This window comes from Elgaria multicarinata, chromosome 10 (genome assembly GCF_023053635.1).
Source record: "Elgaria multicarinata webbii isolate HBS135686 ecotype San Diego chromosome 10, rElgMul1.1.pri, whole genome shotgun sequence".
Classification (NCBI taxonomy): Eukaryota; Metazoa; Chordata; class Lepidosauria; order Squamata; family Anguidae; genus Elgaria; species Elgaria multicarinata.
The window spans coordinates 55,461,755-55,605,933 of NC_086180.1; the positions used below are offsets into that span (position 1 = coordinate 55,461,755).

The 144,179-nt window shown below is 42.4% G+C and overlaps 2 protein-coding genes and 1 pseudogene across 2 annotated transcripts in view; all 3 read left to right on the forward strand.

Moving 5' to 3' along the window:
- Positions 1-2,882: 2,882 nt before the first annotated feature.
- On the forward strand, positions 2,883-103,061 carry GABRB1 (gamma-aminobutyric acid type A receptor subunit beta1). The gene is made up of 9 exons (XM_063136333.1): positions 2,883-2,977; positions 3,211-3,302; positions 3,785-3,852; positions 73,120-73,340; positions 81,177-81,259; positions 95,004-95,141; positions 95,232-95,384; positions 96,878-97,119; positions 102,560-103,061. The coding sequence occupies exons 1-9, from the start codon at positions 2,898-2,900 to the stop codon at positions 102,905-102,907; spliced, it is 1,425 nt and encodes a 474-aa protein (XP_062992403.1). The 5' UTR covers positions 2,883-2,897; the 3' UTR covers positions 102,908-103,061.
- On the forward strand, positions 11,359-13,527 carry LOC134404981 (serine-rich coiled-coil domain-containing protein 2-like; annotated as a pseudogene).
- A 33,806-nt stretch (positions 103,062-136,867) lies between the features above and the next one.
- Positions 136,868-144,179, forward strand: part of COMMD8 (COMM domain containing 8) — an 8,469-nt gene continuing 1,157 nt past the window's right edge. The window contains exons 1-4 of the mRNA XM_063135260.1: positions 136,868-136,928; positions 138,735-138,890; positions 140,815-140,967; positions 142,584-142,739. Coding sequence (XP_062991330.1) covers positions 136,887-136,928; positions 138,735-138,890; positions 140,815-140,967; positions 142,584-142,739 — 507 coding nt within the window. The 5' untranslated portion in view covers positions 136,868-136,886. The remainder of the gene's footprint in view (positions 136,929-138,734; positions 138,891-140,814; positions 140,968-142,583; positions 142,740-144,179) is intronic.

A 144,179-nucleotide genomic window follows, 5' to 3' on the forward strand; every position in this document is an offset into this window, starting at 1 on the left:
GTTCAAGATTGTTGAAGGTGTCATTAAAAATGGAATGTGTGCTTTTTAAAATAATTCCATGTTGAACAAAAATTTCAAATTCAGATGTAGATGGACATGAAAAACCCTTCCCAGTAGTTGAAATATAGGATGCTTCCAGATGGATGACTTCTAGTGCTGCCTATCAAAAGACATTGTGAAGCTATTTTGTTTCCACTTCATCAGATTATTTTTTTTCCTGGTAACAAACAAGCAAGAAGAAACAGTAGGAAAACATGATTTTCAAACGAACATTAGTTATTCGGAATAATAATAATGATAATAATAATAATAATTGCCCTGAACATTTAGTATTCATCAGTGTACTTCCCCTCTAGACGTATTCTCTATCCATTTTCATAGAGCTATATAAACTCTGTCACCTTGTCTTGCAATTATTTTTCTGCCCTTTCAACTTCTGCTTTGGGAGGGATGGGGAGGTAGGCAAACACACCACTGCAAGCAAACTGTGGTCATGGATCACTGAAGCATCTGGCTTTCTGGCAAGAGGCAGCCCACTTGTTATCAATTACCGCTTCGTTAGCATTCTAGCCATGTTTGGAAGTGGAAGAATACATTAACCTTTCCGAGGGGCGCATGCCTCCTCCATGCTCTCAAGCACCATAAGGGAAAGGTAAGAAGAAGCAGAGAATGCTTCCTTGTGGCTTCCTCACATTCCACCTACAGACTAGAGGCTGCAGGTATATAGCAGATGCCATTCTTCTTAGTCGTGTAGCCCTACCTTTCCTTCCCAAAGCACCCCATCCCATCTATGGCCATACGTCTTGTTAAAAGAAACAGGCGTGAAGAAAGATCTATGCAGGAGCAAAAGACCAGTATTCCATCACACCCTAGCATAGCCTTCCCCAACCTGGTGCCCTCCAGATGTGTTGGACCACAACTCCCATTATTCCCAGCTGGGATGGACATTGACCATGCTGGCTGGGAATGATGGGTGTTGCAGTCCAACACATCGGGAGCACACCAAGTTGAGAAAGACTAACATGAACAAGAGAGAGAGCCTAGGCTGAGACTTGGGAGAGGGAAGACGTAGGATCAAAGAGAAAAGTGGATTCTCAGTGACCAGGGATCCCCAGAGTCAGGGAACAAGCATAGCCCACCCTTGTCCAATTGTACATCCGAATGCATCCCGACCAATCACAGTGCCCACCTGTTCCATAGCACAAATGAACTTACCAGTATACCATGCCAAGATCAACCCTCCATGCAAAGCCGCAGCAAAGGCTGGTGACTCTGATGTCAGTAGGGCAGTGAATCTGCTCCAGGTTTCAGACAGACGGTTAAAGGAGCTATCCAAGGTGCTGAACCACAGCCCCAAAGTAGGCTCAGCACCTTGGATTGTTCCTTTCGAGTTCTGACTGAATGCAGGTCGGATTCACCACCTCAGTGATATTGGAGCCACCAGCCTCGACTGCAAAGCAGGGGTACTACTGAAGTACTACTATCTGTCCAAAGGGTCCCCCATAAGAAATAAGTCCACGTCTAAAATTTCCTAGCTGCACTTCTCCTTGGGCCCAAACTCCACCACCAAACTACCTGGAGGGATGGCACACAGATGAGGGAGGGAGGGAGAGGACAAGGGCATTGCTCCTTCAATGACCAACCCTCTACCTTGTACTGCCCAGAGAGAGAGAGAGAGAGAGAGAGAGAGAGAGAGAGAGTGCAAGCGAGTGGGGGCCGAATTCTTCCTGCCCTGATACCCAGATAGGTTAGGCAAGAGTGAAGAGGTAGGAACAGCAGCTGCCTTCTCTTGCTGGTCAAGCTCGGGGTGGGTGGGGTGCGGGATCTGGGGGCTCCTTGGCTGGAGACTTCCTCCCCCTCCCCTTTCTCTTCCAGCCTCTGCTGAAGGGCCGAGAGAAAGGAAAGAAGAGGGGAGACGGCTCTTCACTGTTGACACTTGGGGCGCCTCTCCTCCCGCATCGGCTGCTTCTCCTTCCAAATAAAAGCAGGGGAAGCTGGTGTACGCTGTCCTGGTCACGGTAGCCATGGGGGAAGGTGCCCGGTTCAAAGCGCCAGCCGGCTCGGGGGGCGGGGGGGCCTTGACGACTGAAGGGGAGTGGCAGGGAAGGGAGGCGACGAGGAGAGCCTGGCTCTGGTCCAGTGGAGGCTGGTGGCTCTGATATCAGTGGGACAGCGAATCCTTTTGGGGTTTCAGTCAGAACCAGTCAGGACGCTAAAGGAGCTATCAAGGTGCTGAGCCTATCTGGGGGATTGGGTTCAGCACCTTGGATCGATCCTTTACAGTTCTGACTGGTTCTGACTGAATCCCAAAGCAGATTCACCGCCCCACTAACCTCGGAGCCCCCAGCCCCCACTGCTCTGGTCTCCAAGCGCTGGGCCCGGGGCGGAATGAGGAGAGAGGCGGCAGAGGGTCCGGGCCGGGGCGGAGGGGGGGGGAGGCGGCTGTCATTGGCCGCCTGAAATCCGCCCTTGCCCCCCGTTGCTCCTGAGCGAGCGGCAGCCTCCAGCAGCGATGTGCGACGTGTGCTCCATTGATATTCTGCCCCGACCCGATCTAGCCCAGGCTGGCCAAGGAGGAGGAGGAGGAGGAGGAGGAGGAGCGCCTCCCGAGGCCGCAGCCCCGGACCCCGTGCCGCGAGATCGGGAACTTTCAAGGTCCCGCCGCCGCCGCCGCCGCCGCGGCTGGCTTGACCTGACATTGTTGCCGGGGCTTAAAGGTGTCTTCGGCTAGTTGGGCCGGCGCCCGCGCATGCGTCGCGCTCTCGTCGGCATCAGAGCCTCTCGCCTGTGGATCGAAAGTTGCATTCCTTGAACCTTCGCGGGAGGGGGGTGGGGAGCGACGAGGGGGAAGGGGAAGGGGGAAGAGGCAGCAACTCCCCCCACCCCCCGAGGAAGGAATGCGGGCAGTTCAGCTCCGGGAGTGCGTGGGGCTCGTGTTCTTCCCCGCGATGATCGCCATGGTCTGCTATGCCAAGAGGTGAGGATGGCGCTTGGACACGAGAGGACGTGTGTGCGCGCGAGCGATTGGATCCCATCTATCGGGAGTCCAGGGCAATGGATTTGCTCCTCTCCTGGGAAGCTGGGTCGCGCGGCGGCTGGGGGGGCGGCGGTCGTGTGTGTGTGTGTGTGTGTGTGTGTGTGTGAGTGTGTGTGCGCGCGCGTGTGTGTGTTCGTCCTAAATCCTCTCCCGTCTGCCTTGTTCCACCTCAGCGTGAATGAGCTCAGCAACATGTCCTACGTGAAAGAGACCGTGGACAGATTGCTCAAAGGATACGACATTCGCCTGAGGCCGGATTTTGGAGGTAAGTCTCCTTGGATTTGTTTACAACGGGAAAAAGAACAGGGCTGCCTTACGGTTTCCTGGAGGCAAAGGTCAGTTAGAATGCGAATTAAATTGCTCCTAGTAGCTAGGTTCCCCCTCCACACGCCCCCACCACACGGGTATAGTACTATGGTAGATATCCACACTCTGACATATCCCTCTGACACACACACACACACACACGAATGCACACCTATATAGTTACTCCAAACATATCGGCTCTCAATTGGTTCTGTTATTAGTTTTCACTATATCAAGGGGCTTCCGGATTTCACAGAACACTTCTTCATACAGGAAAAAAGAATGCACCTCCCATTTCATGCGAACAGGTATACCACCACTGCACACACATACACGCCGGTAATGCAATATTGTGAGGCACAGGAGTGTGGTCTTCTCACTCGTGTGCTTGCTGAACATTTAAAAACAAACAAACCAAAACACATTTTTTCCGGTTTCCAGGCTCTCCTGTTGATGTTGGGATGAGAATAGAGATCGCCAGTATAGATATGGTCTCAGAAGTCAACATGGTGAGTACTGCCTTGGAATAAGATGCACAAAGTGTTGGGGTGCAGGATGGGGGACGTAAATGGCTTTTCCTATAGCAGAACAGTTTGGAGAAATCAGTTCGGGAAGAGTTTGGCTGCTAACTTGTTCACTTTACACACGACACAGAGGGAGGGAGAGAGAGAGAGAGAGAGAGAGAGAGAGAGAGAGAGAGAGAGAGAGAGAGAGAGAAAGAGAGAAGGAGGAGGAGGAGGAGGAGGAGGAGGAGGAGGAGGAGGAGGAGGAGGAGAGAAGTCCCCCCATTACAAATGTGGAACAGCGCCATCTGCCGACCGCTAGGCTCATCAAAGAGTTTCAGCACCGTGGACAGCGACTTGCTTCTAGGCTTTTCTCGTCTTATTATGCTTTTCTCTCTGTGTGCGTCTGGTTGGGTACCTATTATAACAGGGCATCAAATTGCAAGTGGATATTGGAGTAAAAAAGGGGGAACTGAATAGTTATGAGCGAATGGGGGTTCTTTGGGCTTCAAATTCCAAAAGTATACAGGAAAAAAACTAGGGTTGTTGGGGACTATGGATCTCTTCTGAATTGGTATGCAACTGGTAGTTTTCTGTGTTCTTGCTAGTGCAGCTCTCATTGCAGCCATCTAACTCTTGGAATCCATGTGTTGGAGCACAACAGACAGGGCAAGATGTTTCTTTTAAGAATTCGTATTTATTTTATTCCATCTTAAGGTTGTGCTAGAACGAATGCCTGTTATTTATTCGGTGCTCAGCTAAACCACAGCGACTGCCCTATCGTATAAATGATGTTGCTGCTAGGCAGGTCTGACAGCTGCATTGCTTCCTGAGATATCAAAGCCTGCTGATAGCCCCCTAAGGTTCTGGCTGTCTCTTGTGAAGATGAACTGTAATTGCTGAGTGATGATTGCCGAATATCAGTGCCGACCTGAGGAACTCCTGCTGAGTAATAAAAAAAGGGATGACAAGAATTAAGTAGGAAGGTCTCAAGCCAGATCATGAGTTTTCTAACTGCTAGCTTAACAGAGCATACCCACTGGGGTCTCTTCCTTGCTACTGGAAAATGAGGGCCATGTTATATTTATTTCTTTAGTTACTCAAGCTTAGCAGATGTATAGCTCCCTTTTCAGCTACACTCTTCAATATTTCACAATATTTATAAACATACAATGGATACACCAAGGATGAAACAAAACCAACTACCTCGGCTCAAACAGGAGCCAGCATCTGGTAGTAGGTGATGTTAGATGACCCTGTGATGGGAGAGAGAGAGAAGTCCAGCTGGAATGCAAGCAGGCATCTGGTGTTGTCTTTGCTTGCCTCCCTCTCTCCTTATGTTTCAGTTTCCTACATTGAGTAAATAGTAATGCATGTAAAAGTCTTGATGGCCAATTCGTACTACTATTTTTGGCACTGTTGATTTCCATCCAAGTTGATTTTTAGTGAAGGTGTTTAGAGATACAGTTATGCACATTCTCTTCCACGCTCACACATACACACCCATTCTCCTCTTTGTGACTTCTGGGGTATAGGCAAGTGTTTGATCTGTTTTAGTGATGGTTTTATTGCATTTTATTACATTTGTAATTTTAGAGTTGTGACTTTAATGGTGTTTATATATGCTGTACTGTTTTATAGGAATTGTTGGCCAACTTGGGTTCCTTGTGAGGAAAGGCAGGATATAAATCAAATAAATAAACAATAATGATGATTAAATTCATCAGGCCCCGCATCCATCCTTCACTCTGGCTATTCCAAATTCTAAACAGCAGGAAAATGTGCAGAAAAGGAAAGGAAATCTCTTCCAGATGCTATCTTGTCAAAAAAAAAAAAAAAAGTGATACCTACATACAGAGCTGCCTTAGGCAAATGCCTCTTTCTTTCTTTCTTTCTTTCTTTCTTTCTTTCTTTCTTTCTTTCTTTCTTTCCACATATGCACATATATACAATTTACCTGTGGCATTCTCAGCAAGAGCAATTGAAATTATTTACAGCTCAAACTACCTAAATCACACTAAAAACCACATAAGTTTACTTAGAAATACTCATATCCTTCAGTCTAGTTCTGGGTACCTCAACCCAAGTAAAACTTGTATGTTTTACTACATATGGTGCAATGAACCACATCAAGGAATAATTAGAAGAAAACTGGCTGCAGCTGGAACGTTTTCCTTTCTAGATAGGGAGGAAAATTATGATGGGTTGGCAAAGGTCAGGATCTCCAAACAGGACAATCAGTACTTTCTGACAAAAAGTTGTAAATGATGCTTCATCTAAACTGACACAATTTTGCATTAACATTCTTGCCTGAGCGTGTGATTGCAGAGTAAAATTAATATTGCCCCTATGAGGAGCCTATGCATTTCCTGACATTGGGAATGGCTATTAATCTAAAAGAGTTGAGGTGCTCCAAAATGTCATTGTGGCTACTCTGAAGAGCTGTGTGTGTTCCTTATCCCAGCAATATTTTGCCTGGATCTGGAGGACAGCAGGATTCATAATACGTCCACCCAATTCCAAGCCATTACATGGCTGCAGACCTTGTGGAGGTGACAGAAACATGGTTTTAGACTCTGAAGAGGAGTTCACTCTGGGGCAGTTAAATTGGTCTAAATGGCTTATAACAATTGGGCTGCCCAAGCTAGCCAATTGGGTTTACTAACAGGAATGCAAAGTATATCATTTCCTCCACATCTGAGTGCAACATGTCACAAATGAGGCAAAACATCAGGTCACACATCCCTACGTCCCCTGGCAGAGTCCTTTCCTTGGACATACAGCCCCGAAGAATCCAGCTATGGTTACATCTACTTTTTCTACTGGATACACCATACCAGTCTTTGATATTAGATACACGAGAGAACTGGGACCCATCTGCAGAGGCACAGAGGTTCACTAGAGAATTGCCATGGGACCAATGAGTCAGCCAACTCCATCCATTTAATAGGTCTGACATTTTGAACAGGTTTGAGGGGGTCCTGGGCAAAGTCTTTTCCAGCCCACCCTCCATGCTGCTCCCTGTTTTCCATGCTGCTGCTGCTGCTTTTTAACCTAGTAGCAGGGGCAAATTCTAACAGCAGCTCTGGTTCCTCCTTCTCCTGCTGCTGCCATTGCTCAGCCAAAGGAAAGCACCATTTGATGGTGGCCAACCAGTCAAGGCTGCAAGCCCAGCAGCACATCATTTTAAATCCATGTGTTCTGATTTTCCCATTTTGAATAACAGTGATCTCAATCCATTAGACACGGCCTTTGGAGGAGCGCAGGCAATGATGGCAAGGGAGTGGCAAAGGGGTGGACAACTCACCATTCCGGTGCCCTCATTGGCTATGCCCCCTTTACACAGTTTCTGACTGGTTCAGTTCGCTGCTACTCAAGCCAATAAAAATGCTTCAATTTCAACTGCTGTGCCACAGGAACTGGGCTGTGGCTTCACAGTGGCAGGAGGAGGTGCCTCCACTCCCAGCGCTGCTTGTCTGCTATTGTTCGGGGCCTCCCTGACCATGAGGCCCTAGACCTTTGCCCTACGGTCCATCCCCACATAATTGTAGATTATTACAAAAATGGATTGCAATATGTGTAAAGGATCCACATAGGGCCAGCTACATTCATGTAAGCCTTTGAATTGCTGGAATGATGAAGCCCATCCGAAAGGAACTTCTGGATTGGACTAGGGCTGTGCAGGGAACTCTCTGCTCTGCTATATTTAGGTTTGTCATTTTTAGCCAAGTTTAAGAGCTGTTCAGAAGAAGTTTTCAGCTTGTAACCAGCCGCATTAAAGTGGAGTCAGACAGGGGAGGCTGGTGGGTCCGATTTTGGTGGGGCTGTGAATCCATTCTGGGTTTCAGTCAGAATCAGCCAGAAGTCTAAAGCAGCCATCCAAGGTGCTGGATCCATTTTGGGGATAGGGCTCAGCACTGTGGACAGCTTTTTTTAGAGTTCTGGCTAATTCTGACTGAAACCCAGAGCAGATTTACAGCCCCACTAACATTGGAGCCATCAGCCTCCACTGCTCCATACTCCACAAGATTCAGTCACGCTCCTCCCATGTCTAGAAGTTGTGATCCAGTTCACAAATGGCCTATTCAGCTGGAAGGGAAATAAATGCTTCAGAATACAGTTGCTTGGGAGCAGTTAATTCACACGCTCCATAAAGGCAAAGTGTTGTTGCGTCTAATAGGAGGCCTGTGGTCCCTCTCTTTGCTCTTGTGTGGCTCTAGCTGGCCATGGTTGCATTTATTTTTCTGGCTGGTGGGGTAGACACTGATCTCCCTAACTTGACATTTTTAAAAAAATGTTGTAATGACATTCTATTTTTATTTTACTATTGGAGCAATTCAGTAAGTTGAGCAACATCAATTTCAAGACTTTGGGCTATTTTAGATTTGGATCTTTCACCTTGATTCATATTCCCAGTGTGCTCCTGGCCTTCAGTAGCACCACCCCAAAATGACTGGCTATGGCCCTGCAGCACGTCTTTCTCCCAGATCCACAGAGAAGGAATGCCAGCAATTCTCACCCAGAGACTGAGGATGCTCCTTAGATAAGACACCCTTGTTTAAAGCCAAGGATCCCTTATTGTTCTGAAACATGGGTCTTTTGGATAGATGGCTGAATTCTTGGGGACTGGGCCGAAGGCAAAATGGGCTGGGCCCTTCCTCCGAAAGGAACACAGAGTGGCTTCCAGTATTAATAACACAACTACCAGAAAAACAGCAATAAAGTCCTTCTGTCATCATAAAACATTTTCATATAATGATCTAACCTAAAAATGCCAAACAACGCAACACATCAGGAGCCAAATGTTTTTGTATATAAGAAGGTCTTTGACTTGTGTTTAAAAGTATCCACAGTGGGAGCTAATCACACCTCTCCTAGGATGGAGTTCCACAATTGCTAGAGATATTATTATGTATTAGAAAGTAATCACAACAAGTGCTGTTACTGCTACTTAAGAAAATACATTACTGCTTTTAAAGAAAATGTGCAATTCAAACCTGAATTGACCCCAAGAATGATCTTTTAAAATGTGCTGAATCTCTTGCTCCAGCCCCAAAACACCCATTGCCTCTCCCTAATGAAATGGTTCCCCCTGAAATGTGGGGGTAGCAAACATTACATTTCCCTGGTATATCTACATTATGTGCAATAACCTGATCTGGACATGAATAACACGGCAAGAATATAGTCTAATGGAACAACGAAAGAAAGCAGTGTCTAACTCCCATGGACAAGTCAATCAGACCTGGCAGCAAAGGGCAGCCAAACGGCATCAAAACTGACAGAAACGGAAGCCGCCCGGGGATGGTGGCATGCTAAAATTATTGATGGAAATATTTAGTAGCTGTCATGAGGTCCTTGCTAGTGACTCAGTTAGTGGAGGCATTAAGGAATCCCCTCAGGAACATCCTTACCAGACTTTTGGACAGAGGAATGAAACATGTATGAATCCCAAAATGCAAAGACGAGAGCATTCATAGAACCACAGGCCAATTGCTTCTCTCTTTGCAACATATACGATTATGGCATCTCTCATCTCAAATCAACTTGATGAGCATTGAACTGCACATGGTGCGCTTAACAGCAGAGGAGAATAGAGGTTTAAACGTTCCAGGGACTGCAGTGAGCAGCTAATCAACGTTGCTGTTGTGATTCCTGATGTTCCTTCCTGGCTTTTGTGAATATTTCAGTTCATTCTGACCCAGGAGACAGGCAATCACAAACCTCTTTTCTCCTCTTTTGAAGATGCAATCTCTCTAGATGGCCAGCCACTTAGCACAGACGTCATATGTATGAGAAGGATGGCTCTCAGCTCCACAGCCAGCGCATGCCGCCACTACTACCACCACCACCACTCAGTGGAGGCTGGTGTCTCCGATGTCAGTGGGGTATTGAATCCGCTCCAGTTTTCAGACAGAACCAGTCAAAACTCTAAAGAAGCTCTGCATTCTGACTGGTTCTGACTAGGGGATTCACTGCCCCACTGTCATAGGAGACACCAGCTTTCACTGGTGCCACCACCACTTCCTCAAACCCCAGCTCTTCTGTCTGTGTTGCTTCTGCCGTCCATCATCCTGAGGAAAGTCACTATGACCCTCTGATAGCTTCACTAACTAGGCGGCACTCCTGTATCTCCCCTCCTTTTTCTTGCCAACAGCATTCATCCATTCCCAGTGGTGCACTTAGATAATTTTAGACCATGGATGTAATGGCCTTGGTGGTGGCAGGAGGCTCTAGATGGTCCTTTGTATTTCTTCATTTGCGAAGCACACAGCCAACATTTCTCTCCCATCCCCACTGCCATTCCTTGGTTTACATCTGTTTCTACATGGCTGGTCTTTTCGAGCAAAACAAACAAACAACAAGCCCAAGAGTCTCTTCCTTCTGCTTTGGTCCCATCATTTCTTTGCAATAATGGCCGGCAAGGAGGCCACATGCTGTGACCTCAGCACCACCTGTTCCGTCTTTGCCTGCCCTCTTCCTCTTGGTTTTGCTCTTTCTTTGCAGCGCTTCTTGAAAGCTCATAGCATCTCCTGATCTGTGTTCATGTCAGTCATACACATTTTATATGGTTGCTATACAGTATGGGTGTCAAACCTCAGGCCTGTGGGCCAGATTCAGCCAGATAGGGACTCCAATTGGGCTGCTCCCCCTTCCTCTGACACCACCACCATTCCCCCAACTGCTGATCATTTGGTGGTTTCCCAGGATTTATGCAGTTTTTCCCCATTCTAAAAGGCTTAAATGCTTCTCCTAAGGCTTAGTTTGTCATAGTAAGAACTTTAAGCTAAACTATGCTGGTAACTTTGGTATTTTGTCCCCACCTCCTTTGCCTTTGGCCCTCCCACTGCTGAGGTATCATCCCCAAGAGCTTCTCTGAAACTGAATTTGGCTCTTGGGCTGAAACCCTAGGGCATGGCCATGGCCAACATGATGACTGCATAAAGGGCTTAGCTCTTCTTACAGACTGGTTAACTGATGGTGTGTCTGGCTAGAAAATTCCCAAGTACCTGGTTTAATGCCATGGCAGAAAACCAGAAGGGAATCGTAGAAAGGAATCCCATTGGAGGGGTCTTTCACATCTTCCATGCTGTGGTTTGATCAACAATGCTGATCAAACTTCCCTGAGATCAGGGCAATGTCTGCACAGTTATTAACCTGACTTATGGTGTCTTTACATTAAGGGGAAATTGTGTTCCTTTGTGCTTCCTGCTTTTTGACACAATTGTTATGAGCTTAATTACATGGACCTAGAAGAACTATGTGGCTTGAATTGAATACTTGCCCTCTGTTCAGTTCCATTGAGGCAGCTCCATCTTGTGGTGGAAAATCACACTTTTTTTTTTCAAATGTTACCACATCAAAAGTGATTCTTTTCATGACAGAATTTCCAACAGGTGCCGTGGGAGATGTCCTGGTCATTTATTTTGTAAACATGATGTCTAGCAGCTTCACGAATGTTAGTCAAGGACTGTTATAGGGCTATTACATCTCATGGAAAGACAATAGCTTATGGAAGAGAAAAATTGTATCAGGACATCCTTGGTTTCCAGGTTGACAAAGTATGGAACAAAACCTGCTGGGACTATCTTACAGACAGTTCCAAATGGGACAGCTCTTAATTTATCAAATGGGACATCTCAAAAATTATTATTAATTTTGTCAGAGCATTGACAAAAAATTCAGCAAGCACAATGGCACTATTCGTATATCTTCCTTGTTTTTTAACTGGCGAAAATCAAATAAGTACCAACGGGTTGATCAGATTAGTAGTGAATCTAGCTCCAATCATAATTCCAACGAAAGATTGACTGTTTCTGAAAAGTGATCTCAGTCTGAAGGAGTGGTTGGTAAAGACATGCTCAGGGTGGGTTCAAATAGCTCCTTCTCAAAATTTGCAAAACAAAGCTACATGTTTGTGTCACCTACAGAAGAATTAAACCAAACATCTTTGCCTGGACTCCCTAGTTCAGCTAAGTTCCTCAAAAGTTCATTGTTAGGCAGGACTTCATATTCTGGACTTAATGCCCCAAAATCACGCTTGAATGGAATTTGTGGGAATCGGTCAACAGTAGGCTTGCAGAGGAGTAGAGGAAATTCTACTGCTACAAGGAGCAGCTCAGGGAAGAGTCTTGCAAAGTCAACAGACAATGATAAATCCTGTGAAACAATGGTTAGGTCACAAAGCTTTTCACATTCCATTCAAAGCTCTCTCTTGCCTCCTGCATCTCTAACCAGGTCACACTCTTTTAATAGAGCTGTAGAACTTACAAGGCCTTATCAAAATCAACACTTTGCTATTAGAACATCTCAGAGGTCAAATCTGTTGTCAAGAAGTGCACGGCAGTTGGATGTGCCCAATGGTAACGAACCTTTAAGGTATGGGTTTGCTAGATCATATGCTGCTTTGGCACCCTCTGGTTTGAAGAAACAACCACTGTCAAATGGCTCAGGAGATGCACCTTCTCTGAGATTTAGAACAGGTTGTCCTTCATTATTAAAGCCTAGCAACCAGCATTTGGGTAGAAAGATCCCTGTGGATGGCAACATAAGTAAAAATATTGAACACTGCATAGCGGAGCACTCAATTTCAACAAATATCAATGGAAGTATCGATGCAAAAGAAACACAAAACAGTAAAAGAACAGAAGATGGTGAAGCTGTACATAATAATTTTGTAGAAAGCGACTGTAAAATTTTAATGGATGGTGATGTGGATGAAATATCAATATCTTCCTTGTCCTCTTCTGAGAAAAATGATCTGAGTGAAGACTTCAGCGATGATTTTATAGGTTTAGAAGATCCCAACAGAACTTTAAAAATTGAAGAAGGTGTTTCTGTTCTAGAGTTGAAGCATGGAAATGGAATTTCTCTAGATCAACTTCTGTCTCTTAAAGAAAGTGAAACACCCAACTGTAATTCTGATGAATGGCTGGATATACATGAGTCTGTAGTTAATGACAAGAGTGAACGTGCAAAGCATTCTGCTGGGAACAATGCGATTTCCTCTGACATGGACTACAGAGCTGGTTTTTCCTTTGAACTTCCTCCATCTGATAGCTCCATTGGTACATATATGTGGGATGAAGAAGGGTTGGAGCTCATTGGGAGTGTCCAGCCATGTGGAAGTTATGATTCTTCTGAAATGAACAGTAAAGATATCTTGAACAACCTTGATTCATGTGATCTTGAAGATGATGATCTTATGCTGGATGTCAAGATGCACCCTGTGATAATGTGGATTGTGAAAATATGAACCGTTATGAGCATCCAGACAGAAATATCAGACAGCAGAAAGAAGGGTTGTAGAAGAGGGCACCACAACGATGGAATACCCAAGACCATTATCATCTTGGGCACACTGACCACTATCCCCATAGTAGAAATGATCTGAATAGGAGCTGCAACTATTTAGACCCCCCTCCTATTGGTCATCTTGAAGGCTATGGAGCACCAGGCTTGTACCCGCCTCTGAGGAGTTTGCCAGCAAACACTGTGATGCTGGATGAAATGACACTACGGCATATGGTTCAAGACTGTACAGCTGTGAAAACACAGTTATTAAAAATGAAAAGGATACTTCATCAGACTGATGATTTGCTAAGTGAGATCACACAACTTAAAGAAGATTTAAAGAAAAAAGATGAAACAATCAACCGTCTAGAACATGATGTTGTTTAAAAGACCCACAAACTTTTGTGAGGGGTCAATTACGAGCATGCAATACACCACTCATTTTGTGGAGCCCTTACTGGCATTGGGTGCCCTCAATTTGTGCATTTCAGACTTGGAGGGTGGGGTGGGAAGTCTGTATGGACATGCCCCCATGTTGTCAAGCAATTCAAGGAGTTTCCAAAATGAAAAACAATCACTGGGAGTGAACTGCAGAAGTCATGACCCGTTCCTTTAGCCAATATTCACACTCTGGGCACTATCCAATGGTAATCCTGCCCAGGAGTACCATGGGATACTGCCCTCTGTCCAAAACTACCAAAATACATACATTAATGGAATTCCATTTCCCCTCTGGTTTGGTTTGGGTTTTTTGCACGTACACACTGAAATGTACAAAGCATCTTTCAGATCTACAAGGTGACCCTTTTGCACAGTATCAATTAATAGCAATTTAACAGAATTCCACTATAACAAAACCCTTGTGGAACATTTACAAGAATATGAAATGAGTTCATTAGCAGCAGGGTTATGACTACGACAAAGTCGATTAGACTCCATCAACAGGAGCTGTCTGTTTTCCTAAAGCAACATGTTCTGAGTTAAACAGGCTGTTTATTGTAAGAGCTGTTTAAGAAAGCATGTATGTTTTCTGTCCACTAGAAAAAGGAATTGTGTACAAACAGTCCCTGAAAGGGAACATCTGCACCTAATATACCAATTTTGATTCATTGAGGTTTTCCCTCACAGCTCTCACCAACCTTTGATCAGGGGAGAAAGAAACCTCTGGCATGAATGTGTGGGGTACGTTGGTTACTGGGAACAGGAGAGTATCTTATCAGAGGGGAAGTGATCTCTTGGTGTGAATGTAAAGGTGGCTGCTGGATACTGGTGCTGTAGAAGAAGTTCCTTCTTCAGCGGTGGGGAACCTGCAGTCCTGGAGGACAAGTCTGGCCCTCTGGAATTTCCCAGATGGCCATGGCCCCTTCCCCTAGCCCAAACCCCTTTCCCCCCAACCACCAATAATTGGTGGTTTCCCATTTTTTGTGCAGTTTGTTCCTCATTCTAAAAAGTTGAAGTGCTTCTCCTAAGGCTTAGTATAGTGGAGGCTGGTGGCTCCAGCGACACTGGGGATTATGAGAGTTGTAGTCCAACACATCTGGAGGATTCCAGTTTGGGGAAGGCTGGCTTACACCTATTGAGTCTGCGAGTTGTGCATCTTGGCTGATTATGGCTGCTGTTCAAAAACCATGCTGAACATCAACATCTCAGGAACTGAAAAGGAAATAAGGAAAAACAATTGTAAATAGGGCATCCATTTAAGCAACTGATATCAGGACAACATTAGAACCTGAACCACTTACTGGGGCTTCTCTCCATAATCATCATGACTCACCAAGTGTTGCCATGGGAACGGCTACATTACATGGCAGAGTCTGTCTCAGAAATACAAAAATATCTGCATGGAAAATATTCATTTATGCCCATTGCATCTGCAGCACCCAACCTGCTTTCAGATACTAGCTTGGCAGAGAGCCAGTATGGCCTAGAGTGTTGGACTGGGACTTGGGAGACCCGTGTTCAAGTCTGAACCCATGAATCTCACTGGGTGACTTTGAGCCAGTCACTGAATCTTAGCCTAACCTACCTCTCAGGTTTGTTGTGAGGACAAAACAGAGAGGAGGAGGATTATGTAAGCTACTTTGGGTTCCTTGCAGGGAAAAAGGCAGGTTATAAATGAGATAGATAGATAGATAGATAGATAGATAGATAGATAGATAGATAGATAGACAGACAGACAGACAGATAGATAGATAGAGGTAGATAAACTTAATGAACTCCACCATACCTGTGGATGCAATTCCATAGGCTGACACGATTTGCAAATAGGCTTTCTGTAAAGATAGATGGCATCCTATAAAGATGAATGCTGCATTTGTTTTCAATCGGGGGGCGGGTAAGAGCTATAGATTCAACAGAAGACATAAATGATATTCCAGTACGGCACAAATCTTCAGTGCAGTTCAGTGGACAGGGCTAGGTTGGAGGGTGGTATAAATCAAGTTGAAACCTTTGCTCAGTAATTGAAATGCACTAGTTCATAGATTTGTTTTGTTTTTAAATAGCAGGTGTAGTGGGGTGGGGAACAATCTAGATAGGGACAGGGGGCTTTAACCTTCCGACCTGCTGAAGTCGGACTCTGGATTAAAGGTGAGGCAGCAACCACTATTTGCATCAGGAAGAAAGCTGCCATTGGGTCCAATGAATTTAACAGGAGTCATTCCCTCCTTCCTTATGTTTCTATACTGCTCTATAGCCGAAGCTCTATAGCTGAAGCTCTTTCAATTTACATTAAAAAAAAAACACCATTAAAATACATTACACAAAGTACAAAAGGCATTTGAATAAAACAGATAAATAGATAACCCACATGGACAACATATATCTAAAAACTTTTTTTTTAACTATCAGCCAAAGACAGTCCAAGTCTTAATTAATCTCATTATATGCTGTCAAATGCCTGGGAGTAGAGAGCAGTTTTTACCTGGCGCCAAAAAGATGGCAGTGGCGGGTCTCATCAGGAACACTATTCATAAATGGGGGGGGGCATGATCAAGCAGGCCCTCTTGTTGCTGCCTTCCATGTCTCCCTTGGAGGAGGCACCCAGAGGAGAGTCTTGGATTCTGAGCGTAAGTGTACGGTTGGGTTCATGCTGGGAGAGGCTCTCATTGACACCCAAACTTAAACCTTTAACCTCTGCTGCTGTGTCCAGGAATGAGGCAGGCAGTGGGCGGAGCAAACCCAGCAGCTCAGAGCAACCCAGAACAATGGAAAGGATTTAACCATGTGCCCTGCAGTAACGTTACAGCTAAATGTAAGTCACGCTAGTATGCCCCGTGATTCAGAGAACCGATACAGAGAACCACGTTAGAAAGGGACACTAGCAACGATATAAGACCAGTGTAGATCCGGCCCTGGTTTCTGTTTCTTGGACACACTGAAGTGTTACAGAATGTTGAAATAGTGGGATGGAATGTTGGGAACTGGCTTTTGTAGACAGGTAAATTGGCACGTGTGATGGCTGAGGATGATCACTAAGAATCCATTTCTAAACATTTTCATGGCTCTAACTAGGGGTGTGCACAGACCCCCCGCTCCGCTTCACTTGCAGATCTGCCATTTTCCGGATCGGGCCGCTCCGCCCCGCCCCCGCTCCGCCCACTTCCGCTCCGCTCCGCCCGGAGCTCCGGATCCGGATCCGGAGCTCCGTTTCCCCCCCCATAGGCTTGCATTGAAAGCTAAAAAATTATACAACTTTTTTTCTGTTCAAGTTAGAAACCTCATGTTTGGCACCATGACACCTCATGGGGATATACACACGCATGCCAAGTTTCAAAGCAATCCCATCATCCCCTGATTTTTGGTGAATTTTTGAAAATCGGGCACCCCACACACAACATCCCTGCGAGGTGGGCAGGGGAGGAGGGAGGGAAGGCAGGCAGGCATGCAGCTGGCATTTCTGGGGGCATAAGGAAGTGAGCCAAGGATAAGCCAGTAATGCATATAAAATGGAATAAATCAATCAATAAACAAAGGAGGGGTGGAATTAAAAGCAGCAGTGTTGCTCAATAAACAACAAGAAGAACTTTTTTTAAAAGGCTATATCTGTCTTTTACCAGCAATAGGGGGACGTGCCCGGGGGAGGGGGAAGTAGCTGCCAGTTCAAGACACTGACAGCCACAGCTCTGAGAAGAAGTAAAACGCTCACTTCGACTCAGAACAGGCATTGCTCCACCACTGAAAAGTGACCATTCACTTCAACTCATGATAGGCATTGCTCCACCGTTTTACTCTCTTTGGAAGGCTCTAATGGCCTTCCAGTGCAGGAGAGAGTGGGGGCACGTCCACGATGAGATGCCCTAGGGGAGCTCATCCCCTTGCACCACATCGATTCAGTTGTTCCCCAAGGTTAGGGTGGGGAGCAGTGCTGTGTTTCTATCTCTTATTCTTGGCTTAGTATATGATTTCAGGTTGTGTTTGTGCATTTGGTGGGGCTACTGTGTTAAAAAACACGGGGAAAAGCCCGTTCAGATGAAGAAAGAGAAGTTTCCCAGAATCCCAAGTTACCTGTTTTGCCTATGCCCTCCTCCAACTTTGGGATCATCATGACCGGGAGCTGACTCTGCCCCTCAGCCCTTTGAAAAAGGTATTTTTCCCGCTGATTTTTTAAAAACGTCTAGCCCGCGACCCGTACGATGCAGAAAGTTGAGAGTGGTCTCAAAATGACCCTCATCCACGACTCTCTGTGCACAAGAATTTTCAGAACGATAGCTTAACCCCCCCCCAGTTATCCCCGATTCTTTCCCTCAATGCAATCCTATGGGCGAAAAGCCGAAAACGCAGTTTGAGCCGCGCGGTTGACCCGATTTTCACAAAAATATAGCCCGCGACCCGTACGATGCAGAAAGTTGAGAGTGGTCTCAAAATGACCCCCATCCACGACTCTCTGTGCACAAGAATTTCCAGAACGATAGCTTAAACCCCCCCCCAGTTATCCCCGATTCTTTCCCTCAATGCAATCCTATGGGCGAAAAGCCGAAAACGCAGTTTGAGCCGCGCGGTTGACCCGATTTTCAAAAAAATATAGCCCGCGACCCAGACAACGCAGAGAAGTGAGAGTGGTCTCAAAATGACCCCCATCCACGACTCTCTGTGCACAAGAATTTCCAGAACGATAGCTTCAAAAACAACGTAGTTATGCGCGATTATTTGCCGCAATGCAATCCTATGGCGAAATGTTTTCAAGATGGCGACCGGAGCGCTCCGCCTGAACTCGGAGCTCCGAAAAATGGGCCCTTCTCTTCGCCTTGCTTCTAGGGGGTCCGCGGTCCGCTCCTACTCCGCCTCTGGGTAAGGCGGAGCAGGCCAATCCGCTACTGCTTCTACGCTCCTAATCGGAGCGGAGCACATCCCTAGCTCTAACCCTATACTCATTCATCTTGGAGTAACACCCATTGAATTCGGTAAGGCGTCTGGGTTAGACATGCATGGGGTTGTACTGTAAGCCTTTATTTTTCCTTTTCTTTTTAGTGTTCAAAATACTTTCCATAGATTATCTCAATAATCCTTTAAACAACCTTTTCAAGTAGATGAGCAATATTATATCCACAAATAGGGCCTCATAAAAAAGTATAAGAGTATGTGCAGGAAACACTTTGTTTTAAGCATAGTTTACTTAACATTTTTATATTATCAAATGAAAACAATTTCCTTCTTATTTTATTTTACTTTACTTTTGGTTTTGAACTTGTATTTACACACTCAGGGTTCATTTCTTAACAATCTAATATATTTAGAACTCCCTGCAACAATGTTATTTTCATTCCTCATGCTTTTATATATTTACTACACTGGACTATCCATCTTTATAAAAGAAAAACTCTGCCAGTCAGGCTTGGAACTGGGCTCAATTATTTCTAAAATTAATTTTGAGCCTGACTCTGAACCTGATATTATCAGGAAAAAAAGGTTCTGATTTACTCCACCTCCTTTTAGGGAAGCATCAAACTCCTCCGGCCACCTGCACAATTGCCTCCCACCCATCTTCATTGCTGCTCCAGTCGTGGCAGGAGAACTGAAGAAGGGAGGTCAATCATTTCCCCTTCTGTCCCCTCTGAAGCCTGGCATGCTACTATGGCAGCATGACAGATGTTGGGAGCACTGGGAAATGTAAAAATGTAACTTTCCCAGTGTTTTTTGACATGGATCAGTAGCACTAGGAAAACTACATTTCCCAGCACTCCTGATACCTGCTTCAAAGCAATAGAAGTGTGTGAGGCATCAGACAGGAGACTTTTCCCCCCAGCATTCCCCTGCTGCTGGAACAGCACTAAAACAGGGGAATGCTGGGAAAGGGGAAAGGGGTTTGGAGGTGGAGATATGGAAGGATGGGAGGGAATGAAGGACTTCTCCAATTTATAAGCTCCATCCAACGAGTATTTTATTGCACGCTCGTTACTGGGCTCAGGTCCCTCACATGATGTCGTCTGCCTCCCGCGCACCTTCCGTCCCTTCTGGCCTTCCTTTCACAACAACAACAAAAACCCTCCTTAAGTCCGATGTATTTTTAAACACAGAATTGCTGCTCTCTCCTGCTGTGTGCAGGAGAAGCAGCGCTATTAGAACAGCGGACTCAATGGGCCTCGTGCTGGTTGTGTACTTCCTCTTTTGAAAAGAGGAAGTAACTGAGGAATGAAAACACAGGTGGAGAAGCGAAGGTAGGGAGCGTGTTAACCCCCAGTGTGATGGAGCTTTATATTAAAATTCAATCCAGAAAAGTCCTTTCTGGGGCTATATAGCCTCATTATTGAGGCAAACTTCACAGACTGGACAAATTCATCTTTCCAATTCTGGAAATATGTATGCTCTTGTAATCACTAGTATTTCCATCTTTTATTTTGCTTTCCTTCCCCCTCCCCCATTTTAGTGTATTAGTATGTAACCTTATTTTAATATTAAGCAAAATAAAACACTCTTTGAGGGGAAATTCTGAGCATCATCACACAGGGGGAAATCACATTTGCTTACCGTCGCTTCTCCACCCACGTTTGTCCCGCATTACTTCCTCTTTTGAAAGAGGAAGTAAACAACTTGCGCATGGCCGTTTTGATCATGCTGCTTTTCCTGCACACAGCAGAAGATAGCGGTAATTTACAACTTTAAAAATAAGTCAGATTTACTGGGGTGTTTTTTTGTGGCACAACAAAGGCTAGAAGGGGCGGGAAGCATGCAGGAGGCAGACAACCTTGTAAGAGGAACCCATGAAAATCCATGAGTGCTCAGTAATGAGCGTGCAATAAGACACTCATCTGATGGAACTCTCCAGGTGGTTAAATTGGCCTGCTTATGCTTCTCCTTTAGGCATTTCAAAGAAAATTGAGACGCACGAACACCAAGATGTTAGAAATTCTTTAAAAGCAGGGGGGAATGCATGATGGCAGAAATGGTAAGATATGGTGGAATGCTGCCAGAGCACTGCTGTTTGTTCTGCTTCCATTCCATCAACAGCCCTGTATCAAGAATTACACCGACATGAGGTGAAAGATAGGTTACATTTTATGCCTATCAATTTTGAGACAGCCCTCTTCAGTGTGAAAGGTTGGGAGTTTTGTAATAGAATCTTAGCCATTTAGATATTTCCCCCCAAGTCTATATTTAGCTCAATCTGTACCAAGATTTAGAAATGAATAGGAATTCAAAGAGAAATATGTAATTGATGGCAGTGCTCAGTCCACTAATGCGACCACCCACTGTTTTAGAAGTTTCATTCTGCAACTGAATATCAAACTGTGGCAAATAGTAATAATAATAATAATAATAATAATAATAATAATAATAATAATAATAATAATAAAATCTCCAAAATCTAAAGATCTGCTGACCTGCAAAGGAAAGGTTTCAGCATTTTCTTCTGTAATTCTCTTTGTTCGTGGAGAAGATATTCCTGGTAACAAAGCCATGATCAATGGTATAGATATATCTCTGAGTAGGATTTATAACCCACTTCTAGTCAGATACTCAAACCCAGGGGTGGGCAACTTTCAGCCCAGAGGCCACATGCAGCCCCCTAAACCCCAAAATAATGCTTTAGAAACAAAATGGCACTCCATAGTGGCTATGGAGCACTAAAAGAGTCAAATTTAGGTTGATAGTGAGCTAAATTTAACCCTTTTGCCACTACACAACACTATGCAGCAGTTTGCCACTACCATATTTATTCCCACACACCTGCCTCTCAATATTGCCCATGGTTTCTTGGGGGCAGCAATGGCCTCTGGACTTCACATAGTTGCCTTTCCCTGCTCCAACCTCTGCAACACTGTGGCCAAAAGTTCAGGATTCATTAGTTTCAGTTCTTTTTTTCATAAGAACAGCCAATGGAGTGGAGGGAAAACAGACAAGCCAGAGACCTATACTTAGTGTTTCCACACCCTCCGACTTTTCCATTGTACGGTTGAGCACCTGCCGAGGCCCACGCTCCACCAGGAGGCACGCTGCCATCCTCTGGAGCTCCCTGGCTCCCTCCTCCTCGCTGTTGCTGTCTGTTCAGTGGTCCTCTCTGAGCACTCAAACAAGGATAAGGAGGTGGAGCATCCTCTGACAGTGGAGGTTGGTGGCTCCAATGTCAGTGGGGTGGTGAATCCACTCTGGGTTTGTCAGAACTACTCTAGAAGAGCTATCCAAGGTTCTGAATCCTCCACTGCCCTCAGCTTCCCTTGTGATTCTCACTCTCTTTGGGTGACTGTGCAAGTTGAGCCCAGAGGGATAAGGAAGTGAGTACGCAGCAGTGCCTTGGAAAGAAGGGGGGCATAAAGAGACACTTTGTCCAATGAGGGAACTTCTCCCAAGCACCCACACTACACTCACACTCCCCACAAAAAATGTGGTGCCAGCACCAGATGGCCCAGCCTATCCAAAGCAATTGAGAAATGTGGAAGCTGGATCCAAACGGATAACTCTAATCCTACTAAACATTGCAATGCTCAGTGCGCAGGATGATTTCAACTCCAGCACACAGGGTTCATTTTTCACTTTGTTTTTCCCAATGGCTGTCACCTGGGAACCTTTGTAACACAATTTTGACCTCTGGGAGAGCAGGACCACAACATGAGAAGCAGCCCTTCATCTAGACCAACTGCATGCAAGGCTTTGCATGGCAAGAGAGATGATGCATCTGACACCGTCTTCAAAGGAGGACTATGCTGACAGCTAAACATGGGGAAGATTAAATGAAGTGACTTTTGGTGCTCAGTTCTCAGGTGCTGCTCTCTCCTAGGGCTCTTTCACAAAGTATGGCTTCATTTCTAGAGATATGGGGAGAGAGTGTAATTAATTCAACAAAAGGGGAAAATGCTCCTTTTATGTGGTCCTCAGCATCATGACAATATTTCATATTATTGACAGATCAAGAACTTGCTGTAGCCAGTGCTAGGGTGACCACGTGTGCTACTTTTCAAGGACAGTACCCTTTTTGAAAGGCTAAATCCATTTTAAATATGAAAACTTCAAATAGAATGCCTTGAAGTTGAACTAGTCTCCCTCCCTTCTGTTCTCCTTATAGCTGTCTGGCTTACCTTTGGGTAGGTAATCTCAGCTTGATTCTCTAACCTAGTGTTTTGATCAGATCATTTCGTATTGCTGCCTCTTGTTAAAAAGGCAGTTAGCAGAGAAAAACAAAAGGCAAAATTGAATGAGTGTTTACCAGTCCCACATGCACACGAAACTAAAAAAAAAAAAAAAGAAGAAGAAGAGGGGGGGAGAGGAGACCACACCGTTCTTTAGTGAAGAAAAAGGTAAAATGGTTTACTCACAGTTTCTTGCATAAAAATGTAGGTTCAGCATATAGTTTCAGACCAAGTGTGTTAAGTATATTTCTTTGTGTTCTATAACACTGCAGGAGGAACAGAGATATCAAGCACATTTGCTCCCAGCAATGGTGAAAGTCAGAGAGGGAGGGAAGGAAGGAAAGGTGCAAAATCACAAGAACCACATTGTAGGCTACAGAGATCCTAAGGCTAGCTGTGGCAACACTGCTCCCTTCCTGTAGCTTGCAGACAAGATTGCAATATACCCAAAAGGTTTCTCTTTGTCCTGATGAGCTTGCTACAAAAGGTCCACTGTTTCAGAGATCCAGATTCTTCCTTCCTCCCCCAGTGGTCACCAAAAGGAAATGTATCACCAGAAAAAGAGGACAAAAGGTATAGATAGCCTTTTTCTATCAACTCACATCAACTCAAATACAGTGCTCTTCAGATGAGTCTATTCAGATATAGAGACATCTTCTACCTGAAAGGCTGCCAAATCCAAGTCTAGTCCAAAGATGAAGAACCCTCAGAAGGAGCAGCTGGGCCCTGAGATTGCCCATCAACACTTAGCACCTGGACAGCAGACTGAGCAAACGCACCCAGGCCACCCAGTCACAGTCTTACCCACTAGGTTGAGATGGACTGTATTTCTATTGAAATTAGAATAATAACTGTGCATATAAATTAGCACATGAAAATTCTATGCAGATCAGGGTCCTCTCTTTTGGTGATGAGTGTCCTCTTGTTTTGACAATTCATAAGTGGCTACCCAAGTGGCTTCAGAAATTACATATTTCTTACCTTGCATACATGGCGGCTATAAAGGCCTCAGTTCTGCAAGAATAAAGGTGTGAATGCTCCATTCTTGCTATTAATCTCACATAAATGGGGATTTTATGGCCACCATTTACACAAGTAGGAGATACGCAATTACTGGAGCCTCCTTGTGCACAACAATGGAGGCTCTGGATCAGGGTGGATGGCTACCGGGTACTCTGCAGGCTGAAGGACACTCGAATAAAAAAGTTGTTTTTATACTGTTGTTTTATGTTTTTGACAGTTATAAATTTTATATACTTTTTAATGCTCACTGTTTTTAACTTTTGTAAACTGCCCAGAGAGCTTCGGCTATGTGGTGGTATATAAATGTAATAAATAAATAAATAAATAAGAGTGGGCCCATGAATGTGCCATGGACCAGTGAGCAGGGTCTGGGGGCAGGGATAGACGTTGGGGAGTCTCTCGGACTCCCTGGCCCAGATGGGTGCCCTCGACATCCCTAGCTCCACCAGGTGAGCAAAAGCATTCACCTCTATCACTGCCTTTGTTTGAAGTGGCATAACAGTCAGGAAAATATCCCCTGGCCCAGAGTGGCTTTCATCCAACAAGCCCAAGGAACATTCATTCAGCAGGGTCTGTGAGGCCCAGCGAGGCTGTTCCCATAAGCTGTAACACATCATATTCCTTCACACTGACAGCTATTTACTCCTGGCTTTACCTTGCCAGTGAGTCCAACGCAGCACAAACCTGCAGCATGATAATTACACTCGGCTCTGTGGTGCTCCTGAGTGACATGCTGGGATATAACAAAAGGCAACTGGGAAGCCAGCTTCAGTCACTACAGCGCTTCGCTGCGGTACTTTTACAAGCAACCGCATCAGCAACATGGAGATGAAGAGGAGCCAGCCCTAGGTGCGTAGCAGACACTCCAAAGCTTGCCAGGGCAGCAGGGGCAACAAAGACGTGTTCCTTAGCATCATGCAGTAAGATCAATCTAGTTTGTCTAAAGGCAGATGCACCAGAAGAAAATCCAAATGTGCATAAGTAGAAAACCTAAAGACGTTATCTAACGTCCTTGGAAGATCAAACTAGGCTTTTTGCCATTCTCTTGGTCAAAAGCCAGACTTGTTGGGAAATGCACAGCTGGCTGAGACGATGCTGTCAAATGCCTCCCTATGATTGTGCACATTGGTACCAGTGACTATATGGGAAAAGTCTTTTTGTCATCCAGACTGTCCAGACAGGCAACTACTCGTAATTGCTAACATGCCTTTCGGAGCAGCAGTCGTATCCTGCATGTACAAATCAAATTGGAGAGTGTGGACGTGTGAACTGGCCATTGATTAACCCAAGATTATTTATAATCATAGCCCAATTGTGGTAGAAAGAGAGGAGATCAAACGCTTCTGGGAGAGTCAGGCTGTTGGATGACCTGGACTAGCTCCCAACACAATTTTCTTTTGCAACGGCTGAGCAAATGGCTTTTGGCTTCCATTTGACAAATGGTCAGGACTTTGTTTTTGCTTTTTTCTTCCCTGGTAATGTGTGTCTTGGCTGCTTGAACTGTAGGAAGCTATTGCTCCACCAGAGAACAATGTAATTGTTCTCTATGGTTCAGCTTGCATAGGTTAATTTGCCAGGGCCTGTCTGATGAATGGCTCAGGTTTAGTGCAGGGGATTAGAGGAAAATGTTGTTCAAGCTCTCCAAATCCCAGGATCCAATGTTTGCATTTAATTTTTTTAAAAAATCCCCGTCTCTCTGATGAAGAGATGAACAAATCAGGCTATTTTCAGACCATGTCACTTTCACATTTGACATTGCATCTCATTCCACGGTAACCTGCAATTGTTATTGTTTTAATCTGCATGGAATTTCATATTTATGTGTGTATTTTACATGTATTTTCTCTCAAAATGCACATTTGATACAGATTTTTATGTTGATGCCTTTTCTGAGCCAAAATATTTGGGAAGTCCAAAAATGGGTGAATAACACAGTTCCGACTGGCATATTGGTACAGGAAGTGCAGATCAGGTCGATTCATATCAGAATTCACAAAGACCAAATTCCTCAAGCATCCCTACTCTAACATTGTTGTATATGAAGCAGTTCACACATACATGTTCATCACTAGATGTCTGTAGTATCAAGTGGTGATTCACAGGTCTCAATGAGCCATCACCATGGATAGAATTGTTCTGTTGCCTCACATTGGTTCAAACACAGAGCTCTTCAGTGAAGTCCCTTCACACATTCACCTGCAGGCCATTAAGTACTTCTCTACACTAGGCTTTAATCCTGCTTCTGGATTCTTTGCAGGATTAAGATCAGCTCCATCCCACATGCTTGGGGGCGGCGGCTTGGGGGGGGGGGTCCCTTTACAGGATTCCAGAAATTCAGCAGCCATTGGAGCACTTCAAAGTACCATTAAAATTTATTACTACATTTTCCCTGATCTTAAAAAAGCTGGGATAAAGCATAGGAGAGGCCCTGGAGGTTAACACTGTCATGTAAAGGACCAATAACAGGTGCATGATAAAAGCATCATGTAGAGAAGCCCCAAGTGTAGGGAATCAAGTAATGCATTTACTCAAGGGAAACTATCTATATCTTTAGGTCAATAATCATTTCCACCTTGCTTTCCATGATTAAATGAGAGAATAAAGTAATGGCATTGCATCCAATTTGTATGACAAACTATGGAAGTCAAATCTTTATTACAATATTTAGCTTGAGGCTGTAATCCTCTATCTCAGGGGTGCTGGACTTCTTTCAGCTGTATTCAAGTGGTGGTCAAGGCCGAAGGAGCAGGGACAAAATACCCCAAATTACATTGTATTTTATTTTAAAGCTCTTCCTGCCAGTAACTAAGCCTTTTAGAAAGGGGGGCATACAAAAACTGGAAAATCACTAAATTACAAGTGGTTGGAAGAAAGGATGTGGCTATCTGGGAAATCCCAAGGGAATGGGAAGAGATCCTGGTGGGTTAAATTTGGTCCACAGGCCTGTGCTATACATGTTCCTGGGTGTAAATCCCATTGGGACTGTCTTCTGAGTAGACGCATATAGGATTCTGGTGTTCACACTGATTATTCAACGAAATCCAAGAACCTTGAATGATCGGCTGGCCGGGCCTGTATTACCATCCCAACACTGCAGAGAACAAAATAGTGGCACCCCAAAGATCATCGATTATTACTTATTAATTACATTTCTATTCCACCCTTCCCTCAAAGAGCTCAAGGCATTATTCATGGTTCTCTCATCACCACCATTTTATTCTTACAGCAACCCTGTGAGGCAGAGTAGGCTGAGAAATTAGACTGTGACTGGCCCATGGTCATCCAATGAGCTTTACAGCGGAGTCTCCCTAGTCCTAGTACAGCACTCTACCCATTATACCACGCTGCCTCTAGGAACCCAGGAAGTCCATACTATTATTATTATTATTATTATTATTATTATTATTATTATTATTTATTTATTTATTTATTTATATAGCACCATCAATGTACATGGTGCTGTACAGATAACACAGTAAATAGCAAGACCCTGCCGCATAGGCTTACAATCTAATAAGTTGTAGTAAACAATAAAGAAGGAAGGAGAATGCAAACAGGCACAGGGAAGTGTAAACAGGCACCGGGTAGGGTGAAGCTAACAGTATAGAGTCAGAACAAACTCAATATTTGAAGGCTATAGGAAAAAGAAAAGTTTTTAGCTGAGTTTTAAAAGCAGTGATTGAGTTTGTAGTTCTCAAGTGTTCTGGAAGAGCGTTCCAGGCGTAAGGGGCAGCAGAAGAAAAAGGACGAAGCCGAGGAATTTCCAGGCAAACTGTTTGCACTCTTACCCCATATAACATAATAGCTCTCTATCTTTGACGTGTTTTTTTTTTTAAAAAAAAATGGATAACCTGCTTTGGTTGCAAGCATGGGCAATCATGAATTGCCTCTTGTTTTGCAGATATAACTCCCTGTCAACATCCTAGACATCATGGTGAGAAGGAAATGGTTAGGTGAAGATGGTGAGAAAGATGGGAAGATGATTTCTAGGTGCCTGGCCTTATGTGAGCTTGAACACCTGCCCAGCAAATGAAGAAGGAGGGGGGGGGGATTTGGCAGGGCATAAGAAAAAGCACAGCATGAATTTTCATTCTGGCTTTCACAATATTGGTTTGCATCCCATGAGACATTTTGAATGACATTCAGTGGTTTCATTTGGCCAGGGGGGAGGGGGAAAGAGGGATGGTGACATTTTAAAATGGCAGGAGATGTGAAGAAGACAAATGGTAAATAAGCTTTAAGCTCAGTGAGCAACACATGGTGCACCACCAGACTAATAACAGCACTTCATAATAATCCATTAAAAAGAAAAGCATCTCAGTTTTACATGCTCCAGCATAATAAGGGAAAAAGGCCTCCAATGAAACCTAATTGTTAACACCTCTTATGCCACCTGGATGTGGAACTTTGGCAACTTTTATGGTGTTTATGTTCATAACTCGAGCCAAACATCAATAAAAAGAAGAATAAATGGATTTATGTCACAAGAGAGAAGGTATAGACATCACATTTTCAGAATTTTTGAGTTTTGATGGCAACTTTTGTTGTTGTTGTTGTTGTTGTTACATGGCAAGTGCTTTTGCAGGTTTTCGACATGCTTCAAACTTCCCTGTGTGAAAAATCCAGTTTTGCCCCAAATCAAGTTAGGCAATGTGGTGCTCATGGACACCAATGTGCCCCCTCTGGCCCCCACTGCGACACCCTACTCCTCCCAATTTTTATTTTAGAAATATTTTTATATTCTTTTATTGGAAGCTGGATTGCTTCAAAGTGAAGTGGGAGCCTCTGGCTGCTGCCATTTTAATGTCCCATGAGTGCCTCTGGGCATGTTACTTGTCCTTTGTGGCCAGCCATGCCCACCAACGGCAGCCATTTTATGGTTGTGCCCAGGAAAGTTTCTCAAATTGCCTGTCATGCTCTCACTAGAAGAATCCTCCTCAGAGGAGGAAGTAGACCCCAAAAAAACCAGGGAGACACCACATCAAGCACTGGCACCAGACCAGGAGGAGCCTAGGCCTTCGGGGGAGATGGCTCCTGGTTCTTTCCTGACAGGGGAGGGGACTCTGACTCTGAGGCAGAGGCTGAGCAACCCCCTGACCCCCAGGAGCACCATTGTCTCAAGGGACAAGCCAGTAGGCCTCCTGTAAGAAGGAGTGCTAGTTTGCAAAAAAAAACACAAAAAAACCCAGTCTTCTCAAGAGAAAGCACCGCCTCCTGAGTCACACAGGCAAAAATCATGTTTGCTTGCCATCGCTTCTCTGCCCATGCGTTTGTCCTGCATTACTTCCTCTTTCGAAAGAGAAAGTAAACAACATACAGGTGGCCCATTCAGTAGGCTGTTTTGATTCTGTTGCTTCTCCTGCACACAGCAGGAGATAGCAGCAACTTCCATCTTTAAAAATGAGTTGGACTTACTAGGGTGTTTTTTGTGGCGCGAAGAAGGCTATAGGGGGCGGGAGGCATGTGACATCATGAGAGGGACTCACGAAAATATGTGAGTGCCCAGTAACAAGCGTGCAATAAAACACTCGCATGACAGAGCTCTAGGTCTCTGGTCAGAGAGCTCTAATGGACAGCAGCTGAGCCTGGATGGGGCTCAGCAGCCATTGTGAATAAAAGCCAGCAGTGAGAACTTGCTGGTTGCTGAAAATGATGTCTCATCACTTTCTCCTGCCTTGTCTCCTGGTTTCCTGACCCTGCCTTGTTTTTGAACCCCTGTACTATGACCTTGGATTCCTGCTTGACTCTGCTACTGGATTATTTATGTATTGGACTGCCTAACTGTGTTTGCCCCATTGCTTGTTTGACCACTCCTGCTTTACCTGACTCTACATCTTGGACTAATTGCCTGTGCCTTGACCCTGTGCCTGTTATCTGGACTACTTCTGCATTTGCCTGAACTTCCTTGCACTAAAAACTTGTCTCCTGGAACATCAGTCTGGGTTATTACTTGACCTTGTAGTCAGCCATATAATGAAGACTGCTATAACTGCCCAGAGAGCTCCAGCTATGGGGCAGTATATAAATTTAATAAATAATAAATAAATAAACAAACCAATGCAGGACATTGCCAAATGGGCCACCAAGCACAAAGGGTTGCCTACTCCTATCCCAGACAAAGGCTGAATCTACAGATGTGCCTGTGGCTACTGCAGGGACCTAGAGGTAGCACCCATTGACACCACAGAAGCCAACTAGAGAACTTCCCCATGGCCTTCAACTTTAGAACTGGTTTTAAAAACAGACATATTAAAATATTTGTGTTCATACATATAATGTTTGTGTTTGTGTATACATAAATGGGTGTATATTTCAGTGTATACACATAAGTGTTCTTTAGCAAAGTAAAGAATGAATGCCCTTCTCTAAACTCTTTGCCCCTCTTTAAACTTGTAGTGTGCTTTTCGGGTGGAATCTAAAACTGAAATACCTAATCCAGCATCAAAGCCAAGCTCAAGGAGCTCACTGTCATTGCCAAAGTAGCTCAGTTCATGGAGAATCAGAGCACAGGTGAAAGAGAGCTGCAGCCATTATCAAATCAAGCTTTTGACTCTAGTATTCCTGGGGAATCTTCAAAAAGGGTGAGACAATTCTACAGATTAAACTTCATTTGTACCCCCAAAAAACCACTCGGTGGAGGGATTCACCCTCTCCCCCACCCCAAATATGCCCCACCTAGAAATGTGGTTGTCCCACCTAACAAGGAAGGCTGGCTACAGGGTTGCCTCCCAAGCCAACAACAAACCATGGGCTCTATTGCTGGTTAAGAAGCCATGGTTTGTGTGTAGGGATGGATTCAGACATAATGACAACCCATATTTCAACAAATGACACCATGGCTTAGCATTATGTGCAAATCAAGCCTTTGATTTTTAGAGATTTTTCATGTAAAGAAGGCAGTGCTGCTGTGTGAGTCTCTTTTCCCCATGGTGCTGTTGCAGAGATCTTTGCCTATGTGAATATAAACAATGCAGCTTTAACTAAAAGAAAATACAAAAGGAGACAGAAAACAAAGAACATATAGGCCAAGAATCTACAGCCTAAATTATAGTAGATTTTCAGGTATTACTCAGAAGTACTGCAAAGAGGTGCTATCCCATAGGAGACAGGGATTGCTGTACTCTACGACCAAAGCTTTTCAGCAGTAATTTGACTCATTGAAACTTCTAACAATGTCTACTAGTGCAGCTGTGCTCTACACCACTTTTTTGAAAATCAACAAGAATTCGCCATGGCACGTCAATCTTGTTCCTGAGCGGAATAAATTTGGAGGATGAGCCTGAAGTCACATTGACCAGTGGCTGTTTTCAGTGCAGATATGTTTTAATCATGCTTCTCTTTCCTTTGGGCATGCACTTGTATTACAGACCTGACCCGCAACTTACTTGGCAGATATCACAGAAGGCTGCTAGTGTACATGGATCCAGCCGTTATAACACACATTTTGACATCATTTCAGCAGCGGCTGAATTGATGGTGGGCCTTCATCCATGGGGTGAGTGGGAGGGCTGCTTGTGGCTTGGTGGATCACTAGCTCTGCAGGCCTTACTTACTTATTATGGGATTTTGAACCCCCTCTACATCAAGAGATATCAGAGCAGTACAACAACAAATTAATGTACAAAATACCCCACAATTACAATAAATGTAGATTCATCTAATAGTTGATTCATCCATCCTTGAATAAAACTCATTAAATACTGCAGATCTAACAAATAGAAGGTACTGCAAGTTTGGTCCCTTCCCGTGTCTTGGGAAAAGGCCTCTTTGAGAGTTGGGATCTCATGGGTTTACTAGTCTCTAGGCAAGCACTGCAAGGTTCCCTAATTTTTCTTATCAAACCTTTATGCCCAGATGTCATCATCATCATCATTGACATTGTCATCATCATCTAGTTATCTTCTGCCCAAAGTATCCAGAGCAATGCACAGCATAATCATAAAACTATATCCTATCTTTGGAATGAGCCTCCGACCTAAACTATACATAACCTTTAATATATAGTGTGCAGTAACAACAGTGTTTTTTCTTATTCAAAAGTAAGTGCAAGGTAGATGATCCAGATCTAGCAAGGGGGCAATTAGGGTGGTCCTGTGTCCTCTTTTACAGAGGATTGCCCTCTATTTGGAGGGCTGCCCTGTCCAATTCCAGCTTAAAGACAATGAACCATAAGAACAGATCACCACCACCAGTTGGCACCTGCATCTCACAGGTTCCATTGCAATTATGAAAAAAAGAGAATCAGAATCCTGTCTTCTCTAAAACAACCTTATATGACATATCATTCAATTTTCTGGTTTACATTCTGTCTGTATTTACATAGCAGAAGTGGCATGGGACTACTGACAGCGTTGAGGGGGTCCTGGGCAAGTTTCCCTCTAGCCCCTTCTCCTGGGTACAACCCCTGGGTTTCACTTACCACACACTCTTTCTCTTTGGCTGGATTCAGATCAGCGAGGGAAACAATGGGGCATCCGTTGTTTCCCCTGCCCACCTGCCTGTTCATCGTGCAATCAGGATTACCCTAATTAACTGCACCATGTTGTGGGTTGCTGTGTCATCTGAACCTGGTGCATGGGGCGGGCCTTGGTCTATCTAGCATTCATAACTATTGCTCCATTGAAGAGGTATCCAGTCCAAGTCTGTGCTCTGCCAGGAGGGAGCACAGGGCCCCTGAAGCTTCCCATCAGCACCTGGACACTAGACTGAGCACTCACATGGATCACCTAGTTAGTCTTCTCCCCTATAGTGAGACGGCTTGTGTTTCCATGTGAAGTATATTTCTTAATCCTAAATTTACACCCATACATATACATTTGCAGATGCAGATGCAAATACTATGCAAATTGGTTATGCAAATATTATGATAATTGGTTATGCAAGTCCTTTGCCCTCTTTTTCTGGGATGCCTTTTCTCTTGTTTAGCTATATATAAGTAGCCACACTAGGGCCACCCTGTGCACTTCCTGGCTTTCACCAATGTGTAATCCGTAGGAGGGATGTTCTAGAGTTCCCTGCAATACAGAACCCTTCCTGCCATACACAGTCCAAGCATCATAATGTGAGCATTTTGCTAGAAAGCATAGATCTGTGAGTAAAACCCCATTTGGTGCATTTCCTTGTTATACATAACACAAAGCGAGCCATGTCACTTCTTCCCAAGGGCCTTTGCTTATTGTGCATTTCACACTTCCTTATGCACATCAATAAAGCATCAATAAGTCTGTCTCTTTGTTTAAGGGCATCTGCTGGAATACAATTTAATCAGACACTGTGAACTTTGCAAAGACCATTTTCAATACATAATGGAGCATGGGAAGCGAAATCTGGTGGTGACCTCTGGGAACAGTTCTCAGCCACAAATTATTCTGCTTCTTAGGGTAGGGTTCGTTGTGTCATTGTAAATTCTTACAATAATCACACGAGAAGGATTACCAACATGAGCATTGAAATTGGGAGCACTTTTTTGCTGACCTGATGTCAGCAGTGCTTATAAGAATGCTAGGACTCGAGTTATCAATGGTTGATGTATTGTTTTTAGGATGCAGTTCTATCCGGATGCCCATCAGCCTCCAAACTCAGAGGCTGATGAACATCCTATGGAAAGTGTAAATAATACCAGGGCTGGTCATTAAGGGAAGACTTCCTGGAACAATGATGATTTCAGGAGGCACCGAAAGGAATACAAAGTTGGCGCCTGCCTGACCTCCAGAGGCAGGGAATTCCATAGGATGGGGGCCACCACACTGAAGGCTGTTCTCTGGTGGACTCCAATCGGACGATAGGTCTATGCAGAAACACCAGGAGCATGACCTCGGATGACCTCAGTGACTAGCAGACTGATAGTGGAGAAGGCTCTCTCTCGGGTATCTTGGTCCCAAGTTGTTTAGGGCTTTGTGCATCAGTATAAGAACCTTAAACCTGGCCCGGTAGTGAATTGGCAGCCAGTCCAGTTACCTCAGCAAAAGAGTTACATGCTGGAAAGGGGCAGCTCCAGACAACAGCCGAACTGCAGTATTCTGCACTAGCTCCATCTTCCGGAGCAGCTTTAAGGGCAGCCCCACATAGAGTGTGTTGCAGTCATTTTTGTGAACCGCCCAGGGAGCTCCAGCTATTGGGCGGTATAGAAATGTAATAAATAAATAAATAAATAAATAATCCAATCTTGATGTTACTAATGCCTGTACCACAGTGGCCAAGCTATCCCTGACCAGGAGACATTGCAGCTGGCGAACTAGGCAAAGCTGGTAAAAGGCACTCGGAGCCACGGCAGCCACTTGAGCCTCCAGTGACAGAGAGGGATATAAGAGTATGACCAAACTATGAACTTGATCTTTCAGAGGGAGTGCAAACCCATCCAGAGCAGGCAATGGGTCTTATTTCTTGGATTCACCCACAGGGCTTCCATCTTGCCAGAATCCAGCATCAGTTTATTGGCCCTCATCCAGCATCCCCTTCTTCTTGCATCCTACCTGGACCTTCCCATTGGATTCAGGATACACCAAACACTGCTGCTTATTCCTTTTGCACTCTTCCTTCCCCCACCCCTGACCATTAACATTAAAGTAAACAAACTAAAAAGAAAGAAAACTTTCCTTAGGTTAGGCCGTGACCCCTTGTCAGTCACCACACACTAATTCAAGTCCAGTTATATGATGGAGGGCAGCATGGTCCCCTCCAGATGTCTTGGACTTCAACCCTCATCAGCCCCAGCCAGTATGGCCAATGGGCAGGAATGCTAAGGGTTGCAGTCCAAAATATCTCTAGGGCTCCAGGGGGTATCTTCATGGGACCGAGTTGGCACCACATTCCCTCCAAACCCCACGCTTTCGCTCCTGCAGTATTGCACCCCATTATCCCCACACAAAGAAGTGAGTGTGGGGATTACATGGATCTAGGAGGGAGAAGCCACCACTGCCGCTGCCATCCCTCCATGGCTTCCCCACCTTACATTGCAGGGATTGAAGCCAGGGGAAGGGAGAACCTGACCCCCAGCCAAAGGGAGACTCTTCTCCCCGTGGAAGCAGCGGAGAGGCATTCTGGCAGCCACTCCCCCCCCTGCAGGCAGCAACCAATCAGGCGTCACCATCTCCCCAGCCACACCTCCATCGCAACCCCAGAGTAGCGGGGACAGATGGTGATGCACTGTCCTGGCCACGCACCAGAAAAAAAAGTTGGGGTACATCCCCATGGAAAGGCTCAGGTTTCCTGGGCAGTGGCTTCTGCATCATATAATTGACCCTGCGCCACTGCATACCCACCCTGGGGCTTTCATCAGGTACAGACAGCCCCCAGGTTGGGGAAGGCACATGTAGTGCATTAAAATGGGGCAGCCCATCTTTAAAAACTACAAACTCATTCCTATATTGCTTAAAGTTTCCCCAAGGCCTCTGAGAGGTTGGGGTGGGGGTGTTCAAAAAGACGTAAGGTTATTAATGATGATTTTTTTAAAAAACCAGAAAATCTCATTTGAAGAGTATGAAATCCTATGCTTTTGCTGTGCTTATTTGTTTCAGTCTTTCATATTTATTGGATATACAAGCCTTAATGGCTGTAGATTCTTTTAAAATATTGAAAAGGAGACATTGGGGATTTCTTGTTCTTAGGAAGGGCTTTAAAATAAAGCTCATTGAAAAATATGCCCCATGATACTCAACTCTGTAGCAAGATTAGAAATATTCTAAGCATATACTTTATGAGCCTGCTAATCACTGTTTGGATTTTGTATGAAATATTTAATAAATGCTGAGCGGTAAGTGAAAATCACTTACTAATGAAGGATGCATTCCACTGCAAACTTTTCTTGAGCAAGCCTTATTGAAATGAATAGCTGATTCATGGAAGCGTGATGAATTCCCATTCATTTCAACTAGGGCTCATTCCAAAGATGTTCCAGTGAATACCGCCCCCAATAACAAGCTTCCCCAAATGACAAGGTATATGGCAGCCTTTCCCAACCTGATGCCCTCCAGATGTGTTGGACTGCAATTCCCATCATCCCCAGCCAGATGCAGCGTCAAATGTAGAATATTTGTTGTGCGTGAAAAAGCTTACACAGAATCACATGCAGGTGGAAAAAAGCAGATCCACCAACCTGCCTTCCACACGAACAACCTGATGCATGCAGAAAACCTGAACATTCCTTATTTTGTAGGAGAAAAGATCCACTTCTCTGACTCCAAAGGCTCAACACCTTCAATATGTGAAAGCAGACATAACTCAATGGCCCTGTGCTTAAATGGAACAAGCTGCAGCATTTTGAACCTGAAGATCTCTAGATTGGGACCATAGGGTGTAACGGTTAACAGCTCTAGATTATTTCCAGAGAGATAGCCGTGTTAGAATGTTGCAGCAAAAACAACAGTGTCTTGTGGCACCTTAAGGACTAGCACATTTATTATGGCATAAATTTTCGTGGACCCAGTCCACTTCATCAGATGCATGAAGTGTTAACTTCCTGTTGGCACATTTGGAAGGGGGATTGTAAACAGTGAGGTCAGAGGGAATTAAAATGCATAAAGCACAGACAGTGATAATTACTTTTAACAGTCACCATTCATAAGCCATTGTTGGGTAATAACACAGGCATCATTCTATTGGTGTACAGAATAACTCATGCAGTGTGATTTGTTTGTTTGTTCTTCTCCTCCTTGCTTAAACCACAGGAAATAAGAGCTCAATCTCTGGGTGATTTTGTACTTCACCAATTTCACGTTGAATGTCTTTGAAGTTCATTTGTTCAACCTTTAGATAAGCACTTTTGTCATGAAGTATTTTAGCAGTCCTTTGATGGATCGGAAAGGTAACCTGCTGCAAATTGAAATTTTATTATTCTCTACAACACAGTGTTTGTTTTGTCTTTATGCTAGATGGATATCATATTTATACTCTTTCACTGAACTTCTGTAGATTGAAACCACTAAGTGAAAAACAAATCGAAAAGCATCTCTTTTCCATTAAACCAAATTTAGGATGTCCTATATTCTTCATATGTGATATAAAACTTTCTCTATTTGAAATTTGCTACTCAGGGGCCATTGGGCAGAATCTAAGGGATCCCACCGATTCCATGGAGTGAGCGGAAATGTTCATTTCTGAATTGGGACAGGTCGGCAGAGCTCCCTTGTGTGAGCTCCACCAACCTGCCCCATTCCAGAAATGAGCGTCTTTGCTCATTTCCAGGGAGCTCTTTATATGCACCAAAAGCCCTGCGGTGGCTGCGCGGTGGTGCTGCATGAATTATACGATGCAGCAGCCACCCCAGAGCCATCATGGGGCTTTCTTGCGAAGCTGCAAAGCAAAAAATTCAGGGACTTACCCTGACTTTTTTTCCTCTGGAGTGAGGTGAGTATGACACATCCACCATGTATCCTTGCTCTGGAGTCATGCCAGAGGTGTGGCTGGGCAGATGGTGACCTAGATTGGTCACTGCCTGCCCAGGCAGAGGGCAACCCCACACTTTGTAGTTTCATAAAAGCTGTTACAGCACTTTCCTTAACTGTGGTGTGGATTTTGCTTCTCAGCTTGCATTACAGAAATACACACCACCTTCCTGTTTATTCAAATATCTGAGGAGTGGGGAACCTGTGGCCTTCCAGATGCTGGTGGATGACAATTCCCATCAGCCCCAGCCAACATGGGGGTGATGAAACTTATAGTCCAGCAAGACCTGGGAGGCCACTGGCTCCCCACCCTGATATATATTAGCATCTTTTGCCTTATGACAAACCAGTTCATAATACTTTTGAATTAAAAGTTGCAAATCTGCTATGAGGGTCAGGGGAAGTGTTTTATTCAAGAGTGCTAGCCAGTGGATGCCTTCTGCAACCATCTTTTCCTCATTCTGGTTGAAATCTTCGGGGGAAACCTGAATGTGTTTTCCAGAGCTTGCCCTGTGTGTGCAGAACCAGAGCCGCTTCTAGAAAAAATGGGTGGTGCAGGATGGTTGGTTTACAATGTCCTGGGGGTGAGTGGGGGGGAGACAGTCTGTGATATAACAGAAAAACTACTTATTTCAGATCAACGTGACCCAAGTGCCGATATTGACCAAGTATTCATTCATCCGGAGGGTGTCTTCATGGAGTTGCTTTGCTGCTTGTTCCTTCAAAACACTGCAGCATCGCCGCTACAGGGTGGGAGTGGCAAATCCCCACGGCAGGAGGAAATGCAGGCTTTCCAGTGGCCATTCAGATCATTGAGCCTACCCTCTGCCCGACCTTCCTGTGCATTCCCCTCAACCTACCCTGGGCCTCGATCCACCCCCGGAACACCCCCAGCCTCAATGCGAAGTAAGGTCACCACTGACAGACAAGCAAAGAAGGTGGCGGTATAAACAATGCAGCGCCACTGTGCAGCCACTAGGGGTATCCAGGGTGTCTAGGCAGCCCCCAGCCCTTTGTCAAACTTGTTAATAAACCACAAGGTAGGTGCAAATGGCAAATATGATAAATCTGGTTAAGTTCAGCTCAATCAGATTTACTGGTCCTATTTTCTGCTTCTCGGACAGCTCAACCCCTCCGTTTACTGGAGAATAGCATGGCTGGGTTTCTGTTTTATTCTTAGCAGCCAGAAAAATCCTCCATGCGGAATTAGCTCACTGCAAATAAATGTGAGTCGGGAGGTGGGGGTGGGAGGAGGATAATGGAGAAATGCTTCTTGGTGACCGGCTCATTCTGTCGAAAAAATCAGAGCAAAAGAACCCAGCGTGTTGCTGCCATTTCATTAACTAACAGAAAATAATCTACCTGCTGAATAATACATATTATAGCAGGAGGTGCCTGCCACCTTCCATCTGCCAGTGGTAGACAGAATGAAAAGTAATTTCGATTTACCATATACCTGGGTGAGAGTTTACCTATTTGCATGCAATATTTATAATAATCCGTATTTCTCATTGTCTAGTAGGGAATGCTAGAGTACCCACTTCAGCCAAAGGCATTAAGAAAAGCAGAAAGACATCCTCAGAGGCTTCTCGTTTCAGCACAGCTAGATGAAAGAGATTAACATAAACTATATGCAAGGGTGGGCAAGTTGTAGACCCTCCACATGTTATGGCCTACTGCTTCCATTGGCCCGAGCCAGCATAGTCAATGGTGAGGGAATGGATGTGTAGGGTGTGGTGGGATTATTTCGTAATGATGCCTCCTATTAGAAAGACAATTAGTAGAAGGGGGGAAGCAAAACAGAATGAGTGTTTACCAGTCCAACATGCACACAAGGGCAGGCTATCTTAGAAATAAAAGAGAACACACCCTTCTTTAGTGAGGAAAAGGCAAAACAGGTTCACTCTCAAACGTTCTTGCATAAAAATACAGATACAGCATAGTGTTTTCAAGAGAAGTTTGTTCAGTCTATTTTGTATTCCATTACAAAGGCAGGCGTGAGAGTGCAAACACACGTGCCCCAGCAATGGTGGGAGACAGAGAGTGGGGGGAAAGGAAGGGGAGGAGCAAAAGGAAGAATCACAGGAAACCACACTGTAGGCTATACAGATTGTAAGGCTACCTGTGGTCAAAATTCCCATGAGCTAGCTAACTAACTAACTGCAACACTGCCCCCTTCCTTCTAGTAACTTGCAGATGAAGTTGGTGATGAGGGTGGTGATGAGGAAAGTTGGGGGAAAGGAATACCTTCGTGTTTGTCAAGCTTGACAGGCCTTTAGCTTCTGGTTTAATTAAACTGCAGGTGCTTTAACCTAGTACTGATTGCTGTGTTTGCTAATTTGAAAATTCCTCAAGCAGTATCTTCCACCTAGCAGTTCTGACAGGCCTCTTTGAAGGATTCAGCCTTAAGGTTGCCATAGCAATTCCTTTAATTGCTCAAAAGGACACAGCTTTTCAGTCACACCACTTGAACTATGCAATCCAAGAAGGACCTCCAAGGTTGATTTGCATTTAAATCTTCTGAAAGCAAAATGTGAACTTCCACACTTTCAAGGAAGACTCACATCTTTCCTTTTTCAGCACATCTCCTTTTATTTTATTTTCCAAATTTGCTTTTATCAAAATGAGAGACCTTTTGATGGTGAGCTTCCCTCTTTCAGAAAAATGTTTGCACTATAGAAGGCACAATCCAGTCAACAGATTACATCCAATGTTGTGTGAGCAGACATCAATTTGCACAACGGATTCCCCCCTTCCTCTCCCCTGCAGCCACCTTGCCACCTACCCAGTCCTTTGGAGCAGATGGAGGAGGTGAATTGGGGAGGGAAATCTGTTTCACTGATAGATGCTGTTCTATCAAGAGGAGCCATCAGTTGGAAACATTCTAATTACATGGCTTGGGACCACAATACCTGACAGAACGCCTCTCCCAACCTGAACATACTAGGATAGTACGATCAACATCTGGGTGGGCCTTCAAGTGCCACCTCCAAGGGAGGCTCAGAAGGTGGCAACAAGGGGCAGGGCCTTCTCAATGGTGGCCTATGGAGCTCCTCACTGAGACCTGCCTGGTGCCGACACAACTATCTTTTTATTGCCAGGTAAAGACCATCCTCTATTCCCAGGCATTTAATGATATATTATGAAGCATCTATATCTGCTGTTTTAGAACAGGCCTATTGGAGGGAAACAACATTGTTTACTTGTTTTTAGCTATTTATATTGTTTTAATTTTCCTATGTTAAAATTTTTAGACTATTTTTATTATATTGTATTTTTTATTTTTATCGTTGTAAACTGCCCAGAGAGCTTTGGCTTTGGGGTGATATAGAAATCATCATCATCATCATCATCATTTTAAAGTCCAATTGACGTCAGTGAGGAGAGTTTTTAACACTCCCAGTGGGACCCAAAAGTGCTTAACGTTGACTGGATTGTGCCCATTTTGATTTAATTATTAGGTTTGGATGAACAGCAGGGGAAACAATGCCCCCTACACATGCCAGTCACACAACAGGTGTCTGAACCAGGCGCATGGCATGATGTCTGAACCAGGCGCATGGCACAGCCATGGTGACTTTTCACCCACCCTACAACCCATGGGTTGCAGTGGGGGTTGTAGGGTGGGTGAAAAGTCACTACGCCTGTGCCACACTCCGAGTTCGGACAACACAGCAACCTGCGATGTGGTGCATGTAATTAGGGTAATCCCAGTCATGAGACTGGCACATGTGGGGGCAGGGAAAACCACGCTGTGTTGTTTCCCCCGCTGATTGTCTGAATACCCCAATATTAGGTACACATGTGATGAATAGTTCGGAATTTGCCTTCAGCTTCTGCAAACAAACCTGCCTTCAGATGCAATAGCGTGGGTGCCCTACACATCATTGAAAGTGAACACTCAGAGCAAAAGGCTGAGTATTTTTAGATCATTAATAAGAAGGGAATTGTCTTGTTTTTACCTTGAAATTAGCACATTTAATTGGATAATTAATTGCAAATGTTCCGGTTCGTTAATATAACCAGGAAATCCAGTGTGATTGCTGATTTATGAAAAGCCCATGATTAAAAGCAGGTCCAGGCCACTCAAGAGAAGGAAATGTAAAATAACCCCAAACATCACCAATGCATTTGAAGATACGTGAGAGAATATTACACACATCATAAGTGTTAGTGTTGGTGTATCTGTGTCAGACCCCATGAGGCTCAAGTCAGGCACTGATCTCCTTCTCCCCATTGGCACCAGTGCTCTTGGTTGGAGGAGAGAATTGCAGATAGTTCAAGCCAGGACACACTACAAGAAGTCTTCCGGTCTTGGGGAATCAGGTGATCTCAAAGAGCCAATCTCATGCCACGGCTTGCTGCACAGGTCTTGGGCCATCTTCATTCCCTTGCTCCAAGCAATCTGCTTCTGAGGGGGGGGGGGGGTGCCTGCTTGCCTATGTACTCCAGGTATTTCACAGCACCTGGGCACCACAGAGGAAGGATAATGGCTCTGCAGTGTTATGGCATCACACCTGGCGAAGCTTTGCTAACCCAGCAAGAGCTATTTTATGTATTTGTTGTTTTAGAGCATTTATCTACCACTTCCCATCTTTTAAATCCCAAAGCGGTACACAGCATATTACAAAACATCATTAAAGATGTAACAGCATTTGGATAAGTTAAGGAAAACAGCATTTAGATACAGATGGGAAAAGCTAGGGTAAACAAGCCAGTTTTTAATAAATGTTGAAAGCATCTGACATATCGGAGAAGGGAGGAGGCAACCACAGAGAAGGCCAGATGGGACTCTGAAGGCAGTGGCACAGACAGCAAGAAGATTGTAGTGGTCTAATGGGTCTATATATAGGGGAGACTATCTTTCATATATATATATATATATATATATATATATATATATAATTTTTACTGCCCAATAGCTGAAGCTCTCTGCTCCTAAGTTGGTCCTAGGTAACCTGGTCCTAAGTTGTTTAGGGATCTATATGTATCGGGCTTTACAGGGCTAATAATACGTTGAATCCGGCTCAGTAGTAAACTGGCAGGTACACTTCAGGTATTACGTGCTCTTGGCAAAGTATTCCATTCACCAGTCCTACTGCAGCATTCTGCACTAACTGCCTCTTCCGAACCAGCCTCAAGGGCAGCCCCATATAGAGAGCATTAAGTAGTCCAGCCTTGAGATTACCAATGCATAGATTACAGTAGTTAAACTCTCCCTTTCAAGGAAAGGGTGCAGTTGATGTACCAGCCAAAGTTGATAACAGATGCTCCATCCTACAAACGTCACTTGGGCTTGTAATTACATAGATACGAAGATGCAATCTTACTTGTGTTTAATCAGCTTCACAGTGGCCATGTTCAGAAGACACCTTAAACCACGGCCTTAACCACGGTGAATAAAGCAAAAAGCCTTATTCACTGAACACAGCCAGTGAGTTTTACGCTCCTATTGCTCTAGCTGTCATCCAGCCTGTTTCATTGCTCAGAGCTCTCCTGAAATCACCGTGCCCACAAGTTCCACAGTGTCAGGGAGGGTATTCAGGAACAATTGTATCAATGGCTCACCACATCCCCCTGCAGGAAGGGACAAACACCATGAGACTTTACTAGCACATAGTAAGCCTTCTTTTCCCAATACAGCAAACTTAGTGTTTAGTCTATAAATCTGTCCTTGAAGTAAACATGTATGAAAGGGCACTTTCAATGGTTTGATACACAAAGTTGCACTCAAACTAATATCAGCCACCAAGCAAGAGTGGCATTAATATTGAGTGGCATGTAATGAAAGGCCTAGATTCAGCGAGTCTGTAAATTTTTGCTATAGTACCCAGAGCCACTACACAAATAATATTGTGTTATTACTAACAACTTATATGTCAGGATACCATAGTAATCCTGCATATATGAAGGACTCACATCCACGCATCACAGAGTGGTTAATCTTTACCTCAGGACTCTTTAACCTAGGGGTCAGTGCATAATACGCCTCACTGCTCCTTTCATTTAAATGCCCATATAAAAAACTGTGTATGAGAAATAACATTTGTAGGTTTGCTAAATGGGAGTGGGGGTCTGATATGAAAACTCAGTACACCAGTGCACTATCACAGGATAACATATTAAAATTATCCCTATTAGCACTATTCCCTCAGACGAAATGGCTTTCTGATTCCCCCCCACCCCCAACAAATCCAAGAGCTGGTTCATTCAGTGGGATATTGAAAAGAGCTTTCTGATTGTGCGCTCCCCTTCGCAGAGAGAGAGAGAAAGAATAAGAATAGTCAATGTGATCCCCTAAAATGGGGGGGGGGATTTGCAGTCCAACAACATCTGGAGGAGCACATGCTCCCCATACCTGCCCTAGAATTACCACCCATTCATATTTTTATGGACTTTAATATTTTAGCTTTTCCCATCATTAGTACAAAATATGTTATGGATGGTGTTTGCCCATCTTTTCTGTAAACGCAAAATAGTGTGCTTGAACAAACTTCAATTAGAAAAATACGTTTGAAGGGCAAAAGGGCTTCTGTACACAGAAAAGAAAAATCGCCCGAGCCCCCCTCTTTATGGCAGCACTTTGGTGCTGCGAGGCGCCTTGCACCTGCACTTGCATTCCTTCCCAACATCTGCACAGGAAGGAATGCAAGTGGGAACTTTCCCAGTGTTTAAAAGTTAAAAAAAGGAGGGGAAGAGGAGGAACTGGGCCATTTCTTCCCCCCTTTTTAAAATTTTATTATCTGTATCTCCTCAGCTGCACAGATTCAGATGATAAAAAGAAAAAGAAAAAGAAATGGGGGGGGGAGAACAGGCAGACAGAGGAGAGGGGGCAGGGACTCGGGGCGAACCACTTCTCTCCTCCCTCTGGCTGTCCGTTTCTCCCCCCCCCCATTTCTTTTTATTTTCATTATCTGTATCTGCGCAGCTGCGGAGATAGATAATATTTTTAAAAAGGGGGGGAGGAATGGCCCTGTTCCTCTCCTCCCGCCCCCTTTACTTTTATTTTACTTTTGCAGCTGCGGGCTGCCCATGGTGACCAATCAGGGGGCACCTCGGGCTCCACTGCCAAAAATGTCAGGGTAAGTGCCCGTTTTTTTGGAGCGGAGTTTCCAGGGTTTGCAATTGCAGCTGTGTCATGTAGATGACGTGCCGCTACTGCGAAGCCACCCCGGGGCAAACCCTTTGTGTAGACATGCCCCAGGTGTTTAAAAAAGAAAAAAGGAAGAGCGAATTATTTTGTTTGTCAATGGAATTGCAGTGTAAGACAATAAGGGGCTACATTAGACACTAATGACCATTAGACATTAGTGGCCCATTCTCCATCTTTTTGTTTAGTACCTGAAATAATACGTTTTCACTAAGTAGATACCCACCATTACATTCATTCGCAGCATACCCATTTCTATTCCCTTCCTTTTGCTTCAGTGATGTGGTGAATGGTTTTTCCACAACATGCTGGATTGAAAAGATAGCAGCTGTAGGGAGCCCCTGCTTATGCACCCATTCTCATTTGGATGTAGGCTCTGCCGGGTTACTAACCTGCACAGAAAGAGAAGCAGACTGTTAGAGAGGCTCCAGCATCCAACAGTGTCTTTCTGCAAACTCAAATAGTGCTAGTGAAGCTCCACCAAATCTTTCTGATGCACAAGTGGTTGCAAATTATGCTTGCACAAGCACCATGTTGTGCTACGGGTTGCACAAACACACTTGCACAAATGTAACTTTAGTTGGATTCCCCTTTTGTGTATAGTTCAGAACCTAATTTCCGCTAGTGCAATGTCATTTGCACAACAAGAATGACACAGCTGGACACTACGCTGCGAGCATGATGTGCAAGTTTTAGGAGATACTCAAATATATATATATATATATATATATATATATATATATATATATATATATATCATAATATTTAATATACAAAAATAAAATAAAGATTAACAATGATATTGCATTAAAAGTGCAATAACATATTGCACAGACCAATGTATAGCTAAAACATAGAAAAAGGCCAAACACGTTTCGAGAGGAGGTCTTCATCAGTGGCCAATGTGGGCTGCTGTGTACTCCCTGAAGATTTATTAGGGCTAACTTTACAATTCCCACAATTATGTTGTATAGGGTGTCACTCCCCTTTGAAAATATGCCGGGATTCAGCCTTTTCAAACCGCCTAGGTCATAGTGTTTAGAAGAATGGCCGGCTGAGTCCCAGCATATTTTCAAAGAGGGTGACACCCTATACCACATAATTGTGGGAATTGTAAAGTTAGCCCCAATAAATCTTCAGGGAGTACACAGCAGCCCACATTGGCCACTGACAAAGACCTCTTGTCGAAATGTGTTTGGCCTTTTTCTATGTTGTTTTAGCTATGCATTGGTCTGTGCAATATGTTATTGCACTTTTAATGCAATATCATTGTTAATCTTTATTTTATTTTTGTATATTAAATATGGTTTCACTGTATATATATCCTTAAGTTTTTGTTGAGTATTATATGATTGTTCGTTAAGGATTTCACCTTTCCTTGCTCTTGGTACAAGTTTTAGGAGAACCAGGATATTAGTCAGAGTGGGAAGTGCAAAACATATATTGTCAGCACGAGATTTTCAACATAGACTTTACTCCAAAAGTCTGTAGCTTTCATTTCACACAACTTGCTCCATGTAATTTACACATCTTTTCTGCCAGGAAGAGACTAGAACTTAAAGCAAAATCACACATGCATTTTGAAGGGCTTTAATGAGACCTGAGAATCTTCCCCACTTCAGTTCATAATGCACATTACCGCCATTCATAAGTTAGGCTCCTTCCACTTTAATGGTCAGCACTTACTCTACAGTTAGGGCAGGAAGAGACATTACTCCACCCTTACCCCCACCCCCACCCCTGCAAATGGTGACCCATACTGCCCTGTGGCTGTGCATTACCTACCCATCCATCTCATTACAATCACACACACACACCCTCCAGTATCAAGTGAAACTGACAAGGTCAAGGGGAGGCCTTATCATTTTCAAAGGATGTCTGGACAGGCATTGTTTAATCAGTTCCCATTTTTTGTTTTAAATGGTAAGTGAAACTAAAAATGCTCTTCAGATAGAACATAATTCTTCACACACACAATACAGGAAGACTGAAGTGCACTTGTAAATCAACGTTCCCATGTAGACCTCAATGATTTAAATACCTGACAAACATGCATTAAAAAGCTATCTTTCACATATTCACGCCAACAGTGGCTGAGAGGCTGGAAACTGTACCTGGAATGTGTGATAAACAGCTTGTCATTTGCAGATTAAATTATCTTTGTTAAATAGAGATCTTATCCCTTTCAAATGGCTAAACAGGTTCCCAGACCATCTGAACCTTGGAAACAACTCAGGGTGGCATTTCCAGTACAGATTTAAAAAAATAAAAATGAATAAAAAATAAATAAACAAATAAATAAACAAGTATTTTTCCCTGAATAACCTCAGGTCTTGATAATCTATTTCTGAGTCATATGAAACTTATTGCAAATAATGTAGAATATTGAAGAAATTCATAGACTACCTACTGTACTGTGACAAGATAGGCCTGCTCCACACACATATTTGGAACTCATGGCTCTTGGGAGACAGTTTAAATCCACAATTCGAATGCACACATTCTTTGCAACCTAGAAAGGAAGCCATTTCAGGTTAAGCTTCCAAGAGATGCCACCACAGATCTTTCTACCTTTCATTTCAAGCGTAAAGTTCTCAACTTCGACCTTTTCTTCCACAAACAACAGACCTTAACAGCATGTATAAGAAGTGGAAATAAGGCAGAAATGTGGAGGAAATAATTCACTAGGCAGGAATGTATGTAAATGGATTTCTCTTAAAATGCTCTGTGTTCAGAATTACTGGCTAGTTGTTTTTTTAAGGTAAACCTATTTTTTACAGCGTGTTAGTTTAAAAACAAGGAATGCAACCTGCTATGGAAACAAATGTATTAGTGAGATGTATTAGTTCAATGAAGCATTAACAAATATTTCTGAGCTTTGGCTGTGATCTTGGATCCCTCCCTTGCCTCAGTGGATTCTTCTGCCTTCCCTCTTATATCAGAGCTTCAACATCAAGAGAGGGAAGAAAATGGACAGATGGGGGGGGGGGGGCAACTGCAGATATTCAGTATCCAAAGTCTTCCCAAAGATCTACCATGCCCCTAACACAGGGGAAGAATTAGATCCACCCAAAAGCTGGTCTAACAGTTTTCCTCCCATTGCTCGCAGTGGGAAAGAAATTAAAAATTCGGAGGAGCCCAGCAAGTTTTAGGAAACATCAGAGCCCTCCAACCTCAGAGCTCTCTAAAGAAACAATAAATGTAATATTTTACTTTTGATACCACCAAATAATCCAGGAACACATAAGTGTGGTTTGCAACGCTGATCCAACAAATGGGTTCTGGATGAATTTCATATAATAGGGGGTCAGTAATTAAATGCTCTCATGTCAAATTCAACCCCTGAGGGTTATCAACCATTAATGTACTTGCTCCCATTTGCCAACATAAAGACAAAAAGAAGTGTGGAGAAAGAGGCATCCCCGGCAACAAAACTTGTGGTCAGGCTCCTACAAGAGATAGAGAGTGAAGTCCTGACTCATCGTTACTCCTCTTTGTGGTCCTCCAGGTCAATTAGGTCCTGACCAAGATATTGTACTATATGTTTATTGTTCTTCACTGCAGTCCCAAGATGTTATTTCTCTTCTGAGCTGATCAGCATCTCCAGAGTGAATAAAATAACAATGGTTTGTTTTGGGGCTGGAGGGACAACCTCGCTTGTTCTGGCATACAGTATTTCAGAACAGCAAAAAACTGACAAACCCATGCATTTCTAAAATTAGTTCACTGGGGTTTTTCTCATATAGAAACCATCTGGAATGCTCAAGCTAAACAGATGAGTTCTGGAGGTTTTATACTCCTTTGGATCCACAGATTAGATTTCCCATTTTGTTTTATTTTGCTTTCCAATTTCTTCACATTCCCTTTGCAGCTGATGACTCAGACAAACTCCCAGATGCTTATTACTTGCAGGCGCCTGAACATGCTCATTTATCCTAGTGATCAGTACCTTGTAAATGTTCGAAATGTTCACAGAGTTTCAGTTCAGACAACACGTTTCTCAACAGTGGCTTTAGAACTCCACGGTGGAGTTTTTATACCACCGTTGAGAAATGTGGTGTCTGGCGGGAAAACTCCACCCCACAGTGGATTTTTTTTTTTTAAGACACTCCACACTGAATATCCACGCTGTTCAGAAGAGAGTTCCTGCACAAACGATGTGCTGTGTGGCAGGCTCGGTGGAGTTTTCTGTTGACTTTTCCCATTGGCTACATAGTTCCCTGGCAAGAGTGGCAAAAGGAGTGAGTGCCACTCTAGGAGAGCTGCCGGGATTGTTTATTTATAGCAATGGCTGATAGGATACCATCATGAGGAGAGCGGGAGGAGAGAGGGTGGAAGAACTGTCAATCAAACATCATGATGGATTTTACTCAACTTCACAGTAGCCCACAGTCACACAACGGTGGAGTTAGAACATGTTGTGTGGGGAGTAACTTCTAAAAACTCAACTGTTGAGTGGAGTTTTCTTCACACTGCATTGAATAACGTGTTGTCTGAACTGAGCCAGAATGTATGTCAATTGCTCTGACAAATACTCAGAAGGAAGAAGAGTTGTGTGTCTTGAACCCAGGTTCCAACGTAGCACCCAGATTGCAATCAGGGTGCTCTGTTGGAACTTGTTTATTTATTTATTACATTTCTATACCGTCCAATAGCCGAAGCTCTCTGGGCAGTTCATAACAATTAAAACTACAAAATGCATCATAAAATACAATATAAAATGTAAATGCTTAAAATTCCAATACAAAAGTACAAACCAAAATAAATCTAGCAGCAATTGCAGAAATTTAAAATACAATAACAGAAATTTAAAACAACAGAGCTAAAAGAGTAAAATGCCTGGGAAAATAAAAAAGGCCTTGTTGCTGGAAGGAGCACAGTTTAGGCACCAGGTGAGCCTCTCTGGGAAGCTCATTCCACAACCCGGGTGCCACAGCAGAAAAGGCCCTCTTCTTGGTAGCCACCCACCTCACTTCATTTGGCAGGGGCTCCTAGAGAAGGACCTGGAGTTTTTAATTAAGTGATAGAGCAAACATTCAATCTTCACCTGTAGCCTGAAGTGATAGAATGCTGACTGTTGACTGTGTAACTTGAAGAACAGTAAAAAGCATAGCTACATGCCATATCTCAGTGCAAGACATTTACAAAAGCATTATGTAATCTTCTCTGTAGTCATGTTGTCCCTTGGTAGATGTTTGAGGGACCATTTTATCATTGAACTTTGCTCTTTGCTAATAGCTGTCTTAAAGATTTTAATCAAAGATTTGGAACAAACATCTTTGGAATGGCTTCACTACCACAGTCAAAACGGTAGGAAAATATACAGGAAAATTAATTATGTCTTTATGCAGTGACATGAACATGCCATTTATCTAGCCTGCCGAAAAAACAATTATTAACAACTCTGATTAGTGTAAGAACAGATCAGACACCTTCAGCTAAATAAAATGATCTCTTTCTCTAAACACTCATTTCAGTCTTTTGAAAATGCTAAACTAAAATGTACAGACAGTAACTCTGATATCTGGAAAGTGGTAGGCAAACACAGAATGATCAATTAACACAAAGCAAGGAAACAAGCTCACGTTATCTTTTCCATGTATGGGTGTACAGAACAATAGATCTTAAGCAGGGCCTGAGGGAACTAGGGATATTTACAAAGTCTCCAGCATGTCTTGACTATGATATCTTATGGTTCAAACCAGTAAAATGATAGGGGAGGGGACGTTAGCTCACTTTGAAAGTGGTCAGTAACCACTAGGAACTGCCATTACCCCATTACTACGAAGGCAGCTGAGGCAGGCATCGAATAGTACATCTTTTTTAAAAAATAATTTTTATTTTATTGATTAACAATACACGAATACAATACTACAATATTCACAACACAAGACAAAAAATACATAATACATAACTTAATTATCCTTATAACATTTCTAATTTGATATTTTTACAACATTACATAACATAAAGTGCACCCCCCCACCCCGGGATCTATTCCTGTTTCCAAAATCTCATTGATTCTTCTGGAGGTGGTCTTCCACTCCCCCTAGATAATACATATTCTAGGAACTGATTCCAAATTCCCTCAAAATCATTTGTTTTTGTTATCCCTTTTCTTATTTTTATATTACATGTCAATTTATCATTTATAGCAATATCCCAAATCTCTTTATACCAGTCCTCAACCTGATAATCTCCTTGCACCTTCCAGTTCCTAGATATGATCAACCTTGCTGCTGTCAGCAAATTCATTATCAGTTCTTTTGTTTCTTTATTACATTTTAAATCTCCATATAATGATAGCAATGCCACTGTAGGTGTCTCTTCAATCTCCATTCCCACTATATCATTTATCTCTTTAAACACCATTTCCCACATTTTTTGAACAAATACACATTCCCACCACATATGTAAATACGTTCCTTTTTCTTTACATCCTCTCCAACAATTTGCTGAATTCAGCTTGTTTATTTTATTTAATCTCACCAGGGTTACCACCTCCATACAACCTTGTAATAGTTCTCTTTTATCCTCACTGACATACTTCTCAACACTCTTTGTCTCCATATTCCCTCCCAACTCTGTTGCTCTATTTGGATCTTGAAATCCGTTTCCCACACCATCTTACCCATATTTTCTGACTCCCCCTTCCCGATCAATATTCTATATATTTCATTCGTTAAACCGTTTATCATTTTATTTTCTCCTTTCTCAGTATCGAATACTACATCTAAGACACCCACCATGCCAGGAACCCAGGTCCATTTTCTGTGACGCCATTTTCATTTGTCCGAATTTTAATCAAAATGCAGAGGTGGAGGGAAATGGAACAAAAGATTAAATATCTGGCAGGCAGGCAGCAGGGCTGCTTCCAGGAAAACTTTTTATTCTAATTTGCTCAGTCTGAGAAGATGTTTCCTCACTGTGGGAGCTGGAAGGAACACTGCGTGGAGAAGCTCCCCCCAAATCAAACTAATAGGAAGAGAAGCTCGTTTCCTTCTGTGGTTTTATAACCATGAAACAGCAATTCGGTGCAAAAAGGGGAATCTGTCCGTGTGCCAAGTTGAACTTTCTGTCAAGAGGTGTCAGGGAGCGAGGCCAATGCTGCGGACAGCCATGCCGGAATCCAGAAGTGGTGTGTGCTCTCCCTTATGGGTCACCAGGATGTATTACTGGAGGCCAGGATCAGCCCTACCATTAGGCAGAATGAGGCAATTGCCTCAGGCAGCAGAGGCTGGCAGCTGTTCCTCCTGAGCCCGCCAACCAGTCCCATCTGCTGGAGGGCAGAGCTCCATTTGCCACATGGTCTGTTCTGGTGCCCCTAAACTAGCCTGCTGCCATAGGTATAGTGGAGGATATTAACTTGTTAACTTCCAGTCCAACTGGCGTCTTTATAAACTATGGGGAGGGAGCACCAACTTGTCCTCAGGCTGCAAACTCTCTTGATCCAGCCCTGTTGGAGCAGAGTCGGAAGTAAAATTTAAAAACAACAACAGAAGGTTCAATGAGCCTAGAGAAACTTGAAACCATTCACCTGCCATCACGGTAATGGCGTAATGGCAGTTCTTAGTGGTTACTGACCTCTTTCCAAGTGTGATAATTTCCCCTCCCCTACTATAGATCCCCAAAGAGAGAATCATTCATAAGATGCTGGAAAAGATTGCTTTGTTTATAATAAAGCCCTTGGCAGGATCTACACTGCTGCTTTAAAACGGTTTATAACAGTAGTGACAACTGTTGGGGCCCAACGTGCCCAGGACACACTCCCTATAAAGTCTTCAAAATGTTTTCAAAGTGTTATATCCTGCTTAGTGTAGATCTGGCCATTGATTCTTCACATCAGAGAAGGTGGCATTTAAAGGTAATGGCCTGCAGGAATTACATATACAGTTGAATTCTAACGTGCTTGTGGACCTCCAAATTCACTCTGAGCATTGGCTTACCTGGCTGAATGCTGTCCAGCCCTTCTGTAATATCAGAGCAGGTAAGCAAATTGCAGTCAGAGGAGCTGTGACTGCCCTTGTCTTCATAGGCCTGCTGTAACAACAGAACAGATCAGGTACTTGTTGCCTGACATTTCCAGCCTATGAGCTGTTATTATTATCATACTAATAAAGTAATGAGGCAAATGGATGAAATACTAATTATTTATTTTATTTATTTATTTATTTATTACATTTTTATACCGCCCAATAGCCGAAGCTCTCTGGGCGGTTCACAAAAATTAAAACCATCATAAAACAATCAACAAGTTAAAAATACAAATACAAAATACAATATAAAAAGCACAACCAGGATAAAACCACGCAGCAAAATTGATATAAGGTTAAAATACAGAGTTAAAACAGTATAATTTAAATTTAAGTTAAAATTAAGTGTTAAAATACTGAGTGAATAAAAAGGTCTTCAGCTGGCGACGAAAGGAGTACAGTGTAGGCGCCAGGTGGACCTCTCTGGGGAGCTCATTCCACAACCGGGGTGCCACAGCGGAGAAAGCCCTCCTCCTAGTAGCCACCTGCCTCACTTCCTTTGGCAGGGGCTCACGGAGAAGGGCCCCTGTAGATGATCTTAAGGTCCGGGTAGGTACATATGGGAGGAGGCGTTCCTTCAAATAACCTGGCCCCAAACCGTTTAGGGCTTTAAATGTCAATACCAGCACTTTGAATCGGGCCCGGACCTGGACTGGCAGCCAATGAAGCTGGAAAAGGACTGGCGTAATGTGATCTCGCCAGCCAGAGATCACATTAGTTTTATTAACTAATAAAACAAATGGATTGAATAGTTATATTAGATATTTTTTTAAAAAATTAATAGTTATATTTGATAATGGTTTTGGAGACTTCTCCTAAAACAGGAAAACACAAACACACAAGGCTGCATTTAACAATTTTATTATTCATTTTACGGATATTCCCACCCCCTGCACCAAGGTGGCTTGTAAACAAGAGGGGAAATAAAACAATAAAAATGACACAAGATGAAACAGTATCCCCAATATCAAACATATGAAAAACTTCGTATTTATTTATGTATTCATTTATTATTTATTTAAAAGAGGTGTGCAACTGTTACACCATAAAGACAGGAACACTTTGGTCTTTAACAACAAAGTATGCTTCATTCAGCTTGGTCACTTTAGGGCATAACCCTATGCGTGTTTATCCAGAAATTAGTCCTACAACTCCTAGCATTCCCCAGTCAACAAACTTATTTCTATCTAAAGATGAATATGACTGGGCTCTTGGTGATCTACTGTTCACAGTTCTAGAAGGACTTTGTGCTCCTGCCCAGGAGAGACAAGCTAAAACTTGAAACACACACATTTATCCTAGTGCTTACATAACAACACCCCACTCATTAAGTTTTAATTAAATCCACAGTAACAACAACAACAATTATTATTATTAGATGCCATCATTTTATACTAATTACCCTTTCAGATGCAAATACATCTCTCATACCTAGAAGGCTTTATTGAGGTGACAGCAAATAGCAACTTCTTCAGTAGACTAGCATTGTCAGAACCACACGTAGATTGTAAAAAAGTATGTCAGCAGACAACCATTTTATCACATGCTCATTACTGGCCACTCACGTTTTTTCATGGGTCCTTTTGGCAATGATGTACTCCTCCTGCTCCTTCTGGTCTTTTTTCCATGACAAAATAAAACCAGGTAAATCTGATTTTTTTTTTATTGAAGCAAAACTTGCTGCCATTTTCTGCTGTGTGCAGGAAAAGCAGCCTGAATCATAGAATAGTAGAGTTGGAAGGGGCCTACAAGGCCATCAAGTCCAACTCCCTGATAGGAACGCCCACTGAATGGGTCACATCGTTGTTGCTGCTTTCTCTTTCTTCCCCATGTGAAGAACAAGGAAGCGATGGTAGGGAAACACGATCCCCCCTCCTCCCATCCATCTAAAGAATCTTGTAGCACCTTTTAGACTGACAAATGTATAACAGCATACACTTTCACAGGCCAATCCACTGAATCAAATGCAACAGGTAGGCTATAGCCCATCTTGTCAGGCCTATTAGGAATAGATGTTTCCTCTACATTTTCTTTATTGTCAGTCACAGACTCTGACAGGCATTTAACTGGACTTTTCCAAATTGATGGGTTCTTACCATAAGCAATTATCTCAAGGTGTCTCTAGGAATTTTTGAAAGAGAGGAATGAGGGACATTTTGCTTAGAAATGGACCTGCAGTGCCCTTGTGGGTTTTCTGCAAGGCTTTCTGGCTGCTATCAAGAATGAAGGGAGGGCCATGGTAAAAGGGTAATTTTTTTTAAAAAAAAAATTCTTTACACATAGTGCAGGTCTGCGCCATAATCAAGAATTTTTAAGATGTGTTGATTCTTGTACTACCGTATTTCTTCGATTCTAAGGTGCCATCGATTCTAAGGCGTACCCCATTTTTAGAGCTGTTACTTTAGGGAAAAAAGTGCGACTTAGAATCGAAGAAATACGGTAATGTTGTTCCCCACCTCAATCCACAGGGAGAGGCGGGTAAGAAATAAATAAATATATTATTATTATTATTATTATTATTATTATTATTATTATTATTATTATTTCAGTATTTAGGTCCATTCCAACCCACCATGCATAGCATCAGTCCACGGCTTTATCTGTAAATCTACCACTGGTGGAGTATTGGTGCAACTGTTCCAACATCGGATATAATCCATGAATATCTACATTCTGACCCAAGTAGAAAAAGCACATTTTTCAATTTGTTGAAACCCCATGATATATATATTACAAGTTGTCCCATTTTGTAGCCTCTTTGATTAAGATATCATCAAGGTATACTACAGGAGGAGTTCCTTGAACTAATTCCTCCATGGTCTTTGGAAAGATAGCAGATGCAGAAGATGCTCCAAAAGGGCAACAATGAATTTCAAATAACCCTTTGTGTGTATTGATGGTAACATTTTGCTAGAAATTCTGAGCCAATATAAGCTAAGGCATGACTCATCTAAATAGATGCACTTCTGGTAATATTGCAAAAAAGTTTTTTTTTAAAAAAAAAAAACCCAAGAACTTCAATTTGGGGAATATGAGAGTGTTCAAAGGAAAATATGATGCAGACTTACACCAAGAGGGTGACCATATGGAAAGGAGGACATGGCTCCTGTATCTTTAACAGTTGCATAGAAAAGGGAATGTCACCAGGTGTCAGTTGTATGCATGCAGCACCTGGTGAAATTCCCTTTCCTATTCCACTGGTAAAGATACAGGAGCCCTGTCCTCCTTTTCATATGGTCACCCAGAATGGTCCACCAAATCCAGAATTGTCAACACTGGCTGGCAGCAGCATTCTGGAATTTCAAGCAGGAGGCTGATCTAGTAGTCCTTCCAGGAGATGGCAGGGATTGAATTTGGGATCTTCTACATGCAATGCAGGTGCCTTGCCACTGAGCCACGGCCCCTTCTCTTTTGTCAAGCTACAAAACCCTATTTATGGTGAAATTTATAATCACCACAACAAGTGTACCATTTCTACATGTACACACATACAATTCCCAGAAGTGCCGCCTTTAAATTTTATACATTTTTATTTGTTAATTCCATTGCTAGGGATAGCTATAAAGAGGTTATTTGTGGTTCAGAATCTCGATTTCTCTGCATTTCCCCCCGAATTAATTCCACGTCTTAACCTATCCCTTAACATCTGTGTCAGAGTTGCACTTTGATTACAATTCTGAGAAGGCATGTTCAGTTCTCCCACAAACTGTCCAACTGTCTCTCAGACCTTCTTGATTGTGAGTTAAATTTAAATTACTCTGCTATTTCCTTGCAAGTTGGGTTAAATTCAACACATTTACCAACTCATCAAGGTTCAACCTTTTCAGGATATAATAGATTTCTCATTAAACTGTAGGTGCAAACCTCCAGATAACTGAGTACAGTTGCTTTTTTTTTAATCTTCATCTGTGATATCATTAGCAGTGAAAATGTGACTTGGTGTTTCACAATACTCTTCCCAAGTCTACTGCTGTTGTTTAAGCCGTGAAAAAGCCCCCAAAGCGGTCAACATTGACTACAATCCTACATGCACTTACTTGGGAATAAACCCCATTGAACATGATGGACCATACTTCTGAGTAAACATGCAGAGGATTGTGCTGATTATCTTTCAACAGCAAGAAGCTCTGCCAAAATAAAACAGCAGCCCTTCTGCATTGCTTCCACTGTACTTTCAGCTTCACTTCATCACGATATGTTACAACCCATGGGCATAGGAACACTTTTGTTTTTAACAACAAAAACTTTGCTGTTTTAATCGCATATTTTAACCTATATCAATTTTTGCTGTGTGGTTTTATCCTGGTTGTGCTTTTTATATTGTATTTTGTATTTGTGTTTTTAAATTGTTGCTTGTTTTTATGCTCTTCATGGTTTTAATTTTTCTGAACCGCCCAGAGAGCTTTGGCTATTATATAAAAATGTAATAAATAAATAAAATAAATATAAATAAAATAAGTTAGTATTACAGTGCAATCTTATGCATGTCTATTCAGAAGCAAGATCCACTGAGTTAAATTGATGTTACTCCCAGGAAAGGATTGCAGGCTTAGCAAACTCTAATTATGATGTTCTGTTCTAGAAGGATGGAAGGACAAACTAGAATCTGCAAAACAGAAACCTACCTTAGCAGCTGCTTGTACACAATGACCCAGTTCGCACAATCAAAACAAGGCCATTGATCATTTGAGGGTTGTTTCCCCCTCAAACAAGCCATGATACCCGCGTCTGCACAAGCTAAGCCACACCCAGGTGGATAATTTGCCTGGCATGCTTTGGGACATGCTGAAGGTTTTGAGCCTTTCTACACAAGGCATTTATTGTGCACTCATGATTCATAGAATCATAGAATAGCAGAGTTGGAAGGGGCCTACAAGGCCATTGAGTCCAACCCCCTGCTCAATGCAGGAATCCACCCTAAAGCATCCCCGACAGATGCTTGTCCAGCTGCCTCTTGAAGGCCTCTAGTGTGGGAGAGCCCACAACCTCCCTAGGTAACTGATTCCATTGTCGCACTGCTCTAACAGTCAGGAAGTTTTTCCTGATGTCCAGCTGGAATCCAGGTAAGGCCCCCCTCCCCCTTGGTCCCTTACCGAGCTTTGCCACCGTCGCCGCACGGGCGGCGGCGGCAGGGCCCAGTAACACACACACACCCGCCCTCCTCTCCCGGCCTTACCTGGCACCACTCCCCTCCACTGCGGAGCTCCAATTCGGAGCTGGAGCTCCATGGCGAAGAGGAGCAGAGTATGGGTGGAGTGGCGCGGAGCGGGCCGATCCGAAATTTTCGGATCGGCCCGCGGGGCGGAGTGGGGGGTCCGTGCACACCCCTAATTAAAACATTACCTTGACTTGAAATAAAGCTCCCTGAGTGGAAACCTGAGATTCTGAAAGCGTGCTGTATTGTTAATTAGCACCTAGGCCTTGCAAATGAGGTAGTAAAACTCTGTCTCGATTGTATCACTTTAGGCTATAGGTGTTGGCTTATGTGATGGAATGCTCCTTCTTGGGGAAAATAATTCTAAGCATAGAAAACTAGCACATCAAGGGAAAGCCTAGACTATACCTGCTTTCACTTAAGCCTAGTTTTGTGTGTGTAGGGAATTGTTTTATATGGAGGAACAATTTTAAGAACAGAAGAGCCCTGCTGGGTCAGGTCAATGGCCTATCTTGTCCAGCATCCGGCATCTGGTCCAGCATTTCCCACAGTGGCCAACCAGATGCCTATAGGATGCCCACAAACATGACATAAGGGCAACAGCACCCTCTTGATCATGTTCTGCAACAACTGGGATATAGAGTCATACTGCCTCTGATGCTGAAGGCAATATAGCCATTATGTCTAGAAGCCATTGATAGTCTTATCTTCCATGCATCTGTCTAATCCCCTTTTCAAGTCATCTAAATTGGTGGCCATCGTCATTACATCAGTCATACATACGTGCCCCAGTAACACCTCATCTTCTGTTTAAGAGCATTTGTCCTAGTTAGTGGAGCGAAAGAACTAACTTTATATACACTTTGTCTTTCATTTTCTATCCTCAGTCATTCAGATGTTCAGCAAAGAGTCTGCTTAATACCCAGCATGTCATTTTATCATTGTGAACTGATATGAACACCAGTTTCATCTTCACAACTCTCCAGTGAGGTTAGAAAGTTGTCTTCAAAACACCAGTTGCTATAGCAACTCGATAATAATGAGAGTTCTAAAACCCAACACAGTTTTGCTGAACGACACTGTCAGATTTTATGTCTTGGGTTTATTCTTAGAAATATGACACGTGATCCTACACCAAATGCTTGTTGTGTAACTTGCCAGCAATGGAAATAAACCAATACTTGCAACATAACCATGTTACAATTCTCTCTCTCTCTCTCTCTCTCTCTCTTACTCTCTCTGTTGCTCATACATTGGTTGCAGCATTTAAAAGTATAATGTTTAAGAACCAAACAAGATGTGACATGGGAAATCTGTGATCAGAGATCCAGACATATTTTTCTTTAGTTAAAAAAATAGCCTGTTTGGATCAAGGCCACAGCACAGGGAACTGGGGATTAGACTGATACCTGTATTGTACCTGTGTTTTTTACCTGTATGTAGCCAAGCAGCTTCAAGTGGGGTGCTGTAGGTAACAGAAAGAGCACTAAGGCGGGGGGTTAAACCCTGTGCCATGGCCCCAATTCAGATTGTTTCCTTCCTCCCTTAACTGCTTTTAATCAAAGAAAAATATACAGATCAAAGCTTTCGCATGTCATATCTAGTCAGCCCCTAAGATGAGCATATCTGCAAGGTTATGTTTTCCTTTTCGTTACAGAAATCAGTTATCTAGCCGGGCCGGTATGGCTTGGGGCCAGAAAAATGGTTCTTGCGAGTGAGGAGGAGGGGAACGAAGGATGCACATGTCTACTCACGTGTGACATGTGCGGCAAGGGCAGGGCCGAGCCTACAAAGGCCGGCCCTTCCTTGCATCAGCCTCTCCAGTTCTTTCAGCTCCCACCCGCCCTCACTTCTTTTAGTATGGGACTTAGCCAGTCACTCCCTTTGGAGGGAGGGCTGAGTAGGAATTTTTCTTCCCCATAAATGGTGGAGAGGTTTTTGCCTACTCCATACTGGAGGCTTTATTAAGGAGGGCAGATAAATAGGTTGATTTGCTGTAGGGACGTACGGGAATTTGCTATGTTGTTGTTGTTGTTGTTGTTATTATTTACATTTATATACCGCCCCATAGCTGAAGCTCTCTGGGTGGTTTACAAAAGTTAAAAACAGTGAACATTAAAAAGAAATATACAAAATTTAAAAGCATAAAAAGCATAAAATGCAAACAAAAACAGACAATATCCATATAGCAGAATAGGGACAATGACCACTCTGGCACCTTCTGTGATAGGCATATCCGGAAGTCCTGCTCCTCGCAAATTTAATGGCGGCTCCCATGTCAGGATACTACATTTTCTTAAACAACTTTAAAAAGTTGTTTAAAGTTGTTTAAAGAAAATGTAGTATTCTTATGTTGAAAAGCCCCTTAAAACTTTGTTAAAAAGAATGAAGGTGTTGTCTACAAGATACTACTCTTATGATTAATTTGTTTGTTTTACAGCTCCTGAAGAAGGAGGTATTCCCTCTGAAACCCGTAGAGTGTAATAATTTTTCTTTCTGTCCTGAGCACCGGAGTTTGCCTCCTCCTTCACCATTGGTTTACAGTGCCTTTCCTTCCACATTTCTGTCCATATTTCCACCTTCCCCAACAGGTGCCCTCCAGATGATGCTGGACTACAACTCCCATAATTCCCAGACAGTGTGGCCATTGCCAGGAGGGCACCAGGTTGGGGGAGGATGTTATATGTTCCCAATAAGTATGTTTAAATGCCATACCAAGATGTTTCCTGTATATAGAAAGCAGATACATCACAAGAAGGTTAGGCCAAATTCTTCACCATGAAGCGCTTGGAGCATTCTAATGTGAGGAAGCATTCGAGACTCCCCACCCCCACCCCACCCCTACATTTTGAAGTGGTTTAATCCTAGGAAGGATGTATTATATATAGTACAGCTCTCAATCACAAATCATAGTATTAATTTTTCTTTCTCTTCCCCTTTTGGGGACCACTTCACTGTCTAAATATTTGTTACCAATTTTGCTTTTAGGAGAAGGTAATCATACTGCATAGATAACATTTATCATAATTTACAAAAGGAAATTTGCTGACTTTTGGTGGGTTTGGGATCCTGCTCCATTAGGATTAATTTATATTGTTTTGCCTTTCACTTCACTGTGAAAATGCATTGGCTGTCAAGTAAGCATTTTTGATTGCTTTGAATCTTTGACTCTTTTATGTTTTGCTGCTGGCAATGAGAGGTGTTGAGAATACCCAGTTTTGCAATAGCAACTAAATTCTTGCATTGCCTTTGATTTGTTCTGTTATTTGTCACTGCAGTTCTTTCTGCAGAATCTTACAAGATTTCATGCAGTCTAATGCGTCTTTGTTACTTTTCTGTCTTTACTTGAGCTCAGTTATTATGGGGAAAGGAGACATGCTCAGACATAAGGCTAGAGGCATTGGTACAGGTGAATACTGATATCCCAGCTAAGCCTGTTATGCATTGAAAAATTCAATAAACGCATCAAGCGTTATAGAATTAGCTTTCAAGTGTTTGTGGAAATTCATCTGGTGGGACTTTGATATGAGGCGGCATTGGCGTGAAAGCATAAAAGATGGATGGCAATGCACTGAATATCAAATTAGGGATGAGAGGCAAGCTCAGAGTGGCATCTTCATTTAAACTCAAGGAAGGATACTGATTTTGGATCACATCAAATGAAATCACCACTTTCCAGGTCATGGAAAACAAGTCAAAGGATTTGTTCATCATTAAGATATTGGGTTTAAAGAAAATCCCATTCACTCCTTTGTCATTTTTTTTTAGGATGCCAAAAGATAATTAAAATGCATTTCCTTCTCAGGAAAAAAAAAACCTTTGAAGTTTTTTAGTTTCATCTTCAAGCACTGGCAGAATTCAAAGAACTATGAAGTGCTGGGAGCACCATCAATTAGACCTGGAGAACTTTAGCTCCAACTACAGTGTCAGATAGATTTTTCATCCAGCCCCCTTATCTGCTTTATGACCGTTATTCCTTCCACCCTTTCAAAAATACACTCATGAATATTTAATCTGGTCAGATGTGATATGGGATGTAGAGAAACTGATTGGTAAATATAATATATTTAATAATCTATTATAAATTGAGGCACGTTTTACCAACATATTTTAAACAAGGACAAGGGTTTTGTTACCAGCCATGGCTAATATGTATGCAATGACAAAATGCTAGAAACAGTGGCTTGGATCTTAAGTAGGCTCCTTGCATTTACATATGGGGCCAAGATCCAGGAGAGGATAGCACCTGTGGAAGGTAGGAGGCGATTTTCACTGATATCCCTCCCTGCAGGACTCCCATACTGATCCAAGGTCCCCAAACACAACTTTCCAGAACAGATTTTTGGGTAGCTCATGGGCCCCCGATGGTATTGTCAGAAAAAGGGATGTAATTTAATACATTTCAGCATACTGCAGAAGGCTGTGACCAGGTGCCAGGTGTGCCTGCTCAGTCTGCTGTTCAGGTGGCAAGTGCTTGCTTTTCCTTCTTACAAGGGCCTGGCTTTCCCTTCTTACAGTTATTTATCTTTATACCAGACATGGACTGCTCAGTGTTTCAAACAGATGATGCCCCCAGACAGAAGACAGCACTCTGTAAAATAGGGCAGATTGGCAAGAAAAGCGAAACCTGAAGGACTTGAGCATTTGGGAGCTCTAAGACAGGCCTGGCGTCACTATACGGCATGTTTGGGCAGCTGCTGAGCTTCAGCACAGCGGCATGGCCTTCTGGCAGGAACTGCCCTGCCCCCCACCCTTTTTAAACCATCCCCGTATCAGGCAGATGAGCAGCTGCCCTTTTCATTTCTCCACAGTAACTCCAATGTATCATAGAATCATAGAGTTGGAAGGGACCCATAAAGCCATCGAGTCCAACCTCCTGCTCATTGCAGGAATCTACCTTAAAGCATCCCTGACAGCTGCCTCTTGAATGCCTCTAGTGTGGGAGAGCCTACAACCTCCCTAGGCAATTGGTTCCATTGTCGTACTGCTCTAACAGTCAGGAAGTTTTTTCTGATGTCCAGCTGGAATCTGGTTTCCTGTAACTTGAGCCCATTATTCCGTGTCCTGCACTCTGGGATGATCAAGAAGAGAACTTGGTCCTCCTCTGTGTGACAACCTTTCAAGTATTTGAAGAGTGCCATCATGTCTCCCCTCAATCTTCTCTTCTCCAGGCTAAACATGCCCAGTTCTTTCAGTCTCTCTTCATAGGGCTTTGTTTCCAGACCCCTGATCATCCTTGTTGCCCTCCTCTGAACATGTTCCAGCTTGTCTGCATCCTTCATTGTGGGAAATGAAAGACACCCTCAGATATTTTAATTTACCACAATGCCCCAAAACTACACTAGGCCAGAGGACTGTGGGGAAACTAAAATGGCAGCCATCCAGTGTCTATCATTGGAACATCACCACTTCCAGGTAAACTCACTGGAGAGCCACCAGTGTAGGAAGGGGCCCAGTATTGAGAGCCCATTTGGGCCTGGAGCTGGCCCTGCTCTGAGGTGAGGATTCCAAACAGATAATCCAACAGCACCTAAGAGTGTCTTTTCATTAAGAGAAATCACATTGTTTACCGAGGGCTGCTGTGCTTCCTGGTTCTTTGGCGCAATTGAAATGGGCTGCATTATGCAGGAGGAGAGGGGTAATAAGGTGGAAGATCCTCCAGTTTCCTGGGGCTCCTTTAAACAGCAGACATATTTGAATCAAGGGAGCAGCTCCCTCCTTCCCTAGCACATGTGCAAAGGAGGGTGGGTCTTGTTTTTGTTCTCTGTAAGTCTGCAACCCTCGGCACACTTGGGAGTGAACCCCATTGAACACAATGGGTCCTACTTCTAAGTAGACACATAGGGAACTACTAGTACAAAGCAACAGAAAGAAGAAAAATTTAAAAGATTTAAAACTTAGCACTACTTAAGCCTGGAACGCTCTTCCAGAACATTTGAGAACTACAAGTTCAATCGCAGCTTTTAAAGCTCAGCTAAAAACTTTTCTTTTTTCTAAAGCTTTTAAAACTTGATTTTGTTCTGACTTTTATACTGTTAGTTTTACTCTACTCTGTGCCTGTTTGGTGCATTCTCTTCCCCTTCTTATTGTTTTATTATGATTTTATTAGAATGTAAGCCTATGTGGCAGGGTTTTGCTATTTTATTGTTTTACTCTGTACAGCACCATGTACATTGATGGTGCTATATAAATAAATAAATAAATAAATAAATAAATAAATAAATAAATAATAAACAACTATAATCTAGCATAATGAAGAGTCTTGTTCTTGTGGTCTAATAGAACTCTCTACATCCCCACAGTACACTTATTTGAGAGTAAGTCCCATTGAACTTAAAGGGTGCTGTTGGTGGGGTGGGGGATCAGATCTGTCTCCCTTTGTTGCAGGGAGGTATGTTACCCTCCTCCCTCCAATAGCAGGGAAAGTCCTTCTTCGGCAAGTTCTTACCACAACACCAGCTTTACACATCGCCAATTTCACACCATTAAGGGTCTATTCCAGTTTATCTCTGATCTTTTTAAAAAAATGGAATGGGGGGGAGAGACTGCAGGAGACATCCTGTTTGTTGACAATGTCATGAAATCAACCTGCAAACTTCTGTGAATGGCCAGTCATGAGCATGCTATAAATAGTAGGGATGTGCTCCGCTTCTAATCAGACCAGCAAATTAGAAGCGGAGCGGGGGGCTTCGCCTGCCCTTAAGGTGGAGGCGAAGAGGATTGGGGGGCCAGCGGAGCGTGGCGAAGAGGATCGAGGTGAAGGCGGATCCTTCGCCTCGATCCGGCGCTCCGCCGGAAAGGTAAGTGGGGTTTACTGGGCCCTGCCGCTGTCACTGTCGCCCATGCAGTGAAGGCGGCAGGGCCCGGTAACCCCCCCTCCTCTCCCTTACCTGCCTTCGTCCGCGGTCCGTCGGCATCTTCAATTGAGCCCCGTGGTTCAACCAGGAAGTCTGGGGCTTGCGGCCCAGACTTCCTGGTTGAACCGCGGGCTCAATCGAAGATGCCGACGGACCGCGGACAGAGGCAGGTAAGGCCCCCCTCTTCCTTGGTCCCTTACCGGGCTCTGCCGCTGTCGCCGCACGGGCGGCGATGGCGGCAGGGCCCGGTAAACCTCCCGCCCTCCTCTCCTGGCCTTACCTGGCGCCACTCCCCTCCACTGCGGAGCTCCGATTCGGAGCCGGAGCTCCGTGGCAAAGAGGAGCGGAGTATGGGCGGAGCGGCGCAGAGCGGGCCGACCCGAAATTTTCGGATCAGCCCGCGGGGCGGAGCGGGGGGGGTGTCCGTGCACACCCCTAATAAATAGCTCATTTAGAGAAGCCCTAAGTCTAATTTTACATTTCTTAATCCATTTTTTCAAAATAAATAATGGGATAAATCCATCTTGTTTGCTGTACTAACTACTTTGAATTTTCCTACATCTGACAGTGGGCTGCGTTTGGTTGGTGGATCAGAAGCACTGCAGGCCTGATGTAGTTCACAAGGAGGTTGACTTTGGTTATATAGATTTTTCCCTCACAGGTGAAGGCCTGCCCATAGCCAAGTGGCTTGAATACCGTTGACATCAATGAGGTTTAAGCAACATTTATGCCAGACTGCAGCCAAATTGAATAATTTTAATAGGCTGTGGCACTACGATAATTGCTAAGGTATTTTAGGAATAATAGCTTGTTTGGGTTGATGAAACGTTTCCACACACACACTGTTCAACTCTCTTTCCTAATCGTTCTTTATGTGGGATCATTCTGCCGATACGACAACAGATCCTCCCTTAGCCAAAGGTGCCAGCCTGTACTGAGCAGAAAATAATCACCAGCCATACACATCAAAACAACTTGATTGGTAGTATATTAGAAATCTACCAGCAAGAAGGTGACTATGTCCTTGATAAAGAATTTTATATATGAAGCCTTGATGAAAAATGACTCAAGGAAGCTGAGTTACAGTTACAGAAATGCGTTATCAGTAAAAGTTGTTGTTGTTGTTGTTTTAAGTGATCTGTTGTACTAAGACAAGTACTAAGACATTAAGAACTGGAAATCAATAAGGCATTCCAGATAGATCCAAATGCATCAATCCATTTGTCCACGAAACACAATTTCATAATGTTAATTGGCTTTTATGTTGCAACCTCTCCCACAGAAGGGTTTGTGTGCTATTTATCTTGCTATATATCATGTGTATCTTTTCATTCAGGCCATGTGGCTAATGACCTCTTACCAGCTGGTGGTAGGATCTCAGCACTGGCACAATTCCTTCTTTAGCTGAGGCTGGTGCGGTCCCTAGCTCCTTCCTATCTCTCCTCTCTCATCTCACACTATTGCCCCGCTCGTGTTCTTCGCTCCTCTGATGCCATGTTTCTTACCTGCCCAAGGGTCTCTACTTCCCTTGCTCGGCTTCGTCCATTTTCTTCTGCTGCCCCTTAAGCCTGGAACGCTCTTCCAGAACATTTGCGAACTACAAGTTCATTCGCAGTTTTTAAAGCTCAGCTAAAAACTTTTCTTTTTTCTAAAGCTTTTAAAACTTGATTTTGATCTGACTTTTATACTTTTATACTGTTAGTTTTACTCTACCCTGTGCCTGTTTGGTGCATTCTCTTCCCCTTCTTATTGTTTTATTATGATTTTATTAGAATGTAAGCCTATGCGGCAGGGTTTTGCTATTTTATTGTTTTACTCTGTACAGCACCATGCACACTGATGGTGCTAAATAAATAAATAAATAAATAATAACCTTGCATTCATCTGCAGCCACCATCTCTTCCACAGTGCCACCGTCATGTGGGGCATTTATTAAGGAAAAGTCAAGCAAGGAACACATGGCACCCATTTCCTTGAAACTATGGCTGAGGCAGACTCCATCCCATGTACCTGGGGTTTCCAATGTGGTACCTATGGGCACCAATTGCCCGCAGACACCTCTCTGGGTCTTAGACAGGCTCCTTGCCTCTCCCTAATTTTTATTTAATTTCTGAAGTTTTACATTATTATTATTATTATTATTATTATTATTATTATTATTATTATTGAGAGTCAAGCATGTTGCAAACCAAGGGAGTGTCTATATGGTCTGTTTACCCCATCTTGGCTGCGCAGTGGCGCTGCAATGTTTATATGACGCAGCCACATTGGTTCAGGTTCAGTCAATGGGCGTTGCTGGGGGGGTGGATGCAAGTCCAGGGTAAGTGTCGGAAGACACGGCAGTGGGGCAGGCTTGATGGCTGCTGGTGCTGTGGTTATTTGGCTCAATAGCCCACACTCCCTCCTGCCATCTATATTTATCGTTCGCACCTCACAGCAGCGATGCTGTGGGGTTTTGAGGGAATCAGCTGCAAAGTGGCAGCGTATAGACACCTCCCCAAAGTGCTGCCCTCTAGCACAATCTTTATTTTATTTATTTAAACTATTTAGATACTGCTTGATATAAGATCTCTAAGCAGTTCACACAAGAAATACATAAATACAATATAAAAGCCAAAATACAAACAACATAAAATCATAAATACATGAAAGGCATTACAGGACAGAGCAGTGCAATTACACATCAGAGTTACTTGTGTTCAAAAGACTGGTTTTGTGTTTTGGAACTCAGACTTGAAGTGTCATCAGATAAGTGTTTTATCGCACTCTCATTACTGCCAACTCATGGTTTTTTGTGGGTCCTTTTGATGATGCCATCTGCCTCCCATGCGTCTCCCACTCTTTCTGGCCTTATTTCCGTCACAAAATAAGACCCCAGTAAGTCCGATTTATTTTTAGAAGCGAAACTTGCTGCGATCTCCTGCTGTGTGCAGCAAAAGCGGTGCAATAAAAATGAACACGGAATGGGCCACATGTTCATTGTTTACTTCCTCTTTCTTCTCCGTGAAGAAAGAGGAAGTATTGTGTGCCAGAAGCAGGGTGGGTGGGAGAATTCCTTTTCTCGATTCCTTTTCTAATAATGCTAACATAGAGTTTGCCTTCTTTACAGCAGCTGCACACTGGGTTGTAAATGTGTTTAACGTCAGGGCAGCAGAAGCAAGCTTCATTTTATTCTTATAGTCATGCTGCTGCTACGATGCTTAAAATGTTGAACTGGGTTGATTTAGGTTTTGTGGTTTTTTTACTTGTGGTTGTGTATTGAATTTGATTTAAGGGGAATGGTGAGGAGACAGATGTGAATTTACATAGACTCTATTACAGTGTCTAGTAGCATATGTATATTTACTTGGTAGCTCACTTGGCAACTATTGTGAAGTTAGAGTTGGTTCCCATAGTTGTACTCACATATAATAAATGTCAACACTTCTTGCTACTAACACCAAAGTTAGATAATGCACAGAAATTAAGGTGCTTCCTTGGTGGAGAGAGAGAGGGGGGGTGTATATGTCTTGTCACAGTCTTTAACTGAATGAGACAAGCCTTATAAAATACTGGCAGATTAGACTGTTACCTGTTCTCTTTCGGGTGGTGGGGGAGGTGCACCACCTGCTCAGATAAACAGCCCTGGGATGAAGCCTGCTGCTTCAAGGGAACCAGGGCAACCGCACATTCAAGTTGAGAGGTGTATGTAAGCTTTTCTTGGCCTTTATTATCTTCATCCATTTCTCATCAATAAACCGTGTGTCATTCTTTCAGGCAAGTAGACATGGGTCATATCAGTACCTTCGAATCTGTTTAGTGTGGGTCCTGGCTGGATCAGGGTCCAAGGTTTAAGACAGGTTGGCAACCCAGGTTTTTTTTTTTGGAGGGGGGAGGGATTGCTTTAACTTATAGGAAATGTAGAAGCAGTTGTAAAGCAAGAGAAATGTTAGTCATGGCTTTCTGAAATGGGGTGAGGGAATAACACCATTAATTCCAGATCCTAGGATGGTCATGTATCTGGCCTCACAGATGACAGTGAAGAGCTGTCAGAGATCAGTCCCCTATTTAAAGGTTTCCTGAATTTGTATTGCTATCCGGTCAGTCCAAATCCAGTATTAAGGTTGATTACATTTTATTTGTCTATGGCACAAAGACTGTTACAACCACAACAATAAAACAAGGTGTCTGTATGACAGCCAGAGTTCTTACAAACTCAGAGGGAGAGAATTCATATAAAAGGAGGTTTAAAGTTAAAGAACCAAAAGGAGAGAGATCAGGGCCTTGAAGTTGGCCATCTAGGCAGGATCTACAGTACTGCTTAGTTTTGACCATTGTTGGGGCCCAGGACACACTCCACATACAGTTGTCAAAACATTTTCAAAGTGTTTTATCCTGCTTGGTGTAGATCTGGCCCAAGAGTTAACCGGCCAGTTTACATGATCACCGTAGCCCACTGTGGCTTATGTATTTAAGATACTGCCACCAAAACTCTGCAGAGATGCTGCAAATTGCAGGTTTTGGAAGTAAGAATTAGCAACACGCAATCCTGAAATCAACACAAATATGAAGCCAAATAAGAGGCAAGGTAAAATAAATGGCCTTTTCATAAGGTAAACTGGGTCAGCTTATAACTCAGAATGAGATGTTTAAAAAATTTCACTCACAGGAATAGTTAACTTGTTTATAGTTCTGTAAGAAAAAATGTTAAAAGATAGCATTAAGTTGTGGGTGCAATTCAGTAAAATGTTAAGTCATCAGCAGGCCATACACAACTTTCAAACGAGGCATTTTTTAAGAGCATATGCTGTTTTGTAGGTGTAAACATTGAGCTTTTGTCCTGCAGCCATAGAGCTTGGTGGCAATGAACACTGCAGATCTTAAATCTTCACTGCATTTCTAATTAAAGGCTTTATAGTAGCCCAGCTATTGTAATTTCTTTCCCTTCGGGTTCCCAGTTGCCCTTCCCATCCCACACAAACTGGCATAGATCAGGCACAATATCTAGTAAGAGAGGCCTGTCATGGTGGCAAGACCTGGCATTCAAGTCCCTTTTCTGAGGAAACCTGAAGAGCAGCCATATGGTAGCAGCATGTATGTACTATAGTGCATCTCCCAGCAATTAAAAAGCTCATCATGGTTGCACTAGTAGACATCTTTCTAGGGAGACAGGTCCAGCATCACCGTAATAAGTGACATCACTTCTGGAACCAGACTTGGGTCTACATTTAGAATTTATCATTCTGGTCCACTAAGCACAGTCATTTATATAATTTGAAGTAGGAGATCCAGATAAGCTTTTTCCCCTCCAAAATTGAGGTTTTGGCTATGAATGAAAGCTGCTATAAATGGAGCTACAACAAAAATTTAAATGTTTCTGATAGGAATAGAACAGGCTTCTGCCTTTGAAGAAAAAGAGTAGCCAGCAGTTCAAACTTCAAAAAGAAAGTCTGTAGGAACAAGTTTTCAAGAGATGGTACCGATATACTGAAGTCAGCAACTACTTCCCTCAGAAACTAGGAAAGCAGAAAAGTTACAACATCTGGAACTTTTATGCTTAGGGGTGGGGAAGCAACTAAGGGGGGGATATGATAGAAGCATACAAAATTATGTGTGGTGTGGAGAAAGTGGATATGGGAATATTTTTCTCCCTTTTTCCTAATATCAGAACCCATCTCATCCCATGGTTCACTACCATAAGATGTAGTGATGACACTACCAACTTGGATAGCTTTAAAAGTGGCTTAGACAAATTCATGAAGGATAAAGCTATCAGTGGCATGAAGGATATCAAAGGTAGTACCATGTTCAAGAGGTCACTGGTATGGTTAATGAGCAACGTCAAGGGAGCTATTAGAGAAAAGAGGGGTTCCTTCAGAAAATGGAAGTCTTGCCGAAGTGAGGAAACCAAAAGGGAGCAATAGCTTATTATTATTATTATTATTATTATTATTATTATTATTATTTATTTATTTATTTATTTATATAGCACCATCAATGTACATGGTGCTGTACAGATAACACAGTAAATAGCAAGACCCTGCCGCATAGGCTTACAATCTAATAAGTTGTAGTAAACAATAAAGAGGGAAGGAGAATGCAAACAGGCACAGGGAAGTGTAAACAGGCACCGGGTAGGGTGAAGCTAACAGTATAGAGTCAGAACAAACTCAATATTTGAAGGCTATAGGGAAAAGAAAAGTTTTTAGCTGAGTTTTAAAAGCAGTGATTGAGTTTGTAGTTCTCAAGTGTTCTGGAAGAGCGTTCCAGGCGTAAGGGGCAGCAGAAGAAAAAGGACGAAGCCGAGTAAGGGAAGTGGAGGTCCTTGGGCAGGCGAGAAGCATGGCATCAGAGGAGCGGAGAGCACGAGCGGGGCGATAGTGTGAGATGAGAGAGGAGAGATAGGCAGGAGCTAGACCGTGAAGAGCAAGTAGACAATAAGAGATGCAAAAAAGCATTTTGAAGAGCATATTGTTAACAATATCAAGGCCAACAATGAAGAATTCTGGCAGATGGACAGTTGGATGACAATGGAGTTAAAGGAGCAGTAAAGGAGGACAAGGAGACTGCAGAGAAGCTGAATGAATTCTTTTCATCTGTCTTCACTGCAGAAGACCAGTGTCTGAAGTGATGTTTTCAGGAAGGGAGTCTGAGGAACTGAGGCCAATAGTGATGACAAAAGATGGTTCTCAACCTTATTCATAAATTGAAAATAAATAAACCACCAGGCCCAGATGGTATCTATCCTAGAGTTCTCAATTGAACACAAATATGACATTGCTGATCTTCTAAACAAAATATGCAACTTGTCCCTAAGATCAGCCTCTATACCAGAGGACCGGAAGATAGCAAATGTAACACCATTTTTTTAAAAAGGGATCCAGAAGGGAACTGGGAAATTATAGGTTGGTTAGCTTAATGTCTGTTTTGAGTAAATTAGTTAAAAGCAATATTAAAGATAAAATTAGTAAACTTATAGAAGGACAAGACCTGCTAAAAAGAATCAACATGGTTTCTGCAAACGTAAATCCTATCTCACTAACCTTTTAGAGGTCTTTGAAACTGTCAATAAACATGTAGATAGGCATGATCCAGTAGACATTATTTACTTGGACTTCCAAAAGGTTTTTTAATAAAGTCCCTCACCAAAGACTCCTGAGCAAATTTAGCAGTCACGGAATAAGAGGAAAGGTAACTGGATCAGTAACTGGTTAAGGAATAGAAAGCAGAAAGTAGGAATAAATGGAAAATTCTCCTAATGTTCACTGTTTTTAACTTTTGTAAACTGCCCAGAGAGCTTCGGCTATGGGGTGGTATATAAATTTAATAAATACATAAAATAAGTACATAGTAGGGTCCCACAGGGATCTGTATTGGGACCAATGCTTTTCAACTAGTTCATAAATGATCTGAAATTAGGAGTGAGCAGGGAAGTGGCCAAGTTTGCTGATGACACCAAATTATTTAGGGTGATTAAAACAAAAAGGGATTGTGAGGAGGTGATGGGATCTAAGCTAGTGGTGACCGACCAAGAAAGAGATCTTGGGATCGATAAAAATGTCAACCCAGTGTGTGGCCGCTGTAAAGAAGGCAAACTCTGTGTTAGGCATTATTGGGAAAGAATTAAGAATGAAACTGCCAATATCATACTGTCTTTATACAAAGCTATGGTGCAACAACACTTAGAATACTGTGTACAGTTCTGGTCACCATATCTATATATATTAGAGCTGGGAAAAGTGCAGAAAAGGGCAACTAAAATGATCAAGGGGCTGCAGCTTCTCCCTTATGAGGGAAGGTTTCAACAGCTGGGATTATTTAGCCTGGAAAAAGGGAAACTAAGGGGAGACTTGATGGAGGTGTACAAAATGGTGTATGGGGTGAAGAATGTGGATAGGGAAACATTTTTTTCTCCCTCTCTCATAATACTAGAACCTGGGGTCATCCCATGAAGCTGATTGGTGGGAGATTCAGGACAGATAAAATGAAAGACTTCTTCACGTGATGCATAGTTAAACTATGGAATTCACTATCACAAGTTGTAGTGATGGCCACAAATTTGAATGGCTTTAAAAGGGGGTTGGATGAGTTCCTGGAGAAGAAGGCTATGAGTGGCTACTAGTCCTGATGGCTCTGTGCTACCTCCAGTATCAGAGGCAGTAAGCCTATATACAACAGTTGTTGGGGAACATGGGTAGGAGGGTGTTGTTGCACCATGTTCTGCTTGTTGGTTCCTGATAGACAGCTGGTTGGCCACTGCGTGAACAGAGTGCTGGACTAGATGGACCCTTGGTCTGATCCAGCAGGGCTCTTTTTATGTTCTTATGTTCTGATTGTAATGTGTGAAGCTGTCCTAGAACTGCATTCCAGTGCACATTGTGGGCCAAACTAGATGGTCTTTGGTCTGATTCAGAGACCAACAAATACATTAATGTGGTGAAGGCATGGGTTGCGACAGAGGGTGTAGTGAAATAACAATGCCTATGTGTGAGCAACTGTATTGCTCTTAAGATGAACAATATGAAGATCTGTTCTTCAAACTGTTTAGGGACTCGCCTAAGGTGTTGTAATACTTGTGTGTGGTGTCCTCAGCTCCATCCTGGAGTTTAAAAAAGCACTTAACAGAAAATGTGGACACAATATTAGTTTTGTTTACCATTTATAAGAAGAAAGCTAATATCAACAAGCCAATGCTAGCAACAGCCATGAAACTTCCTTTTTTCTTTTTAATTCTCAAAGTATGGTGGCAACAACTGCAATCTTCAGATCAGCAAAGAAACTATACAAAATACACACACATTGAATTATTATTATTTTCTTTTTGTCTTTGTTTCCAGGACTACACACTCACTATGTATTTTCAACAATCCTGGAGGGATAAAAGGCTATCATACTCCGGAATACCTTTGAATCTAACTTTAGATAACAGAGTGGCTGACTATCTCTGGGTACCAGATACATATTTCCTGAATGACAAGAAATCCTTTGTTCACGGAGTTACTGTGAAAAATCGAATGATTCGGCTACATCCAGACGGAACAGTCCTTTATGGTTTGCGGTATGTAACATTTAATCTTACTTCCCAGCTGCAAATAGATTTTTTCATAAGAACTGCCATACGCAATGAATTGTCACAAAAACTTTTTTCCCAGTTTAGTCTATTTAGGGATTCCATCCACCCACTCATCCCCACACACAAATACACTTTATCTGGCTCCTGGTTGCCCTAACAAACTGTAATCAAGGTATGGAAAAGTCTGTGCCCACTCATAAAGAAAAGGAAAATGCTTTTCAGTTGTTCTTTTCTCCCCATGAAATGTTACTTGATTTTGAAATAAAGTTTTTTTAAAAATAAAGACACATAAAGAAGAACGCACATATAATATAACAAGATCACTAAAGAAACGAAGAAATTCATTGACAGTAATTCTTAATCTATCACTGACATGCTTATGCAACATCGACAGTAAAACAGCCTAAGAGCTCTCTCTCTCTCTCTCTCTCTCATCATTTTAATGAAAGTATGAAAATACAAGTTATACAGCATATATAAGGTATGTGTGTGAGTTTGATCAAAAGTTTGAAGAGCTTTAACATGGGAAATAAATGGAAACTATGATTTTATAATATCTTTTTTAAAAAATAGGATTCCTTGCTCACTGCACTTGCTTGAGTAATATTATACACAGTCCTAGTCTCTCAAATGTTATAAACCCACTGTTGGTTAGTTAGGTGCTTTGGAGACTTCCAGTTGCACACTAGTCATGTGACTTTGCAGCTGTATACAGTTGAAGGAAACGTCTTCTTTGGTGCTTATGTGAAAGAAGCCCCAACTGAATGCAGCTGAACATACTTTTGAGTAAGCAAGCATGAGATTAGGCTGTATATATGCAAGAAATCTTAAATATATTTCCTTGTGAGTAAGTCTCATTAAGTGTGAGTAACCACAGATTGTAGGAAATCATTTTTAGTAACAGTGAAATATTATTTTATGCAACAATGAAATGAAGCAAGGTTGAAATGAAGCTCAGGTGGCATCGAAAATAGCAGCAAAGAAAAAGGTCTGTGCTGTCATTAATTTTGTACCAGAGTACTTAATTCCTTTGTGAATGATTCAAAGCAAAAAAAAAAAGTCACAGAGGGTATGTCTAGACCTAGGGAGGGGAGGGGGAGGATCTTGCAATATGGTGATCTCGAGATCTTTCCCCTCAGTCCACATGTGGCGCACGATGTCCTGTGAGGACGGAGGACGTCACACCCGGCATTTTGTTTTGTTTTTTCTATTGAAAATGGGTGCACGAGTGCTCCATCAAAAAGGTAAGTGTTAAAAAAAAAAAAGATCTCGCTCCCCGCCTCCCAGCCCTGCTGGGCACAGAGCTCCTGAAGAGCTCCGTGTCCCATGCCCAGGAGCCGGGACGAAATTGGGACGGCTGCCCACATGTCCCACCATCTCGGGACGATCCCAAGATCGGGGAGAGATTCGGAATTAAAGCTGTCCATGTTAACAACAAAAAAAGAATTCTGCGGACTACTTCCTACAAGTGAGATATGCCATATATTATTTAGTTAAAATACGTTGTGCATGTATGTATTGAAATAACAGTATATAGAGTACTTTGCCCTCATATATTAAATTAAAAAAAGTTTTAAACATATTTCATATGTACAGAGCCCCCTGTGGCCATATGTTAATTTGAAGAAGAAGAAGAAGAAGAAGAAGAAGAAGAAGAAGAAGAAGAAGAAGAAGAAGAAGAAGAGGAAGAAGAAGTTATTATATGTTAATTGTACATTAAAAATATATTTTACTATGTTTTGTTCCTTTCATGTTTTACACTATGTATTTACAACATGCATTTTAATTGCTTACAGCCCCCTGAGGAAGGCCTAGCGAAAATATAGGCAGAAGCATGTGGGGCTTCTCAACCTAATATAAAAAAATAAAAAGTTCAGCATCTTGAGAACTCGTTTCTCCCCTTTTTGCACCTTTCTTGGATGGTTCTCTCCTCCTGTTTTTGCTTTGGATCAGAGAGAAAAACAAACAAGTCCTCAATAGGAATGGATGAATATGTGATGTTCAAGTTCATTGGGGTTCTCTGAATTCCTCCTTGAAGCTTGGTTCACTTTGTGTTCCAAAGTACAAACATCCCTTTCTTTCCTGATTGAAAAAAAAAAAAAGCACATTTCCCCTCATGGGCTAAACTTTGAAAATGCTGATTTGGGGCAGAAATGCGCAGTTGCGCAAGTGCACACTTTTGAATGCAAATTCACATGTAGGGCATTATAAACATTTCTCAAGAATTGTGTTCCCGCTCATGTTCTGTTCAGGGCTGTGAACAGAATATGTTCGCATGATTTGTAAACAGGGATAAATTTCTTGTTCATCCCTACAACCAACTAACAAAATCAGTTCTACCTCCATCTACTGTTGGAGCAGACCAATTGCAGCTTTAGTAATGCATTGATTCTAACCTACCAATATGCACATTATGTTTCTTTCTTAGGCTCTGGCAAATGCCAACCGTTTCTGATTTCTAGCACAGACCATGTATGCATGGAGCAGGTCTACTCCATCCTCAAAACCGAATGACCTTTGCTTGAGCTAGAGTGCAGGCCTGCTGAGAGAGTACAATGAATGTTTGTGTGTTTTCCTCCTCAAACAAGCTGCATCTACAGTTGTAAGAGCCCCTGCTCTGGCAGAACAGAGAAGAGGAAGGTTTTGCTCCATTGTTTAGATTAAGCACACTGCGTCAAAGCAGATTCAGACAGTCTATGCCCAAGGACAGTGAAGTGATTCCATTGTCAACCGAAATAATAGCAGTGTTGTCAAGTGCCACATGTTTCAAAACAAATACACCCATCGTCCTAACTAGCAAAGTGACACTCAAGAGAAATCAAGGCACTCCCACCTACGTAGTTGCAATGCTCTTTGTCATGGCAACCAAGATACCCCACTTTCCCAGACTGTGTCCCAGCTAGTTTTGCTTTTGAAACTTATGAAATTACGTGTAAATACACATTTGTATTTTATGCTAGCAGATGAACCTGGTTTTGTGAAGGTTGGAAAAGCTCTTAGTTTGTTACAGCAAAGTCCTCAAGCAAACAGATGCAGCTGTTAGAGACACATGGACACATTGGACACTAGGCATGGCTCATCTCATAGTGGACCCCTACAGCTGTCTAAGGAAGGGGACTGTCCACCCCAATCTCCCGGGGGGGGGGGTGTCCCTCAGCAGAAGGGAGGGGGGAAGGCATATAACTGTGTCCCTTGTAGGGCTGTGCATTGCCTTGGGATGAATCCCTGAAACCAAGGATTGGTGGACCAATTTGGCCTGCCTCAGCCCAGATCCATGTCGGTACTGGGTCAGCCCAAGGTGCCCCTAGACTTCGGTACCAACCTGCTTCTGAGCGCTGGGCCACTTCCCTCCCCACCGCCACCCATGCGGGACTCACCAGACTCATCGCCCTCTCCCTCCATGGTCACCCTCCCCCACTGCCACCACTGCCTGCCACCTAACGCCAAGTCTTACCAGTAAATTGCGCCCTCCTCCCAGAGAGCCAAGCTGCAATTTAAAGTTAAGGTCACAGCGGCTCTCTGTTTTTACTATATCTATGGATATAAACTCTGTCAGCCGTAAATGACCGTTCCTCTTTATGGCTGCCATAGTTTTCAGCCATAGATGTAGTAAAAACAGAGAGCTGCCCTGATCTTAATTTTAAATCATGGCTTGGCTCTCTGGGAGGAGGATGTGATTTACAGGTAAGTCCTGGTAGTGGCCTCTCTGGCTTGGGGTTGGGGAAAGGGGTGAGGGGGTGCGAAGGGGAGCAAGGGGGCTGCAAGCAAGGAATAGGGAGTTGAGTTGCTTTGGGGGCTTTATCTTCAGCGATAAGGTGAGGTAGGCACACCCTCCAGGGCCCTGAGTCATACTGTAGCCATTTCAAGGGGGGGCTGTCCCTTGGCCTAATAATATTGCACAGCCCTAGTCCCTTGGCTTAATAATATTGCCCCTGGCTTCAACCTGTATGGACTGAAAAGCTACGTGCCGGTTAGGGAAGTCTGCCCTAGTGACTGAAGATGTAACTTCATACACATGAACACATTTAAAGTGCAAGAAGAATTTTACCAAAATCAGGTGCTGAGATGTGGTAAAATGTGTAGTAAAATGGACATCTGCAACCACCATCTGCTTCTTGATTTCACGTACACTATTCTAGAGCAAGTAGTGAGACAAATGTGGCAAGGTAACTGAGATCAGCATTTGCTTTGTTGGATAATATTTCCCCCCCAGTATTCCAAAACAACTGGAAGGAGAAGGAAGTGTGGATAGTTAGGGAAGATGGGCTAAAGCCAGAAAGCCACAGGAGAGCAACGATAGTGTTTCATAGTCAGTAAGCAGCTTTCCATTTTCTGCTGCTCTCCTTTTCATGTTCCATGGGGGGGAAATGAAATCCTTTAAATATCTGTTGAGTACATCTGGAAGGCATGAAATATTACCAGAGATGTAATAGAGCAATACTCAACAAGAATTAAACATAGTAAACATCCTCTCTGTTGATTTTATTTGAAGAGTTTCCTTGAGGTGATGGATAACTTTGAAAATAAAATAAATGAAGCTATTTATAAAAACTTAATAAAGCCAGAACTTTAACACTGCAGGAAAAAATGGCAGTTTTGCTATCTAAATCCAAGCCATCATAAAACTTGAGAGAAAATTGCTAACTATATTACTCCTGTCTTATTTATTGTTTCCTAGAAAGAGAACTGGAGTTATGCCTGCTATTTTCTGCCTTGTATTACTCCTTATATTTCCACCATAGATGAAAGTTAAAATAAATGACCAGGAGGATGTAGGCTGCCGGGTGGTTCTGCAGTTTGACGGACAACAATTCTTGTTTACCATAGCCCATTACATTTGTCAGACTGGCTCTACACACAAAATTAAATGTGGTGGGAATGAAGTGTTAGAGTCCTGAGGTGAGAGAATGGACTGCACCACTCTGGACTGCAGGTGGAGGAACATGTTTTTGATGCTTTCTTACCCCCAAAAAAGATTCCCTGCATGCAAAAAACTAGAACTAAACTGTTGGGCTAGAACCTCTCTTCTGCACGTGTTCTGCATCTTCTATGCAGAGGAGCATTCAAAAATGGTACTCCCTAATTGCAGTCTTGATTGGTAAAGTCCTTTCTACTAACTCATTCTGCTGCATATGCAGGCCTAGCTCTGACCAAGTGGTGGAGGGGTGGCACTTTAGGAATGCAGACTACAACGTATTCTACAATAGTCTTCCCCAAACTGGCATGGGCAAGATGTGGCATGGCCAATTGTCAGGAATGCTGGGGATCATAGTCTGAAACATCTGGAGAGCACCAGGTTGGGAAAGGCTGTTCTAGAAGACTTTTTAAATGTATTACAAGTTCATTTGAGCAGAAGGATACCAGTAAAGATTTTACTATAATCTGCTGCAATATGTTTCACACTGAAGAAAGGCTGTGGCTGGAGACACACATTGAAACTTCATCTGTACAGGTTGAGGAGGAAAGTATGAACTGTAACCTAAATGTTTGTATAAACCATCCCTCAGTGAACAAGCATTTATAAACAAACCATAGAACTAAAATTAAATTGTTTTTCCTCTCCTTGTTCCATATTAGGAATGGCAGTTCAATCCTCAAGCTTGCTTTTCTCTGAGTGCTTTCTTAAATTTTCCATTTTCCTCTCCATTTTGAGTTTAAAAGTCACGTCCACTCCCAATTGCAGCGCATTCACTCTCTCAAATGCCACTCCGGTCTGCAATAAATTTTGCTTTCCATTCAAAGACAACTTTTATTACAGTATCTTGTTTGCAGGACAGTAGTTATAGCTCTGTCAGAATTGGTGTTATAAATTTTATTGTATTGTATTTGTAGCTCTATAGTGTAAAAGGCCAACTGCACTGAAATTTCTTCAATAAGCCTCAACCCCTGAGATAGATAGATAGATAGATAGATAGATAGATAGATAGATAGATAGATAGATTCCCAAACTGGTGGGAACCAGTTTGGGAACCAGTTTGGATGATTTTAAAAGGGGGTTGGATGAACTCCTGGAGGAGAAGGCTATCGATGGTTACCAGTCTTGATGGCTATGTACTACCTCCAGAATCAGAGGCAGTAAACCTATATACACCAGTTGCTGGGGAACATGGGTGGGAGGCAGCTGTTGCAATTCATGTGCTGCTTGTGGGTTCCTGGTTGACAGCTGGTTGACCAGTGTGTTCACATAATGCTGGACTAAATGGACGCTTGGTCTGATCCAGCATGGCTCATATCCAGCCTATTATTGAACTCAGGCAACATTCAGCAGTTTTAACTGCTTCTCCAACATTAGGTGACAAAGAGCAGTAGAGTTGGGCGTCATCAGTATATTGGTGGCACCTTCCTCCCAAACCCTAATCACCATGTCCAAGTGGATTCATGTAAATGTTTATTTAAATAAAGGCTGAGCTACACATTACAAATTGGCATTCCTGTGCAATGATCTCCACCCTTTACCTGTAACATGTAAACACTTATCATGTGCTACATCATCAGGTTTTGAGTATCTCTATCCATAGCAGCAATCATACAATGCAACCTGCCCTGAAATATAGGATCAGACATGTATGGAATAGTCGGATTACACTGGGCCTGCAGAATTTGTGACCCAGGAAGCCAAACCAAGACTGAGCTAAACATCTGGAAGACCCCAGTTTGAATCTTCTCTCTGCCCTTGTTGTCCCTTAACCAGGGATTTAAAGGCCCGCTTCCCCAGCGCATTAATAGCCAATCAAACACACGAGGCTGGAGAATACACTTAATTCATTTACTTCCGATACTGCAGTATGGGGTTGCTCTCCGGTTCTACAAGATGGAGGCACCCAGAACAAAGGAATCTCACAGTATATATAGGCCCTGACTACAAGAGGGTGTTAGTCTCTTTCTAACCCTTCAATTGGTCAGTTCTGGATTAGCAAGTTAAGTTACATTCAATTTTCAAGTTAAGGTGCACAATCTCAATGAGTCATAGGTTACATTGGATGCTCTATTGGTTGAAAGTTTTTCCCTTTGTCTGCTAGGACCATGATGTCCACCATTAAGGAATGCAAATCTGGCATATAGCCACATGTAGCCACCCTTTGGCAGAGAAGCCATCTTTAACCCTTGGCACATTACATTCGTAAGAGAGATGAAACCTCTCCCTGGGGCCATCACCCTGAGCTCACTAAGGGAGCAATCCTTTGCATGTTTAGACAGGGAAAAGCCCTACAACTCCCAGCATTCCCCAACCATCATGCTTTAGGACTTCTAGTTGTAGGACTTCTTGTCTTAAGATGCATATGGATTGTGTCCTAAGTGGTCCTTGTAGGCAAACCACTTCCTTTCAGCCTCTCTTCTGGAGCACGGTGGTAATAATACTCACTCACCTTACATGGTTGTTGGAGGGATTACATGATAATACATGTGAAGCCAAAGTGTTTGAAAGCACTACAGAAATGCTAAATACTATTACTATGCCCTGCTAGGCACTTTACAAGCAAGACCTCTGTTTTTGACATTCTTGACAGGCAGAAAACCAGCTGCTGTGCTCCCGTGCATAGGTATTGGGATCCCTTCAGCTTAGGAGATCATATCACATAGGTCCAGACTAGAACGTACCAGAAAGTTGTTATCTGTCCAGGGACCTGAGATCTGTGACACACTTCAAGACAGCCTTTCTCAACCTGGTTCCCCACCAGATGTATTGATTATGATTCTCCTCATTCCCAGGCAGCATAGTTGGGGATGGCTGCTTTAAGATAACATACTTTTGTTCAAATGATAAAATAGCTGATCAGAAATTGTTGCTTCCTGGTCTAACCTTTTCTCTCTCTCTTTCAGAATCACTACCACAGCTGCCTGCATGATGGATTTACGCAGGTATCCTCTGGATGAACAGAACTGCACACTGGAAATTGAAAGCTGTAAGTTGTCTTGATGTTTTCCATTGGTTTCTGTAAAAGTATAAACTTGCTTTGAAAGAGAAGGCATGGTGGAAGAGCCAAATAGCACACTGTGGATATTTTTAACCATACAGCAACATACATATAAATTACTGGTGTTTTCTGAGCTCTAACGTATTTGCTTCATTTGACATATTGGGGGCTTCTCTACATGAGGCTTTTATTGTGCACTCATGATCAGTTGCTCACATTTTCTTGCTGGTCTTTTACGCGATATTGTCAACATCCAAAGCCTGTCCAGTGCTTTCTGGCCATTTTAGCATCTTTATTATTAACATGGAAAATGCAATAATGTTTTTTATCACACTTTGAAGCACTCCCATGGATGGTGAATTTTTGGAATCCTGCTATATGTAACCTACCACAGCACCATCTAATGGCTGTATAATGAAATGTATAGAACTTGCAGAGAAAGAACTCTCCCCTGCCCCCGGGGGGGGGGGGGGAACATGTGTAAAGGAGCTGATCTTAATCTCTCAAGGAATTGGGAAACAGAAACCCTAGTAAAGGTGTGGGATAAAAGCCTGGTGTAGAGAAGCCCTGGGTATGATAAAGATCTGAGTTAATGATGGGTACTACAGATCTGCTATTAACTCCTTAAAAAAATTGGAAAGATTATTTTGCTACCATATCTTTAAGGTTGGAATGAAAAGAGCTTTTCCAACAAAAGCACATCTAAATTAATTACTGTTACGGAAAACTTTTGGTAGAATCAGCTACATGTACCACACAATTACAACTGTATTACTGCATTATTTATCATCATCAGGGTAACAGGCTTTAATTTGCAGATTAATCTACCAAGCCTTCTTCTTCTTCAACAGCTGTTTAGACATCAATTGTTAGGGGACCTGATCACTTTTTGGTTACATTTAAAAAAAAAACCTCAGCAGTTCTTCATTTCTAAGTAACTACATGTCTTCAAAAATGCTACATGCTGCTGTTCATTACTTGGTATACCACATTCAAGTTTTTGCCAAGTGAGAAGTTCATTACTTATATACTGTTGTGGGATGTTTTTTTTCCCATTGCAGAAATTTGTGCCACAATTTTGATGCAACATAAACACTGGACAAGTAATGCTTTATTCTTCCTCCATTTGTCAGAACGTCTCTTAAAGATAGTTTTAGCGGGTTCAACAAACTGATTCATGTTTACTTTTAGATGTTATACTTTTGGCTTGCACTTTGATAAGAAATCATCATAAGTACTACAAAGCAAACACTCTGATTTACTATTTTTTAAAAAATAGACCTGCTCATACCTCTATTCCCAAAATGGAGAAGCTAGATTGGTTCCATCTCTTCATTCCACCCCACAGATGTTGAATCAATTTCATCCTAAAGACAAAATTCCATTTCAGAGAGACTCTTGGTGGTAGCATATTAATGGTGGGCAGAGTGAAGACAAAAGAAGCGGAGCCAAAAGCAAGTGTGGCCTTCTGGGAACCTCCAGACTTGGCATCTGGGCCTGTGGTTCCATACCCCTGCTCTGCCCATTATCAACAGCAACAACCTCTGTGTTACGTAGGAGATGAGGGCACAGGGAATTCTCCTAGCCATCCTGTGCCTTCTCATGCTGTTAAATTTGTTTGGCAAGCTACAGCTCCGTAGTTTCAGCATCTAACTGGTGCAAGGCAAGTGCTATAGAAAGAAAGAAACACAGAGATACTGCTACTGCAAAAGCAAACAGCATTGGATTGGGAGTTCATAGCTCCTGGGGCAACAAATCATTTCTGATTAAAAGGTTGAGTGCAGCCATTGTGGTTGCACTGTTCACACAACACTTACTACCAGTGAAGAAGAAAGGAAGGAAAAGCTGGAGAGTTGCAACCTACATCTAAGAGTAGATACAAGAAGAAACTGGTGGAGGAAGAAAACAAGTTCACTTTTGACTATTGCCCCCGACTTCTTCAGATGACTTATCAAAAGCATTGTTGCTTTAGTCCAACACATCCATCATTTAAGGCAGGAGCCCTGAACATGGTGCCCACAGGCACCATAGTGCCTGTGAATTGATCCTCAAAGTGGTCCCTTTGCTTTCTACTTCAATATCAGTGTAACTTTACTCCACTATCTACTCCGATATCTACTCCAGTATCAGGAGTAAAGTTTGCTTTCTACTCCAATATCAGTGTGAAAAAATAAGTGCAGGCCCACACAACTGTGATCCACCAGACCAAATACTTCTAACCAGCCTTGTATGAAGGCCTACCAGAAGCTCAATAAGCCTCTTGTAACCTGTGTGGTGTAGTAATTAATGTAAGACTAAGCCCTGGATGACCCTGGTTCAAATTCTCACTCAGACATGAAGTTCATTGTGTAACTCTGGACCAGTTACTATCTCTCAGCCAAACCTACTCCACAGAGCTGTTATGGGGATAAAATGGGAATGGTGGAGAATCATGTACACCATCTTGAGCTCCTTGGAGGAACGGCAGAATCAAAACATCAATTGTAATAATAATACCTGTGTAGAGCTGTAAGAACTGGACTGGGGAAGGTTGTCAAGCACCTAGCAGACCATAATACATGGCTGTATTGGGCTATGTGTAACTCAGTGGCTCACAAATTGTGCATGGCTCTATGACTTTGTGTTTGCTTTAACTGGTATCCCTTCTGTTTAGAATTACTTTAGCATCCTTGTCATTTTTTACAATATTATCAACCATCATCAATTACTATCAAATATAGAACATCAGTTACTGAATACTAATTGCCAAATGTAAAACACTAAATATCACATTGTGAGCATTCAGCGGGTGACACCATAAAATTGGCTTCCACATTAAATAAGGCATCGTGGGAGGAATAGAAAATGTCTCATTAAGCCATTTATGTTTCTGAAACAGCCTGTGGTTGTGTTTTCTGCTTTCTGCAGAAACAGGTACAATCTTAGAAGTATATAATGTTTGAACATATTTAGGGGTCAATTTGAAGAGGCACTGGTATGAATCAATTAAGATATTCCAGTAAACTCTCTCAGCAGTTTGTTTCCAGGAAGGAAGGAAAGCTCCAACAGCTGCCTTCAGATCAAAACCTTTATTACCACTTAGATTGGCAAAAAAAATATGTTATGACAGATTGAAGCAGGGCTATTGTTGGTTTCTCTTTGAGAGAAGACTGCTTTGATAAAACGATTTCATGTTGAGTACATGCACTTTGAATTGCAAGGGTTTCATAATAAAGGGGGAAATCTACTACATACCATTGTGGCTTGGCCAGTTCACTGTGCCACCTTCATGAGAACATAAGAAGAGCCATGCTGAAGCAGACCAAAGGCTTATCTAGTCCAGCATTCTGTTCAGACAGGACACCTATGGAAATACTGCGAAGAGGACAAAAGTTATGTAGCACCTTCCTACCCATATTCCTCAGACACATACTGCCTCAGATACTGGGGTAGTATATAGCAATGATGGTTTTATCTTCCATGAATTTGTCTAACTCACCACCTACCACACCACACCACCCTTTTAAAGCTATCCACATTGGTGACAATCACTACATCTTTTATAGCGAATCCCATTGTTTAACTATGCATTGTGTGAAGAAATTATTTTTATCTGTCTTGAATCTCCCAGCATTCAGCTTCATGGGATGGCCACTGGTTCTAGTATTTGAGAGAGGGGGAGAGAGAGAGACTCACTTTCTCCACACCATTCATAATTCTGCATCATCTCCTCTCAGATTCACTAAGCTAAATGGTTTAAGCTAAATGGTCCTAGACATTGTAACCTTTCTTCATAGAAGAGGCCTTGCGGCCCTTTGATAATTTTGTTTGCCCTCTTCTGTACCTTCCCTTTGAAATTGTGGTTAGGGCTCACAGAGCTTGTGACCTGCCTAGCCAAATGGAGCCCACCAGTCACATATGGCTGCCTACCAAGAACTAGATAAACCTCCTTTTTCCTTAGCTATCTGGGGTGGTCAAATCAGGGGGTACTCAAGCACCCAGCAGACCACAATACATTGCTGGATAGTTGTGTTCAGTTTCTTGCATCACAAACTGAACACGGTTGGGCTAGAGTGCCACCATTCTATTCCTGGGGACTATTGAGGGTGATTTAACTGTGTAATTCTCTCTGCATAGGATCTTTTTGATTAACAGCTAATGGGATTATACCAGAATGCATAGCTACCGACCAACAACAACACTGGTGTAGTACTCTAGCACCTATACATTCAAATAGTAGCAATATCCAGTTATGGGCAAGTACCAGCCATTGGAACCATATCACTCTGTCTATAGAACCATGGTCTTTTAGTGCAAGAAGTTATTAGGCATCTATTTGTTAGCCTTTATACTTCTTCTAATCTTTAAGGAACTCAAGGCAGCTTGCATGGTTCTCTTCCCACACCCTTTTCATCCTCATGCTGTCTTTATCAAACTTGTGAGGTAAATTAGAGAGAGAAATGGTGACCAGCCCAAGGTAGCTTCATGGCTTAGCGGGGATTTGAACCATTGGGCAGGATCCAATGGTGCCTTTGCATGGGCAGCCAGGTCTGCTGGTCCCGGTGTGTGCGTGGCCCTAACTGCTGGTGGCCATGATATTGCGCTTCTGAGGGCAAGCCTCAAAATGAGTGGAAGCGCTCATTTCTGGAAGGGGCGTAATCCTGCCCAGGGTCTCCCCCATCCCTAGTCTAACACACCGACTCTAGGTGCTGTCTCAACATCAGTCAACCTGCCCACCCCCCAAAAGGTGATGCAAACACTTGTAGGTTGAGCCAAGTATGGATTTACTATGTCATGGCTGCACAGCACACTACATTCTCGATCTATTTTACCATATTGGATTTAGTGAAGCTGTTAACACTTTTAATGCATTTACTCTAAGGACCATTACGTCATATGTAAAAAAAATTAGTACTCACTGGCCTCATATATACAAATAATAACAGAGCAAAGAAAACAGCACTGGTTGGTTTGTTTATTTATTTATTGCATTTTTATACTGCCCAATAGCCGAAGCTCTCTGGGAGGTTTACAAAAATTAAAACCTGATGGTGGCATTAGTCTTATTGGATGGCTTCCAGATGAGGATTTTTTTTATTGTGCATTCGTATTGTCTCCTTCATGGAATTTTACCAGGGTCTAGACCACACCATCTCCCATTTGTACCCCTCCCTTGTTTTCCTACTGCTTCTTCTGCTTCTTTTCATATTAGAAAAAAAAAATCCATTGAGGAAGAAAAGATGGAATAGCTGCACAATGCCTTTGGAAGTTAAGCAATAGCTGTCTGGAAGCACTGACCACTGCCATTGTGGATCATCTAGGGTGGTGGGCAACTTGAAGCCCTCCAGATACAACTGCCATCATCCCTCCTCATTGGCTACGCTAGCTAGGGCTGATGCAAGTTCTAGGCCAAAACTCAGGCCAAATGTTGCTTACCTCTGGTCTAACGGCTTCTCTAAACGAGTAATTTATAGCATGCTCTTGACTGGCTATTCACAGAAGTTTGCAGGTCATTTTGATGATGTTGGGATCCTTCTGCATGTCTTTGGCTCCTTCCCTCGCTTATTATGTTCTAAGAAACGCCCTGGATATCCTGATTCTTCTGAAATATCTCAGGATTTCCTAGGGTGTGCAGCCAAAGTTGCGCTACAAAAAAACCAATAGAGGGCGCTGTCACATTCAATACTGTGAGCACCAAGAGGAGGGGGAGTTTTCAGTTGCAAACTATGTTGTCGCCCTTCTCCTCCTGTGTAATTCAGCTCATTACAATTGCGCAAGAGCAGCAGGAAGCAAAGCTCCGGTAAGTGAACACGATTTCCCTTTAATCTAAGGAAGCTCTAAGACTACCTAGTGAATTCATATCTCCTGGTGGAAAAAATGTTATCTGGTGTCATACTTTATAATCAATGTGCTCTGCACGGCATTACATTTCCCCTCAAAAAATAATTCCTGCTATGTAGAGTAGTGTGACTAGCTCACCTCACTTACCACCAGCTCAGGCAAACAAGGGCTTAAGGCAGCTCGTCAAAAACCTTGTTCTTAGCTTAAAAACCATGGATTTATGAAACACAGTGAAGTCAGCTCAGCAATTGTTTCATTTTGCTTTCTGGTTTCTGAGCCTTTTTGGGCTTGCTTGCAATCATTTCCTAAAGCTTTGCTCCCAATTCCCATCCACCCACTTTTCTCCACACAGAATCCCTTCAGGCGTGTCTGTATGTGTCTAGTCAGCTGTGACATTCCTATCTGACACACAGGACAAGTAGCCCCTTTGCTCAATGAAACTGGCACAAGATAGCCTCACTTGCATTCACCTCATATACACACACTATTATTCCAGCAGCTCCACATAACAAGAAATAGCAGTCCTGCCTAATAGTTGCAGTTTCACATGGTTTTGCTGCCACACTGCGTTTCTTTTTAAATTGCTCCACACGGTGGCTGTTAGCATGTGGCGAGCTCTTCACCATGCAGTTCAAGCTATTTTCTAAAGGCCATTGCAAATGTCTGGCAATAATGTCTAAGGAGGTGTGAAGAAAAATCACTCCAAATGAGCCACTGGTCATGAGTGGTTTAACTCAGCTTCCCATTAAGAATCAATGTTTCTTCACCAGATTGTTGATTAAGCACTGAAGTAAAGCAACTGTCACATCTACTACCTGTTTGAAAATTAACTGACTGCACCACGTACCTCAGTGCACTTTAGTGCTGCTAAGTTACCTCTAATGTCAATGAAGCCCTTCACAGTTAGATGTCAAGCAATGTGATGATGTACTTAGAGAAGATGTAAAGGAGTGTTGCACTGGCCTCTTCATGCACAGGGTGTGAGAGCACATGTAGTTGAGCGCTTTCTAAGGATAGTGACTGGCACAAAGTCCCTCACTGACATTTCTGGCAGCATGGAAATTTGAACTCAGGTCTCCCACATCCACTGCCTACACTCTTGCCATTACAGTATGCCACACACCTTTAGGGGGCTCTGATCACAACAAAAGAAATGTCCACTTAACTCATTTGCTTTCTGAATTAAGGGAATTCAGCTAATTACTCCTAGGAAAGGCAATAGAAATTATATGTTGAAGTTCATGTTAGAAAAGATGTAAGAGGTATTGAAATAATGCATAATTAGATTCTAACTCAAGTTCCGCAACTTTGCTAGTTTAACTAACCATGTAGTGTACCTCAGTGCACTTCATTACTGCTCATCTGGTGTAGACTCTAATGTCAATGAAGGTTGCAGAATGAAAAGCACTACTAATCCAGAAGGCCTCAATGGAATTGTTCTTTCTGGATTACAGCCTAGTCACTTGTATTTCCACCATGAAATGGGTTCTACAACCATGCCTCCTTCCAAAGTCTGCCTGCCCTACAAACTTTCCCCAGCTATACCTAGCAACCAAGACCTTTCACGTATTAAACAAATGCTGACAATCATCATGAATGTGTGTGCAACTCCGAACCACTGATGTTTCCAGAGCTTTTGAACTGCCAGTCTGTTGTGATAGCTCTTGGCAACTTTTTATTCAGTCAGGTCACAATTAAATCTCTACATGCAGGCAGCGGAAATTGTGCATCTTGTCATTTCACATTTTTATTGTGGGGGGGGGGAGTATGTACAGTTTGGCGGCAATGCATTCATCCTTGAATTATTGGCCTTTGGCACAGTTTATGCATTTACTGGTTTCCTGCCAATGTGTGAACAGCTGCTTGAAGCATAGACTCTCTCTAAGCAAAGAATGAATGTAAAGGTTTTATTTGTCTGTTAGTGAACTCAGTGCAACATCTGATAAATTATTCCAGTCATGGCTGCAACGGAAACTCCATTTTCATACTCCATCTTCACCCAAACTCATGAATTCCATGTGTGTCCTCCCATTATAGATACTCTCTTCGTGTTTATATAACAAAAGGTACAACAACCAACTGCAAACACAGCAAAGGCGAAATCCTATGCATGGCCCAATCTACATAAGGCATCTTCTGAGGATGATGCAATTTAAAAATTACTCTGTACAGCACCATGTACATTGATGGTGCTATATAAATAAATAAATAAATAAATAATAATAAAAATGCATTTTCTTGAAGTCACATCCACACCTCCTATAGCACACATAGCCAATTAATCTGGTGTAGACTTCATCTTGCTTCCATGAAACAAACAATCTTAAATTGCATTAATTTGGCTATATAGGCAGTTAGCTTGGTGTGAAAGAGTGGAGTTTTTTTAAAAAAAGTTGTCCCAAAAGCAATGTGTTGGCCTTTTTTTGGATTAAGCGCCATTGAAGAGAATGTGATGTACTTCTGAGGAGACATTTTTATTGGTATGTTTTCAGGTAGTTTTTCCCTGAGACAAAGAAATAAAATGGACGAAGGAGAGAATCAGGAAGGCTTGATGAGAAAAGGCATTCCAAATTTATTTATTTATGAAAGATAAGGAGAGGGGAAGCAGTATTGTAGGAATGGGTTAATAAGTTTCCTCCTTCTGGGGTCATAAACATAGAATCATAGAATAGCAGAGTTGGAAGGGGCCTACAAGGCCATCTAGTCCAACCCCCTGCTCAATGCAGGAATGTTTCCTCCCCCTCCTTCTTTTGGCAAAGGAGAGAATATCTCATTCATTAAGCTTATTTGAAGGTGTGATGATGCGCAGGTATGCATTAACAAACAAACAAAAATGATCAGTGGAGGGTGAAGCTGACAGAAAGGGTAAACTCCTTCCATTCCTGTCAGGTCCACCCTTAGCTGATGCAACTTTCTATTCCCCCTCGCAGCCCTGAAGCCTCTCCTCCTTCCTCTGGGGTAGTTTAGGACACCCTGAGTCCCAAAACACATGAAAGTTCTGGTAACCAGAACATGCATCACAAAAGGAATTTGCAAAAATGCATTTTGTATGGCAAAAAAAACCCACCCGGGACTGATACACACTGGGGCTAATGTCGTGTGTTATGCCCATGTGTGAAGTGCAGTAGCACCACAGTAAATTCCCCATGTAGATTGGGTCCATGTTTAGACAGTAAAAAGTGCTGCAACTTCTAGCATTGCCCAGCCAGCAAGGCCTTTAATGGCCTTGTTCAGATGTAACACTAAATGTGGGTTTTCCATAGTGGGGCCCATGGTTACCAATGGGCCCACAGACACCTCTTTGGCACGCACCCACGCTTCCTGCCCTTCCTAGTTTCACAAAAAAAAGTTAGGTTTTTTTAAACCCAAAAAGCAGGAAACCTGGCATGCTGCAAAGTGAAGTGTCAGTGTCCAGGGCCACTTTATTTCCGATAATGCTTCTTGGCACCACATGGGCCATGGGGACATTCTTAGAAAACAAAATAGCAGACAGCTGCAGCGCACTGCTTTGTTCTGAAGTGTGACCAGCCACCCAGAAAAAGAAAAAGGTGGTAGAGAGCATCCTTGTGGCTAGAGAGTGGTGATATGGAGCAAGGGAGTGTTTTACCTGTGCTGCTTGCATTTGCTTTGCTGGCCCCTATGTGCGTGGCATGTGCTTGCATGTTACTGTATAGCATCTATTCAGTTCTACCGTTAGACCATATCAAAGATGTCAGTGGCACCTCAGTACTGTTGATGTGACTTCTAATGCAGCACTGTGATTTCAACTCAGTGAAAAGTTTGAAGCAAGCTCAGTGAGGACCTCTTTCTAAAAATGTATGAGAGCAAGATGCACCTTCATAGGGCATTATGAACATTCTTTGAAACCTAGGAGTGATTCCGTTAGTAGATCACATGGATCCCTTCCAGTCTGAACTAAGTATGTGTTATCCATCTATGGCTACATCTGGGATTACAACCATTCAACTAGCAATTGGAAATACCTATATGCGAATATCTTGAATTGGTATGCAACTAAATATCACCCCACCCCCCAAAAAGATTACATTAGGACTGGATCTGTAGCCAAACTATAGCCATTCTCTATAAATAGCCATTGCCCAAACTAACATGCCTTGATCCTTCCACCTGTCATTTTACCATCATTGCTATTGTACAAAATGAGTTAAACATGAATCTCTCTTTCCGAATCTTCCTTTCAGGTTGCAATCTGGGATGAGTGAAAAATAGGTGTGAAGAATAAGAAATTTGAATCTGCAGGAATTGCTGGAAGGGGGAGTCAATTTGTTGTTCTGTAAGAAAGCTGAGAGCGATCCTGCAAGTCACGACTGCCCCCTGCAGCTTCTCTGAGGGCTAATTCACATCTTGCTTTGCCAGAGGCATCATCGTTTTGCAGAATACTTGCTGCTGATGGTTTTCTTCCCTACCGCTAACACTAGCCAGAGTTTCTATTTTTCAGCATGGTCCAAGAAAAAAGTTGTTTTGCAAGCTTTCCTTCTTACAAACATCAACCTGTTATTTGTGGTCAAGTGAGGCCACAATCCTATACTCACTTACCTGGGAGTAAGCTCCATAGAACACAACTGGACTGACTTCTAAATAGATATGTATTGTGTCTGAGATAGGGATATAAGGGGAAAGTTCTGGCAAGGATTGCTGATCTTCTTGTAGCCCAGGGGTGAGGAACTTCAGGCCCAGGAGCCAAATCCACCCCTCTGAGGTTGACACCCCCTTTCCCCCAAACACTGATCATTTGGTGGCTTCCCAGCTTTGGTGAAATTTTCCCCATTTTAAAAGGTTTAAATGCTTTTCCTTCAGCTTAGTTGCATGTAGTAAAATCTTTAAGCTACAATACTTTAGTATTTGGGGTATGTTTTTGCCTTTGTCCCCACTGCTTTGCCTTCGGCCCTTCCTACTACTGGACTATTGAGCTGAGAGCTCTTCCGAAATTTAATAGACTGGACTGAAAGAGGTTCCCCATTGCTTTGTAGACTTAAGTGACCTCCTTTAGCCAAGAGGTCATGTGAAAAGTATAATTAAATAATAATTAGGGTAAGAATATCATATGCAGAGTTTCTTTCCCTCATCCCTGAGAAACTGTAGCCTGTCCCCTTTGAACTACACAGCAGGGCTTCTTTCCAAGGTAGATAGCAAGGCTCCTACACAAAGCTGAAGAACATGCTTTAACTGTTAATGCAACCAGTTAGTATGCATTCTTGATCCAAAAATATCTGGATTTCAAAAGGTGACTCTAAGGCCTTTGCTAGCCCTAAGGATTATCCCAGGCAAATGGAGGGGTCGTCCCTGCCTGCTACCAGGATCCCCTGTGTGTCATTTAGATACACAGGGATGGTCCTGACACAATCTATGGCCTAAGATTTAAAGCAGTGATTTAAAGCAGTTACTTTTTCAGGTAACTGCCCCCTTGGTTCCAAAAACTCATGCCCAGTGCCCCCTGCCGCGGTGCCTTTAAATGGGAAGCACCCACCGCAGGCTTGCCGAGGGAGGGAGGGAGGGAAAAGAGAGAGAACGCCTCTGTTTTTCAGCCGGCGTGGCGGGGCACACCAAGCAGGGTATGTCTCTTCATTAGCATTTTGGTGCTTTTGAAACATTTCAATTCACTGATAAAAGGACTCTTCTTAAACGGTATTAATACATGTGTGGATTCTTCCCCTATATGGCTTGGGACCAAACTACCTTCTTTCATAAAAATGTCCCTGGGTTTTAAGACCTACTGGAGAGGCGCTTCTCGGAAAAGACCACCTCAAGCACCCCCCTCCCACCCCCTTGCCTCTTAGTGACCCCCTGCCGCCCCCTTACCTCTTAACGCCCCCCTATGCAATCCCACCGCCCCCAAGGGAGTGGTACTGCCCACTTTGGGAACCACTGATTTAAAGCAATGATTTAAACCGCTGTGGTTTAAATAAATCTACCTTGGTAACTGCTGATTTTCACCATGAGTTGACAGTGTATGGCAGACACCTTCTATCAGTGACAATTCATCTATTGAACTTTAGGACCAACTTCTGGGGGCAATTTACATATGCCATGTTAAAGATGAGTAGTGGATGGTTGATAAGCAAGGTTTGGTGTGGTCTTCTGCATCTCCTGTTGGCCATATAGTCCCATGTTCGTTTGTTTAGCTCATCACAAAATTACCTCCAATAACTTTGTGTTATATCACAGCTCAGTAGAGTTGAAAAAGGAATGGACATATAGAAGTTGTGCAAATGGGGGTCCATGACTAGAAATTCTGTGCTTTTTGGAGTTCATAAGAAGTTGCATGGGCCAGAATGGAATATTATATATATATATTATTGTTATATATTCTAAACTACCTCTACGTCGCTTCTCCTATTTGTTTCTATTTAAATTATATTTGAGCTATTTTTCTGCCACTTGGTTTTCAATGCTTTGAGGGCAGATTTCCTGTCCCAAAGAAATAAACATCAAAATAGGATTCTGTAATTTAGAAAATGTGCAGTAGTGATAATAAAGTTCTGTTCTGTGCACACAACCCTATGCTTTTATCCTATACACACTTACCTTGGAAAAAGTCAGATTGAATTCTGTTGGACTTACTTCTGAGTAGACATGCCTAGGGTTGTGCTGTTAATCTGCACCATATACTTCTAGGTAAGTGTACATAAGATTACTGCCTGATAGACATAGCGCCCCATATAATTCCAACAATAACATGAATCAGCCCTAAATTATAGGGCTGTGCTAGGACCAGCCAACCCACTTCAGAGGCCGATTCGGGGCTTCCAATCTGTCTTGGCCTGATTCAGATCTGGATCCGAAGCATGGTCAGGTGTTGTGGTTTCCCAGGTGCCTGTTGAGCAGCTGTTTCTCAGGCATCTGGGAAAGCTAGGCACAAGGCTAATTGGAAATCCATTGGACATCCCCCACACTGGCCCCCTCCCACCCTTTTCGCCCACCTAGTTTACAACATTAGATCTAAGAGTCCCCATCTTTCTTAAACATAGCTGCTCTCACAAATAATGACGGTTGCAGGGCATGAGCAGACAAGTCAGGTAAATCCCACAGGTGGGCGGGGGCAGCAGCTTGGCATTGTCTGAGATCGCTCCAAAGCACTTTGAATCTGATCCAACCTGCTCCAGACTGCTTCAGCCCAATCAGGTCCTGATGGTAGATTTCTGGATTTATTTGTTATGTTTCTATACTGACCATAAGCTGAAGCTCTCTGGGCAGTTCACAACAATACAACAAAAGCACTATAAAAGTTAAAAGGACTGTAGTGTATCAGCAAGAGTTTCCAGTTCCCAAATGTTTAACAATAGCAAGAACCAAATGCTTTTTCCCCCATCCAAATTAGGCTGCTGAAATGAAAAAAAAAGTTTGGAATGTGATTTTAGATTGTAAGCCTCTAGGCAGGGTATCACTGTTTTATTTGTATCTTTTGTACAGCACCAAGTACATTGTTGGTGCTATATAAATAAATAAATAAATAAATAAATAAATAAATAAATAATAACTTTTGTAAGAGAGGACTGTGAGTTCATTTCATTTCTGGTACAGAAAATGAATTCCTACCAGGCTCAGAATGTGTTCAGAGGCACCCTTTTCTTTCATTTCAAGTGTTGTGTCTCTTTTTTCACCTGGCTCTGGCTGGTGGATCTTGGGGTTCTAGTGAAAGCACACACACACAGAGAGAGATCTAACAAACCTGATGTCTGTCTAGCCTTGTTGTAGACATACAACATAACAGCCCTATGTTCTTTGCAATATCGTAATTCAGACTGTGGCTGCTAATGATTGTCTTATTATTATAATTATTATATTACTATTACTACTGTCATTTGCTTATTTTTGTGATTTTATATAAAAAAATACTATCAAACTGAATTCTAGTCAACAAAGTAATATGTTTCATATATTCCTATTGCAGATGGCTACACGACTGATGATATTGAGTTCTATTGGAATGGAGAGAAATCAGCTGTAAGTGGAGTTAATAAAATTGAGCTCCCTCAATTTTCAATTATTGATTACAAGATGATCTCAAGAAAAGTAGTGTTTGCAACAGGTAAGCACTGAGCTTCTCACGACATACTCTGGAAATAACAACAAAAATGGGAGATGTTCACATTTTCCTTTTATTTATGTATTTGAATAGGGGCATACCCTCGGCTGTCACTGAGTTTTCGGCTTAAGAGAAATATTGGTTACTTCATTTTGCAAACCTACATGCCTTCGACTCTGATCACAATTCTGTCATGGGTATCTTTCTGGATCAACTATGATGCATCTGCTGCAAGAGTTGCACTAGGTAATTTACTGTTGGGACTATGCAGCTGCTTAAATATCCTAAACATGTCTCCCAGCAATGCTGTCACAACATCCCTGAAACTGCAGCATAACAATGTTGTAGGTTGTGGTGCTGTCCTCGTCCAACAAGTCTTATGACTGTGATGTAAGGGTGTCATCAGACGAGTGTTTTATTGCACGCTCATTACTGGGCACTCATGGATTTTTGTGGGTCCTATTCACATTGTCGTCTGTGTCCCATGCACCTCCCAGCCCTTCTAGCCTTCTTCATGCAACGAAAAAGAGACGCCGGTAAATCCAAATTATTTTTGAGATGGAACTTGCCACTATCTCCTGCTGTGTGCAGGAGAAGCAGTGTGATCAAAACATCCCACTGATTGGGCCACGTGGACATTGTTTACTTCCTCTTTCAAAAGAGGAAGTAGTGAGGGACACAAACACGGGCGGAGAAGTGACGGTAAGGAAATGTGTTTTTCCCCTTGTGAGGATGCGCTAAGTTATAACATAAAAAGTATGGATTGGGTCCAGATGAAGGTGCAGACAGCTGGACTAGCGGAAGCTGACTTCCCTCCTCCTTCCTCCCCACAGCAGCCCCTCCACCCCTACCCCCAAAGGCTACGCAGAGAGGGACCTGTTGAATGGGGTAGGCTGTGGTACTGGGAGAATGAAGAAATCCCAGTAAAGAGAGCTTCAGCTATTGGGCGGTATAGAAATGTAATAAATAAGTAAGGCGGTGGCACCTTCCCATAATGGCAATTGTGCTTAATTTGTTTAATTTATGTAGTTGCAGAATGCAGCCTATCTATCTATCTCTGGCTGGATCTCATTAGAAAATAACAGTGACCGTAGAGGACATTAAAAATAGGTAATGTGCTGTGGAGTCAGTGCATCTGTGGCTCACAAAAGGTTCTCTTCTTCTTCACTTCTGATGACCATAGCTGATAGTAGCATTATCACTTGCACAAAGCTGTGTCCTGTGCTGATTTGGTCACTTATATAATGGAGGGAACATCTGGGAGGGGAGTGTGATGTGGTTGTGATCCTTGCTGCCGCCCAAGCCAGCACCGCTATCTTAGAGCATGGGGCACAACAAGCATACTGCTAAGGTGATGAAGAAAGGGAATCTAGATTTCAAATGCATTCTTCTGGGTACTCCATTCCATTCTCCCTCCTCCAAGTTTTGCAGTTTTTTTCCTCAGCAGTATTTCAGGACCATTGATCACGTTTAATCTTCATTGTGCTGTTATTGGGTACCTATCCTTTATTTTTCTGAAAGGGTGGTGTGTGGGTGTGTTTTGGTACTTCTGCAAAGCTTCAGGTTCCCATTGATACCTCCCTCTTGTGCATGGATGATGCTACACAACCTTTATTTGACTACATAAGGATTGGCACTCGAAGAACGAGTTTATATATTTATTTTTAGAAGTGGTTTATCGATGGCACCGTCCCACATGAAGAGTTGCCTTATGCAGTAGTCACTTTCCTTCTTCCTAGGAATCACCACTGTGTTGACAATGACCACCATCAGCACTCACCTCAGGGAGACACTGCCAAAGATTCCATATGTGAAGGCAATTGACATCTACCTAATGGGATGTTTCGTGTTTGTGTTCCTTGCTTTGCTGGAATATGCGTTCGTAAACTACACATTCTTTGGAAAAGGCCCTCAGCAGCAGAAGAAAGCAGCTGAAAAGGCCTCCAGTGAGAAAAGGAAACTGGAGACGAATAAAGTTCAGGTAACTGAATTCCTGAGTTTTCATATATTTTCATTTGTTTCTGGATGAGATTAAAAACGTTGAGGAAGCAGAAGTTCAGGAAACCCTTACAGAGCTATTTTGCTTCAGCCACATTGCATAATACCATATAGAATGTGGTAGACCTTGGATTCGTCAGACACCCGGCTTAATTTGGGGCCTGAAAAGGTAAGATATTAAATCCTTAATAAATAAATAAAATTTTAAAAGGTAAAAGAAAAGTTTTTAGACCCCATGGTTGTGGGAAAGCTGTTTTTTTAAAATTTGGCAATAGGAAAGCAATATGCATCAAATCATTAATGGTATATATAATAAGGATATAGAGTGGTTGCTCACCTTCAAATGAATTCGAATAAAGTTTTCAACGGCTGGCTTATGGCAATACCAATATTAACTTTGATTATAAAGGATCTTTCTGATAGTATTAGCCTAGAACAGGATAATCACTCTGAAACCCTCCAGATGTTTTGGACTACAACTCTCATCAGCCCCAGCCAACATGACCAATGGTCATGGATTATGGGAGATGTTGTCCAAAACATCTGGAGGGCACTGGATTGCCTGCCCCTGGGCTTGAAAGATGTTTATGTAATATACATGTGCAGACCAGTTCAGTACAAAGGACTTTGAAATAAAGGCAGGAAAATTCCCAGTAATTTCAGGGGCCTTATGGACAATCCATTTTACGGTAACATGGACCTTGTTGTGAGAGATTGCTTTTCTTCAGATATGCAGATATACCTGCGTACATAGAAGGCATTTATATTTTCTGTATCTTGCAAGTGGCAGAAATATGATCTCTGAAACTTTCAGCTCTATGAGACAGAGAACCATTTATAGCAAAATTAGTGCTTTCATCTTGGTTCGCCTTTCCTCACAGCCACCATTACAACGGGATTTTTCCAGTTGAGCTCACACAAGATGTGCATAGACTACACACACACACACACACACAGACACACACCATCAACATTAAAGGATGTCAGGATGTGTGCTAATGTTTTTGTGTTGCTTTTAAATTAATGTGCCATGAGTTGGAGAAAAAAATTAAAGTAGAATCTGGTAAGCCACCAACCAATGCACAGGGCTTCTTGCATTATCATAATTCATGTCGCAATCCAGCAGGGAGTAGTACTTTTAATGGTATAAAAAAAAAGACGTTGAAAATTGGGGAAACGTAGTATCCTGGTTTGCATGACACGACAGCCCGTTGTAGATAAATTTACCCTTGAGAAGTTGAGGCACATGCCAGACTCCATTATGAATATGCAACCCTCCAATCTGGGTTTGTCGTGTTGTGCAAACTTTGCTGGCAGGGGTTGTTTTAGGTCTGTTTTAGGATAATGCAATAGTTGTTTAACCCTCAAATAATGCCTGCCAGCTGGGTTGACACAATGTGACAACCCACTGCAACCAATAGTCAGGGTTGCATATTTATAATGGCAGCCAGCATGCACCACAGCTCGGGAGTAAATTAATCCATGATGGGCTGTCGTATTGTGCGAACTGGCCTATATCTTTCACAAAACAACTTCACAGAGAAGATGTATATGTACTATACTGTCAGACCCAGCTGTTTCTATGGTGGGAGGGGAAACGGAAAGGCAAGCCAGGTCAGGGCATAGGTGAAGACAAACTACAAACAGGAAATCACAGCAGCAGAATTTCTTTCTTCCTTAGAAGAGCAAGCAAATATCACCTGGAAGCCTTTACAAGAATCAGGCAGTAAGACATGACCCATTCTGACCTATTGCTATTTGGATGCTTCCTTATTGTCTTGGATAGTGCCGTACAGTCTGACAGAATTTGCTGTGGTTGTCAGTCCTGAAAACTCTTTGATAGTGGTAGAATCGGGAGCCATTTTCTTGTAAACACAGCCCCTTTAAAAACCTAGATCAATGGCCTTTAACCTTTTCAGACTCAAGACCCACCTTCTGAACTCAACAGGGAACCCACTTGGCAAAATTAAGTTTTATATTATTTTTGCCACTACTACAGATCCATCTCCACTTTTGTCTCCGTTCGTCTTTGTCCCCTCTCCTTTCCTAGACAATGTAGAGGTATCTGCCATTTGGGAACTGGAAGGAGTACTGTGGATTGGCTGTCTGTGTTCCCAAAGTGGGTAGAAATATCACATTGTAGTTACATGCTGTACAACCCTCGTGTTTCCTTTTGGGAAAGATTTTGTTGTTGTTGTTGTACAGGTTTCATCTCTGTTAGCTTAAGGTTGAAGATAGTACTTCTTCTAAGCTGGTGGATTGGAATAGTTGAATAGTAATTGCCTCATGTTCCTATGACTTCCAGGTTAGCCTTAGCTATATAAGTAAATTTTGATCGAAAGCAATTCTCTCCTCATTTTAGAACACCCTGTATTATTTACTAGCTATTAAAGGGACCACATTATTCATCAAGTCAATTCATTGATGTTTGTAGAAGTGGGCAAGCAGTGAACTAGGGGAAAAAATTGATAATAAAAGATACATATTATTTCCTCTTTCCATTTCAGAAAATGTATTAATTTGTTAGCAATCATGATACACTCTTTGTTATGAACTCTAAAACCTATAATTCAGAGAAAATGAATAGTCTGATGATTTATACAAATCAGAAGGCTCCAAGTGATTTAGAAACTCATTTTAAAATGAAACAGCCTTGTTCATAATGCTTTAAATTAAAGCAGTAATTCATCCACTACTTGCCTTGTAATAAGCAATGAGTGCATAGTACTTTAAACAAAGGGACCCACATGAATCATCAATTTAAACCATTAGCACTTGTGAGTTATGTGTTTAACAATGGAGCAGAAACAACAATAGAGCAGTCTTGATGATATTTACACTTCTGTTGCAGGTGACTATGCAACAAAATTGGGAAGCCCTTTAATTTACCAATTGGGTTGTTCAGTAATTAAAGGTCCATTTTCACTTCACGAGGCATTTTTATGATATAGTTTTGTGCAATAAGACAACAGCCCTCTCTTGTTTGTCCCCAGCTTCAGATACTGCAGTGTATAGGATCTCTGAATGTAAACATCCAATTTAGTTAGGATGGCTAGTAGGAACTGGGAGATCTAACCTCCAGGAATTTGTCCAATCCTCAGTGATTAGACATTAAGTCAAGGGAAGCAACCACCTCAGGCAACAGACATTGGGGGGATCTGTGGCAGCCTGCTCTTCTCTAGATGTTCCCGTCTGCTGGAGGACAGAGCTGTGTATTATCACTATAAGAGCTTAGGCTATTGGGTGATACAAAAATGAAATAAATAAATAAATAAATATTACACATATATCCTGCCCCTTTTCCTCTTGCAAGGAACCTATGACAGCTTACATGATCCTCCTTCTCTCCATTTTTATCCTCACAAAAAAAACTTCTAACATAAATTAGGCTGAGCATGAGTGACTGGGCAAATGTCACCTAGGAAACTTCATGACCCAAGTGGGGACTAGAACCTGGCTCTCCTGAGTCCCAGTCCAACACTCTAACCGCTACATCACAACTTGCTCTCACAATCTGTCCTAGTCTGCTGCCTCAGGTGTCTCATTGCCGGTGATGAAGTACAATTCAACTGCCAGTCCAATCAGATTCTATATATGGACTGGGGGGAGAGCACCATCTTGTCCTTCATCTCAGGCAGCCAAATGTCTTGGGCCAGCTCTAATTCTTTTCTTTTTTTAAGCTAGAGGTTATCACTATGCCTTGTGGTGACATAGAGATTTTCATAGGAACATAAGAAGAGCCAGGCTGGATCAGACCAAAAAGTTGAATTCTCTTCAACCACTTGGGAATCTCTGATAGACCAGGGCTGCAAGAACTCTTAAGTTCCTACTGGATTTCCCCCCTGCGATTTAGCTCCCAACTGCAAGTTTATAATGGGTTACGCTTTTAGGATTCCACTCCCTTTGCTGTGCCCTTGTTTTGGCTTCAGCTGATGACTCATCCACCATGGAGTCCCTGCAATAAATTCCGACGTGTGTTGTTAGGTGTGTAATCAATTAACATGAAGCACTACCCAGGCTTATTGGGTGGCATCATTGTCCCACTTGAACTGAGAGTGCACCCCCTCCCCATAGCTGTGCATTGCAGGGGAAGAATCAGTAATGGTGCATGAGCTGTCTTTCAGGGAAGCTATATACCACTTCTGATTTTCTCATGAAGCAATTGCTGATTTGTTTCCAAGGGCCCCAGAGTTCCTGAGAGCACACACAGTCTGAAAATCAGCATGCTGCAATGGTTCCTTACATGTTACAGATACAGACACGTACCCATAGCTAAGCAGAAAGTTGAGCCTCTCTCAGTCTGGCATATCATTCTCCAGGTCAACCATCACAACATTTTCACTGCACATTCCTTCCTGACACTGGATCTTTAAAAGGAAACCAGGCTACTTTGTGACTCCAGGTGTCTTTTTTTCTTCTTCTTTTTCAGGGAGCTAAGATTGATGAACTTTATAAACATTGCAAGTACAACGGTACTCAGTGTGGTTGCACCAGGCTGGTGGAAAAACCATGTTCTTATCATTTGTAGCACAAATGCAGAATTGCCACCTTCCTGGCAGCTTCTTGTGTTAACAGTAATCTCCAAAGCAAGGATATGGCTTTGAGCCCAAGGGCCAATTTCTATTTTGGAGATGGTCTCGGGAGTCACATAGCAGTGGTGAGCAGGGCCAAAAGAAAATGGAGTGCAACAAACCCAAACCCAAGTTACAGCATATTTTAGCTTAAAGCCCTTTCTGCCAATAATTCAGCCTTAGAGCTTCTCTGCACACAGGAAATATCCGGCAGCCTTACTGGGGCTTTCATCCTCCACTGTCTTCCCACCATTAAGACACACTCTTTTACACATGACCATGTGATTTTGAATTGAAAACCTGCCTTCTCTGAAAGGCTCCATTGTATTTAATGAGACATCTCAATCTAGTGGTGGAGAGGTCCTTTGATAGCTCAGATAATACCACATGATCTCAGGGTGGTTGTTTTTTTTTTAAGTGAAATTCCCAGGGATAGGGCAGGAGACATCCTGGATTTTGATAATATCATGTAATAGACCCATAAACTTCTGTGAGTAGCCAATCACAAGTGTGCAAAAAATTGCTTGTTCAGAGAAGCTCTTAGGAGAGGGATTTCAACCTTTTTGAATTGGCGGGGGAGGCACAACTGCCGAAAGCCAAGAAACCGTATAATGTTTGGTGATTGTTGGAAAGGGGGTGGAGACGGGGCCTTCTGGGGAATCCCAGATGGCCACACTGGGATCTCCAGCATGCTGGATTTGGCCCTTCAGCATGCTGGATTTGGCCTATTCCTCCTATTTTGATATTGTCAGTGTATTTTGTGCACCTGTTTAATAGCAGTTCGCTAATTTTCAAAGAGTTTGTTAGCACTTATGAAGGAGAGGCCTTCTCTAAAGCATGTTCCTTCCTTAGATCGACACCTGTGGGAATATCCTTCTTACCACCCTGGAAATGAGAAATGAAGTCAGCAGCTCTGACGTACTTGCAAGTTTGAACGACCCAAGAGCGACCATGTATTCATATGACAGCGCCAGCATCCACTACAGGAGGCCTGCCAGGGCGAGAGACCTCTACAGCAGCAGCACTTTGGATAGACACTCGGCCCATCAAAAGGGACGCTTACGGAGAAGAGCATCACAGCTCAAAGTCAAAATCCCAGATTTGACTGATGTCAATTCCATAGACAAGTGGTCAAGAATGGTCTTTCCTGTCACATTCATCCTTTTTAATGTTGTCTACTGGCTATATTACGTGCACTGAGTTACGCTGTGATCCCGCACCCACCCAGCCCAGACTATTTTCTCTTTTCTTCAATTTTGCCAATATTAAAAACTGCAGTAGCCACAATGCTACACATTCAAAGTACAATATTCAGCCATTCCATGGGTTAGGGTGTCCTTTTAACCATGTCCAAAAAATGCACCATGTTTACTTCAAAAAGAAGACAGTATCTATTTGAACAAGCTATCCTTCTTTTAGATCTGCTTTCCAAGTGCAGCAACACTGAAGTTGTAAGTGCTCTTCTTCTGTTTCATTTTAAGATTATTTCTACTGATCTTTCCTTTCGTTTTAGCATTTAACATATGAAATGAAATTCTGTCTTATTTTCCAAAAATGCATTGGTAACCACCATACTATTTGTCAAACAAAGCTCAAGTATTGTGCAAGAAAAGACAGACTATAGCTGCAATCCTATGCACACTTTCCTGGGAGGGAGCCCCATTGGACAGAGTGGGACTTACACCTAAGTTAACATGAATAGGATTGGGCTGCACATGTTTACTGTAAATGAGCAGCCAGAACAATAAGAACCGTGTGAGGAAACATATATGCACATATGGAGAGCAACCATTGGTACAGAATTAGGACTACAACATTTAATCTCTTTAATCTGTAACATCATAGATTTAAAATATCTTGATCAATTAAAAAGCTGTCTTGATTAAGCAGATTTTTAAAAATGTTAATAATTTTTAATACCAGTCTTTACAGAAATCACAGGTGGCAGGGAGCATCTTCAAAGAAGCCTGGCTTTCTCTCGCACACAGAAAGGAGTGCCTCTTCCAAAATGGTATCTGTTGTGACGTGCACATACATTTCTTAAAAATGCTTTCCCCCCTTCAGAACGATTCCTTTATTCATATGTAAATTTAGGCAGATTTAATCAATACTTGATTAAAATTCATACAATCTACCAACAAAGATTTCTTTAAGCAGGTGATAGCAATAGAGTCTGTCTAGGAAGAATATATAATCCCTGTTCTTAGGTTCTGGACCAATTGCTAGTTTACAACAGACATGAGGCTGTATCTGAGTTACATTAAGGTACGTTAAGATTTGCTGGAAGAAAAGAGGAGGGAATTTCAGCTTTTGCCCTTCCCATTCTCTTTAAAAGCCACTACAAAACTATATCAGGGTTTACCCATCATGTGTCCCATAAATGGCAATAACAGGGCCAGTTCACAAAACAGCTAAACATACAACCTTCAACACTACTATAATGTGATAGCAATCTAATGCACTTGCCCCAGAAACATGGGCTGGATCCAACATTGTGCAATCGGAAGTACAGTATGTTCATGCAATAGAGCACCCTCATTCTCTCCTCCCTGAGCGGCCACTTGTGCAACCCTTCGGAGCAGATTTGGAGGTGGGGGCAGGGACAGGATGCTGCTGAAGGAGGGGGAATCCATTCCACTAGCAGTTTCCCTTCTGCTGCTGGAAGAGCACCACTGAATCCAATCCCATGTGTACATCATTAATGCAGAACTAGTGCAAAGGCATGTGTATTTGTGTGTGCATAGTCCAAAATCCCTCATACGTAACATTTTATGTGCAGTGGGGGATGATGACGCATCAGCTATGGAGGTTAACCGGTATGGGAAATGCACGGACTGACCTAAACTCTCAAAAATTCATACTTTGGGTGTCACCACAATGTGAGTAGGCACAACCATTTCATTTTGTGAATTTGGTGTCTCTAAGTGCCCTCTTATGGTGAAAACCAGGATTTACCATTTACTGTATTTACCGTATCATACTGAATCCCAGAAAACCAGGGGTATAAAATCAATAGAACGTACTTGCCTTTTCATCTCTAACATAATTTCAATCTTTTTCCTCTTAGTTTGTAAGTATGTAGCACATATGCAAGTGCAAAGGTTAACACATAAATATTCTTGAAAAAAATATTTTCAGGGCAATTGTTGAAAAAACAGATTTAACACAAAGGAATTGGATATACACATATTTTATCAAATATTTATTTCATATAATAATCCTGGACAAACAAATGCAAGCCATTTCCTCACATTAAAAAATCCCACTTTCTAGTTGGCCAAGGCAAAATTGCCAATAGAATAAAAATTAAGGAAATCTAAATGAAATTAGCATGTCCATCTGAAAAGCCACTAAGATTACAATCCTATGCATACTTATTTAGGAGTGGGAATTACTTCTGAGTAATCATGCAAAGGACAGAGCTACAAGATACAGTAATTAGCAGCCAGAACCTAGAAGCAGCTAGCAAAATGCAGAAATGCAATTAAGAGCAACCGTAAATCTGCATAGGAAGAAAACTAGAGAAGTCAAAAAGCTATTAAAGTTAAGCAATTAACTGAAAAATCTGTGGAGGATAGTAGAACAGGCTTTTGACCCTCTCCCCCCCCCCCCCCCACACACACATTTAGTTAACATTTTTCAAGCTACATTATGTGTGGGGTAACGCTTCAATTTTTTAAAAAAATAACCGTATTTGCATGGAAATATATTGATCTGTTAAACATGTTTTCCTGTATTCAGAGCATCACTATGAGAAGGGAATCGACCTGTTGAGTCCTATTCAAATGAGTGAACCTGAGTGAACCTGCAATCCTATGCAAAAGTACCTGGGAGTAAGTAAGCCCCACTGAACACAGTGAGAGTTACTTCTCAGTAAGCATGCATAGGATTGCATTATGAGTCTTACTAAAGGCTACATCTATTAATAGGGTCCATAAAAAATGAGGCTGGACTTTCACTGACAACTAAAACTAGTTAAACTAAGGAGCATGCAAGTTGATAAAATAAAATTTAGGATTTGGAAACATAAATACATGCCCTATGCATGAAGATATCCAATTTGTATCGAAGATGCACTGAACATTGCTAGAAGCCATGAAACTGTTTTCCTGCCAAACATTGCTTCCATATGCCGTGGTGCGTCATGTTTAGGGTTCTAAGAATTACTCCTACCCAACTGTGGTCATTGCCATTCTGTGCTGTGTGGGGTCCCAGAAATGGTGTCCTGGCTGAGTTCCATATTGTTTATTTATTACATTTTTATACCACCCAATAGCCGAAGCTCTCTGGTATCATATATAAACCTAGTCACTGATACTGCACATACAACATTAACATACCAGGGTAGTGTGGCTCAGGAGTAGGCAATGTTGCAGGCTACTAATGCACACATATGGAAACAACACAGCTGACATGGAACACCGAAGAGGTAAAATGTTGATATTATTTAACAAAAAGAAACCCAATGTCACATTTAAACGGAAACCGATCTAATAAGACTTTTGGATTCCAAGTAGATTTATAATACAGCACATAGGAACTGTGGCAATAAATAAAGTTGAGCTCTTCTTGCCACCCAGGACATTTACTGTTTTAGCTGAAGCTTTTTGTACTCAAGTATTACAGATTTCTAGTGGACATCTTGCCAGGAAAGTGAAAACCCTAGTTGGCCCAGCGCAGTGTCGTTATTAACTGACAAGCCCACCTCTAGGTCTAGAGTCAACAGAACAAAACTTTAACAAATGAATAAAAAAGTGATGTTTTGGAACGGTGGTGTCTGAAATAGGAATCCTTCTCTATGAGACTTCGTTGATCTTCGTAAAGCCAAGTGTTACAGGACACATTATTACCTTTCCTGCTGCAACTTCTCAAATGACTCCCAGCAGCCATCTTAGGCCTTTGCTAGACCTACCGTTAAATCCGGGCGAGAGGAGGGGAGAGCCCGTGATGCAACTATTGCGGGCTGTCACCCTAGTCCAGACGTCACGTGCAATGAGCTCTGGAGGAGAGCCATCGTGCCCGCCATTTTTTGTTGTTGTTCAAGGGCTGGATGCACACAAACGCTCATGCGCGCAGGTACGTGTGGTGTGTGGTGTGTGTTTTTAAAAAGGTTTCCCCGATTCCCCTCACCCTGCCCCCGATCTCCCCACCCTGCACCCATCACGGCTCTCAGCTCCTCATGAGTAATCGCACGTGGAGCCGGGAAAAACTGCTTACAAAGGCTACACGCTCGCAGTCTCGGGCTCAGCCCGAGACCACGGGAAATACCGGGCCAAAAGTGTTGCCCATTATCCCGGGGCAAGGGAGGGTTGATCCCTGCCTGAGCCCAGGATCCCCTGTGTGTCATCTGGATGCACAGGGGCGATCCCAGGTATCAGCCCGGGATAACCCCTCATCTAGCTAAGGCCTTAGTTCTACAGGTTCTCCTACTCCTTCCCCAAATGCCCTGGCTTTGATGCCACATTGCAATACCATCCCAGCAAGACTCTTTTCCTTATTTATGTGTTTAAACATTATCCTAAAATTGGTACAGCTAAACAAATATCTCAAGTTCCAAGTAGGAAGTTGAATTTTACGCTACTTTTTTCAAAGTAGCACTAAGGTTGAGAGAATTCACTCACATTGTGCCTTCTTATGCATCCACTCCTGAGTGTTATCTAAATCCATGATAAAGAATCCATGAAAACATTGTGCTCCCTGAAGTGCCTTGTTCATTTGAATCTTGATTGAATTCCCATTGAATTGAGCCAAATTATTATTAAATGAGGGTGAAAGAGCTGATGTGCCTAAAAAGAAATCTATCTTCTCTTCTCCAATTGTTCAACTTAAAAATGTACTTAATATTATGATTTTGTTAAAACACGCGTACACCAGGGCAGGATCTACACTACTGCTTTAAAATGGTTTATAACAGTAGTGACAGCTTTTGAAGCCCAGGACACACTCCATATACAGTTTTCAAAACGTTTTCAAAGTGTTGTATCCTGCTTGGTGTAGATCTGCCCCATATTTATCGCCACGTGCCATCAGTTTGGAAAGAATATGTGCAGATAATAAAGGGCAGACTCAGGAAAAATTTTCAAAGCTAGCTGAATAAGAAACTGAGTAATGTCAATATTCATGATATTAAAAGTTTGTACAGCTTTTTAAACTGCTTCTCCCCCCCACCAAAAACGATTGTACAAATAGGCATGAAATCACAGCATCTTAGGTTGCACACGTAGACACATACCTGGGAGAAAGCCCCATTGAACAGGGGTGGGGGGGTCCTACTGAGTAAATCTGCATAGGTTTGTGCTACTCGAATTCTACAGCTGACATTTCCTGGAATGCAATCTCCCACCCCAATTCTCAAAAGCTGGTCTTATTTATTTTTTGTGACTATGGGGCTGAATGTTGTATAAAAAGCCACAGCTTGACTGTACTTGCCAAACTAAATTGCAGCAAAATGAAAAAGAGAGCATAACTGTCTTTTTTTACAAGACAATGCTGATATGCGCTGGCTAGAATATCCAATTGTCTTGTCTGATGTTTTCCCTGCAAATATAAAATCATGCAAATTGGTATATTATATGAGCTAATTTCACACACACAGATCCATCATTTTGTCAGAGATGACCTTGTCACAAATCTACTTCTGGAATCTTTTGCAGGAGCCCTTGGGGATTCAGGTGGCAATTTACCTAATATTTAAACCCAGCAAGTTATCACCATAATACATTCTGTATAATTGTTTAACCACTGCTCTAATGTGATACTCCCATATTTGAAATTACTCTTCTCTCATTTTTTTTAAACAAGAAAACAACAAGATCCATAAATATAGGGTAGTATGACAGAGGGGAGAAAGTGTATCTTAACACAAGTCATTTTATTACTGTGTGGAAGAAACAATAAAATTAACTTTTCTTCTTAGTCAGTAATACACTGTGTGCACTTTCGGCTACAAATACACTGAAAATTGAGAATACCCATACATGATCTGCACAACTTTTGATCCGCTGAGTCCACGGGTTATATTGACACTCCTCTCAGTCAGGCATCAAAACTGTTTTCTCACAATTTTGGTTGACTACTGTACATGACCATTTGGGGATTGTAATCAGCTCAATGGGTCACAAGTTATGCAGACTTGCTATAATAATAGGATATATCTATCTAGTACCAATGTCACATTAATTAAACTTCATGCGAATTGTTGCCACATGATATGATGGTCCACATCAAATGTTGGTTGCTCAAAACTCCCACCACTCACCAACTGAGGTACAACTTTCACAACAAACTTCAAATTGCCACTGACCAACTTTAGGTGGCCATCAAAACCCTATTCCAGCAACAAATAAAGCAACCATTTCCTGATCATTGGGCTGGATCCAGACTTGGTCAAACTTAAGAGTAGACCCATTGAACTCAATGGGACTTAGTTTGGTCATATTGATTTCAGTGAGTCTACTCTAAGTATTATTTTATGCTTGCTGTTGTTCCCCGCCTCGATCTAATCCAGGCAGGTAAGAAATAAATAAATTATTATTATTATTATTATTATTTCTAAATCGGGACTCAACCTATCATTTTCCACTTTGAATTTGTCTAACTAAAACAAGGCTTTAAGAGAATTACACACATTACAGAATTGCCTTATGAATGAAGAAGATACCATTCTCTCTGGCTCATTTTAATGTCAGTTATAGGACCTTCAAGAAATATTTTGATGAAACCATACATCTTGTGCTGTTGAATTAATTATATGAACCCATATAAATTCAATCTTTGAATTTTAATTGCACATAAAATAAAAAAAATAAAAAAAATCCTTTGGCATAGTTTAGAAAAAAAACACAAGTACGATTTATGAAGTTGAGTTGCTAAAAGGATCCCTTTAAATGTCTATTCTGGAAAACGAAAGGAAAGATTTCTAGGAAATAAGATCAACAGAATGCCAAGGGAGGAAAAATAGACTAATTTTTTATGATTAACTTTTCTACTTTGTATAAAGATATGCTGCATTTAATGATTCAAATATCTGATCTGTTCTGTGTGACTTTCTGTATATGCTTTTTACACATTCAAATCTAACTTTTTAGAGTGTATGTGTTTTGTGTATCATTTTTGCCAAGGCTTTTCCTTACTATATATAGCTGCATGTCTGGGGAGGTGGGTTGCACATTCTTTAAAAGTCTGCATAATGTAGCATTAGAATATTTTCTGTCAACACAAATGTTGTTTCTGATGTTTTTCCAAAGCTGTTTTCCTGGACTAAATTGTATACTTTTTTGTTTGTTTGTTTGTTTGTTTGTTTAAAAAAAAAATCCCGAAAAGCCCACAATACTGTGATTATGTTCATATGCTGATTCATCTGATCTAGTATAGGACAAGGGCCCAATCCACAAAGAAGCTATCCTGTGCAAAACCCTTTACTCTCTTTCTCTCACTCACTTCTTATCCGTTGCATTGGGCCCTGTGGTGCCATTCAGTTTGGGCACAAGACGACATTCAACAAAAGCAGCGTATGTTTTAAAAAGCGTTTTTTATTTTTATTTTCAACCTCAGAAGAGATGCAGCAGCATTACCACCACTGGATAAATACCTTTCCCTCTTCTGTTTAAACAATGGTTTTAATATTTAATACTTGTGCCAGATTTCTGCTTTTGGTGCATGCAGACCCAGCAAATTGGCCACAGAGATGCTCCTGAAGAATATTCACATGTGAAGGGAACACCCCCACTCGCAATGTCTTTCCTATAGAGTGCCTCTATGAGGGGCTTGTGGAAGAACTCTCTGGACTGCACTCTAAATCTTACAACTTTCATTCAAGTAAAATACTCACTGCTTTCCTTAGATATTTTGTATGCAAGTCTCCTATCATGAAAACAATGTGCAGAAGTAATGTATTCCATGACAGGGGAACAATGGCTTTACATCAGTTGTGCAGAGTGTTTCACATCATAGCATTTAAATTGGCTAAGTACCCACATGCCAGAAAACATTTCTACTGTCTCAGGTGAATAAATATTATAGCCCAAACAAGAGAGAAACAAGCTAATTATCATCAACACCTTTCACACATTGACCATTTGCTACCCAAGTGCATGCATGGTTTTGTTAGCTATTTCTACACTTTCTAATGCTCTGTTAGTATTAATGGATCATGTTTGCTAAGCGGTACAGTAAAAACACTTCATTTTAATTTAAAGTTTTACTCATTGCCTTTTCTCTCTGTTAATGTTCTAAACTGACCCACAGTTAACAAGTCCCATAGACCCTTCAAAGCAATTGTATATGGCTAATGAGGTGCTTGTAATGATATAGTCATTTGTGCTTTAGCATTTGGTTATCCAAACCACAAAATGCACCAGTCCTAAATTGTATCTTATCTGAATACAGTCTATGTTCATCTACTCCATTTATGATATGTCTTTCCTCAGGGAACTATCCATTTTATCCTTCCAATTATCCCATGTGATAATAGTAACTTTCTCAAGCCCAGCTAGTAATTTTCATGGCTGAGCAGGAATTTGAACCCAAGTCTCACTACTAGCAGTTAATATTAGATCCCACACATCACACTATATTTGAGGAATAATCAAGTCCATAGAATAAGAGTCGGAATGTGCCTCCAGGTCATCCAAGCTCCAATCCCCTGACAATGCAGGAAACCACTGCTACTGAATCTGTGGCCATGCAGCCTCTTGTAGAAAACCTCTATAGAACCATAAATCTTTCCTATCTATCATGGTTCAACACATGAACCATCCTCCTTTAAAATTATTCATTTACTCTGGGCCATTTCTACATCCACATCATGGATTCACCCTTTTTCTAGTTCTTATTCTTTTAAATTAAAAAAATGTTTCACACTCATCTTCTGCTATAAGCTTCAACAATTCTGGTCCCATCTTTTCTTCCTCCATATTGACTTCCATCTTTGATGTTTCTATACTTTGATTTTAGTCACTGCGTGTTTTAGGAAGCAATGCCATCAGCTTGGAAACACAATACTCAGAGAAACGTTAATTATTGCTGTTTCCCAGCAACTACTGGCCTCTTTGTCTTTCACACTCAGTATTTAGTTTCTACTTTCCTGTTAAATGCTGCAGTAACTGGCAGGTAAAAACCAAGAAGATACAAAAGAAAAAGTAGCATTATCTACCTGTATCATTAAGCCATTTTTCATAGCTTCTAGAAATGTAATAAATGTAAATTCCATTAGCTGTTGTATTCCTAGTAACCAAATAAACATTATTTTTCAAATAGCTTTCCATTGTACGGGCTTGCTGTGTACACACTGAAGATGCCAGAGTTCTACATTTACAAGGAAACTCCAATATTTGTTACAAAACTTCGTATATGTGTGTCTAAATTGTCTGCCCCATGTTATATTACAACAAAAAACAAACATTTGTCTGACAACTAAGATGACTCAAAGAAAAGGATATTGCAACATCTTTTCTCTGGTCACATTTTTTCAATCAATCCTACAGACATTTGAAACAATTGAAAAACACTTAACGGTATTTAAGTACTACTTCAACAGCACATATTAACAGAATCGTCTTCTCCATGACTGCAGGAAAACTTACTAGTTTTTCTATGCAGGAAAACCCTTTTTCTTGGCAATGTTACCTATGATATTGACAAACTTGTAACTCCAACTGTCAGGATAAAGGCTATGTTAATAATAGACAAACTGCTTGACTGAAACACCAAAAGATAAGACGTATGGGTAGTTTTGCAGGCAGATTGGCAAAGGTGTACTTATGCACCCCACAAAAAAATATCGTAGTGCCTCTGCAGTTCTACCTTCAATTGAAATAGTTCAAAATTGTTTAAGGTACCTGCTTTTGTTTGATTCCACCCATGTTTCCAACTTTGTTTTTCTTGCCACTCCTTTCCTACCTTTCTAGTGAGTTAAACGCATGGGGTTGGATCCTGCAGCAGCATTTCCGCTCATTTCAGCACTGGGAGCTACGTCAGAGCTGCCAGCAATAGGGGCCATGCATGAGCCATTGGGTTTCAACCTGAAACCCTTTTGGAGGGCTTTAACTAAAAACAGTACGGGACTACTATTTAAAGTCTGCAAACCCATACTCCCACAGCATTGCTCATTCTCAGCAATAATAAAACTGTTTTTCAGATGAAGTCTAGTATGACAAAACAGGATCAACGCCAGACTTATGAAAAACAACTCAGGTTATTTAACTGTTTCATTAAGAATCCACCTACTAAATTTGTGTAAAAATTCAGACTTGTGATATAACCACTTAGTTGACTTATTTGTCTTATAAATAACTTTTATTTGTGTTGTATAAAAAACAATTTACTTTGTATGCAGTTGTGTGCTTTTGGGCATTGTTTGTTCTTGAGCTACATCAGCGCTGCCAGCAGTAGGGGCCATGCATGAGCCACTGGGTTTCAACTTGTGGTTAGACCCCCAATTTAAATTTTCACAGTTGATGTCTACCCTACCAGGAAGGAAAAGTCATGATAACTAAAATCCCCAAACTGTAAATCTGCTGACAGCACTGTGAAGCAGCCAGCTTGCAGTACTTTTGCCACTGCTTTTCTGTGCTCCAGTCTAGTCAGGCCCTGGAATCACTTGTGGCAGTTAGAACTGCAGCATATGGACTCTGTCTTAGCCATTGTCCCAGTAAAAGAACAAGAACACCACAGTGAAAGGAGGAAGGAGAAGTGTTTGAATGTTTTCCTTCAAAAACATTCTTCTGAGGATTATCTAGACACACACACTCTAACGTATCTATTGTTCATTCCTGTGGGCTCCTATCACTTAAGACTCTACAAGCAATTCTCTTGAGAAATATTAGCTAGACCACTCCAATAAGGAGGGATAGTTGTGTAGGCTAAAATGTTTCAAAAATGTTTTTGTTGCCATTTCATGATCACAAACCTGACTTAGGTGGAATTCTTACAATGGGCCCGTGATGGTGGAATGCTCTTAGTAGTGACATAAACAGCTGCTTAAGTTTTATTGATTTCAGAATTGTAGCCATGAGCTTTCAAGACAGTCAGTTCAGTTGTATTCCCCAATATTATCAATTTCTGACAATATTACCATCTTTGTTCATGAAGGACCACTCCGCAGTCAAAAGTTTAAGAATGCTCCCAAGGCCACGTTCAATGTGAGATGAATAATTGTGCACATCTTTTATTCCATTTAATAATAAGACTTAATCTTGACAACAAACTATCTTTCCTCTGCAGTGTGGAAACACAGCATTACATTTTGCCTTTAAGTATGAAAATTGTTTTGTAGACCTAATCCATAAGCACCTTATATAAATTCTAAGAAAAACAGAAAAGGAATGTTTGCACCAAGTTTTGTGAGGTAATTATTTGCTACTTTACTAGAAACACGAGAAGACAAAGTCCAGGCATCTTCAGGATCTCTGATTAATTCTTTAACACAGTACCCACAATTTCTCATACATTCTTTCAGCATGCCCACAAGTTAGTCACAACGTGCCTTACTATTTATTTTGGTCTACCATTGATCAAAAGTCTGACTCCTGGTAAACTGGTGATTAAAGTTTATGTTCTGACATCAGCAGGTCAAAAGCATAATTCCTTTTGTTTTGTAGAATAGATGTCTATTTTTCCTTCACTGAGAAATATCACAGAGAGTTGGAATTATCCCAGTTGCTGGAAGCAGTGGGCCTAAACGCACTCAATCTGCCAGATACAACACAAAAGGAAGATGGATTTGGAGGGAGGAGGAAAAAAGTAAATTCTAGCACTAGTTCTTAGTTGCAAACTGTTTGTTTTGATACAGGAGGGCAAAGCAAGCTCTCTGCAGCTGCTCTAATCCTGACCAATGTATGGTGTAGGCCGGTTCCCCCCTTACCATGATACTCCACCTAAGAAGCAGGGGAATTAGCTTCTCAATGATCCTTGGTCTCCTGGGCTAGATCTAAACTATTGCTTTATAGCAGCATTGAAGTGCACTGAAAACTGTTGGGGCGCAATCTACATTGCATAGACCCTTTTCTTAATGTCATAGCCTGCTATTTATTCCACATTAGAAATGATTTGAGACAAGGTGTAGATCTGGCCCTGGACCACAGAGCCCACAGTGCTTTGCCTTTCAGACAAAATTTACACTGCCCGCCTCCTGCGTACTTCTATTGCAATCAAGACTCAATGGGCATGTCCTAAGTCAGAAATCTTCAACTGAAAATTTACAGCCCAAGGTAAGGTTCCTATTGTGCAATGGCATGTGGCTGTACCATGAAACAAGGACATAATTTATATCTTTATAGCCAGGGAACTATCACTAGATATGTTAGTGGAATCATTTTGGCTATTTCAGATTGGGGGTTTTTAATGGGAAAAATTATTAGCTGCTTCCAATGCATTTATCAGGTTCTGTAACTTATTCATTTCTACGGAGAACAACTTGATGACACCATTCTGTGTCAAATCCAGATCAAGGTTTAGGAGTGGCATTTGCAGCACGGAGAGCTTGTCACTAGAGAGGGCAAGCTGTACAGGAAAACAAAATGAGACCCTGTCAATTTAGACCAGCTTTACCTCACAATGAATGAACTTCATATGAATGGAGGCTGAAAGGCTGACAATGCTTTCTTCTTAGCTATATAATAATGGCTGTGTACATTCAAAAGAACTCACTTCTCATAGTGTCTTTATGGTTTGGCTGCAATCATACTTGGTTAACGTTACAATCATTATATGTTTTTAAAGGTACAGAAAAATAATTTTAAGACCTCTGCTAAGACGGAAAGCTAGTCATATTTAATGGCTTCCAGAACACATTTCAGTAATACTGCAACAATTAAACCAGCAAAAGTGCATTAGAAGACTAATTACTCTTCTGAGCAAACATTTCATGTTACAGCCAGATGTTCTGCAAACTACTGGTTGTGCTATTCTCATTAATGTGACAGAACTGCTATAACAGATTTAATTCTCATCCTTTTATATAGACTTTATAACACCGTGGAGGGTCTACATATAACCCAAGGAGAATTGCATGATGTGTTAGTATATTTTCCCATAAAAATCAGCATGTTATACCATGCAGCAAACATAAACCAATCTAATTCAGGAAAGTGATGAGATACTATGCCAGCCTTCACTAATCTGCTACCCTCCAGATGTTTTGGACTTTTACTCCCATCACCCCCCTTGCAAGGCCAATGTCCAGGAATGCTGGGAGAGGTAGCCCCAAATATCTGGAGGGCACCAGATTGAGAAAGGCTGTATATGCTGTACCACTTACATTACGTATCTTTTAGGTAACACATAATACCCCACTTCCTCCCTATGTCTTCAATCTCTCTCTCTGATATTCAGTAATATCATGAATTTACGAACAGCTGGATAACTGAACCCCTTGCTAGATGCTGTCCACTATTATTACACTTTGTTTTTTAAAATTAGCAAAAGGTATCTTTGTACTGATAATATGGAAATTTTCAGGCTTCTTGTTTACTGAATATTATATTTCTAAACCATTTCTTTAGGATCACATCCTGCCATGTTTGTACATGGGATTTTATTGGTTTTTATTTTTTATTGTTCATGAGGGAGTGCTCTTAGTCCCCCTAACAGTAGGAGCTGCTTTTCCCTCTTCTCAATTTCCCTTTTAGAATAGCAGTGCACCAGCTTCATATGATCATGACTCCTAACCATGGTGGCTGTTCCACAAGTACACAAATCTTTTCTTCCCCTTAGGGACACATGCCAAAGCTGAAAGTACTCGTGGCTGGACACGGTTATCCAGAAAATTTAAATCAAGAAATTTTATCCAGAAAACTTTAAATCAATAAATTTTCCAATCAGCTACATTGGTTGGGATCTGATGTTATGTGTCACATAAATATCTCAAAAGCTTTTTCATAGCAAAACTAGAGATGTGAAGGCCCAGGAAAAAAATAGGAGAAAAAAGAGGGTCTTCCCCCATTTCCCCCTCCCCTGATGACCGTTTTTGTTCCCTCCTCCCCAGAAAATTATGAAATATTTTCTTTTAGAATTTAAACAAAGTATTCAGATATTGTTACCCAGACTTTCCCCCCTAAATGATTTCTAAAAACTATGTAAAAAGAACATGGTTATAGAAAGACTGGAGTTGTAAAATGTCTGGAAATAAGCCATGGGGAAAATATTTTAATCTTCTCTATAAGATTCCCAGCATAGTTATTTCTTTCATTCCTTATTACAATTATTGATGTAAAGTATATTTTACTGAGAAGTATTTATGCTCAATTTCCCAACATGTGACCAAAAATGGCATTGAGGTGGAATGGTCTTTCAATGCTTCTCCCCAATTCAACTTGTGTTGGGGGAAGAGGAGGGCAGACAAGTTCATGGGTGCTTTAAAACAGAACACATTATTATTATTATTATTATTATTATTATTATTATCATTTACATACCGCCCCATAGCCGAAGCTCTCTGGGCGGTTTACCTTCATGAATCATAAAGGTAAACCTTAAAACAACAACAAAAGAATGCAAAAGGGCATTCCGTGAGGAGAAGGAAATAGAAATACATCTACCAGGTTTCTAATGACAAGCCAAAACAGCAAAGAGAGGTAAAGGCAATTAAAGATAATGCAACTCCATACTTAGAAGTATCAAATACTCTCGAAGAAGAATCCAATGAGAGTGGACTGAGGCTGACAGAGCAAATAAAACATCAGTAACTCCATATATTATATATGCTATACCTCCTCTAGTATTTGGGTCCAGGCTACCTGCAGGATCACCTTCTCCCGTAAAATCCGCCCCGCACACTCAGGTCCTCTGGTAAGAATCTACTTCAGCTAGCAAAAACTAGAATAACAGCTGTTACCCAGAGGACCTTCTCTTCTGCTGCTCCCAGACTGTGGAATGGCCTGCCGGAGGAGATTCGTCAACTTGACAGACTTTTAGAATTTAAAAAAGCAATAAAGACTGATCTATTCCGGCAGGCCTATACAGTGAAATTTTAGAATGTTTTTAGGATGTTTTAAGGATGTTTTAAAGATGTATGGTATGTTTTTAATCAGTTTTTAATGTGTATTTTATATCATGTTTTTATACTGTTTGTTTTATACTTTGAATGGTTTTAGTTTTTGTGAACCACCCAGGGAGCTTCAGCTGTTGGGTGGTATAAAAATGCAATAAATAATAATAATAATGAAGAAAAACTTCAGTTTGCGTTTATAAATTACCCTAAGCCATATGGCTTTGAGACACAGCCCAAATGGAAATACCATTTGATTCAATAGGCAAATGCATCTATGGTAGATTTTTTTGGAACCAGAGGATATTGACAGAGTGAATGATCTTTTCTGAGACTATCTGGCAGTTAGAGCTTTAATAACCTTTTAAAATGTTTCGATAGCTGTAGTGATCTATAAGTTGAGATTATTTCGACAACAGAAGGTAGAGGTTACAAGAGTATATGGTTATTTAACCCCTTACTCCGTTGTTTAAAAATCCACCAAAACAAGTAAAAGGAAATTTAGCAAAGAAGGTAAGCCAGGCAGAGCAGATTATTGAAGTTGAGGCCCTGATTTGTCTGGATGACATGTCAGATAGCAGTAGAAAAGGCACTCTGAACTCTGTTACTAGTCCTCACTCTAAAACAGTGGATGAGGAAGGTTTAATGGAATCATATGGTAGTGTCCTTTTTTATTATTACATTTCTATACCGCCCAATAGCCGGAGCTTGATAAATTAGCTATACTAGATGAACTTAATTCTCTTCAGACTCTGTGAGGCAGAGTAATCAAACATGTTATGGCAAATTAGAGCTAGGAAGCATGAAACAGACATATTTAAATAAAGATAATAGAATTGATACAAATCTGTTAACAAATAAATCTAAAGCATATGATATTAAGAATGATTTTAAAAAGAAAAAAGAAATATACATTCTATGACCAATGGTAATCACCTTCTATCCCCAGTTGAGCAGAAACAAAGGCAACACATTTTGACTAGTGGATAAACCAGTTACGCACCTCTCACGGAAAGTAGAAGAATGTCTAAATAAGTTTAAAGATGGTGACTTTCTTACTTATTTACAGTCCTATGAGGGTTGGTTTTTTTTACAAGAAATGTGGGTCAGTTGAATTACAGGGATTTGCTTCTTATTCTTCACCAGCACTTAAAGTCCTAAAGTTTTGGAAACCAAGGCTATAGCTAGACAGGGCGATATCATGGGATGTGTACTGGGGTCGTCCCTACCGGGCCACATGACGTTCAACTGTTCCCGTGATGATCCTGAGGCGAAAGCTCTTTCTTCCCGGGATTTCGGTGCTGGCTTTAAGCCCATTTTTTTCTGCCATCTCAGGCTAATGCCACGACGGGCGGCTGAGGTGTAGCACATCATCCAGCGAGGTGATGTTTGACCTGTCCTGGACGGGGTTGCACTCTTCCTAAAGGATCGGGTCTGTAGTTTGGGGGTGCTCTTGGATCCAGAACTGTCACTTGAGGCACAGATGAACTCAGTGGCAAAGAGCACCTTTTATCAACTTAGGCTGATATACCAACTGCACCCTTATCTGGACAGAGATAGCCTAGCTACAGTTATCCATGCACCGAGAACCTCTCGTTTGGATTACTGCAATGCATTATACGTGGGCTGCCTTTGAAAACGGTCCGGAAACTTCAACTGGTACAAAACAGGGCAGTACGGTTACTAACAGGGACTGGCCGATGAGACCACATCACGCCAGTCCTTTTCCAGCTTCATTGTCTGCCAGTCCAGGTCCGGGCCCGGTTCAAAGTGCTGGTATTAACATTTAAAGCCCTAAACGGCTTGGGGCGAGGCTATCTGAAGGAACGCCTCCTCCCGTATGTACCTGCCCAGACCCAAGGTCATCCTCAGGGGTCCTTCTCCATGAGCCCCTGCCAAAGGAAGTGAGGCAGGTGGCTACCAGGAGGAGGGCCTTCTCTGCTGTGGCACCCCGGCTGTGGAATGAGCTCCCTAAGGAGGTTCGCTTGGCACCTACATTATATGCTTTTAGACGCCAGGTGAAGACCTTTTTATTCTACCAGCATTTTAACAGTCTATAAATAAATTTTAACTTGGTGTTTTAAATTTGTAATTTTGCATTGCTGCTGTTTTTATCTAGTTGAGCTTTTATATTGTATTTTATATTATGGTTTTATATTATACTTTTAATTTTTTTAATTTTTGTGAACCGCCCAGAGAGCTCCGGCTATTGGGCGGTATAGAAATGTAATTAATAAACAAATAAATAAATAAACTTTCTGGATAAAAAAAACATGGACCTGAGTCCCTTTGGGCAATAGAAAAGGTGAGATGAAACAAGACATTACTAAGCAAAAGAGAACTTTTCTGGATTTTGTACTTGAAATCTTTAGCACCAAGGGGATTAAATGATAATGAAAATAGGATGAAATGAATATTTAATGTTTAGCGCAATTTTTTTTAAAAAAGAACATTCATGTAGCTATAGCTAAGTTGGAGCAGGACCTTGTAGACACAACATTATCACAGCTGCTGGCCACTGTTTGATTAACTTCAATAGCCATTATCTGGTCTTGACTCCACAGTATGAGCAGGAAATCTCCCAGATAACACAGCTCTTGGTGGAGACACCCAAAAGAGAACGAGAAAGTTGAGGACTTTTTAACTATTACTATTATTTTTATTAGTGTACAATAGCTTGTGTTTTTCTTCAGGTCAGTCCATTTATTAATGTATTGCGGATATAAATCTTTGTTGGTCACAGTGTCCAGTGTTACTAATTTGTTCTTTTTTTTAAAAAAAAAAAGATGTTCAATGTTTTTCTTTTCTTTTTTTAATTTTATTTAAAATATACAAGAAATACAATACTAACAATCAACAAAACAACACAAGAAACAAAAAAAGAAAAAGGAAAAAGAGAAAAGAAAAGCGGGGAAAGGAAAAAAGAAAAGAAAACAATATTCCACTAAAATTCAGACAGCATATAGAGATTTAGTACAGAACATGTTCATAGAAGATAAAGTAAAAAAAAACCTCTGAGGTATATTACAAATGCAAATGTAAACATGGACCTAAGGAATGATTATGTTTTATGTAGAACAAATATTCCTGAAAGCTTTCAGGACTGGATGTGTGTTACTATCTTTATTCATATATGTAATAAAGGTCCCCCCCACTCAGTGGCAAACATATCTGTTTTTTTTTGTTTTTGTTTTTGTCCTTTTGCTATGCATAACTTTTGAGTTAATTTCTCTATTAGTGCTACTTCCCATACCTTGTTATACCATTTAGTAATTGAGATTCCTTGTAGATCCTTCCAATATCTGGCTATAAGCACTCGGACCGCTATTAGGAGGTATCCCACCAATTTCTTATGTAATAGGTCTTTATGCTGTCCATGGAATAAGTTTAAAAGTGCCAGTTCTGGAGATTTAATTATAGTTGCTCACATTATGTTTGAAATTTCCAGAAAGACTTGGTCCCAAAAATCTGAGGCCTTTTACAGTCCTCCCACATATATGTGGAAGATCCCGCCATATCGCATCCCTGCCAACATTTAGAAGAACTGTTCCTATACATGTATGAAATCCTCAGAGGGGTGAGATACCATTTTTGAGCTATTTTTATTGATGTTTCTTGAAACATGGCTGATGTGGACTTGTAGGGAAATTGCTTCCAAAGAGAAGACCATTCTTCCTCTTTGATTTCAATATTCCAGTCCCTTTACCATACTTTTTTCAGATTTCTCATTGATTGTAATGTTTAATGTATTAATTGTTTTTCTAAAAGTATGTTTAAGTCATACTTATTTTGTTCTTGCAGCTAATGCGGAAGGATTTTTTTATTCGAAACGTTAAGCCTATTGAAGGTAAGAATTTTCATTAGCACCAGAGCATTTTTGCAGTGCACTTGTGGTGTTTTTTCCCCTCTTTTCCAGACCTGTTTCACCTACCTATCAGACAGAGGTGCCAGTGTGGTGGACTATATATTAGTCTCCACGCACCTCTGGAATCATGTTTTACCTAACTGCCTTTAGCACAAAAAGAGATACCCGATCATCATCTATATTAGGGGTGTGCACGGACCCCCCGCTCCGCTTCACTTGCAGATCCGCCATTTTCCGGATTGGGCCGCTCCGCCCCGCCCCCGCTCCGCCCACTTCCGCTCCGCTCCGCCCGGAGCTCCGGATCCGGATCCGGAGCTCCGTTTCCCCCCCCCCCATAGGCTTGCATTGAAAGCTAAAAAATTATACAACTTTTTTTCTGTTCAAGTTAGAAACCTCATGTTTGGCACCATGACACCTCATGGGGATATACACACGCACGCCAAGTTTCAAAGCAATCCCATCATCCCCTGATTTTTGGCGAATTTTTGAAAATCGGGCACCCCACACACAACATCCCTGCGAGGTGGGCAGGGGAGGAGGGAGGGAAGGCAGGCAGGCATGCAGCTGGCATTTCTGGGGACATAAGGAAGTGAGCCAAGGATAAGCCAGTAATGCATATAAAATGGAATAAATCAATCAATAAACAAAGGAGGGGTGGAATTAAAAGCAGCAGTGTTGCTCAATAAACAGCAAGAAGAATTTTTTTAAAAAGGCTATATCTGTCTTTTACCAGCAATAGGGGGACGTGCCCGGGGGAGGGGGAAGTAGCTGCCAGTTCAAGACACTGACAGCCACCAACAGCTCTGAGAAGAAGTAAAACGCTCACTTCGACTCATAACAGGCATTGCTCCACCACTGAAAAGTGACCATTCACTTCAACTCATGATAGGCATTGCTCCACCGTTTTACTCTCTTTGGAAGGCTCTAATGGCCTTCCAGTGCAGGAGAGAGTGGGGGCACGTCCATGATGAGATGCCCTAGGGGAGCTCATCCCCTTGCACCACATCGATTCAGTTGTTCACCAAGGTTAGGGTGGGGAGCAGTGCTGTGTTTCTATCTCTTATTCTTGGCTTAGTATATGATTTCAGGTTGTGTTTGTGCATTTGGTGGGGCTACTGTGTTAAAAAACACGGGGAAAAGCCCGTTCAGATGAAGAAAGAGAAGTTTCCCAGAATCCCAAGTTACCTGTTTTGCCTATGCCCTCCTCCAACTTTGGGATCATCATGACCGGGAGCTGACTCTGCCCCTCAGCCCTTTGAAAAAGGTATTTTTCCCGCCGATTTTTTAAAAACTTCTAGCCCGCGACCCGTACGATGCAGAAAGTTGAGAGTGGTCTCAAAATGACCCCCATCCACGACTCTCTGTGCACAAGAATTTTCAGAATGATAGCTTAAACCCCCCCCAGTTATCCCCGATTCTTTCCCTCAATGCAATCCTATGGGCGAAAAGCCAAAAACGCCGTTTGAGCCGCGCGGTTGACCCGATTTTCACAAAAATATAGCCCGCGACCCGTACAATGCAGAAAGTTGCGAGTGGTCTCAAAATGACCCCCATCCACGACTCTCTGTGCACAAGAATTTTCAGAATGATAGCTTAAACCCCCCCCAGTTATCCCCGATTCTTTCCCTCAATGCAATCCTATGGGCGAAAAGCCGAAAACGCCGTTTGAGCCGCGCGGTTGACCCGATTTTCACAAAAATATAGCACGCGACCCAGACAACGCAGAGAGGTGAGAGTGGTCTCAAAATGACCCCCATCCACGACTCTCTGTGCACAAGAATTTTCAGAATGATAGCTTCAAAAACAACGTAGTTATGCGCGATTATTTGCCGCAATGCAATCCTATGGCGAAATGTTTTCAAGATGGCGACCGGAGCGCTCCGCCTGAACTAGGAGCTCCGAAAAATGGGCGCTTCTCTTCGCCTTGCTTCTAGGGGGTCCGCGGTCCGCTCCTACTCCGCCTCTGGGTAAGGTGGAGCAGGCCAATCCGCTACTGCTTCTACGCTCCTAATCGGAGCGGAGCACATCCCTAATCTATATGGTATAAGGAGTGCAAGAATGGGGAAAATATTATATCTAGACTTATCAGGGTAGCCAGGTTAGATCAACCTAAGAAAACTAGTCTAGCCATCTCAGCTCAATGACAGATTTATTTAAAAAATCTACTTAAATGAAAGCTGCATTCCACAGTTAGATAAGAATGATGCCAGGTTTGGGGGACTCGTGACAGCAGAGAAAGGGGAGGGGACATTCACAGAGGACACTTTAATTTTCCCTAGTGAATGGATGCTGCATTTTAGCAAAATCTTTGAGAAACTTTCAAATAAATATTCTGCTACCCTTGACTTCCAAAAGCATCAAGACCTACCAGAGTGGCAACCAGTGACACTATAGGAAGTGGTGGAAGATATATTTAAGATCAATCCTGAATGGTACGCTCCTATACTCGCCAAACTTTTCACGTATATTAATACCACAGGCAGGTCCTCTAGTGTGATTATTTCTATATTTAAAAAAGGAAATATGTGTGATCCCAAAAGTTATAGACGTATAAGTCTGCTGAACTATACTCCAAACTATATTCCAAACACTTATTACAAAAATTAATAGCTTGGAGGAAGCAAATAATGAATTCAATGAAGCACAAGCAGGTTTGTAAAATGATTGAAGCACTATAGATCAATGCTTTATCCTTCACCACTTAATTAAAAAAAAAAAACTACACAGGGACCTTCCCAAAATTATATGCAGCTTTCATTGATTTATTTTCCTCATTTGACTCAATAAATAGGACCTGCCTTTGGGAGAAGTTTGCTGATTCCAACATTGATGAAAGATTACTTTGGCTAATTAAAATATTTCATTATAATAATGTCACTCAGGTAAGAGTTGGATTAAATAGATATTCATTACACCACAAAAAACCCCTATGGTTTACAAAACAGTGTTAAGGCTCTACAGCTTTCAACCAAGTCTATTTATTTGAAAGTGGCCTTTTGTGAAATAAAGCTATGGAGTGAATGAGGACAGTGTTTGGTGTCTGAAGAGTGATCATCTGCTCCACCCCTCTTTTCAGGTACATAAGCCTCCAGCTTCCTGGGAGACCAGGGGAGATCTGCTGGGAGTCGGGTGGGGCAACAGTGTTTGGTGTTTGAAGAGTGATCATCTGCTCCACCCCTCTTTTCAGGTACATAAGCGCGAGCCGAAGGGCGAGAGCACAAGGGCTCTCGGCCTGGGGCTCTCCGCCTTGGGCACGTAGCTGTGGACAAACAACTGGCCACCCTGGAAGAGTGGAAGTGGAGTGATACCTTAATAGATGACCAATGTCTGCAGACAGAGGACCAGGAAACCAACGCCACCACTTGGGGAAAAAACACATATTACCTGCCTGCCTGTTGCTGCTTTTTTATCTTCTCTGTCTGTCTCCTCTGTCTTTTTGTGGGTTTTATGCTATGTGTCTGGGAGGGAGGATACAGAGCCAAGTGGGGGGATCTGAGGGGGTGCCCATTAATGTAGTGACGGGTAGAGGGAGATATGGCGTTGTGAGAAGGACTTGCCAGTTTAGGGGAACTCGGAGCAGTTCCGGCCCTCCTTGCACCCGCAGGTTTGTTGGTTGCCCTATCAGCCAGCCCTCGGGCCTCCGGATTCTGCTTTTAAATGCCAGATCGGTGCATAATAAGATCTCCCTCATCCACGACTTAATTGTGGATGAGGCAGCTGATCTGGCATGTATAACCGAGACCTGGGTGGGAGAGCAGGGAGGAGTTAGTCTCCTAGCTATGCCCACCGGGGTACTTGGTTCAGCATCAGGGTAGACCTGAGGGCTGGGGAGGGGGGGTTGCTGTGGTCTATAGGAATTCCATCTCCCTCTCCAGGCTCCCTGTCCATGCAACTACTGGTCTGGAGTGTTTGCACCTTGTGTTGGGCCAACGGGACAGATTAGGGATCCTGTTGGTGTACCGCCCACCCTGCTGCTCAACAGGCTCCCTGGCTGAGCTGACGGAGGTGGTCTCGGATGTGCTGTTGAGAGCCCCCAGACTGGTTCTGGGGGATGTCAACATTCACGCCGAGGGCACCTTATCCGGGGCGGGTCAGGATTTCATGGTCTCCATGACAACCATGGGACTGTCCCAGTATTCCATCGGACCGACGCATGTAGCAGGGCATACTCTAGACTTGGTTTTTGCAACTGGACAGGGAGATGGTGATCTGAAAGTGGGGGACTTTACATCAGTCCCCGTGTCATGGTCAGATCACTGCTTGCTGAGGTTTAGACTTACAGCGGCTTTTCCCCTCTGCAAGGGTGGGGGACCCATTAAGATGGTCCGCCCCCGGAGACTAATGGATCCGATTGGTTTCCAAAGGGCTCTGGGGAGTTTTCCGGCTGATAGGGCTGGCTCTCCTGTCGAAACCCTGGTTGACCTGTGGAATGCAGAAATGACCCGGGCGATTGACAGGATTGCTCCCGAGCGCCCTCTCCTGAGTAGAGCTCGTATGGCTCCGTGGTATACCCCAGAGCTGAGAGCGATGAAACAAAATAGGAGACAGCTAGAGGACAGATGGAGGCGAGCTCCAGATGGATGTAATCAACTCTTGTTAAGTGCATATAATACAACATATTCAAAGGCAGTAAGGGCAGCAAAAAAAACAGTATTTTGCGGCCACTATTACTTCATCAATCTGCCGGCCAGCAGAACTTTTCAGAGTTGTTCGGGGGCTATTAGATGCTGGCCCCAAGGACATTGTAGAACTCTCTGAGGACCGCTGTAATGAATTTGCCAGGCACTTCCAGGACAAAATCTCTGACATCCGTCGGGTCTTAGACTCCAGTGTTATAGCAGTTGAATCTAGTGAGGTGTCCAGAGCACAGGCTTGTCCTGTTATCTTGGATGAGTTTCAGTTGGTACAGCTCGTGGATGTGGACAAGGTGCTTGGACAGGTCCGCGCGACCACCTCTATACTGGATCCTTGCCCCTCTTGGCTAATAAAAGCTAGTAGGGATGGAACAGCCGGCTGGGCTAAGGAGGTGATTAATGCCTCTCTACGAGAGGGAGTGGTCCCAGACCGTCTGAAAGAGGTGGTAGTGAGACAACTCATGAAGAAATCTTCCTTGGACCCGGAAAATCTTAGTAACTACAGGCCGGTAGCAAATGTTCCATTCCTGGGCAAGGTCCTTGAGCGGGTAGTTGCGGGCCAGCTCCAAACACTCTTGGATGAGACTGATTATCTGGATCCATTTCAGTCGGGCTTCAGGCCTGGTTTTGGCACGGAAACAGCCTTGGTCGCCCTGTATGATGACCTTTGTCGGGAGAAAGACAGGAGAGGGAGTGTGACTCTGTTGATTCTCCTCGACCTCTCAGCGGCTTTCGATACCATTGACCATGGTATCCTTCTTGGACAACTTGCTGAGCTGGGAGTGGGAGGTACTGCTCTGCAGTGGTTCCGCTCTTATTTGGCGGGTCAGTTACAGAAGGTGGTGCTTGGGGAACATTACTCAGCCCCGTGGACTCTCAAGTATGGGGTCCCGCAGGGGTCGGTTTTGTCCCTCATGTTGTTTAACATTTACATGAAGCCGCTGGGTGCAGTCATCCGGAGCTTTGGAGTGTGCTGTCATCAGTATGCTTACGACACGCAGCTCTATTTCTCCTTTTCATCTTCAGCAGGAGAGGCTGTGGATGTGTTGAATCGGTGCCTGGCTGCGACAATGGACTGGATGAGGGCTAATAAACTGAGACTCAATCCAAACAAGACTGAGATGCGGTTAGTAGGTGATTCCGCTGACAGAATGGGGGGTGTTCTACCAGTTCTGGATGGGATTGCACTCACCCTGAAGGAGCAGGTTCGTAGACCCATCATTGTCACTTGAGGCTCAGGTGACCTCAGTGGCATGGAGTGCCTTCTACAAACTCCGGTTGGTGGCCCAGCTACGCCCCTATCTAGACAGGGATAACCTGGCTTCAGTTGTCCATGCTCTGGTAACCTCCAAGTTAGATTACTGCAATGCGCTCTACGTAGGGCTGCCTTTGAAGACTGTTCGGAAGCTGCAGCTTGTGCAAAATGCAGCGGCCAGAGTGATTTCGGGAACCAGAAGGTTTGACCATATAACACCTGCTCTGGTCCGCTTGCACTGGCTGCCTGTATGTTTCCGAGCCCAATTCAAGGTGCTGGTTTTGACCTATAAAGCCTTACACAGCTTGGGACCACAATACCTGATGGAACGCCTCTCCCGACGTGAATATACCCGGTCACTATGTTCAACATCTAAGGTCCTCCTCCAGGTGCCTACTCTGAGAGAGGCTCGGAGTGTGGCAACAAGGGATAGGGCCTTTTCGGTGGTGGCCCCCAGACTGTGGAATGATCTCCCTGATGAGGCTCGCCTGACGCCAACGCTTCTATCTTTCCAGCGCCAGGTTAAGTCTTTCCTCTTTGCCCAGGCATATGGCGGCACATCCTAATTACCCACATGTTTGGTTTTTAATGCTTTATGTATGTATGTTCTGTGTTTTAGAGTGTTAAATTTTGTATACTTGTTTTTACCTCAATTTTAGAATTTCTGTAAACCGCCCAGAGAGCCTGGCTATGGGAGCGGTATATAAGTTTAATAAATAAATAAATAAGAATAGGCTCTCACTACCCACAGGACCATAAAACTCTTTGTCTCCCTTCCCCTTACCTCAACCACTAAAAAAACAGGAGTTAGATCTCACCCCGTAATTATTTTGTCCCGACAAATGCAAGTATTCTATCATGCTGAAACCCTTTTACATTAACTCCTATGAAAGTCTGGAAAGCAAGGATGGGAATATTATCACCAGGATTCTCACCACTAATTCCGATTTATTATCACCCAGAGTTTGAAGAAAGACTAACAGGCAGGGAAAAAGTTAAGTGGAATTCCAAAAGACTCTATCACCTTAGCAGTTTCTTCAAAAATAGACAATTGATTAGGCAAGAACTGGCAGAAAAATTAGAAGAAAAAGGACAATGGATAAAAATCGCACAAGCACGTACCTTCCTTCTCAGACAGAAATACAAATTGCGACTACCAGGAATTTAATGGCGTTTGAGCAACAAGTGGTGGGATATAAAGAAGCTACAAAAGGATTGAGTTCAAATTTGTGTAAGTGCAATCGGTACAAAGGATCCACTTAGGATGGTTTAGGAAACTGATCTAGGAATCCGAATTGAGGGGAAAGATTGGAATGCTTTGTTGTACAGATGTCCATTTAAAACAGTATCATGTAGAAATAGGGAACTGATGTTAAAATTGATTTATAGATGGTATCTGACGCCAAGAAAAATATCAATGATGAGCCCAGAGACATCCCCAGAATGTTGGGAGGGGATGCACGGGAATTGGGACGTATATACATATGTGGTGGTCATGCCCGAAGGCGAATACTTTTTGGAATAAAGTGTTCCAGGAGATTAGCTCAATAACTGGACAATGGGTTCATCCATCTTCTCACCTAGTACTGTTAAATTTATATAAAGGATTGGATATCAAGCTGTTACACAAGGATTTAGTAAGCTATCTACTACTGGTGGCAAGATAGCTGATTGCCCAACACTGGAAGGATGGCAAAGTGCTTCATAATGATAATTGGTATCAAAGGGTTTGGCAGATTGCTTTTAGAAAAATTGACAGAAAAAATGAGCAAAGTGCAACAACAATTAAGCGAGTCTATGAACAAAGAAGAAGAGGGGAGAACCCCCCCCCCCCCGTTGATATATACAGACATTTGGAGTCAATAGGAGGATGGTAATATTAGAAAATTAACTTCCAATCTAGGAAGAAACTTGGAATTTGTAACTGAATTGATACAGAATGTATAGATATATGTGTATATATAAATGATGTAATACTTGACTTATGTAACCAGAACAGCCAAAAATAAAAATTAAAAGAGAAAGAAAAGAATGTCCATCAACCACAAAACCCAATGAACGGGAAGGGGAAGGGGAAGGGGCAGGGTGGGTGGTGATACCAGGAAGAATGACACAGCACAGGTGAAAAAGTAAACAAGGCAAAATAGTGCAACAACGCATGCACGTGAACGTGACCAGTGCTTAATGGGCTAATGAAACGGAGGTGGAAGTCGCGGATGCATACCAGGGGAAAAAGTAGGTGTTGTGGAGCTCTTAGTCCAGAGGCCCTCCTAGAGAGCTCCAGGCTGACCTTTACAGCATTTCCCCTCTAGCACACAGTACAGAATGAGGGCCATGTTTTGATGAGGTTTCTCTCAAAATGGTACAGAAACACAATTAAGCAATAACAGTCAATGATCCACTAAGTGACTTTCTCAAATATAATCTATGCTACCCTTCTAAGGCCACCAACATTCATCTGCTGGCAATTTAGTGAAGAATATATCCATTTCCTTCAGATTATTTAACAACAGGGAATGTATTTAATGCATTTAATAACAGGGAATGCATGGGCAAATCTACACAGAGTCTTCGGGGCGCCTGCAGTGCGCCTGCAGTGCGCCCCAAAATCGATGATGTAGACAGTACCTTAAGCGTTCCAAAAAGAGGAGGAGGAGGAGCAGGAGGAGGCCCCGCATCGCCCCTCGCGGGGACGGGGTGAAGAGTCGGAAAGCTCAGCGGAAGAAGCCGCCGCCAGTGTCTTCCGCCGAGCTCTATGACCCGGGTGGCTCTTTCGCTGGCAACAGGAGGCCGGCGGGCAGGTGGGTGGCACCAAGGACGCAGCCGATTCCCCAGCAAAACCGCCAGGCCCGGCAACTCTTCACCCCGTCCCCACGAGGGGCGATGCGGGGCCTCCTCCTCCTCCTCCTCCTCTTTTTGGAACGCTTAAGGTACTGTCTACATCATCGATTTCGGGGCGCACTGCAGGCGCACTCCAGGCGCCCCGAAGACTCTGTGTAGATTTGCCCCATGTTAAATTTCAGGTTCAACTGGCAAGGAATGTGTAACCAAGAGCACAGGAGTCACTTCAGCTTTCAAGCACTTGTGCCAAGCTAAGAAATACCTCATTTCTTTGTCCAGCTTTGTAAAGTTCTGGCCTCAATAAAAGCATTTCAGTTCAGATATCTATGTCTAACATCCCATATGTGATCGGTGGTACTGACATGTACAGGAGGGTGAAGAAAATCAAACTCCAATAATCCATCATGGGGGTTCCTGAAAACCTGCAGAAGAACTAATACCAGAAGAGGAAGCTTACATATGCCTGTTATGATGAGACACAGGAATTACAGGTGAGAATCCATAAATGGTGGTGGTAGTGGCATGTGTTTGTGTAGGAAGTCAAATGATCCTTACAGTAGCCTACAGAAGTATAGCATGTTAATGCTTCAAATCTAACTGTGTCAAGCCCACAACACCAAAGCCCTGACAATAGTTCTGAGCAGTAGAGATTTCTAATATTTCTCAGGACCAAATTCATACGATTCTTTGGAAAAGAGGTGATGTTTGCCCTGTCCTGGACGGGGTTGCACTCTCCCTAAAGGATCGGGTCCGTAGTTTGGGGGTGCTCTTGGATCCAGAACTGTCACTTGAGGCACAGGTGAACTCAGTGGCAAAGAGCACCTTTTATCAGCTTAGGTTGATATACCAACTACGCCCTTATCTGGACAGAGATAGCCTAGCTACAGTTATCCATGCTCTGATAACCTCTTGCTTGGATTACTGCAATGCGTTATACGTGGGGCTGCCTTTGAAAACGGTCCAGAAGCTTCAGCTGGTACAAAATAGGGCAGCCCATTTACTAACAGGGACTGGCCGACGAGATCACATTACGCCAGTCCTTTTCCAGCTTCATTGGCTGCCAGTCCAGGTCCGGGCCCAATTCAAAGTGCTGGTATTGACATTTAAAGCCCTAAACGGTTTGGGGCCAGGTTATCTGAAGGAACGCCTCCTCCCATATGTACCTACCCAGACCTTAAGATCATCTACAGGGGCCCTTCTCCGTGAGCCCCTGCCAAAGGAAGTGAGGCAGGTGGCTACTAGGAGGAGGGCTTTCTCCACTGTGGCACCCCGGTTGTGGAACGAGCTCCCCAGAGAGGTCCGCCAGGCGCCTACACTTTACTGCTTTCGTCGCCAGCTGAAGACCTTTTTATTCACTCAGTATTTTAACACTTAATTTTAACTTAAATTTAAATTTTACTGTTTTAACTCTGTATTTTAATCTTATATCAACTTTGCTGTGTGGTTTTATCCTGGTTGCGCTTTTTATACTGTATTTCGTAATTGTGTTTTTAACCTGTTCGATGTTTTTTGTGGTTTTAATTTTTGTGAACCGCCCAGAGAGCTTCGGCTATTGGGTGGTATAAAAATGTAATAAATAAATAAATAAATAAGTCATGACTGCCCAGTTTAATAACAGTGTGAGGACAGAAAAAGACAAGAGCTAGCCTTGTAGTAGCTGATTAAAAACTTGATACATGGTAGCTCAAACTACTGCAGCCCACAATCACATGAAAGCAGTCTTACACTGCTCCTGCTTTCTTAGAATTTCAAATTCAGGGGTCTTCAATCTTTTGGAGCAGTAGGCACATAAGACATCTGAGAGAGTGTCATGGCTGCCCTCTCAAAATGGCTGCCACAGGGGCTTGCTCATTCATAAAATGGCTGCCATAATGGGCCTGGATGGTCTCAAAATACACATTTCCCACAGGGAATATGGTGAGACAAAAAGAAAAGTAACTTGGTGGAGAACCTACAAGGTTGATGTGAGTTCTGAGCTCCAAAACAAACAAACAAAAAAAAAAAAACTCTTTTGAGCTGCAAGCAGGACTTGGCTTTGCAGCATGAGAGCATCCCTGTTAAAATATAATAATTAATGACACAGTCTTACGAAATAAAAGGAAAGTCAGGAGGGGCAGGGAGCCTGGAGGGCACCAAGAAAGACCAATTGGCACCATGCTGGAGAACCAGGGCTACCAGAACACAGTAATGCTCACCTTATTTCCATTGTCAGGGGTTAGACAATCAGCTCTCCCCATGTTTAGTGCTATGAAGAGAGATGTTTTGGAGGAATTACTAAATAGGGAGTGGAAGACATCTTTCCCCAGGCAGGAACTACATAAAAAGATCTCTTGGATAAGTTGCAAGTTTCAATAATGGAGCCAATCTGTAACAAATTCTCATTTATGCTGACAGACAGCTTTTTGGCACAGACAAAATTTAATAGGTTTTAAATTGGGAGTACTAATCCTTAACCAAAGTAGGCGGGCAGACTCAATTTTTGCTACCAGTCTCAGCTTTTGCTACCAGAGTACTAGTATCTTCCCCATGTTTCAAAATATTAAGAAACTCCTTACGGCATCCCTGCACAGTGACATCCCCAATTCCTGTAGAAAAAGTAAAGAAGATAGCTAGAGAATGAAGGCTTTCATGGACTTTCATTGACTAATGGATTTCCTACCACTTGTTCCCCACCTCCCACTGAAGCCTACTGCACATGAGAACATAAATGTCATGCAAGATGTACCCAAGGATCCATCTAGTCCAGTGTTCTGTTCAGGCAGTACCAACCAGATGCTCACGGAAAGCCCACATGTAGAACAATAGCACAGTAGCACCCCCAGCTCATTGCTCCCCAACAACTGGTATACTGAGGCGGACTGCCCAAAACTGGAGGTAATTGATATATCAATCTATAAAAGTTTGCTACAGCTTAAAACAGGGAAATGCAAATTAACAGAACATGACTTTTTCTTTTCTTTTTTAACAAGTCGCCTTGAGCAGCCACCTTGGTTTGCTGTTGGGTTCTTCAGGGTGGTTAACAATAACCCACTCTGCACAGTTAATAAGCCACCCTGTGGAAAATGTCCTGGGTTCAGACAAACACCCTAACCAACAACTGAAGAAAGAACCCACGGTTCAAAACAACCCACACTCAACCACCAAATGTCGGTCAGTGTATTGTGTGAACCCAGCCAATGATTCATAATGAAATGACTGCAGGTGTTTGTACTTCAAAATCTGGCAAAATGGATCTGCATTTTCAGCAAGGGGACAGTTTTTCAAAAATTCTAATGAAAACTTTGCTATGGAAGAACATTTAAAAGACACATTGTACTATCTAGTTGATTTTTAAAAATGTGTCACTCCACTGATTCATCAGTCTTCAAGTGAGTTATCTGGGTAAACAAAGACTTGATTTTCTGACCCACAAAAAACTGTTCCTGCCATCTTACAAAATTCCTTTGAATCCTTTTTTAAAAAGGGAAAAACCCATATATTTTCATCCCATTTTGTAAAACAGTCTATAACAGTTATGACTAGACATTTTTGTAAAACATTTTTGTAAAAAAGTCTATAACAGTTATGATTAGAATAACATAATATTATTTTTAAAAATTCCACCACAGGGCATAATTGGCATATAAAAAGGAACTGGCTTTTCCTTTTATCACAATTTCCTTTACTGGATATTTTCAGAGAATGCAAAAACACTTAAGATTTTGCTTCATTAGAAAATGTAAGTAGATTAATTTCTGGAACATATGTAATGCCATTTTAATGAGATAATTCTTAGCATATTAGTGGTAATCAAGAAGGGTTGCAGGAAGATATGACAAAGAGCAACTAACAAAAATTGTATTTGTTCCCATTTCCAAAGCCAAGCTCTGTAGTCTGCCATCTTCAGTAAACTGCAGCCTGTGGCACTGGGTCACTTGAAGTTGGAGTGTGGCCGAGATGGATAAGTATACTTGCTTGTAATGACTGATTATTACAGTAAATTTGTGGTGGCAGCTCCTGTTAGGGTTGCACCCGAGGAAGCCTCCTCAGATGAGGAGGAGAGAATTACAAGAGGTAAAGGGTGTTTCCTCCCCCACAGCTGGGGGAGATGGAAGGGATTTGTGCAATGGAGAAGGATACAGGTCCAGTCAGTCTCTTCCTCTGCCTGTCTCTCCTGAGGCTGATTCAGAGACGGAGGTGGTTCAACTGCCCAGCCCCCACGAAAGGAGAAGTGGACCAGCACAGTGTCACCCACCAAGCATCATTTACGCCGATTGAGAAAGTCTGACAGCACCCGGGACTGTAAATGGCTTGGCAAACAGGAGCCAGCTGTTGAAGGACTATCAAGAAAAGGTGGAGCATGATCAAAAGAATGCCAGGGCCAAGATTGTTCTGCAAATTCAAAAGAGCGTGATGCCTGGGCTCAGGCCGCAGCAGCTCAAAACAAGCATCGGAGACAAGCAGGCAGACCATGAGGAGCCATGTCCATGGGAAAAGCCAAGCATAGACCAATCAGGCTGCTGAGACACGGGTCCGAGGGAAGGACAAAGAACCTCCCGCTGATTTTAAAGAGCCTGGTGGTCCTCAGAGACGGGTCCATGGCATCTCAATGGTATGGCTTGCTTCACAGCTTGGCCAGTCCTCTGCTAGAAACCAGGGTCAACTTCCCAGGACAATGAAGCGATCCATGAAGCCACAGGCTGCTGGGGTGCTTGGACAAGGTGGGTTCCTCACTGGAAGGGAAAACACCGCAGAGTCAGTACACACAGCTTTCAGCGTTCTTCAGAGAGAGCCATCCATGAAGCAAGCTAACGCTCATTAGGCTTTGCAGGAGTGAAGGCATCCCAATTCTTCAGTGGAGATGAGAAGACAGAAATTGAAGCTCACTCCCAGTGACATCAACCAGAATAGAAGCACAGCAGAGAGGAACCGGTGCAGTAAGATGCTACAGCAAATGCCCAGGACCGGGGCTTCAGGATCTGAGCATACCATCTCTCCTCGCTACACAACAAATACAGCTGTTGGCTCTCTGAGACATGGGAGAAGCACACCCAAATCAAGGCAGCCAGTGGCAGGGGCAGGCTGAGCACCCAAAACTCCACACTATCAGGATCGGAGGGCACTGCTGAATCAGTGGTTGGTATCCTGGGGAAAATGCTACAGGCGGCCACCCATGACCTTACCCAAATTGTGTTGGAGAAAGATAATGCTGAAACTTTTCAGTTACTGCCCACACCATAGCCAGGAACTCGTTTGAAGGAACTGAATTTAAGATAATGCATCTCTGCATTTGCAACACTTCAGGGCAATGGGAATAGGTTTCTTTTCTTTTCCACCTGGAAACAGTATAAAAGCCATAATGGATGGACTAGAATGACCCCTTTATATGAAAAACCATGCCAAAAATAGTGGCATGTGTTAGAAACACTTGAGAACAGTATTTTAGGATTAAACCCCTTGCAATATTATATTATTAACCCCATAACTACCAGAGAAGTTTTTACATTTTCACAAATTCCTTCCCCCTATAATTCAGCCCTTTAACCTACTCCTTGCCTAATCCCAATGTCATTTGATGAACATTCTCCTCCTCCCATAGAACCCAGCAATTTCGTGGTGATCAATGACAAATAAGGTGTTGTGCCATATATTTTATGGGGAACAAGTTCTGCACAACTATAAAGCGTGCATATTTTTTCCACCAACAGAAATGGTGGCAATAAAAGGCACTGTTTACCAGTCTTGCTTTCAAAAGGATAAAACCAATTTATATTAGACCTGACGCTTGCTCCATAAGTATAACAATACTCATAAAATATTAACCATAGACAGCAGATTCTATCATCTTTAAGGAGAACCAGTCCTTGTGCACATGTCACTTGCAATGTTGCATCCTTAAGGTTCAAAGGGAGCTTTGCTAATGATTTCAAAAGAGCAGGATCTGCCATCCATCTGGAAGCCTAACTTCGTATTTTATTACGTTATGTGTAATAAATAAAATAATTAAAAAGTCTTATGGTACAACTGGACTGTTCTTCTTCAGTAATACACTAACATGGCTACTCCTGCAAAAATAAAATAATTATTTTTCTGGATTGAGAAAAACCTGCCATCCCAGTCAGAAATGCCCCTGATTAGCAGCGAGGCTAATTCAAGAACTGCCTCTAGTAACAGAGTTTGCATTCCCCTTATCTATAGTTGTTGAAACAATAAAGCTTTACTTTTCTCTTCCCCTCCTTATTGCTTTACTATGATTTTATTAGATTGTAAGCCTATGCGGCAGGGTCTTGCGATTTACTGTTTTACTCTGTACAGCACCATGTACATTGATGGTGCTAAATAAATAAATAAGTAGTAGTAGTAGCGAGTGAGAAGAAAGGAGGACGGAAGAAAAGTTTCCCGTGCGCTACCAAGGAATTCTACTTTCCTTTCCTATTGTAAAGCGGAAGGCGGACGCCGAAGCATAAGCCAGTTTCGTAGGATGCTGTGATAGGGCGGATAGGCCAAGGAAAGATCACGTGGCCCTGCTCTCTTCCCACCCGCCGGGAGGGCGGGGACTAGGCTCAGACTGCGCGCGCGCAGTGGCAATCCGGTGGGGGCGGGGCCAGAGGTGAAACAAGATGGAGCTGATAGAAAAGCTGCCGGCTGATAAAACCTTGCAGGTGAGTTGCGGACGGGGGAGGGTCTGCTTGTATGTGCCCGGAGCGGGAAGGAGCAAGAAGGTGGCTGTAGTTGGGTTAGGCGGTTCCCTTTTGTCTACTTTGAGCGAGGGTAGGATGACGAGCCTTCACTAGGACTTACTACTGAGTAGCCATGCATAGACTTGTGCTGTAGATTAAACATCTCGGAGATCCCACTGAACACAACGATGCTTACTTCTGAGTAAGCCTATGTAGGGACTTAGATATAAGGCTGAAGTCCTATTGTTATCGCTTTGAGGGGGGGGGAATCCAAATTTCACTTTGATGGAATAACAGCAATCTATACTTCTGCAAGGGTGTCCTTAAAAGAAATACACCGACGGAGATCTTGTCTCTTTACTGCTCCAGTCCAGTCCTCAGCGTGTTTAGGATCCAGGGTCAGCTCATGTTTCTAGGAATAAGTGCCACTGAGCTCAGTGGGGCTTGCTTCTGAGTAGGTTTACTTCTATGAGAAGTAAAGTGCTTCTGCGTAAAATCGTGCTGCCGAGACAAAGTGAGGAGAACGCAATGGATTATTCTGCCCCATTCCCCCTCCGCCGTTGCTCTTGGTAAAGGACACGGAGGTTTTGGAGGAGGTTTGTCATCCTCAGTCCTCGCCCGCTTCTCTTTTTCTAACCTTATTTGCGCAGAGAAGAGAGGAACCAAGAGCTCCGGGTCTGTAGACGAGGAAGAGAAGCGGAAAACTCTAGCCAAGGGCTCGCCAGGCAAGGAAGTGTGCATGTCTGCCTGGTTTTTTAAGGTTGCAGCCCTGTGTACTAGGAAGCATTGAAAACGCCCCTGTTCCCTGTCTATGTGACTCTCAATAAAAGGGGAGGACTCCAAAAAGCAAGGCAAGGAGCCGCCTTCCTTTCTAACCTGCAGAAAGAAAGCTGGGATCCCTCTGGCTACCGCCAGTGCTATCTTCAATAGGCTTTCTTTCCTGCCTGGATGGGCGAAGGAATCTGCCATTTCAGCCGGGCAGGAAGAAGCCTTGAAAGCAAGCATACACTGGCTATTAAGATGCTTCCCAACCTCCCAACACCTCACTTCCATGCTGAGCAGGAAGAAGAAATACGTGATGCAGGACTCCGAGGTGGCACAGTAAATGTTAAAGCCTCCCCCCCCTTTCTTTTAAAAGGAGTCGCTTTAAACAAATAGTCCGTCTTTCGGGCACACTTGAGCCAGCTCCCTCATGCCCCAGCCTTTTTTTTTTTTTTTGAAAGCCCCCTACAAGGACGTGTTTGTGCTGATGCGGCTGCGCTATAGGTTTGGCATTGCTGGCTGTGGTTTAAAGGAAGAACACGCACGCGCGCACACAAACATTGTTGAGACACAACAGGTGATCTACAATTGCATCTGGTTCTGACCCATCTCTATATTAGAGGTGATTTGGATTATTCAGTCAAGAACTTCAGCGGAATTCTCTGTCCTCGTAGGATCCTGAAAGGCATTCCCAGAGCCCCACAGGATAGTTTGTTGTTATTTTTAATTAATTTCAGCACACAATTTGTATGGGACTAAGCTGTTCATTGAAAATGATCAGGTATTAAATAGCAACATAGATATGCCGTGGTCCTGTTTGGCACTTGTGATTACAAATTTACAGAGTATAAATTTACAAAGCTCTAGGTGTAAATTTCTGCTTACGAATTTACCAAGTATAACCATATAGCAATCTGTCATGGTATTATTTTGTATTGATACTAAATGAAGAGTGGCCCATAGATTGCTTGGAGTTGTTGGAACCAAGTCTTCTTTTTAAAACTTGTTTATGCTAATTTCTTCCAGTTCTTTCACAAAGTAGTTGATGGGATGTGTGGACGAGCGTACCCTCGATATCAAGACTATAACACTATTTGGAATTTGACAGAATGGATGGAGGTTCTGGAACAAACTATGGCATATTTCAAAAATGCAGTTGGCAAAGATCTCTCGGATGCAGAGGTATGAATGAGTACCTGTTAAATCAGATGTGACGTAGAAAAGAAAGTCTTGGTTTTGCTGTTCGACGCCAAAATGTATGTATGTAAAGAACACTGTTATCAGAAATGTTATAAGCAGGACTTCGCTTATCTTCAGCATGCATCCACTATAAGATTAACAGAGTATGTAACTTTCAATTATAAAAGCTTATAAGTGAGTTATGTTGTATAACATCTATCAGAAGTTAGAAAAGGGGCTTATATCAAGAGAATAAAAATTCAAACAGTACAGATTACTCAAACAGCTTGGCATGCCATAGATTAATAAGTCCGAGAAGAAACGCCCTTTAAAATTGAATGTTATTCCAAATTATATATTTAATTAAACAACATGTATTAAAATTATTGCATCATCATCATCATTATTATTATTATTAGAATCTACATTGTATAAAAAACACTGACCAAGTTTGCACATAATAGCACCCCACTGTGCCTTAAACAACCCTCAAATAATCCTACAGCACACTAGGGGTTGTTTGACAGTTGTTTAACCCTCAAACAACTCCTGCAGCTCTGGTTCGGATGACACAACAAACTATGGCAAAGCCCCTTTGTGGGTTGAATACTCAAAATGACTGTGTGCATGCTCTGCAGCCCACCATGGCTTAAATAAATGATGCAGGGAGGGGAGTTGTGTGAACCAGGCCACTGACTAAAGAACTCACTTATAGTGAACCTAGGTGGTGAGTGCCAACAGCAGTGGAACTATAACAGGAGTGGGGAAGCAAGCCCCGTACCATTGCTCCTTTGGTTTATGGATATGGCCGGGCTAGTCTTCTCTTTGCTTGATGGGATAGTGCTTGTTCCTGGGAGGCAGGAGATGCAATGTCTCAGTGACCATTAATCCTCTGGTCATATTAGAAACGTTTCTAAGCTGCTTTTCAGTATAAAAATGTCAAGGTTGACTGAGAAAAATTAAATATAAGCACAGAAAAGCAATGCATACTGTAAGTACAATTATGTCCTTTGTATTTTTGTTAAGTTCCATATTTAAGTGTCTCAGCTTTGAGAGGCAAGAGCCCTATTTAGGCATTCTGAACCTGAATAGGGCAAATCTGCTCCTCTCCTCAGTCATGTTTTTTTCGCTCTCAACTTGTGGAGGGTGACTGTCTGAAGAGGAGAAGCTCCTTTATCGATTCTATGCATGAGCAAGAATGCTGGAAAATCTGCATTTTGGCTTGTATGGAGAGCCTTTATGGCTACAGGAGGCTCTCCTCTTCAGAAAGTCACCCTCTGCAGATAAGAGGACAATAAGGCAATGATGGAGGGGCCAGGGCTGAATTGCTCCCTCTCCTTGTGGGTTTGCCCTATTCAGGTACAGAATGCCTGAATAGGACTAAGGAAGAGCAATGATCCAATATACCTTCACCAAAACCAAATATAATTCGTAAAGACTTAAGAAGTTGCAAGGGCATGATCCAACCCAAATCAAGCAGTTTAGGTCCCATGGAGTTTAGTATTTGCTTAGTTCTCTCCAATTGAATTAGTAAGACTTTTTTTTTTAAAGGTACTTGCTGGGCACTGATGGATGCCATTTATTTTTTACAGTGTACTACACAGTTGCATCCCTGTTTCAAGCACTTCCTTGCATGTGGCTCTGCTGTTGAAGGCTAGTTAAAGTGTGTAGTTTGGGATCTCACAGCACCACAGATACTGTATGTCCAGTTACTTGTTCCATGACTATTTGAGTAGTGGGAGCAGCTTTGTTTAGAGGTAGTACACATGTGGTTCCCAGCTGCAGGACTGGAGGCCCATAATTTTAGTCAACGCTTGGAGTAACAGCAGAAATGGCATCCGGTTCTCTCTGTGCCTCCCTAATCTCTCTCCTTCTATATGCAAAAGGTATTTTTAAAAGCTACATAATGATGGTCTCTCTTTTGCAGGCCATTCAGCCATTGAGTGTGCTGAATTCTGACTCTCAAAGAGCAGCCATGACTTGCTTGAAAGGCAGGAAACACGATATACGACAGGCCTTGGTTGAAAGAACAAATGCCATCTGTTCCTCACAGCTCCTAGATTTTGACTGGCAGTTAAAGGTGAGAGCAATATTTTCATTCTCAGTTGTCTAGGAACATTCAGACAACGTGCAGGGTCCAGCCTGGGAATATAGGCTATGGCAGATCCACTGGGGATGGACATACAAAGGTGTCTGAAGCAAAGTTAAATGAGAAGAAACTGAAAGAAGTTCCTTTTGTTACCTTTACTCCACAAACCTTTAACTTTATTAACTTTATATGGTTAACTTTATATGTTTTTTTGTTTAGATCGGTAATTGGCAACTAGACTGTAAAAGAGTCATGTTGTTTGCCTCTGTCAGGATGGCTGGATGCTGCTGAAAATTCTAGATTGGTGCAATTTCAGTTCTGGACTCAAATAGATAATAACCAGAAGTGGGTGGTACGGTGTAGCCCATGTATTGCTAGCTGCTGTCCTTCCTTCCTTCCTGGAGGAGGAAGGTCTTTAGCTGGGGCTATAAAGATCATAAATGAGTATTGGGATAGTTTGACTATTCAGGGGTTAAATTTAGCAACCAGGCCACTACATTCTTTGGTTTTTGCCCTGCCTCCATCCCAATTGTTCAGGAATGAAATAGTTTACAGAGAATTTAAAGGGGCAAGTTCATGCCCAAAAACTTACCACCTAATTTAAGATGGGAGTCCTGTGGGAGGGAGGCAAAGAGAAGAACAAAGAGCATGAAACCTTCATAAAATTGGGGAATTGGTAATAAAAACTTGTTCTTTTTATTTAAGATTTTTAAGATCAAAAAGATGTAGATGAGAATTTTCCTACACCAAATCAATCCTGAATGCCTCCCATCTCAGATATTTAAATTCAAATATGTAATGCTTAGAGATGTAACATTTTCAAATGTTTTAAAGCCGGGGGGGGGGGGGATGAAAATTTGGGAGAAAATTGAAAAATACTAAAAACAAAAAAACAAAGTAGCACTTTCACAGAATCTTTATAGATCTAAAGTAAACTTGTTGCTTTAAGATAGCACTCCCCAAAATGGTAGCCTCTAAATATTTTGGACTTTAGCTCTCATCAGCCTCAGACAGCATGGCCAATGGTCAGGAATGCTGGGCATTGTAGTCCAAAATATCTGGAGGGCACCAGGTTGGGGAAGCGGTTTTGGGAACATAAAGCAACTGTTCCCAATGCTCCCCCTCCAGGAATAAAAACTCCCTCAAATTTTTTGGAGTATTTTCTAGGCCCCTAGTTTTGCTATGAAAAAAAGTCATTTGAGGTATTTATTTGGCACATAAGATTAACATGGAATACATTACTTTCCCCTCTTAAATAAGATGTCAAAATAATCCAAAATCAGTTCCCAATCTGAAAAACCCACATCATTGTGTCCAGCCATGAGTACTTTCGATTTTGGCATGTGTCTCCAGAGGAAAGGGAAGAATTCTGTACTTCTGGAACAGCCACCAGAGCCAGGAGTCAGATTGTAACCTTCACCAAATATGTTTGCACCCAAACTGTATAGACACCACGAGAAGTGAGTTCTTTCGAATGTACACAACCATTATTATATAGCTAAGAAGAAAGCATTGTCAGCCTTTCAGCCTCAATTCATATGAAGTTCATTTGTTGTGATGTAAAGCTGGTCTAAATTGACTGGGTCTCGTTTTGTTCTCCTTTACAGCTTGCCCTCTCTAGTGACAAGCTCTCCGTGCTGCAAATGCCACTCCTAAACCTTGATCTGGATTTGACACAGAATGGTGACATCAAGTTGTTCTCCGTAGAAATGAATAAGGAAGAGTTACAGAGCCTGATTAATGCATTGGAAGCAGCTAATAAGGTGTGAAACGGGTGTGCTTGATCAGGGCTGAGGATTCTAGAGGAGCCTGTTCACTTCATCTTTTACAATGTTATCAGCCATTTTTTACATTGGCTAACAATACAGCTTTTGCATGGCTTGAATTTTGAATTGTGGCAATGTTCCTTTGGAGCTGCATATTTTTCCTGGGATGGCACATTTTGTGTATGGTTGCATACTTAAATTTTGTATACTCATTTTTATCTTAATTTTAGAATTTCTGTAAACCGCCCAGAGAGCCCTGGCTATGGGAGCGGTATATAAGTGCAATAAATAAATAAATACTTTAAAGAAGCCCTGATAGCATCAGCAAAAAGGGCCACTATTTCTGGTAGATTTGGTGACTTGAGAAGTGACAAGGCTTGAGCCTCTAGATAGATCTGGCTTCTGAGAAGTTTGTATACCAGTTACAAACTGAAGTTTCTATCCCTTCAGTTGTTTCTCAGTGGGTAGGCCTGGCGTCTGAACAATATCTTGCTACCAGCACCTGAAACCCTGAATTCTTTCACTGATGTCTTTCAAAGGCATGGTTAATATTGTGTGTGAGAGAGTGACCTGCTCAGCATTCAGTCCTCTCCTATTAATTTTTATTTTATTTTTATTTTTTACTACATTTATATCCCACCATTTTCCACTTTCAAGGATCTCAAGGCAGATTACAAGGTTCTCCTCTTAAATTTTATCATCACAACAACCTTGTGAGGTAGGTTAGGCTGAGAGACAGAGTGACCCAAAGTCACCCAGTGAGTTTCATGGCAGAATGAGAACTAGAACCCAGTTCTCCCCAGTCCAACCATCTAATCACTACACCATACTGGCTCTCCCTCCTAGGCAATGCACAATAGATTCAGGTACCTTCAGAACAGGGTTATTTATCACTGCAATACATGAAAAAACTAACTTCTGAAGAGCTGTATGCCACACTGTCTCACTAAAAGGCCTGCACTAAAAGGCAGAGGTTGGGGAGGTCTTGGGCGTCCTGCAAGAGCCCATAATGGCAGGAGTCTCTTAAAGTTATATACACACACAAATAGCCCCCTCTAGCCCTTAATAAATTGCACTGCTGTTATAATCAACTTCACAGTCCCTCTGCAGTTCTCTAAAAACAAAACATGAAGAGACTGGATAATAATACTGCAGATCTGTTATATAGTACTCTAACACACACAGGGAATTATAACACTGGGCAACTTTGCAGCCACAACCCTGCAATATGAGTGGTATAATAACTTTTTTCTGACCACATTGTCAGGGTAACTCTAGTTAATGTTCAATAACTTAGAAAAAACATTAACAAGCCCTGGGATAGAAAAATCATGAACTCTTGTTACCTTTTTTTTTAGTGAACATACTACTGCTCAATCTCAGCTATACGAAGCACTTGGATTTCTAAATTGGGTTTTTTTATATGAGACAGCAATT

Excerpts from the sequence above, each read along its gene's own strand:
- GABRB1 (XM_063136333.1), top strand. The coding sequence starts at position 2,898 with ATGCGGGCAGTTCAGCTCCGGGAGTGCGTGGGGCTCGTGTTCTTCCCC. Across the intron at positions 81,260-95,003 it reads CACACTGGAAATTGAAAGCT|ATGGCTACACGACTGATGAT; the intron begins GTAAGTTGTCTT and ends TTCCTATTGCAG. Across the intron at positions 95,385-96,877 it reads TGCTGCAAGAGTTGCACTAG|GAATCACCACTGTGTTGACA; the intron begins GTAATTTACTGT and ends CCTTCTTCCTAG.